General features: G+C 36.9%; 4 protein-coding genes and 1 long non-coding RNA gene across 20 annotated transcripts; 2 read left to right on the forward strand and 3 right to left on the reverse strand.

Moving 5' to 3' along the window:
• Positions 1-2,869: 2,869 nt before the first annotated feature.
• Positions 2,870-9,949, reverse strand: neurod6a (neuronal differentiation 6a). Of its 4 annotated transcripts, none has more exons than XM_079601422.1 (3): positions 9,763-9,866; positions 5,892-6,172; positions 2,870-5,596 (listed from the first exon to the last, which is right to left on the reverse strand). In XM_079601422.1, the coding sequence occupies exon 3, from the start codon at positions 5,584-5,586 to the stop codon at positions 4,603-4,605; it is 984 nt and encodes a 327-aa protein (XP_079457548.1). In that variant the 5' UTR covers positions 5,587-5,596; positions 5,892-6,172; positions 9,763-9,866; the 3' UTR covers positions 2,870-4,602. The 4 variants fall into 4 exon arrangements, with proteins under 4 accessions (XP_079457548.1, XP_079457546.1, XP_079457545.1 ...); XM_079601420.1 differs by having other exon boundaries at positions 9,604-9,820; XM_079601419.1 differs by having other exon boundaries at positions 3,184-5,596; positions 5,995-6,172; positions 9,604-9,949.
• Positions 9,731-29,436, forward strand: itprid1 (ITPR interacting domain containing 1). 4 transcript variants are annotated; one of them, XM_079601409.1, is made up of 19 exons: positions 14,767-14,859; positions 14,948-14,992; positions 15,080-15,163; positions 16,559-16,753; positions 17,013-17,061; positions 17,260-17,297; positions 18,024-18,080; positions 21,247-21,295; positions 22,213-22,287; positions 22,374-22,576; positions 23,489-23,955; positions 24,032-24,092; positions 24,550-24,674; positions 25,470-26,393; positions 28,036-28,163; positions 28,250-28,361; positions 28,581-28,862; positions 28,941-28,992; positions 29,174-29,436. In XM_079601409.1, exons 4-18 carry the CDS (start codon positions 16,636-16,638, stop codon positions 28,986-28,988), a joined length of 2,736 nt encoding a protein of 911 aa, XP_079457535.1. In that variant the 5' UTR covers positions 14,767-14,859; positions 14,948-14,992; positions 15,080-15,163; positions 16,559-16,635; the 3' UTR covers positions 28,989-28,992; positions 29,174-29,436. The 4 variants fall into 4 exon arrangements, with proteins under 4 accessions (XP_079457533.1, XP_079457535.1, XP_079457534.1 ...); XM_079601407.1 differs by lacking the exons at positions 14,767-14,859; positions 14,948-14,992; positions 15,080-15,163 and adding exons at positions 9,731-10,011; positions 12,358-12,578 and having other exon boundaries at positions 16,611-16,753; XM_079601408.1 differs by having other exon boundaries at positions 14,767-15,163.
• LOC306992482 lies at positions 22,586-29,576 on the reverse strand. Its single transcript, XR_013796298.1, has 3 exons — positions 29,443-29,576; positions 28,667-28,819; positions 22,586-23,587 (listed from the first exon to the last, which is right to left on the reverse strand). It is a non-coding gene; the product is annotated as an uncharacterized lncRNA (long non-coding RNA).
• A 1,122-nt stretch (positions 29,577-30,698) lies between these two features.
• On the forward strand, positions 30,699-32,456 carry ppp1r17 (protein phosphatase 1 regulatory subunit 17). The gene is made up of 4 exons (XM_079601423.1): positions 30,699-30,933; positions 31,815-31,899; positions 32,093-32,215; positions 32,323-32,456. Exons 2-4 carry the CDS (start codon positions 31,830-31,832, stop codon positions 32,391-32,393), a joined length of 264 nt encoding a protein of 87 aa, XP_079457549.1. The 5' UTR covers positions 30,699-30,933; positions 31,815-31,829; the 3' UTR covers positions 32,394-32,456.
• Positions 32,412-102,282, reverse strand: pde1ca (phosphodiesterase 1C, calmodulin-dependent a). 10 transcript variants are annotated; one of them, XR_013796293.1, is made up of 20 exons: positions 101,814-102,282; positions 100,791-101,095; positions 95,872-95,922; positions 93,769-93,934; positions 56,470-56,583; positions 55,100-55,282; positions 54,731-54,797; positions 50,930-51,046; positions 50,154-50,294; positions 49,092-49,192; positions 48,879-49,007; positions 47,743-47,844; positions 47,460-47,580; positions 45,188-45,269; positions 44,984-45,107; positions 43,642-43,814; positions 41,991-42,338; positions 38,967-39,023; positions 33,978-34,198; positions 32,412-32,509 (listed from the first exon to the last, which is right to left on the reverse strand). XR_013796293.1 is itself a non-coding variant. In XM_079601417.1 (20 exons), the coding sequence occupies exons 2-19, from the start codon at positions 100,873-100,875 to the stop codon at positions 37,599-37,601; spliced, it is 2,178 nt and encodes a 725-aa protein (XP_079457543.1). In that variant the 5' UTR covers positions 100,876-101,095; positions 101,814-102,282; the 3' UTR covers positions 34,310-37,463; positions 37,559-37,598. The 10 variants fall into 10 exon arrangements, 8 of the variants coding, with proteins under 8 accessions (XP_079457537.1, XP_079457539.1, XP_079457540.1 ...); XR_013796294.1 differs by having other exon boundaries at positions 32,487-32,523; XM_079601417.1 differs by lacking the exons at positions 32,412-32,509; positions 33,978-34,198 and adding exons at positions 34,310-37,463; positions 37,559-37,615.
• Positions 102,283-102,638: the final 356 nt, after the last annotated feature.

The raw sequence follows: 102,638 nt of genomic DNA on the forward strand, positions 1-102,638 counted from the left end.
GCTCTTTGTTAACTACTATAAGTCCAAAGCATGTTTTAATATCGCTACAATTAAGGGGCACTTGTCTTGTACAATAATTTATTGATATTATATTTGTATAATCAAATTATTTAGTCAGAATTAACAGGTGTTAAATGGCGGTCAAAAGAGGAAGATGCTCCTTGCAGCCAGATGGTGTGGTTAGAAAATTGACCACCAGGGGCTGAAGGGCCAAGTCCTGTGACATAGGCTGCATCAATATAGGCCTAAGTTACCGTATTTTCCTTCTAACGTTACACAGTAGGCGGAAACGTATGCCCGAATGTAAAACAGAGGCCAAAAAGTACTAATTCAAAGCATTTTTAAATAAGCTACTTGTTTATTGATATGTTATCAATTATCATGAAAACAATTTATTCGGGTTTCGAGTAAAGCTTAAGGCCTACATTTATTTATTTTTGTTCGAAAAATACCCGAAAGAAACCCCCCATTGTTTTCAATAAGTCAAAATAACAGCGGCATCTGCTTACCTGTTCGTCGTTACATATTTTCCGCATATCCAACTTTCTTTCATTATTGAAAGAATATTTCTGTCGCTAGTGACTTTCCAACGCTATCTCACGACCAATTCGAATGAGTAAAATGTGATTGATTCGTATGAATTCGTACGACCTCACTCGTTGCGCTGGATAGGGGAGCCGATGCACAACTCACGTAACTACAAAACAATGTTCCTCCGCGTAAGTAACTTCCGTAACTTGTAACGTTAGTTAGACTTCAAACAAAAAAAAAAAAAAAAAATGGCCAAACTTTTCGATTTGAAAAGTAGGCACAAATTTACAAAAGGAAACCATTTGTTGGTCCTTATAGCACTTACACGAAAAAAAAAAATCCATAAAAATATGTTAAAATATAAAATATATAGTACGTAGCCTATATAAAAATATAGTGCCTTAGTTCCCATGGCATATGGGATAGCAAAATGTCAAGAATTGCAGCATCAGGCCTATTGTTTGCCCACCATAAAACAGCATAACACGAATAGACATCAATTCATTTTGGATATATAGCCTGGCAGGACACGTGTTGGCCATTCAAACTACTGACCACATACAGCTTTACCAGTGTTTGGCCATCATATTTGGTATGATTCATCCTCCAATGATAGTATTTGGAACAGAAGTGTTGACATCAGAACACAGAATGAAGCATCACACGTGGACAAGGGCTATGATGACTGATGAGTGATCGTGAACATGGTAAAAATGTACCTCCAACCATCCACACACATACAAATACATGCCCACACACTCTTATACTCCAACCCACATACATCTGTACCATATATGCCACACAATCAACACAAGGAATTTATTTTAACTGTTTAAATGATAGTGTGTGTGTGTGTGTGTGTGTGTGTGTGTGTGTGTGTGTGTGTGTGTGTGTGTGTGTGTGTGTGTGTGTGTGTGTGTGTGTGTGTGTGTGTGTGTGTGTGTGTGTGTGTGTGGTTGCGAGAGCCCTTTGCACATATGGGTCTGAGCGAAGGTCAAGAGGTCAGGCGTCTTCCCAGTACTCAGGATCTCAGAAAGCGCCCAGATGTAGTTCTTGGCCAGCAGGGTTTATATATACAACATAGATAGATACATAGGCTACATGCGTCCTAATTCAAAGTCGTCTTACTATGACTTTGTTTTTCATTATCATATAATTGCATATTTTATAGGCAATTGGTTGGGAAAAGTTGTTGATAGTGCAAATTATTAAAACTTTTTTTAAAACTTTATATTGTTAAATACAGTATGCTATGCTGTTTCACAAACGGTTTTGTTTCATAATTTTGATTTTGAAATTCCACTTTTTTCCAAGTTTTTTTTTTTTACTTTAAATTGTAGGCTATTTTATATTTGAAACTTTATTCTTATGAAATCGGTTTCGCAGATGTCATTGTGAAAAATTACCCCATAGAGTGTATGTCCCACTATGTTAAATGGAGAAAGAAGTGTCAAAATAACTGAAAAAAAAATGTAAAGCAAAAGTTTTGATTAGGAATAAAACATTTATTTTATAATAAAAGGACTGTTGAAATAAGGCATACATGCGAGACTCCGTCAGTTATCACACATTACATTTTTGAACTAACAATAAATAAATAAAGCCTTGTGAGAACTTTCCACCGGCCTTATAGAAGCACATCGAGAAGTGTTGCTGCTCATTTTTCAGCTGTTCGATCCTGACAGCTTTGTCTCTGGGGCAGCATATGTTCATCCTCTGAAATATCGCCACTGTGGGGTTTATCTGACACCTCAACATCCCCACAGCAAATCAACAATCTCATCGCACACAATCGGTGAATGTGCAGGTTGCATTTTTGCACCTGTCAAAACCATTAATTGTTTTAAGTCAACGTGATGGCTAATTAAATATTAACACAGATTTCGGTCTATTTTTCGTTGAAAGCGTGAAAAGGAATCAATTAGCCTACTACATAGCCTAAGTCTTGTGAGATCTAGGCTATCTATTCTAGGCCTAGTCTAATAAAGCGAACTTAAATTGCATAGAAAGATTGATGACTGTTATGCATTTGGCTCGGCATTTTATCCGAAAGCGGTTCACATTGCATTATTATCACGCATTGTTGTCGGGAATCGGACTCACTACGCATTTGACAGTGGGGTGAAATTATGACAATGCACATTCGCGGGGGAATCGCTGATTTCGGGATCCTGATCCGCAGTCTGTCGTTGTTTGGCCCTCGTCCAGCTCTCTGCTGAGAGATCCAACCCAGACAACCTTTACTCTCCTGAATAACACCTCAAGAACATCTCATTTTACAATTAACATTGACTAAAGCGTCGCAAAGGCATAAACTAATGCACGAGAAGGATTGCGTGATTTTGGCAGGTAGGCTATAGGCCTAATCATAAATTAAATTCCTTTGTCCTCTGCTTTTCACAGACATTTTATGACCTCCTAGGCCTATATATTTTTGTACTTTAAATTTGTAGCTACTTAAATAACATAATAGTATCTTTGGAAATGTTTAAAGCGTTGTTTATTTTTGTTCATTATGGTTTATTGCTAAAACGAAATGCGACATAGATTGTAGCCTTTATTTTCTTGCGACACACCGAGGTTTAGATATCTATTCGATTTTTAAAAATGATAGGATATGCATTTATTTTTTTATTATTTGCATTTTATTTTAGCTAGCCACTGTGGTGGTCTATTCACTCAACAGTGTTTTCAACATAAAACTGTATTTAATTAAACTTTATTTTACTGTACAAAACAGCTTGACAGTGTACAAAGACCATGTTTCAGTTCATTCAGTCACTTTCACACAAAATAATAAAAATAAAAATCCCGTTTGGTGAGAAAAGTCCAAATGCACGAATCCACCACTGACGTCCATGACATTGCATGAATGACAAATATATTAAGGCAGGTTTTCCTGTGACATGAGTTCACTAGAAAGCACAGAGACATTTCAATTAGAGATTTTACATGCTTCAAATTTGCTTACAGTGATTGCTCCGAGATTGTAGGCTACGCAACATCACCAATTTATCGACGACTCTGCATTATAAATACAGAATTGCCCAAACAATCTGTTGCATAATTACATCATCGTGTATTGTTAGTTTCCTTTAACATCCTTCTGAAAATTATGCGTAGACAAATGCGATTTATTTGAAATATTTGGAAATTAAGATGCTCAAAATCAATTGTCCACATTTATAAAGTTAAATTACACAAATTGAAATCAATGAAACAAACAAATTAATAACATAGCATAATTATTTCATTTTTCAGAATTACATCCATATATATTTTTAAATAGCCTATATCATCATCTTCAATTGATTCAATAATTGCCCCTTACTGGTGATCTTAGCGTATAAAGAATAATAATAGGCAATGGTTTCAAATGATTAAATTTATTTACCGACATATAAACATGTGCCCTGTGTAAAACATCACGAAATTTTCGCAAGTAATAACGAAAGTTTTATTCAAAGGAAATAAATAAAATTTATGTGGTTTGTTTTTTATGTTACTTTCCATAAACGAATAAACACATTTATGTATTACAAAATGATGAGATATTTAGTCTATTAACACTATAATATTTTTAACTTTGTGTGAATAGACAAAAGTATGTGTATAAATAAAGGGCCAGATCGAGAATTATATATTGCATAGCACCCTTAGCAATTATTGCTCTCATATTTTACTGAATGTTCATCGCAAATATTTGAATGAACGTAGCCTATAATAAAAATTATGCCTTTCGGGGCAAGAGACCTTAGTGACAGATTTTTAGAGTAATACTCATACAGGCCATTCAATTAAAATGCACACAAACGTGAAACTTAAATATCATCAGCGTAAAACACATTATTGTTAGTGGATTGTTTTCCCATCAGACCACACATTTCGTCGAACAGTTAAAAAACAACAATTCATTTAGCAACACTGTAAGCACATCTTTCATTTAATTAAAAATGATAAATAATAAAACATCCGATTGTCCCAAATCAGAGATGGACTTTATAAATAATACATGTCCGATTGAAAGTCCTTCATTTTCGGTCTTTTTCACTTACATTTGACTTTCTGTCATTAATTATGAAAAGTGTTTAATTCGTCTTGCACGGGGTAAAACTGGCCACGGAGATGAACGTCATAGGGGAAATGAAGATCTGACGCGCCTCTCGCGCTCTGGCTGATGGAGGAGCGCGGCGGGACCGCGCAATAGCGCGTGCCGTAGTGGCAGCTCTTGCCATACTCGAACGGCTCTTCTTGCTTGAGGGAAAAGATCCCGTTAAAGTTAATAGGGGGGCTTACAGGACCGTCGAATTGAGGGCTTCCGCATTCCGGCGAGACGCTTTCGTAGAAAGTCTCATAGGAATTGCAGTAATTGAACGGCCTGAAGGGTTTGACGGGATCTACGGAGGGTCCAGAGGGTGCCACCACACCCGGACTGTGGTAGGTCCCGTACACAGACTCGTACTGTGACCTACCAGAGAAAGACGGCTCGCTGCTGATCTGATCCGGGATGAAGTTCCTGGCGTTCAGCTGCAGACATCCCGCCACTAAGTTGGTGGTGGGTTGCGAGAGCCCTTTACACAGGGTCTGAACGAAGGTCAAGAGGTCAGGCCTCTTCCCAGTGCTCAGGATCTCGGAAAGCGCCCAGATGTAGTTCTTGGCCAGCCGCAGGGTTTCGATTTTCGACAGTTTCTGGGTTTTGGAGTAGCAGGGCACCACCTTGCGGAGGCTGTCCAGGGCGTTGTTCAGGCCGTGCATTCGGTTCCTCTCCCTGGTGTTGGCCTCTGCGCGCCTCATCTTGACCCGGTCCACCCTAGCTTTGGTCATTTTCTTTTTCCGAGGCCCTCTCCTCCGAGGCAGACCGTTCACGTCCTGTCCGTCCTCCCTTTCGTCCTCGTCTTTCTCCGAATCCTCGTCCTCCATAGCGTGGGAGAGCGTCTCCTCCTTTTTAAACGGCTCTTGTTTATTGACCTTCATTTCACCCACGCAGTCCCGTGGGAAGTTTGCCCCGAATTGGGTGTCCATTATGACAGGATCCTCAAACGGAAGAGTCAGCATTGTGCTCTTACTGGGGATGATGAGAAGATAATAGATCTTCTGAATCAATCAGCAGCCATTAAAAAACAACAGCCTAAACATTACTCAATAAATACAATGGTGCACTAACCTAACAAATTATTATTATTATCACGTTTGACAGAATTCCATGAGTGATACATAAACACTGCAACAAACAATGCATTCATGTGTGATATTGCATGAGATGTCATATATTCGATATAAGCCGTTCAAATCTGGTTAAAATGGAAGACATAGTCGTACAGCACGGATGTCAATCCTTACCCTCGAACTGTCGTGCTTACCTGGAATATGATGGTGTTAGATGTCAGTTTTCATATTTCCTATTTTGAACTTTTTTTTCCGCGTGGTGTTTTAGCAGGTGAACAGCTCGTGCGTTTTTCTCACCTCCCCACTGCTCTCCTTGTCTCGCGCTAAGAGAAATGACACTGATGCCAACTGCCAGAGCTGGTACCCATGCCATCTGCCGCTGACGTCACGTGGCACGGGTTGGTCACGTGACCGGCTCCCGGGGGACCTGTATTCCTCCCCTGATCATCTGGCGTGTGCCTCGAGCTGCGTACCACTGCAAAACCACAAAGCAGCCTCAAACAAGGACCGACCACCAGCATCCACCATTACAATCTGATGCCATGCTGGGATACGGTCAGGGAATGGCATTTCTTAGTCTTTGCTGTTATAGATTTTCATGCAAACACGCCTATGACTGGTCTAAATCTAAATAGAGACAAAAATGGTTTGTGATTTATATCAGGTTTATTCTGTAAACATGGAAAAGGAATGGTGGTGAATGACAGCAAGAACTGGATGATTGATGGCTCTTGTTTGCTTGGTCAGTCTCTTCAAGGGCGTTTGCTAAATTACTGATCCCACTGTCTATCATCCTCGCACAGGCCATTTTCTGCACTGACGTTCACTTGAATAAAGTGAAAACATCATGCTTTGACCAAGTAAATCAAATTAAGCTGAGATCACTGTCTGACAGTGAATAAATATAGCCAGTCAACAGGGATTCTGAGATTTTAAACAGCTTTTTTCGTTCTTATTTCTTCTACATGTGAACGTAAATCTTGTTTTTTTTTTTGTTTACACTCTCTCTATCTCACACGCACACACACTCACACCATCCCTCCCCACCTCCCTCACACACAAACACAGACATCCACATTCACACCACTCAGCATGCGAATGAATCTAACGAAAACAGGTCCAGGTCACGTTTCACTCCATGAAGTTATACTGAGCATAAAGAAAATGTTGCTTATTTTAGGGAGCATTATTTTGACATTATTATTCGGATTGTGACATTGTGATGCTTCCCCCTCAAATTATGCAGTGTATCCGGATGTTTTTTTTTCTTTTTGGTCATTCTCATTATTGTAATATGGTTATTTATACCATAATTTGTATTGCAGTACATGTCATATTTTTATTTAAATTAGTATAAATTAAGTGCCATACAACAAATATTCATACATATGTTACATAATATATGTCTCTTATGCATTCAATGATCAAATACAGTGAAATATTATTACAATTTAAAATTTATATTTGAGATTTTTTATATATTTTAAAATGGCATTTATTCCTGTGACGCAAAGCTGTATTTTCAGCATCATTACTCCAGTCTTCAGTGTCACATGATCCTTCAGAAATCAGTATAATATGCTGATTTGAATGTTGAGAACAGTTGTACTGCTTAATATTTTTGTGGAAACGGCTAATTTTTTTCAGAATTCTTGGATGAATATAAAGTTCAAAAGAACAGCATTTATTTGAAATAATAAATTATAAAATTATAAATATATGTACACCATTCAGATAAATACACAGTTAAATAAATTAATATTATAATTTTCTATAGTTATTTTCGGTAATGAGAATGATTTTTTGCATTATATGATAACTGAAGGAAAAATATGCTTAATTGTTATGAAAATAATGTATAATAATTTCCATTTCCATAATAATGGATGAATAATAATTTACATCCTTTAAAATATAATTTCTTATTTTTATGTTTTGGTTCATCATGTGACCTAAACATGTTCTTGACGAGTTTATTGCCAGATTCAGCGATACACATTCACACACAGACTTTGGGCCTGGCCATCTCTGGCATCTGGCTGTTTCTTGTAGCATTTATTGTCCAGAGCGTTGGCTCCTCCCACATTAAGTCCTGACACTCATGCATTCCATTATCAGTGAAAGCTCCTGCTGCTATTGAACCCGTGCCTGGCCTACTCGCGCTCTCCCTCACTCATTCACATGCACACACACATTTATAATTCAAATCAGAAGCTCTTTAAAAAAAGCCCCCATGAGCATTTATCCCTCTCAGATGGACAACACAAAAAGCATAGCACCTCATAAATGACACACAACACATTTCTGCTCCTGTGTAAGATTAATTGGCTCTTTAAACACTTCAACCAGAATTTGACAGATTTCACTGGTCCTGTTAACAGCAAGCCACCTATCAGACACAACCCCAGAGTGTTAGTCATGAGGGATCTTAGTGAAATAGAGGCTGCTGTGTCTTTCGTTGGGATGGCCAGGTTGATCTGCACTTATCAGCACAACAAAAACATAATGAACACAGCATACAGATGCAGCTTGCTGACAGCGATGGCTCAGTCACGCATGATTGGCGGGTACCCTTGGATGTTGTTGTTTAGAAACGCGCGCACACACACTCACACGCACACACACACACACACACACACACACACACACACACACACACACACACACACACACACACACACACACACACACAGTCCCTTCTGTCCCCCTCCAAAAATGCCTCAGCTGTTTTCCAGCTTTCCAGTTCAACACACACACCAACATCTGATGAGTCAAACTTCCCCATTTCAGACTAATCACTTGACTGCACTAATTGCAAATGCAAATATGCAAATTCATATTAATTAATTACTCTGTTAATTAGTTCTCTGGTCTTTTTGGGCAATAAATCATTGTGCCGCAGAAAGAAAAGGGGACAGGCCCATCCCGCATAAAACATTTAGCATGCACACTCTGAGAAGGACTGGGGCGAAAGGACCTGTAACATTATAAAAGAGCAAAGACCAAACAACAACCACACAAAGGAATGGCTGGGCCAGACACACACTCCCCTGACAGACCTGCTTTATACCCTGCAGACTCACAGTCGAGGACTGGAACATTCGGCTGACAAGAGCTGTCTGCCAGTGATTTCATTAACACATTATCAGCTTTTAAGGACAGTGTGATGCCAGGAACAGGCAGCAAATGAAGGCATGGATGTTCACACGTCAAGTGGCATGCACACGAACACACACACACACACACACACACACACACACACACACACACACACACACACACACACACACACACACACACACACACACACACACACACACAGTATTAAGATCAGTAGCTCTGCTAAAGATGGTCTTTTGAGAGTTCTAAACGTCTGTTGATGGGCATACTCGAAGCTAATTTCGAGTACAAGGATTGGATATGGAAAGTATTTTAGATTCTAATCTAAAATAATCCCTCTGTTTATTTGATTTTTATTAGAAAGTAATTAAATATGTTAAAATATTTTAAAAATAATCAAACAGAGTTGACACACAAAGATTGACACAAAGATACCCGTGTGTAAGACGACAGCCAGTGTTAATGATTTGACAGTATGGCATATGCATAATTCATAATTCAGTTTTTAAAAATGAATAATAACATAAATTTTTCAGAGGAGAAGGACAGCTGCATGCAGAAGGAACTGTTGCTTAAAATTGCCTATTTTTGTGAATTATGCATAAATATTTCTATCAATTTCTATATAAAGAACTAGATAGGCTACATGTTATAAAACTGCCTACACTAAACAAATAGGGCATATCTTATAAACATATGATATATAGCCTATTTCAAATGTTTAATATATAAAATATAAAATAGGCAACATAAAACTCCATATTCCAAACCGTGTTTTTGGCTTACCTTGACTCACTATGGTAGGCTATTCATTATATTTTTAAACGGTCGGGACGGATTTTGCGGGAAGTGCATCGCCTGTGTGTTTCCGTCATGTCCGTAAATAAAGAAAAGGTTCCGGCCGGTGGAAGGTGTGCGGACATCGTATTTTGCAGGAGAAATCACCTGAAGCCACGTGTACACGCCTCAAACTGTGGCTGCATCTGAAATCACACACTTCCCTAGTAGGCGAAAAACAATGTGTGACAAAAGAAGTAACATAAGACCTATGTCCAAGTAGGCAAAAAGTACCCGGATATTTCTGAGGAGATTCTGAAGTGTGCAATGTGCATACGATGGACACTTTACTATCCCATGAGGCCACGGGAGAGGATTTATGAATGGCAGTGAAGCGACGTAGGCTAACTGAAGCTGGTAGGTCACATGATAATGACAGCTACACACATTCATGCATAGCCAACTTAGCTTACATTTTTTTCAAGCAGTCGTGAACTTATTCAAAATAAGTAGCCTACCTATGCGACTTCAGCCAGTCAGATTCATCAGCGCAGAACAGTGGAGCCAAAGCACTAACGTTATAACCCAAAACATATTCCTCCATAAGCAATTTGCAGTTTTATGTTTCGTTTGAAAATTACACTTAAAAAGATGTATATCTCTAACGTTAGACAGAATTTCTTTATCATCAAATAAATGGTTCAATAGCCATCCATTCTCCAAACCTCTGTAGATTCACAGGTCTAATCTAATAAAACATTGTTAATTTGTGTAATTTATATTTATTCGAATAAATGTATATCAAGATTCTTCACTGAAGAACTTCACTGGGGCATCAACAGTTCTAAAGTTCTCTTTTCTCATTAGAATTGCGGTTACATGCAACTGCATACAAGCCAAAACAAAATATGCCTTTGATGTAAAATATGAACTAGTGCCATGCTTGAAAACAAAGACTTGATTTCCCCCTGTGATCCGCATGAAGAAATGATCTGCTCAGTGCCGCTGATCCACACTGTTAAGTGATTTTAATTTCACTCTTGTACCTAGCCAATGCTATAGTCCAGGGACTAGTGGGAGGGAATGGGGGAAGTGTGTGTGTGTGTGTCAGTGGTGAGGATGCATCGTGCCAGAAATGTTGATGTGACTGTGATTTATGTCGGAATCGTGCCAAGTATGTCCATCAGGGTGAACCCTCTCCGAGCGTCACCCCGTCCACATCTCTGACTCAGTCTGAACACGATTGCTTAAATGGGATCTGGTGAGAAGGTAGATGTGGTATGAAGTGATTTGGCACGGGTGAAATCTTTGGCATGGGTTAAATGGGTCGTACCCTCTCTTTTGGCCCTGTGGAGGCACACATTGGACCGCCGTTGTCTTTTGCAGTCTCCTGCAGTCCCTTGCTGTTGTTGCCCAGTCCAGATTAGGTTCTCCTGGCACATCTCCTGGGCTTCTTCCTAAAACCGCCTGGCATCTTCTTGCGAAGCAACTCTGAATCTTGCGATGTTAGGGCCATATTTGGCTTCTCATGAGACCAGAATGTGTTTTTGTTCCACATTTAAAGGAAATAAAATATCTATTTTTGTGATCCGGTTGATGTAGAAAATAAAAATAGAATCTGGAAAGAGTATGTTTTTTTAAATGTCAATTTTTACTTAGAAATAAGCACCAAAATATTAGCTTGGTGATAAGTGTCTTTATACAAAAATGCTGGACACGTCCTAGATGTTTACTGGACTGTCTGCATTTTAGTTATTGTTACCTGAACGTTGCTGGAATGTTATGGAAATGTTATGCATTAGCATGGCCCCCAGCTGCTTTTTTGCATGTCATTTCATCATTTGCCATCAGTGTCCTCTTCAGGCTCGTCTGATCATCTGCCCTGATGCAACGAGAAGCACTATAACAAATGTGGTTTCGTCTTCACTCTTACCCAGAGAGAAAGCTTCCTAAATTCGTACATGCTTTCATGTACATTACTTTTTGAGTCTAATAAGACTCCAGCAGTGTATTAGAGATGTTAATGATCCGTGGCAGCAAGAGAAAGATGACAGAAACGGCTAAAAACGCTGTTTTCTTTTAGAACAGAGATTTTAAATGCTATTCTTTTTTTACTCCGCAAATCAGAAACAGACTGCGCGCTCATTAAAACGCGCGTTGGTATCTGCAAAAGACACACACACACTTAGAAGTGTGATTCCACTCAAGCACACACAATTTTATACTGATTTGTCCCATTTAGCGCAGCCCGTATATTGTTCCTCTAGTGCCAAACCCCATCTGGCTCTAGTCGTTTTTATTTTGATGTACCCAATTTAACCCCAGTTGGTACCAGTGCAAGAATCCTCATGCTGGAGCCGTTTTGGACCGCGTACTGGACGGTTCACCCTAAGGAACGGACCTAAACGTCCTTGGTTTCAGCAGGCAGCTGTCCCCACTTAGGCCCTAATTTAATCTCCACTCTCCGACCCTCTGAGGCTCCTGTGAATGTTCTGGAAAACCGAATCTGGCAACACGGACTCTCTCTCTCATTCAAACACACTCGCTCTCTGACGGGATCCAGTGCTGATGTTTATTATGAAGATATCTGGTATTTTTGATATCACACACACCCCTCTCTCTCTAATGTTATGATATGTATATCTTTCGTTTGCGTTTTTCATAAACGGTGATAAAACGACACGACCAATATTACAACGCTATTGTCATCGTTCTGCGTCTGTTGTTGCCTCCTCTGAAATGTTGTCCTGCTCTTGTTTTTAGGCAATCTGAAGGCCCCATCTGGTCAGCCTGGTGGGGTTTGGATTAGTCATGGTCTGGACCCTGTGACCAACCGACAGCCTCTCGAGGGTCTGCGTAACCCACCCACAGACCGCCTGTAACAAACTCCGTCCAAGACCAGCACAAGCACACACTGTCACATTCAGCCACCACCAATCTACAGAGATCAACACGTGACGGATGGAGTTCACACATAAAAAGCTGTAAGTTATTGTTAAGAATATGACATTTCCATCCAACAATATTCAATATTCCCTCTGAATGCATACTCTAGGTGCTTTTCAATTAAGTCAGAAAAATCCCTATCCGAAAGCTGCCTAGTGTACAAAGCCAAAGGCACAGTTTTACATGACATCCCATCTTTAGACACCTTTTTAAAATCAGTATAAATGTATCCTTCGCTGATTATGATATCCCACAATTAAAAACTATTGATTATTAATTTCTCAATTTCTTATCGACACATTCAGACACAATTTTATTAATTTAATTTATATTACATCTATTTAGATGGATTAATTTATTTATTTATCAAAACCATTTTCATTTTCAAATGCATTTAACATTGATATTAATTTAATTTGCATTAAGTTTATGACATTTACAAAGGATTGTTCATGTTATGACTGTTCTAGTGAGCAATAAGCACTAAATATGTGTTTGGTTATTTCTAAAGCTCACTTGAATTTGTTTTAAATCATTAGAAATTAGATTTGTTTTTTTTAAAGGATGTCTAAGACTTTCCTTAGGATTGCCTTCATGCTAAACATTGTCGTGGCATGTACAGTCTCTTTGAAATGTATACCGGTATATAAAATATTCTTTGTTCTAAAGCTTTCTTCTAACAATAACACTCCACATTCATTTCTTGATGTGGAAGCCACAGTAATTGTAACAGATGTTGAATGATTAAATTAGCAGTTGCAGGCTGCTCAAATATTCATGTTGCGTTGCGAACGTGTACCATTACGCAGAAAACCCATCGACTACTACTTGATTATTCTAGGCTTTTGTTTCCTTCACATAAGGCACAAATCTCTAGAAGATATATTCTAGGTGAACATGTCTTCTGTGTTCTGCGTCACTGCGTGGGCATTAAAGCGCCAATGCAGCCATTTTAAACATTTCCCAGCACTGAACCGCCGCATTTTATTCCGCTCTGAGATTCATGAAAGTTTAAGACACAGGCTCTAAGTGATGTCATGGGAAGCATCCCACTATGAAGGGAAAGAGGGGAACTGCTCTTGTGCCCTGGAGCGGGACACTTCACACCCGTCTGCTCCAGATGTGCTCAGCGCCTGCCCCTGTCAGGATGTGTCAAATCCCACTCAGAAAGTGCAACGTCTGCATGGAAAGTCACTCAAGGACTTGTGGAAACAAGATTGAAATTCTTAAACGTAAAGTAAGACAAATAAAAATAAGAGTATACGACTTTTATGAGAAATATTAAGAACTTGTTTAACAGATCAGATACAGTGAACCCAGAAACTATTTAGACACCTAAGGCACATGCTAAAACTAAGGAATGTAGCATCAGATATAAAATATAAATGTACACACACACACACACACACACTGAACTGAACTGAACACACACACACACACACTGAACTGAACTGAACACACACACACAAAGTCTTGTGACACTTTAACCAACGTTATTGGGACATGTTCATATTTAATATTTTTAACTAAATATGTTCTGGTAACATTAAATAGGTGAAACAGTAAACAATACTTGTTTATGTGAAACTTTCAGACGTTATCATTTATATTATAACGTCTAAAAGTGATTGGTTTCTTTGACAAAACATTCAAATAAACAGTGTTCTGTCACATTCATAATGCAGCCCAATCTGTGCCAGTCACCTACCTAGTTGTTTGTGAATAGTTTACTGGTCCATAGTGTGCACAGAATATTAATTCACACAGTGAAATGATCTAGTTTCCACCTTTTATCCTGGGGAAAAAACTGCCGCACATTTTTATAGCTTAATTATGAGCGGTGGCATTCATTATTGAGAATGGAGGGATCGTTTTCCTATTTCTGAACTTTAGTGACATCTAGTGATTCACAAACAGAACTGCAGTCAAGTCAAGTTGGTATAGCCAACATTTAATAAAATGGAAAGTCTGAAGGCCGGGCAACGCTCAATAATACACAACGCTAATAAAATACACATAAATACAAAATATAATAACAAGAATAATAAATATCATAGGCTATAGTGAAATTCGCGCATTTTAAGTATGACTATGTGTCTAAATGTTTACATGCACACAACATTGGCTAAAAAACAATAAACAGAACGTACAATTTAGAAATTTGCACTTTAAATTCTAGCCTAACCTTTAAAATATATATTTATAAATAATCACTCTTATAGCCTATATGGATTGTTTTGTATGCAAACTCCTCCTCACACATTTACAGGTGAGGTGTCAGCTACTGTGGAATTGCATAAACTTCCTTTAAACGAACAGGTTAGGCAACAAATATCATGTTTCTGCATGCCAAGCTCAATTCCTCTGTCAGTTTTACATGTGTGAATATTCATCTGGATTATTAAAGCAGAGCTCGACGACCCCGCGTTCACACATTGGCTTTGTGCTTCTGGTTGGTTTTCCTTGCACTTTATTTGCATACGCGTTCTGCTTTTTCCTCTTGGTGTGGACCAAATTAGAACCATGTTTCTGTTTTTAGCTCGGGTTGATATAGTGATAAGAAACATTAAAGCAGGCGAGCTGTTGCAGCTGCTCAGTTTGGATCTCCTCCGTTAAAGCGCAGGTGAGTGTGTGTGCGGTGTGTGTGTCATTCTGCGGTGGATCGCATCTTTATATTTTGCTAACTTAATAGTCTTTGCTGATCATATGATTGTTTAAAAATCGATAGTAGTTCCAACATATGAACTAATTTTCACTTTTCGTGGTTTCACGAAATCGTGTTTGTGTTTATTTATTAGAGTAGGATTACATTTTTGTTAAGAACAACATGGAGTGCGCTGTTTTCATTAGGCTATAGCATGCGTTATATAAAAAGCAAGGTTGTTATGTTTTGTGTGGGAAGAATTTATTCAACGTTTTGCTTGCGTAGCTTTCTGTTTGACTTTTGACAGCATATTTATGATTATAGCCTATTGGGTGCCCAGTCCTGTTCCTCGAGATCAACCTTCCATTAAATGTCATCTCCAACCATAATCAAACACCTGAACCAGCTAAATACGATCTTCAGGAACAGCATTGGGCATCGGGCTAGTATTTTATTTTGTATATAACATAAATTATTAATATTAATGTCTATATAATCTGTCTATCAAGCTTTTTTTTTTTTTTTTTTTAAACCATCTTTACACAAAGTTTGGGTTAAACAATTACGTTTTTATTATACATAATGTTACCATTTAGTAAATATTAAATAAGACTCTTGTATTATTTTGATTTTACCCCCGGTATCACAGACAAGGCTTAAGCCTAGACTAAAATGCATGTTTGAGCTGTTTTAACTGAAATAACTTACACTGACATATCTTAAAATATATCAGTGCCATTGTTTTGTCTCAAGAATCAAGATGCACACCAGTAATATTTATTATAATGCATGTTTATAAAAGCTACTTGTCCTAATTGAACTAAGGCCTAATCCTGGATTAATTTAAGCCCTGTCTGTGAAACCAAGCCTTAGTGTTTTAGTGCACATTTTGCAATGTTAGTTCCGGCACATTATAGGCCCAACAACAAGGGAGCTTCAAATGATAAATATCCTTTTGCTTAACAGATACTGAAAAAACTGATAATTTATTCACCTCAAACAAAACTGAATCATATAGTCACAAGTCTTCTGTCTTCAAATATATGTGATGGTTTCAGGGATTCTCATTAGCTATACGTAAACCTGCAACCTTGTTAGATCAAATTACAAGTTTGATATGTTTTGATTGCGCAATGGCCTCGTGGATTAGGAATGTTTTGCAGTGCACAGAAACGAACAGGTGTTTTTTGGAAAGTACTTTTTGTTTGTGTTGTGTTTAGCCTTTTAGACCAGTTGCACCATATATATATACTGTGTATATATAAGGTAATTTAAATAATGTAGCATGAATGAATAATATGAATATAGATATAAAACCAAACACCTTTTTTCCCTGACTCTCATCTTGGAGTTAAATGTATTTGTTTCTTTTAGTGTTTGCCCAGAGAAGATGAGCTCATAATGAGGTGTCTGCTCACTACCGTAGTTGTTTTTTGAATGGAGTGGACCTCATGACCACAGCGATGTCCACCAGTAAATCTGCAGCCAGAAGAGCTATTCTACAGACCTCACGGGTTAGATGGAGGAAGGATCAATGCGAGATTGTTCCGATTATCAGTTCTGACACAAGTACGTACCCGAGATGTTTGCTTGTTAGATGTTGTGCTACTAAATGGAGGTTCATGCAGTTAGCAGCAAATGGCAACTTGTTGTTGAAATCGCATTTCCATGGATCATTCAAGCATCTTCACAGAAAATGCAAAGCAGTGCAGTGAACGCCCATGTAACCCTGGAGCTCTGTAATTCAGTGGATCACCCAGAACTCAGAGATACTTTTTTTTCCTGTTTCTGGAGCAAGGTGAATGTTTCTCCTCTTTGTCTTGAACAGGGAAGTGTGATGAAGACAGCGTAGAGCGCTGGCTCACGACAATCTCAGAGTAAGAGCCCAATCTCACAAGTGTTTATTTCTCCTTCATTGTGGCTTTATTTTTGGGATAAATCCTCTCTCAAAGGGTTTCAGCTGTGCCATTGTGCTGTCTGTTATTGTCATTTTAATTTCTTCCCACATTATATATTTTTAAAGCGTTTCCTTCTAGTGATGTGGTTACTAATATAGCTCGACTTCCTTGTTTAAGGGACGGTACGAGACCAGAGGTTGTCCTGGAGACGGCAGGTAAGATTACATATTGTATATGATTGTATATTACATATTATACATATTGTATATTATATATACATATATATTAGGGCTGTTAAATGATAAATCGCGATTAATCGCATCCAAAATAAAAGTTTGTGTTTACATAATAAATGTGTGTGTACTGTGTATAATTATTTTATATATTTAAATACATACACATGCTTGTATATATTTAAGAAATATTTGCATGTATATATATATAGATTTATATATAATTTATATTATATATAAATTATACATATTTTATATATAAATAAAAAAAATTATTGAATATATACATGAACGTGTGTGTATTTATATATACAAAATAATTCTACACAGTACACACACATTTATTATCTAAACTCAAACTTTTATTTTGGATGCGATTAATCACGATTAATCATTAAACACACACACAGTATTTGATTTTCTGAGATTGCCATTGTGTTATGTAGTTATTTTACATTATTATATGAATATACTTATTATAATATATTTAAAAATAATAACAAGAGTATAATCTATAATACAATTATTATATTGTTTATTTATTTTTATTGCATTATTAATATTATTAAAAAAACAAGGAACTCCCGCACACTATCAATACTTGCAAATGAGTGTCAAAAAATGCCTGATGAAGGTCGTGAGGCCGAAACGTGTAATTAAAGTATTTCTGTAAATACTTTATCGTAAAACACATTGCTTTGCTTTCAGTGAAGGCTATAAGGAGAAATGAGAGCGGAGAAGACGATCTGGCACTGGGAGTGGAAGGTAAGCATTCCCTGTTTTGTATTGCTCGGATCAGTTAAACTAAATACTCGACTGACACGAGACATATGCGCGATATGAATGAGTGACACTGTTTGACATCAATGTTTGAGTTACTCTTTATAAAAATGTGGAGCACACAGTGCCATATAGGTTTGTGCGTCTGTGTCTTGGAATACATTGAACTATTCAGAAGGCCTGTGCTAACCCTGGATTTTAAACATGGCAAACCTTTCCATACTTTCAAACACAAACACTGGCAAAGAGTGAGACAATCCAGTGCCTGCTGTCTTCTGCTTCAGGAAACTTCACCTGCTACTGCATTGTTTCCAGTTACACAGAAAAGATAAGGAGATGAGAAAGACGTGATCTTTACTTTAACATGATTTACGGAAGTACGACATGTTCGTGGATCAACCTCCATATAGGTCTGGGAGACTGGGAATCAACGATCAACGAATCCCATCAGATTTTAGAGTTAGCTTTTAGGGGCCTAAAAAATATTCTTATCAAGTTCCCTTGATTTTCAAAGTTGGTTATGGTTATAGATACACTGCAAATAAGATTCTTAGATCAAGATAGTAATACAGGAAAGATAACCTGTCAACTTGCTATTCTGATACTATACTTTCACAAATTCAAGTAATTCATCTTAGTGCAGCTTTCCTATATTTTTTATTTTCAATAGACAATAAATACACCAGGTGAGTTAGATGTATCCAGTTTAAGTTTAAATAAGCCTATATGAAAACTGTATTTCGTAATTCAGTCCTAGTCTCTCTTTTCCCAGCATGCACTGGGGCATGAATAGTCAAGGTTGCATTGTTTGACTGTTTGCTATTTTCATTGATGCAGTTTGTTAATTTTGTTACATTTAGCAACATGATGTCATTTGACAATCAGGACTAATGTGTTTTTAATGTCTCATGAGTGTTCATGTGACGGGTATTTATATTCATATTAATATTAAACAATTTAAAAACAAATAAATGGATCAGTTTGCATAGAACTCCTTTTAAGTTGAAACAACTTAACTGTTAAGTAATCTACATATTAATTATTATAATTGTTTCATATTACATCACAGCAACTTGACATTAAGTTTAGTCAAGACATTTAGATTAAAGCTGCAGTCTGTAACTTTTTTGGGTTAAAGATTATCCCAAATAATTTTTTGAGCAAGTACATAACCAGCCAGTGTTCAAAACAATCTGCTTGCCTTGAATCTATTCTAAACAGTAAGCTTGTAATAATGTTTTTAATTCCAGTGGTACTGGTGGATTTCCTTGGGAAATTCGAGCATGTCTTTGCGTCATTACGTCACATCTGTACACATGAAGAAGAGTCTCGGCTAGTCGGCTATATTGCGTGTGAGGATGTTGGAGGTGGAGATTTATAGCCTTTTCTCACAGCACTTGATATTATTAAACTTATCAATTTGATGGCGGATCCAGAAAGGTTCAAACGACAATCACCAATGACAACTGGAGATTCACCCGATGTAAAATGCAAACGTCTTCCGACTTCGGAGTGGCTACAGAAAAAAAGAGACTGCAACGGCCCAAGCGAAAACAAGGATAAATATCGGAAGGGCATTAAATGTAGTCACGCAATGCTGATGTTGTTAACATTAACAATTTGAGAACAAAATGCTCATTTGCACGGTTTGACATGATATGATAAGCGATCGTTAGATTTAATCAGCGCGATTTACTGCAATGATTTTCCCCCTTAGTTGGTCAGAACAAAAGTGGATGTTACTTGTTCAAATGACATTTTCCGGTGAAAATTCTTATGTTGGTCATACTTACAAAAAGTAGAATCTGTGATTCCGAATGACAGTATCCACACCAGCGCGGTGACTGACAGCCGCACATTCTCCTCAAAACATTGGATTCATCCGCACTGTAAAGTTGATAATTCCACGAATAACTGCAATTGCAGATTTCGAACAGAGATGGCGACAAAGAGGAAAAACTACGGACTGCAGCTTTAAGTAGATGAATTCTACTTAAAAAAAAAGCCATGCATTAGTGCCTTTATTTTATAAGCGCTATACAAACATTGATGTTAATGCAAGTACATATCCTACTGTACGCTAAGCCTTCCCATGCATGTTCCTCGTGTCCTCTAGGCACACACAATGAGGTGTTAGCAAGAGGTTAACCTTGAGCTGACCTTTCACTTTAGACACCAGAGACTGTTACAGAAATCTCTTTGATGAAGTCTGAAGTTAAGCTCTGACATGTTCTGACATACTGTAAATCGCAGATAAGATTCTAGAGGTATTTTTCCCCAGTACTGAGAAATACTTTTCCACAGAGAAGTTTAGAATCTTTGTCCACTCACATGGAAATATATCTTTAGCCCAAATAGGACAAAATCTATTCAGACATTTACATTCTTGCTTGACTTTCTCATGCAGCAATTTAAGAATAAATGCAGAATCCTATAAATAGTCAAATACAGTAGGATACAGTGACTGAAAATATAAGACACATTAGCATGCAATAAACTGCAATCCCAAAAGCATTTGTTTGCTTGCCAGACATTCCTCATATCTGTTAACATTTCTGAATGTTCATATTCACGTCGACCACCTATAATTGTTTTCTTTCCGCTCGGTGTGCTGTCTCTCTTCAGTGTTCTGTCTTTCTTCTTAGAGTGATGTTTTCTGTCCTGGGTTCTGTCTTCCTTTTCAGGGAGTGTCTTGACTCTTGTCTGTTGTTGTTTGTCTCTCTTTTTTTTCTCTAGGAAAAGTTGGTTGCCTCTTACGAATTCTATGAATTATGTTCAGTCATTTGTGCTGTCAGACACTCCCCTTCTAGTGAATGAGGTGCTTTGGTTTCGTAACACAGTTTCAATGAAAGGTACAGGACGGAATGGACTGTTTCTCTTCGGAATCAGCAGAGAATAAACAAAGATGCTGGTTTAGGAAAATAAGTTGGGCAGTTTGGATCCGGGTCTTCTTTTAAGAAGACATCGGTGTGCCCTTGACAACATGCTGAAGTCTTCTGTCCAGTTGTTTATGAGAAGACAGGAACATCAAAACAACAATGAAGAATATTGACCTAATATAGTTACTGAACAGCAGTCTGATCGGGTTTAATTGAAAACGCAGATGTTTTCCTTCTTTAAATGAGCTCTTTTTCTCCTGTGTTTGATGCAGCATCTTTATATGGCAAACGCTCTCTCAGGAATGTACAAGATGTTTTGAGGTAAGAACACATTTAATATTCACTGTTTTATTGAGCACTTTCCATTTGTAACTTGAATAACTTTGACTTTTGACAACTTGGATCTAGCCGATATGATAAGCTTATAATTATTTTCATGTTATGGGCGAGGTAAAAATGGTACACTATTTTGTTTAAATAAATCAAAGCTAAATACAATTGTTTTCACACAATTTTACAGTATGAAAAATGGATATTCATTTTGGGATTTGCTAAAGATTACATTTAACAGTATTATTCAATTATTCATGTTTTATTCACTTTAAGTGAGTGTTAAATAACAGCAAAGGTAATAAATCTAAACATAAAAATAGAATAAATGCATAATTTTAAATATCCAATATGGTACTGATATAATGTGTATTCCTAGTTATTGATACGTTTTGTCTTATCAATTAAAATAAATAAATATTCAAATTAATAAAGAATTTAGAACTCTTCTTATTTTGTAACAGCACTGTCATCTATCCACTGTTCATTTGCTGTATATAGATATATACATCGGTGTTACACCAATGTGTGGGAAATTGCCTGAAGGGGTACATTTGTTTTATGAATTTGTACTATGTACATGTGTTTATATATTCTATATATCAAAGAAAGTACTTTTTTAAGTGTGTATATGTGCGTGATGTAGGCTTGTTCAGGCACCTGCCAGAAACCTTAGTCATATTTCCCATGCAAATGCTGATTTGTTGACATGCCACCACATGGGCTGCTGGGCTGGTTTGCATGAGGTGGAATGTCACTGATGGGGCAATGAGGCAGGAGAAGAACGATTCCAACCGGAAATGGGTGAGACTGAGGAAAGCATGAAGAAGGATTTGGATGTGTAGGAAGGGCTGGTCAGCAGTGTTTGGTTTCTTTACCTGATGTTTGCTGATGTCATCCACTCACAGGTCATCTCTAGATTCTCCTGGTCTGTCCAGGTGGAACAGTTTTGCATCGACTGTCTCGATACCATCTGATGTCAGGTCAGAACTCCTCAACCTTCCTCCCCACATCATTCACTTTAAGACGTTGGTTAATAATTTTCATACTAATGTTTTTTTTTTTGTAGTGTAATGGACGTGTTGAACGTACTAAAGGATGACCCTGAAGAATTGTTGCTAGATTTGGGGTTTGGCACTGAGGAGCCTGACATCACTGGGAGAATCCCGACCCGATTCCTCAATTACGAGTCCAGCGCTCGTGGCATTAGCTATCAACTCTTTCTGGAAGCTCAGCAGAACCGAATGGATGTTGAAAATGCGGATGTCAGCAGTAAGCAAGTTTCCTCAAGTTCACACAAAAATAGAATAATGAGTTATTTACTCAACCTCATATTGTTCCCAGCCCATATGACTTACTTTCTTCCATGGAATTTCTGAATAATATCCAGGCCATTTATTGTGTATAATGAAAGTAAATGAAGATTGAGCTCCATAAGAAAAAAAAAAAGAAGCATCACAAAAGTAGCTACAGTATATGACTTGTTTTCGCTATATATTCAAAGTCTTCTGACGTCATACATTAGTTTTGTTTGAGAAACAAACATTAAAAGACTTGGAATATAGTGCATATAAGCTGGACCACTTTTTAAATTATGCTTTTATGGTGCTTTTTCATACTTTTTGAAGATTGAAATCTCCAGTTCTAATTAATTGTAAAATTTAGCCAAATATTGGCAAAAATGTCAATTAAAATGTCTCTTTTTGTGTTCCATAGAAGAAATAAAGTCTTACATATATTTTGGGGCTTAATTAACCTTTTAAATATCTGTTCTTCATATCCACACTCCCAAAAATAAAGGTTGAAGAAGAACCTTTAACGTCCATGGAAACGTTTCAATGCACAAATTGTTCTTTTTTACTGTAAAAGGGTTTTTAGTATTAGGAAATGTTCTACAAAGAAAACAAATGGTTATTTTATGAACTGATCACTGAAAGGTTCTTTGGGAAACCAAAATGGTTCTTCTTTGGCCTAACTGCAAAACCCCCCTTTGAAACCTTTATTTTTAAAAGTTCATAGGTATTTAGGAGGTTGAAAGTGGTTTAAATATAATTTGTGAAACGGCAAAACTAAAAGTGACAGTCATTTCCTGTGTAGCTGCAATATGTTGAAAGTCTGATAAGCAGAGTTTTATGCAAGTCAAGAATCTTGAAGCTCTCCATCTCTCTTCCTCTCGGCGTTCAGATAGGTTCAGACAGCTCGAGGTTCTTCAACAGGTCACGACGACGTTCTCCTCTCTGGTTGGTGCTCAGGATACGGACACATCTACAGCTTCCCAGATGTCTGCAGAGGCCCGGGAGAGGAGAAAACGCATGGCCATGATTCTGCGTAGAGCCTCCAAAAAGAGCCTCAGCCAAGCCCAAACGTCACAGAACCAGGACACCATCCCTTCCGTGACCTCCTCAGCCCCATCCGGCCCAGAATCCACTGGCACACCAAAAGCAGATAAAAGGAACCCTTCAAAACGCACAAGGATGTCGGACAATAATCTCTTCCCTCTAAAAGAGGAGCAGAGTTTTAATTCGGAGGCAGCTGAGCCGGTTCTAAACAGCCCGACAGCAAGTGGAACATCAGATCTTCAGAAACTCAACTTTGTCCCTTCAACTGAGGGAATTCTAGAACGACCTATTGAATCTTTCGACCTGGAAGAGGTATGAAGTCTGCAGTGATATCCTCTGTATGTACTTCCACATTGTTCCTTTTCTAATGTTGATGACTGTTTTCCAGATCCAGAGTTTTGATGAAGGAAGCATTCCTGGGAGCTGCAATGGCCCAGTGGATCCTGGAGGTGAATGTTATTTTTATTTTATTTTTTTAAAGCCCTAAAACCGCATAGTAACATGCTCACAACCACTTAGAACACCTTAGCAACCACATAGCCACCACCCTGGAATTGTAGTGGTGAGTTTTGTACAGACTAACACCTGTACTACTTGCATACACAAACATAAACGTTCATTTGAGATGTTCCTTTTACTTCTTGAAAAGCGAAAGTTTTTATAGCCACTGTGGGTTCAAATAATTTACATGGAACTATTTCCATTTCTGATATTAGGCAAATGACTCATGAGATTGCTCAGTCATTTTCATGTGTGAAGTAGGCTATATGCTGTACAGTTGATGTAATGTTCACCTCAGTTCTGTGGAAAAATGGCCTTGTTTGTTTAGTCTGATCAAGAGGCTTTAGTGTCCGTCTGAACGCTTGTGATATGTGGCACATGCTAATGGCTCTTGGTTCCCTGTAGGTGAACGAATCGGGTCTTACGTGTTGAGAACAAACAGTTGTCAGTCTGACAGCAGTGGCTTCCTAGAGGAGCCCTTCATACCTGCGCTGTCCCAGCAGAACAACCCTGGACCAGAGCTCATGAAGGTGAGACATGTTTCAGCTCGCTCTTTCTTTACATACTGCTGAGGGTTCAAGCATCTGTATCAATGGTGGTGCCATCGAGTAGTTTTTATCTGCCATTATGTTGCCCTCCACCAAGGAAAGCAAGCCAATATGTTTATTTACTACTCTGTTCAAAGATTACATGAACATATGAACTTGTGAAATTACTGTAGTTACTGTATTTTTTTTTTTTTTTTTAAATCAGCCTTGGTAAGCGTATAAGAGACTTCTTTTAAAACTTTTAAATGGCAGTGTAATTAAATTTCGTATTGCTAGTGGTGAATACATTATTTGCAGCAGCTTTGCCCAGTAAAGGTAGATGTAACTAATGTGTGGAAGTAATTTTTATTGGTCACATTGATCTATAAATGCAATATATATATATATATATATATACTACTATTACTATTATATTCTTTGAGGTACCTTGGTAAATTCCCTGGTAAATTGAATATGATAATCACTCCTTGGTACTTTACTTTTTTTATAAGGGATGACATCCATATTTCAAAAAGGTCACAATTTACTGTATCATGAGCAGCCTACCAATATTGTCTGAAACCATGCTGAGTTTTAGACTATCTGACAACAGAGCGTTTATGAAACATGTTTGGAAACAATATCTGTAGCTGTTGTAGTCATTATTTTTGCTGTTACATTTGGTGTTGCTACTAAAGCAGGAATCACAAATTGGCCCTTTAAGGATTTTTTACCTCATGCTTGGGTGTGTTTATGAATATTTGTTTGATTTCCTGTGCTCTTTCTGCTTTTTTGCAGATGCTAAATGCAATATCACAAGATAGCACAGAAGGTCAACAGAAGAGATCGGAACAGCGAGAGGCGGAGGATCCCTCCACATATGAACAGAACTCTGAAATGCAGTCGAACCAAAAACACTCGCCTACGACACACTCTGGAAAAACTGCAGACTCTGGAAATATATTTGACTCCGAGTCGGGAGAATTAAAGAAAATTATGACTGAAAAACAATACTCTTTGTCATCAGATATTAGTAAAGTTAGCAATAATGATGTTTACACTCTAGCATACTTTGTTCAAATGGATCCTGTTGGTTATCAGCCTGAAATTCGTAGCATACTGCAAGGATCAGAAAGTCCAGGCCGACACGTTTATAGGGAAGGCATGTCCCTGTTTGAGGAACTGAAATCTGCTGAGACAAACTCCCGCTTGTGTCCTACTGATCTGAGGACAGATGTTATGGAAAATGAGGTGGACAGCTTTACAAATCCTCTCGAAGTAGGCGAGCGAGATCCGGATATCCTGATGCAGGAATATCCGGCCTCTACCCAGAGTAAAACTGTGACCTCTGATGATGCTTCTGGACACAATTCCCCCACTGCGCTTAAACTCAGGAGAGAATCTTTCTCCAGGAGGTCCCGGTCCGACGTGGTCACGGATAATGACTCGGGAACGGAGCAGACACCCACAACACACACGCCGTTCACATCTGTGGACACATCCACTCCTCACTTGTGGAACTCTGTGGAATATTCTGGCGATCTTGGAGGTTTGCGCACGCGGTCGATATCTCTGGACACGGGACTGTCGTATGAGGAGGAGGATCACAAATTGCAGGGAGCATTGTGGGCAGGGACACAGCGATGTTTCCATTGCGGGTCTCAAATCAACTATGACAACAGCTGGGCAAAACCTCAACCTGAGCTGTCCTCCAGTCTGCCTGTAAGTAGAAGTTGCTCTACAAATAATCATTATCCTACACTATGACTGACAGGTTCGAGGAAAATTCCCATTATGCTGTATATTAGGAATTCTCAATATATAGGTAACATATTGATTATTGGTTGATATATATATTTTTTAAATTATCGTATCAATATTGGTAAGTATTAAATATTGAATTGTTCAAGCTCATTTTCCCTATTTTTATCATTGAACACTGGCTTGAATTTATATTTAAAAACACTTATAATAACACTGCTAAGTGGAATCTTTAGCAACAAGAATATACAGTTTTCATACTGTACATTAAAAGGTGTGATGCCTAAATTAAATTGTAGCATTTATAACTGTTTAATTTATCTAGAGAAAATGTTATGAATAATATGCATTTTAATGATTATCCGCTATAACGTACTGTAAATCATTATTGTCTTTTCGTTATCGGCCAGAATCTTGTTCTTGGTGTGTCATTATGCATCAATGGCCTCACTCGTGAAAATCATTCTTTGTTCTTTAGAGATTGACTGAATTTTTTTAATAACCGATTTTATAATTCCAATTATGTGCATGTTTATGTGCCCGATAACCGATATGCAGAACCGATATTTCTTTACTGTTACACTTCTGTTTTTGACACAATGATTACAACACCACTGAACTGAGCAAATCGTTTTATTTTTAACAATTTTGTCAATATCACTCCCTCCTATTTAATAAATAAATAGAGCGATCTGAAAGAGTGCAAAAAAAATAATTCAAAAATAAAGTGCGCTGTTACTAAAGTGTCTTTTTCAAAATAAAAGCTTTGAGGTAAACGAACAGGTAAGCTAAATGAAGCACAAAAAGAATTCTAATCATTTCGTTCGCAATACATAGGCAGTTTACAAATATATTTCTGCAATATGTTGTCACACATAAATTTGTTGTGCTGTTTCATGAATGAGGCCCATTGTCTTTAAATGTGGTTCCACCAAGCTCATCCTGATTGATGTTGGAGGAGCTCCTCATGTGAAGTATAGAGTTCCATGGTTCTTTACCACTCTGAGTTTCCTCTGATTTTAAGAACAAATTAAGATTAAACATTTCTATTTTGGGAAAAAACTCTTCTACCCCTCAAACATCTGAGATTAAAAGCTTTGTGCTCTGCTTTTGTTTAATGAGGTTCATTTGAATTTGTATAGTTCATTTGCATGTGTAATGGAAAACAGTAGCGAACATTGACCACTTCAGAATCTTCACAGCATTTAAGTACACACACACGAAAACCCATTTTACGTACATCCTCGCTTACACTCATTTCATAAAATATATTTTCCTTTTTCATTTTAAGTTAAAGATTTTAAAGTTTTAGTAATTTTAGTAATTATTAATTTAATGAATTATTAATTAGCAATTATTTCTTGATTTTTTTCTTGATTTTAACTTTAATAACCCTGGTTGACCAGTTGGACTACCAGCTTATGGTACTAATGTCAACATGGTAGACCACCGTGATCACTTAACACTGGTTAAGATGTGCTGAACATGTTCTAACCCGCGTTCAGCAATAAACCAGCTGTTACGCTTCCTTTAAAGACCACATTTTTCCTGGTTATGGAATGCATCTCTTCCAGCAACAATATCCTTCTCTTTCACTTTCTAGTACTCTCTGGATGAGCTTGAAGACATGGTGAAATGTTTGAGGAAGTTCCGAACCGTTCTGACGGAAATTGAAACGAGGCTAGAAGAGGAACAAGCATCCGTGCTCGGATCTCTGTCAGACTCCCACAGGTGGACATTATGGATATCTCACTGATTTTATAGTGTTCCTCAATAGGATGTACTTTGCAGTGTTTAAAACTGATTTTGTGTTTTAGGGAGGAAGTGGAAGATGTTTTGAGGCTACGAGCAGCTGTCAAACAGGAAGCTGGGACGCTTGAAGAGCAGCTGTCCGATCTGGTGCATCACTATGATGGTAGCATCAAAATGGTATTTCATCTACTCATATACGCTAAATATATGGTTTATGGGAAATAAACTAGGACTTGGGGCAAAAATGCCACATAAATTGACAAAAATGTTCCAAATATTTCCATAGAGAGCAAAACTCTTTCACTTTGTTACCAACCAACATCCTTCAGCAGTGAAATGTATTGAATGGACAACGGAACAGCATTTGTTTTTATCCCTGTACTGTTATGCTTATAGAAGCTGAATCGGCTCATGGATGAACAGTCACAGCTGTGCACCCAACTGCGAATTACACCCTCTAATACACACCATTCAGAACCCACCTCGACCAGGAGTGTGGCTATTCAATGCTGCCTGCTGCCCGTGACGTCCAGTCCACAGAGATGTGTCCACCATCACTGCACCTGTCATGGGAATCAGGGAGCAGCATGTCGAGATCCACACCGGTTCCCTTGTCAAACCCAGTGGGAGGCCAACTGCAAACCAGACAGGCTGGATTTAGTTGCTTTTATTAAAAGTGTAAGAAATATCTCTTATACCCTTATCGGAAATAATTGGATCTTCTAGTGTTGTTAACTGTGCACTTTTATCTTTCAGCTGAAAAATTCATTACAACATTCAATCAACAATAACTCAATGGAATAAGAAGGTTTGCATTATTTTCAGTTCAGTTTCTGTTGACATTTTTCATGAGATATTGTTAATGTCTATATCTGATCAAATTTAACTAAAAGACAAAATATTTTATGGGATCTGAACCTAATTTGATTTTTTTTTTAATGTAGACAAAATATAAAATTGATAATTCTGGTCTTTCCTTTTTGTTGTAGTAATGCAGCCAATGCAGTGATGAAGACCTGAAGATCCTTATCAGTTTTTTGCAAGTCACTTTTAAAGTGAAGTGCTGACTCTTGAGTTCAGAACTAATAAAGAATCATGTATATAAATAATTATCGTGTGTCCAGATGAGTTTATATGTGCACACACATCTCTTATGTAGCACGAGCCTCCTCCCAGTAGCCCTACGCTCTCTTTCCATCTCCTTCCTTATCTCTTGACTGTAATAAACCACTTCACTTCATTGTGGTGCTGCACTGACCGTATAAGGAAACTGCTGCTGAAGAACCAGAGCTTCCTTTCTCCTCCAGTGGACGACACAATCCTGGTCTGACTGGACGATGATCTGATGGTTCCTGAGACGCTCTCCAAGAATTATGGACCAATCTCAGGAAACAGTGTAATTTGCTGCTGAAATTTTCAGTTGCCCTTTTAAAAAAATTTATCAATCAAGATAAAGTTTAAAAACGTTGGTGAACTCAAAATAAATCATATTTTCCCAATGGGGAATCATCATAGACATTGGCAGAGTCAGACCATATATTTAAAGTGCATTAATATTTATAATAGTGGTCTACAATATTCTACTTTCTCAGTATCCAGTTTAGTATTGGTAACAGTTACTTAAAGTTAAACTTATAAACTGGCAACTAACCAATACCATTTCAAGGCCGTTACAGTAGGTTTGGCATTCATAGAATTCACAATTGTCTAAATACTGTGGCCTAACAAATCACACATTAGTCATAACAGTCGTCTTATCAAAACATGTAAAAATAAAAAAAGTTTTTGCTTACAAACTTACTATTCACTGTTCTGCCCTACAACAGATCTAAATTAAACTGGCTTGAACAGTTAGCTACTATACGAAACTTAAGCCTACCTGTTTGTAACATTGTCAAAAACGCGTCGTTGTTAAGCTACTACTTCAAATATGTCAGAAATATAAAAAAAATCCTTCAAAATCGTTGTAGCCTACACCGTGGACTAGGTATTTTGTCAAATAAAATTTCAGAATTCAAACATTTCGTGAGAATGAGCCATAACGGCTCTTTCATCGCTTAGGGATCATGTGTAAAGTGCCACACGGTGTCCTTATTTAGTTAGACCAGGTTTTTACTTTTACATTCATGTTCTTGGCAGACGCTCCCTTGACTTACATTATGTGGCGTGAATGTCGTGTTTTTAAACTGGTGTATCCTGAGATAGAGAAGTGCATTAAAAATCAACAAAACCACTTCACACACTCTCCATACACACTCCACACGGGAGGAGGAAACACCATTCACATCAGAGGACAATAGAAAGACATCAAAGCCTGTCAGCAAACAATATGTCCACATTGTTTTCCATTATTATTCATTTTCTCTTGTTCACGCTCTCCATTGTGCTCGTAATGAGAGTGTGGATGCGTCGCAAATTGCAGAAATGGTTTATTGTTATCTTAAATATTATTATTTATGAAGTAGATTGATTTGATCAAAAGCAAATCGTTTAGTGGGAATCACTGTCTTAACACAATCCATCTTAACCAGCCTCACCTCCAACATGTTTAAATCACCACAGAAAGTGTTGAAGTAGTTTAGTTTTATTTACCTCGATGACGTGCGTTCGTGGAAGCCGGGATGACTGACACATGACAAGGGCCCCTGTCACCATGACAACAGGCTCTAATGAAGGCCCCTCCTCCTAAAGTACATAACCCCTGTCTCTGATCTGGCCTGCACTTGCTCCATCTCTCTGCTGCACCGAGGTAAGGCCCTCTCCCTTTCTTTTAATACACTTCTTTGGATTTTATTCTGAATCTACATACATTTCAAAATATTTTAGCAATACATTATATTATATTTAAATAAGTAAAATGTTTACAATGTTTATTCAGTGTGTTTAGACCATTCAAAGTGTATTTTACACTTACAGTATTGTATGTGTATATATATATGTGCAATACTTTTAAAATATACTTTATTATTTATATAATGTACAGCCCATACATATGTGTATACACATGCATTTTTTATGTGTTATGATTTAATTTTAGATGCACAAATCAAAATCAAATGAAGCAAATCCTACTTATTTTAATATACTTTAGATATTTTCATTATATGTTTTATATATATGAATGTGATGTTTTTTAATATTATTATTGAGTATACATTGCATTTGAATAAATGCAATATTAATATTTATCAGTGCTCAAAATGCCTTCAAATAAAAGTAGAAAATATATATTTTGTGTGTCCCAAAACCCGTTTTCCATTGCTGTCAATGCTATTTTTAATTGCTGATCGAGCCTCAAATGCAAATATTGCAGATTTATTTTGATCATCATGTATAGTTGGAGATCTGTTTCTTGTTCATTTAATGTGATGCATTGAAGTATCATGTTTTGAAATGACATTATTGCATTCATAACCCAAACACCAATAACATGATCATCATTTTGTGAAGCGAGAAGCTGCTTTTGTTGAATCAGTTTGCTAGCATTCTCAGGTCCAATAAATATGCCTTCCAGTAAATATGACAGAGCCTTTGTCATGTACATGAGTGTGTGTGTGTGTGTGTGTGTGTGTGTGTGTGTGTGTGTGTGTGTGTGTGTTGAACACGAGCTGTTATCTGATACCTGAACAGACTGCTGTGGGGAGCATGTCCACTGACTGTGTGAGGTCACTCTCAGACAAAGCCGAACACACACTCACCATGCACGAACATCTCTGTAAGTACCGCATTTGTGCATGTATATCTGCACGCACAATGTTTTTTTTAAGGAAAAGAAATACACAATGACATTGAAAGGGTTAAAATTGAGGTCAACAGAGTAACAAAGACGGTAACAGATGGCGACAGTCTGGCTGATACATACAAACCAGTGCTTGTTGTGAACCAGTTTGTGAAATGTTCTCCTGCAGATGGGAACGCTGACATGGACAATCAGAAGCACAGCTCCGAGGAACATCAGCAGGACAAGCTGGGACAGAAGAAACCCCGCAGGAAAGACACTCCCGTTCTCAACAGCCCTCCACTCATACCAGGCAAGACTTTGATTTCTCGCTGTCATCTTTTCACTGTCACCCTCACGCCCTCTCCATCCATCTCTCGCTGTCTCTTTGTCTCAGTTCCTCGCGTTTGTCTTTCGCAGGCGTGAGATTGATGAAGACAGAGGCTCGGATGATTCATCAGGAGGATGAGGAGAAGGAGATGAAGAAGTAGATTGAAGTTCTCACTGTTGTTCGTGTTGTTTTTGATCGTTGACTGAGCCTTCATTAAATGTAGGTTTTGCAGATATTTTTTGAGTTGTCATGTCGTCATTTCAGTGCTACTGTATGCTGTAGAAACACAACTTAGAGTGAAGGAAGCAACATCCATTTAATTACAACATTGCAGCATAAATATTGGAATAGTGTGAAATATTGGTCATCATTCATAGCAGAAACAATGTCCGTCTAAATTGACCAGCAGAACTAATACATTTATTCAGAAAGCGATGATCAATATATAGTATGTAACATGGTACATGTACAGGTGTGTTAGTATAAGATAATGTTTGTACAGCTGGTTACATTAACTAGGTAAATCTCAAGAAAGCTGTCAATAACGTGTTCAGGTCATATTTCACCTCGAAATCAAAAAGGAAAGTTGGGGGCTGGGAAAGAAATTATATTTAGCAATTAAGCAGCTTTTGCTCCCAAATTCTCATTATGGTAATACAAAGAAGGAAAAGTATTCATACATCATGTTAGTATTTGTTGTGCCTTTAATTAATGTTGATTTAAATAAATACAAAATATATAAAATAATTGTATCAATACTTTTTAATATATATATCTGTTTTTGCAGCTTTGACTTGCCATAAGTACTCCACCAGGGTTTAAAATAAATGATTGTATATATATATATATATATATATATATATATATATATATACACACACACACACACACACACACAAATATGTATATATATACATACATACACACACACACAGACATATACATAAATATATATATATACACACACAAAATAATTATTCACAGTACACACATATATTATGTAAACACTTTTATTTTGGATGTGATTAATCGTTGCCCAGCACCTGCTGTATAAATAAGTATATACACACACACACACACATTCATATACATAAATAAATAAATATATACAGTATATATATATATATATATATATATATAGGCTACTTATTTATACAGCAAGTGCTGGGCAACGATTAATCGCATCCAGAATAAAAGTTTGTTTACATCATATATGTGTACTGTGAATAATTATTTTGTATATATAAATACACACACATGCATGCATACATTTAAGAATTTTTTATTTATTTATATATAAAATATTTATAATTATATATCATATAAATGATGTATAAATATATATATACAGTATATACATGCAAATATTTCTTAAATATATACATGCATGTGTGTGTATTTATATATATACAAAATAATAATACACAGTTCACACAACACAAACTTTTTTGTAACATGTTGTGTAAACACAATTTTTTTTTTGGATGCGATTAATCGTTGCCCAGCGCTAAATATATTAAGTATAAATATATATTAAAAAGTGTTGATACAATTATTTAAAATATATATTTAAAGAACTTACAGTAAGAATCTTCGGGGAAACTGCTTAATTGTTTATAACAGTAATGTCACAATGCAAACAATCTTGTTGTATTGTCTTTATGCAAATTAGATTTTTTTTTGTTTTGATTTTGGGTTGAACTGAAATAACATCACTTAACTACAACATCACTGCAGAACAGACCTATTGCTGTGTGTAAAGCAGCCTGAAGTGTGTGCAGTGCTATCGGTGGGGTCAGGGTCACCTCCCCCGTCTCAGAGAGATGCTCTGGAGATGTCTGGCCTTGCTACGGGGGTCCGAGGGTTTGCTGTCCTCTTTCTGCGGGCGGGAGGGCAAGTAGGACTTGGCACAGTAACTGGGTTTTTTACTGTATCTGACCAGGTGGTATTTGCGGCGGGTCGTAGCTGCAAAAAACAGAGCAGAATCTTAACAAGGAGGCTGAGGTATTCGTTTCTGTACATTTAAAAACAAAGGTCCAATATACCAAAAAATAAAGACTCAAACTCATCATCTGAGCCCTTTGAGTAAAGATTTATTGTCACAAAAGTGCAATTAAGGAGCATTGAAACAAGCATGATCACATGACCACACCTGCCTAATGATATGATATTTTTCTTTTTGAAATAAAAAGTAATGAATGCATCAACAGACATTAGTGTAGAAAAAAAAATGAAGATAAAAAACAATCTCATGACAAATTATACTCTGGGAAGTAATAAAAAGGTAAACGAAACGTGTGTATATAAAAATGTCTAGGTGTATGTTTGACTGCAGTGATGCAGTGCACTAGATGGCCAACAGTGGCTGCACAGCACCATATGATTTATGTGCTGCTGATCAGAATATTATCTTATGAAAATGTTCTGTTTGAGTGACGGTGAAGTTACACTGCACGTGAGGATTTCAAACCAAAAAAAAATTAATAAAAAATAGCTTAGTTTTGACACAAACAGAGGTTTCCAGACAAACACATATGTACTCGACTAAGCTGAACACATGACAGTTAGGCTACTACAAAGCCGACGTAAACACTCATTAAGGCAGAATCTCATTGTGCCATATTTACTCATCAACTTCAATATTTTATAAATGTACAGCAGTTCACCTACATAATCTCACATTCTGAGCCTAAACAAGGTTAAAAAGGACTGATATGATATGTATCATAATCCATCTGTTACCGCCTTAGCATCATGATCACTACATGCTTGATTTCTGCATAAAGCAACATGTCACCAACTCTAAATAATAAAGGTTTCAAAAGAGGGGTTTACCATAGAACCATTTTTGGTTCCCCAAAGAACCTTTCAGTGAGCAGTTGGTAACACTTTATTTCGATAGTCCACTTTAGACATTGGATAAGTGACTTTGCAACTACATGTCAACTAGCAGTCATTATTAGTAGACTGTCTGCTTAATGTCAGCTAACACTTTATTTCGATGAACAGACATTCTACTGACTATAAGTAACTTTGCAAGTATATGTCAACTTATTCTATTAACCTGAACCCTAACCTAACAGTCTACTAATATTCTAATAAGAGTTAGTTAACATGTAGTTGCAAAGTTACTTCTAGTTAGTAGAAGTGTAACCAAACATTTTATTCTTAGAGTAAAGAAAATGTTCCATGGATGCCTCATGGAACCATCAATGACAATAAAGAACTGTTTTTATGAGTGTGGAAATTCAACAGAAGGGGAGGGGCATAAAAAAAAAGATATCATATATAATATTCATATTTTATAATGGCACAGTATCAACCAATCAAATGAGCTTTGCAAAGTTCAGCAGCACAGCTGTGAAGAGCAACACGCAGACTGAACTTGAGCTTTTCCAGTAAAACAAAATCTCTCAGATCTAAAGAAAACGTTGACACAGAAAAAAAGAAGGCCAAGATATGATTCATGACCCAGAACCAAGAACAACTAAACAGGAAGATGAACACGACACAAATGACAACAGAGAAAAACTCACAAGGATCAGGAATTAATAACAGATTTAAGGCAATAACGCTTCCTTCTTTCTAACCAATGACTCAATATAAGTATGCATTGAATGATGGCTTGCAGTGACCTCCAGTTAAATGACGAACAGACATTATAATCATCTTTGGTTGAGGCAACAGAGACATTTACACAGGATTTCGCTGCCTATTTATAACAGCCTATATTAAGAGGCCTTTACATTTTTTTTTTTTTTTTCGTTTTACATCATTTTTGTTTTCTACATTTGACCATTTATGTATGAAACTAATATACAGAAAGATTCACATGAACAGGTGTATTATACTGTGTGTGACACACTCTGAGAAGATGGCCGGCACAGACAGAGACGTAAATACCTCGCTAGGACAGTGAGCTAAAGACTAATATCAGCATGCAGCATCTAACACATCAAGATGCTCGTGCTCATACTTTATTCTATCTCTTCATTTACCAGATTTAAAAAAAAATCCCTTTTTATCTCTGTCGATTCTCAGATATTGGAGTAAGCATGAATAGTACACCCTTCAACAATTCATCTATATTGATCATACCAAATTTCCCTATAAACACTTCATAAATAATATAATATTTTATATACATCAAATACAAAAATAGAAGAGAATTCAAAACACAACCTAATGCCAAAATAAGTACATTTCGGAGACAAAAAAAAAAAAAAAATTGGCCCAATAGATTGGCTCAAATAAGAAAATCAGACAGAATTTATTTTTAAAAGGGCAGCTATTTTAATGCATATGGGGTTCAAAATTCTATAGAATTTGTTCAATTTAATGCAAAAAATATATATTTAAAAATGATAATGTACTAAGTATTAACAATTTGAATTTTTTTCCATGTAATTTCACAATATCCAGCTGATATAGATGTTGTGCAAATCACATACGACAACATCATTTGAATATTCTATCAAAATGACGCCGTATTGCGACAGAACTGATTATTTGTGTGAATAAGACGCAAAAATCTTCTATGATCAAAGTGACATTGGTAAATGATAATGGATCGTTAAACTAACGATCAAACCCCCACTCCTGAAGCATATGTACAGATGGAAACCGTACAGTATCAACGTCAAAACAGGACGACAGGAACATCAAATCCAACAGCTAACACAAACAATGATAAAAATAAGAGGTAAATGAACACTAGTTCTGCAGACATTCTTTGACCGCGACAGCTTTGGCCCGTTGAAGGTGACGTGAGCGACTGAAGTTCACTGTCTGTGCAGGTTTGCCAGATGTTGCGGCGTCCCCGGGGGAAGAACATCAGGATGGTTTCCACAGTCATCTTCATGTGTGACGAGTTTCTAAAACCCACCGCGCGTCTCTTTGTGTTAACAAAGTCTCAGTTCTCTGATGGCCTTGTGCATCTCTGAACCAAAAGCTGGCAAACATCCTTAAAGTCGGATGAGAACTTAAAAAAAAAAAAAAAAGAGTATGAAAAAACGAATACGAAGATTGTCCATCAGAGACAGAAAGATGTGATTTTAAGAAAGAAAAATTTCTCAAAAAGAAGAAAAAGAATAATAAAAAAGAACCACCAGGTGACAGCATAGCACAGGGTTGGGAGTCCTGCAGAAATGGAGCTGCTAGTTTGCATCAGGTGCAGATTCTGCCGGTGAAGACGAGGAGATCCCGCAGTTACTGTGCTCGTCTTCTGAGTCTGCAGAGGAGAGCAGATATTGGCCACATTTAGAGCTCTTGTTCCACAGCTCTCACTGATGTGTGACAGGGGAATGAGGTGATACGACAACTCACATGCCACGAGTTCAGATGGAGGGAATGAACTGGTTTCTCCTTATCTACCGTTTGCTGCTGGATTCATAAGGACTTTTAGGGATACTTCAATGAAAAATGTATTTTATCCAAACCCACATGATTTTCTTTCTTTAGTGGAACACAAAAGGAGTTATTTTGCCGAATGTCTTGGCTGTTCTTTCATACAATAAAAGTGGGACTAAAAGCACCAAAGAAAGCACGAAAAATAAATCTTGATTTGGTACAGTATGTTTGAAAGCACTCCAGAACAAGTATTTTTTGTCTTATTTTCCAGTTAAAAGTATATATAAAAGTCCTTGAATCAAAATACACCATCGTTCAAAATATTCTTTATAATAAATGTTTCTATTCAGCAAGGACGCATTAAACTGTTCAAAAGCGACAGTAAAGAAATGTATGTTACAAAAATGTCTATTTTTAAATAAACTGTATTTTGAACTTTCTATTCATCAGAGAATCCTGAAAAAATGGTATCATGTTTTCTACAAAAATATGAAGCAGCACAACTGTTTTCAACATTGATAATAATAATAATAAGTGTTTCTTGAGCATCAAATCATCATATCAGAATGATTTCTGAAGGATCATGTGACACAGAAGACTGGAGTAATGATGCTGAAAATTCAGCTTTGCATCACAGGAATAAATTACATTTTAAAACATATTCAAATAGAAAATACCTTTTTGGTCAACTAAATGCAGCGAAAGAAAGTCATAGAGGTTTGGAACAACACAAGCAGAGTAAATGGTTTCCCTTTTGAACGATTGCAAGAATGAGAAATGCAGAGGTGAAAGAAAATGTGTCAAACCAACATAATGTGGGGTTTTTTGATGAGAGGAAATGAACCTGAAGTGACTGTCCTGCAGATAGCGACTGAATCCCAATTGACATACTATCCGTTCTACCTCCGAAATCATAATCATGTTGAAAAAAGTATGCTAAAGGTGCCTGGATAGCAAACTACATTGGATTTTTAGAGGACTGAATTCCAGGATGTTTTTTGGACCAGTGTGACTCCCAGGATGATAGTTTCTCTGATGTGTTATGGGAGTGCAATTTTATGATGTTGTAGTCAGTGTAGTACACTGTGTCCTAACCAGTTGCAACACAATAAAAGCTCAATAAAAGCTCTTCCATAGTAATTTGAGTTTCTGTTCTAACCAAGAACAAGACGATCTGTGCGCCACTTAGTTTAGACTTCTGTCATAATGATCTGGATAGCTCCGCCCTCAGTGAAATCTCATTGGTCGAAACATCAGATATGTCCTCATTTGCTGTAATTTTGGTTTTCAGCGTGGACCTGGTTAGAACACAGTGTTCATTGTATAAATTAGGATTCAGCCACTATGTGATGCCAATAGCAGTTAAAGGAGATGATGGTGTTACCGTCTGATCTCTTGCTTTCACTGTCGTCACTGTCAGGTGAGTTCAGTTCCTCGTTTCCTGACATTCAGATAAGACACGAGTCACTAACCGAGTCCGCTTAGGGCATACAAACAGACAAACAAACAAACAAACAAAAGAAAAGACGAGCGCTTTTCTAACATAAGCACCCATTTTGCCAGCTACACTAACTATTTAACAGCATTATTTCTATTATTTTTGTTTGAATTTGTCAAGTGTGCCCTAAGTTGCCAAAAAAAACAGTTTTTTTATAGCTACAGTAAAAGATGAACATAAATGCATATACAGAATTCAGAATATTGTAGCACACAGTGCTTTCAAACCACAATACAAGCTACATTACAGAGTAACATACTAGTAAGTAGTATACACTAGTTAGTACACTAGTTTGAGGACATTAAAGGCCCCGATATACTTCAAGCGAAATCAAAGAATGAACTGGTGGAACATAATTCAGAATAAAATCAGGCCAAAACAAAGTTCATATCGGGAGTTTGTAAAAGCACACACTGGAGAGCTGCTTTATAGTAGAAAATAAAGTTGTAACTCTAATCAAAAGTAACACTGTCACTGTTTTTTATGTTTAATACGGTAAAGCTGCTGCTTTAAAGCAATCTATTGTGTAAAGTGCTATGTAAGTAACTGTGACTTGACTGGAGTGCTGAATTGCAGAGCTTGTGCAAACAGATTCACATCATGTGCAGTTTTTCCTCTAGGATTTTTTCCAGCTGTGGTGGCAGGCCCATTTCCCCAGGGGGAGGGGCGCCGCCCAGGAGTGATATTCCCATGGGCCACGCCCCCTTGCCCCAGGTGTTTAAACGTCCCCTAAGTATTATAATTAGGGATGGGTATCGATTCAGATGTTCCGATTCGATTTCAATTCGCAAGCCCTCAATTCGATTCAATTTCGATTCTCGATTCGGCTCAATGAATATTTTTGTGATTTAACACAAAACCTATATTTATAAAAAAGAACAGTGAACATAAGTTTACGAGTGGTTAATTAATAAAAAGAAATTAAGAGCCAGTATATTAAACTCTTATTATTTTAGGTACACTTGGGTACATTAAAACAGAACCCAACCATATATATCAAATGCATACAATGAATAGACAGGATTTTAATGCAAGATGAAAAATCGATTATTGAAAAAGTCAGAACAGTCTCATGCCTTGATCAAACAGGATCAGGTTATTTTATGTTTAAGAGAAAACAAACATAAAATCTCACTGCATTAGAGTAACATGAGGCTGCAAGCCTATGAAGTGTAGGAAAACTAATACTGGCTTTTGGGTGATATAAATAAATATGGCAAAAAAAAAAAATCGATTCATAGCCTTTGAGAATCAATATTGAGTTGACCACATTTTAAAAAACGATTAATCGAAAAATAGTTTTTCTAGTTATAATATGAAAGGTTCCAATTTACAGCGGCAAAGCGATTATGCGCATCCCGTGCGCCGAATGATGCACTTGAAGCAACTCGAAGTCACAGCGTGCAGCGCGTCGCATTGAAAAGTTAAAAACACAAAGCGAAAAGAGATATTTGATGCTTACTGTATTATATCTATGCAACAGTTTATTGAGCCTTTTCTTTTAACAGTTTTAAATTTCAGTTACAGACAGTGCGCATGAAGAACAATTCATAGTGCTCTCTACTCCAGTGCTGTAACGTTAATCTAACAGAACTAACGCAATAAACTCCAGTAAGATAAAGTCATTTTATGCAAACCATAGACCTTTATCTACAAATAAAGTATAATAATGTGAACATTGATCTTGGAGAGAGTCATCGTGGTGTTACTCGTAACCGAACGCGACGCGCTGTTTGAGTTCTGAATGGAGAATGACTGAGGAGAGATGAGTTTTCATTAACTTTAACTTAACGACTTAAATATTATTTTTTACCTCACATTATGCTCTCGAATGACTTTAGAAGTCTTGGAATATAGTGCACGAAAACTTTATGGAGCTTTACAATGTTTTTATGCCTTTAGTGGGGCTTAACAATAACACAATAGTATGCACAATATCGGACCTCACCTCACAGAGAAGCTGCAGCCGTGGCGGGAGGATTTTTGGTGTGGCGGCCCACCACGGCTGAATGAATGTAGCGGAAACACTGCATGTGCTTTCTTAACTGCTGTTTTCTCACTACTGTTTTCTTTTTTGTATGTGCTATTGAGATGAAAGCGTGCATACACCGCTGGTCACGTATTTTTAACTTCTTTTCACCTTTAAGCAAAGAATGAAAAAGAACTTTGCCTTGAGTATATCGGGCCCTAAACAGTAAACTACACATTACATGGCAGTCTATACACCATACTGCATATAAATTGTATTGTATACACTATAGAGCACACTACACAACATTGACCACTCTGTATAAAACACATTATGAGAATAAGAATTAGAGTGCGCTACAAGCATACTAGAAACTATTAAGAACACGTTATTTCCAACATGTAAAAGTTTGGATGGGACAGTGCTTGGTTACAACACAAACAATGACAATGGTAAGCTAGGAAAAAAGTGGTAAAGCAAGTACAGCTTATGATAGTGATAGACTGATATTTTGGCATTGAAATATTGTTTATCAGCATAGTACGATAACAGTTCTATTCCAAAATCTTTTTTTGCTTAAAACAATTTTGTAATTCATTTTGAGGATTTTTTTTTTATTAATTAAAATGTATTAGGAAATATACAATTAAATCATTAAAAAAAATAAATAAATGTACACATATAAATGTAAGAAAAAACCTAAATATTATATTGTATACTGTATATCTCTAGATATCGAAATTGGCTTTGGCCATTATCATAACCCATATCAGTCAACCACTAGTTTATATCATGTATAATGTAAATCTAAAATTATGTCACAGTACAGGTGTTTTGGTTAGGACACAAAAGGAACTTAATTTTGTTAAAAAAAATATGAACATATCATTGCAAATAACAGTATATAATTGTAAAGAATTGTCGTAAACTTTGACACTCACCGTTGAGCGCTCGCAGACTGTTGTCCGTGTCACTGCTGGTCTCGGGCTCTTTGGCATCAGACGCTGGTGTTTGAGCCCCATTCACCCCCCCTGGGTCTTTATTGCCCTCTTCCTCTCTGGGCTCCTTGTTATCAACTGTAGCTTTGCTTGAGTCTTCTCCATCTGTCTTTGCATCCTTCTCTTCTCTTGTGTCTTCCTTCAGTTTGTCTTGAGAATTCACACTCGAGTCCGTGTTGATTTTGTCTTCTGTTTTAGTATTAACATCTTTGCTGTCACTGCCGTGTGTTTCCGTGTCCGTTTTCTTTTCTTTCTCCTCGATCTCTTCCTGTTTAGCCTTCTCTTCTAGATCTAACACACACAAATGCAGTTCAGTATTACTGAATATGGGCAGCAGGATATGTCGTGGCTTCTGTTTTGAATACACTACTGTTCATGTTCAAATACTGACATATTCTTTTTCATGTCTTTATGTTTTATTTGATCAGAAATACAGACTGTACTATTGTGACATTATTATTAATTAAATGTCTATCTTAATATATTTTCAAATGTAATTCCTTTGATGGAATTTTCCAGTCTTCAGAGTCACATGACCCTTCAGAAATCATTCTAATATGCTGATTTGAACATTTCTTATTATTATCAATGTTGAAAACAGTTTTCCTGCTTCACATTTTTGTGGAAAACATGATAAAAAAAAATCTGGATTTTTTTTGATGAATAAAAACGTTAAAAGAACAGCATTTCTTTGAAATATATATCTATTTTTGTAACATTACAAATTTATTTACTGTAACTTTGATCAATTTAATGTGTCCATACAATAAAAAAAAAAAAAATGTACTGACCCCAAACTTTTGAATGGCAGCGTACATAAATTACAAAAAGGAAATAACAATACATTCAAAATGTTAAACTATATGATCCACTCCAGTGTATTCTTTGTATTGAGCCAAGAGTTCAGTCTGTGATGTATAGATCTTCTTTTGGTCAAATGCAATTCAAATGAACAGGTCAGAGTTTAACAATCTTTTCGAATCTCCTTGCATTTCTCCTTTCCTACATTTGAATAAGTATGACTAGAAATGAACGAAACAGGATGTATAATGTGACAGCAAGTTAATGCTAATGCCAGAAAACATTTTTTTTTACGATAAATTGTTCCTCTGAGATCTGTGGTCACGTCGTATGTCGCTCCACAGTCATAATTTAATATTACAACATATTTTATGTACGAAATATGTGCCAAATGGGGATCAAGAGTCATGCTAGGAAGATTTATGCTTGTTTTTTTGTTAAGCTTGAATCTTTTATTTATATTGAATTCATTTATATTTCTTAGACTAGATCATTACAAGATGAGTAGTGCTTGCCCTTGCATACTAAGGTATTGTGAATGATGAGTGGTTGCCCTTAGTCTCAATGATTTTCTGGTCTCTAGATATGGCTTGGATCCATCATCAAACTAGCTGCACAATTTGATGTATCATTTATGTATGTTAATATTTAGTGTTAGGGGTTTGTTTAAATCCCCAACCCTTAGTCTGAGCGCCAGTAGCAAGCAGCAATAATAATTTACATTGCAACATCTCGATTTATCTTGATGTGAAAGTGTTTTTCGGGGTGTGTGCGTACATGTGTGCGTTTCTACCTTTGGCGGCTTGTGATTTCCATTTTTCCCGGTTTTTATGCACTTCCTCGTTCCAGGTGACTTTGAAGGACTTAAATTCGACAGCGTTTATGGAGCAGTTATGGGAAGTGCCGCCCTCCGAACCAGTGCTTCTCACACTAGACCGCTTCCCATCCGACGGGATGTTATTCAGACTGCACAAACACACAGAGAAGTGGTTTATTTAGCTTATTTAGTAAATGTTTGTCTTTGGATTATATGAAAGTACATCACTTTTAAGTGTAATGTCATTGGTTGTTAAGCGGATGAAGGATACATTTTGACCAGTCGTTTTCATTTTTGATTTAGATCAGTTTGCTAATAACTCATTCAGATTGATTTGTGAACCTCTTTTAATCACTGACAAGAGCAGACTTAAAAGATTTTGTTTTCCCACAAAGTTTCAATTTACACAAGAGCAATATCTTGTTGATATAATGTTTTTGATCAGAGCAGATCTACAAAAATATAATTTCACTGTAGAAATTGACTTTGAAATTGGGAAACAGAGAAAACTAAATTATTTTCAGTCGACTTTTCTGACTTTTAAACTGAAGTACAGTAAGTAATTCCTGTGGTCCTCCACGTAAACAGTCCATTTCTGCTATCTTTGTTATGCGAAATTTCTGGCTTTACATGGTCATGAAAGTACTTTTGATATAATTTTGGATAGACAAAGCTAATATGTGACTATCAAACCAATCTCAATTCTTGTGTGTATTTTTTTTATTTTATCCCTGTGCAGTACCTCACCTTATAGACTTCTGTTAAGTTAATTACTGTACACATGACTTTTGCTTGTTTCTACAAACTGAAGGATGATTTTAAATAATTTTCATATATACACTAGTTTTCAAAAGTTTGGGGTTGGTAAGATTTTATAATGTTTTTGAAAGAAGTCTCATATGCTTAACCAAGCAATAATGAGAAATATTTTTACAATTTAAAATAACTGTTTTATTTTTGAATACATTTATCAAATATAATGTATTCCTGTGATGATAAAGCTGAATTTCAGCATCATTAGGAATAAGACCTTCAGAAATCATTGTGTCATGATGATTTGCTGCTTAATATTTCTGTGGAAACTAAGATACATTTTCCAAGATTATTTGATGACTAGAAAGCTCAAAATAACAATTTATTTGAAATTTGAAATGTTTTACATGTTAAAAATATAATGCTTCTTTGCAGAGGAAAAGTATTCCCTTGCTAAAAAAAAAAAAAAATACAGACCCCAAACTTTTGCATGTCAGTTTTTTAAATACGGAGCTTTAATAATTGAATAGTGCAGCGCTGTTGCGGCTCATCCGATTGTCCTCACCTGGAGCGCCTGAATCCAGCCAGGCCAGAAGAAGGTGAGGCCTCTTCGATCAGCGGAGTCACTATTTTATCAATCATGTCTGTCAGCACAGTGAAGGTGGGCTCCACAATGAAATCAATGAAACCTGTTAGAAAAGTGAAACACTGCATTATAATACAGGGCATACCATATCCTATTAATACACACACAAGCCTGATCCCTCACCGATCTGAGACTGGGCCACCATGGTAGATTTGCGGTCACATAAAGGAGAGAAAGAAAGTCCAAGCTCTGACTCCTTATCGCCCTGTAACACAAAATAGAAGAGCACAAGCACTAATTAGCATTTCTGATTATGAAAGCGGTTATTTAATAGATTTCTGGTAGCACTTTATTTGATTCCTGTTCCGCATGTACATACTATGTACTTACTATAGTTATTACAATAAGTGGGTAATAGAGTTCTGAAACTTACATATTGTTTACATAGTATATTGACATTTATTTAAAAAAAGATCAAGAAATTAGACTTCTCATGATATGACCCCTTTAGTACGTGACCAATCCAGACGAAATAAAGATTTTGGTTCATTGCAATTCAACTGGAATCCCTTGTGTTCAGCTCAGCTGCATTCTCATTATTCCTCTGAACCAGCCCATAACACTTCATTTGCAAATATCATAGATAATCCTGAGAAACGATAGCTGTAATTATCTTCGCTATGATTGTCTTTAGGCCAAATAATAAAGCTATGACCTCTACAGAAAATAGGCTCTTAACAAATTACGTTCCACAGGATGTTTTGCAAATCACACCTTTCACGGTCATCGCCAATTTCCTTGAGCAACGCTGAGCGATATTTCATCCTGACCCTGAAATTATAATAATAATTTCTGTGGGGGTGATTTACCTGCAATGAACTGATCAGTTATTAGCCTAAACGTCAATAAATCATAGATTCAATTTCACTCTTGTAGGAACACCAAGATGGGACCGGTGAGATATCAAATCAGACAATGGCAAGTTAATTGGTTTGGCACTATAGGAGAGATAATCACGTCTTAAAAAACACACTGTTAATATCAGAATTAGATCCGTTTTCATTTAGCAAGGAAACTGAACTCTACCGCATTATATATTCAATCAAACAAGAAAGAAAACGTACTTCTGAATGACTTTCTTCATCTTCATAGAGATGCAAAGAAAGCTGATGGAATGGAGTGAAGCGGCCGAGATTTAAATGTTGAGGTTAGAATGCGGGAAATGGATGTTTAGAGGAGATTAATGGGATTTTTACAGTGGCCGTTACAGGCTTGGAATGCTAAATAAGATTAAGACTCAATTTGAGATTAGATCAGAGTGCTGATGACCACAGAATGGGAATATGGACGATGAAATGACAGAGCGAGAGAGAGAGAGAGAGAGAGAGAGAGAGAGACTATAACTATAAAGATGTCTGCGGGACACTGCTCTCAGCTTCAGACAGCACGGCCACAGGCCATTCACGATGTATATTGCACACAAAAATAGCAAGAGCTTACTCAAAAGCTCAATCTCCAGTCTGATTGTGAACACAATTTCCGGGAGTCGGGGTGCACAGGGTTTTTATAGGCCCACTGGGAAACAAAGCTGTGTTTACAAGGTATTGGTCTGCTGCAATGATGAGCACTTTCTAGGAAGAACTAGGATGGATTTGCGGATTTGCGGCAAATGAAATTCAGATCAGAGACATTTAGAGTTTAGTTTGATGCACTTACTTTGTAGCTATAGTAAACAGGATATCCTTGAGGGTGACTGTAGATTTGAATATTTTGATTTGTTTACATACATTTACTGTAGTTTATGTATGAATTACTCAGCATTAATTCTTGTTAAATCAAAAAGAAAAGGAAGAAAACGTATTTTGCATTTGGATTTCTCCCCCACAGTAGTTGTAAGATAATTACGGGCATTTCGTCCTCAAATTCGAATTACGTTAATGCAATAAATAAATAAAATTCTCATCACACTGTTACAGTGATACAATTATCCTGTCTGGACACGTTTTTATTATTAAAATAAGCAAATAATACCATATGTATAAATACTTTACAGTTTAGTTAAATTAATTGTTAATATCTTAATTTTATATTTAATTGATTTAATATATTTTATCTATATATATGGTACCAACATTGGAGTGGAATAAATTATTATTAATTAATTAATTAATTAATGTACTTATTATTAATAATAATATTAATAAACTGTTAATAATTTACATTTAGGTTATTAAATTATTATTATTAATTAATATTATATCAGCATATTATATATATATATATATATATATATATATATATATATATAATTTTTTTTGTCAAAATATAATTTCTTTTTTCTTTGTTTTGATTTTGGGGTTCAATATGACCCAGAATAAGTTTGATAAGACGTATCTGCTTCTATAATTATAATATGAGACGTTACACTGAAATCCAAAGGTCTCGGGACACTGACCTGTCTGAAGAACTCCTCCAGCAGAGAGGTGGTCCAGCGGTGGTGCATGTTCCAGTTTTTGGCAGGGTGGCTGATGTCAGCGGTGTGCAGTAACAGGGATAAGGCCTTGGGTTTATCAATCCTGCAGAGGACAGAGATGTTCAGCCCCTCAGAGCTGTTATAAACACTCTGTCCAACCTCTCATTATGTGGATATGAATATCTGTAGATGCAGAAATGTTTTCGAATGAACAGTGTGTGATTATCGTCCTCCTCGTTACCCTGATGTGTGTGACCCAACTTACGCTTCTGGCTGCTGGAGGAAGTTCTTCATGGCTTTAATCTGCTGGAAGTGACAGGACATGTCGGTGGCCAGGACCATCTCGACCACCAGGGCCCTCAATTCTCTGAGTGAAAGAAAAGTTTTAAGTAATACTTTACAGCATGTTACATTCAGTAAAGAACTCTCGTCTTATCTAGAACCAGTTTTGCTGTACATGTTTTTTTAATTTGATGTACGGTAATCTTTTGATTATATATAAATAAATATATTTTGATTTGATATACATTGTACACTCAAAAATATTTGACATTAATCTGGCAGAGGACAGATCATATATTTAATTTCAGTCATAAAATAATTTTCATGTGCATTTACATTTACATTTTTTACATTTATTCATTGACGCTTTTATCCAAAGCGACTTACAATTGCTATATATCAGAGGTCGCACGCCTCTGGAGCAACTAGGGGTTAAGTGTCTTGCTCAGGGACACATTGGTGTCTCACAGTGGATTCGAACCCGGGTCTCTTACACCAAAGGCAAGTGTCTTATCCATTGCGCAATCACCACCCATTTACTGCATTTTATGTAATATAGGTTCTTCATGTAAGCATATTAGTTATTTATTAGCTATAGGTTCTATAACGCAGGGGTTTTCAAACTGGGGTCTCCCAGAGGGTCCCACGAAAAAGAGGAAAATAGTGTTAAAAATGTTTTCGTTCTGCTTTTACCACCCTGGTCAGAAATAATGAGATTAATCACTATTTTATTCTACTGACAGTCATAGTTTTATGCACTAAAAGTGCTCTACTAGTAAAAAAAATACATTGTCAACTTAATAAATACAAAAATATACATAAATACATATTTTATTATATTCATATATTAATGCACATTTAAAGTATATTTCAATATAAATATATTAAAATTTAAATATTTTATCATATTAATTGTACATATTTATCATGATATATTATTCATATGATACATTTTATATTTTATAAATGAAAATATATAGCAACCTTTATTGGATAAGGAATGGATCCATTGCAAGGGGATGATTTTATTTAGTGGTTTATTGCATCACAACGTTTGAAAACTCCTGCAATAAAAGCACCTGAACTCGAAAATAATTTGAGGTTTGCCACGTTTCTAACCTCCAGTCATCTTTCGACAAATTGTAGAGGATGTTCATTTCATCGTCTTCCTGCAGAAGGCGATATGCAGCGCTCACGTGGTGGTTTTCCTGTACGGCACGGTCATTGTATAGTATGGCTGTGTCGGATCTGTAAAATACAAGTTCTGGTCAAGGCCACTGATGTATTGGGTCTGCTGAACTGAATGATACTGGTGTTTACTTTCAATAATACCGGGTCTGTATGTGGAAGTTGTTGGTAGTGCCAGTGTGTTCGTAATCGTGCACAGCCGCGGCAAACAGCATAGCGAAGATCTCTAACTCAGTTAGCCAATTCTGGAGGAAGGGAAATAACAAGAAACAAGAAAATACCTTTACATTGTTGATTCACTAAAAAAGGACTGGCTCATTAGAGTAATTTGTTCATGAATGAAACTACACTGGCTGTGTTGTAAGAAATTGATTGGATTGTTGTTGTTTGCTATTGTACGATCTCATGTGAGTGACAGGTTGCCCCGCCGTCATTACAATTAAAATGTGTTGTAATGTTTGTTTTAAAGTGCAGACTTTGAGGATAACTCAATAGAAATACGTTTTTGTGCCTAGCGACCACCCTAACAACCACACACCAAAAACCACTCCAAAAACCTTTTGTGTTCAACTTTCTTCAGAAAATTAAAAAAACCCACGTTGTTATCAGACAGTTGAAAGCCTCATTCCGTATTCTTCAATAAATAATAATGTCATTCTGCTGAACTGAAGATAAGCATACCGGAAATTAAATTATATTAGTTCCTTATTCTTCTGCACATATATTCTTCTGTGCATAACATTATCTTATATTAGCACTAAATCACCAAAGAGCCAAAATAACAAAAAGAAATCATCAGTGGTGTAAATGCTAGGGGGCAAATAATTTGTCAGAACGCCAGTGTGATGTCCACACATCACGGAGAGGTTAATGAGCCCGCTGCGGGAGTGACAGGAGCGTGTTTTGAGGCGTCGAGGGAGATTAACTTCCTATCGATTGGTATATGAGCGGCATCATGAAGCGAGAACGGACCGTTCTGAGGGACCCAACCTCAATAAATACCTCAAGTGCAGTGTCAGGCTTAATAAAACATACTTCAACAGCTCAGTTCAGTAGAAATAATAATAATAAACAACCGAGGGGACTCGATGTACATGATTATTTTACCCAAGCACACATAAACATACACAAATCCCCGATGGCAGGACTGTTGATTAAATTCATACAGCATAGGAGATTTTTTTGGCGGTGCAATTCTGGACTTACAACCATGCCGGTCTTGAGCAGAAGGTAATGCACTGTCTGGGTGACGTCGGCGGCGTGGATTAGGTTATGGTATGGGTTTCTGTGTTTGCTGTAGCCCACCTCCAAGGCCTCCACAAAAGACACCAGAGCAGAAACAGGGATCTGAGGAGATGCAAAAAAAGGCCTTAAAATCGGCACGAAACAGAAGTTGCGATAGTCTATTCCTCTCTATTGTCCCGTATTTCTATGTGAAACTGCTTCTCAAACAAGAACAAATGTAGGGCGAGACTTGGTTTTGTCAATCAGGAATTGATTGGATTGTTGTGGTTTGCTATTGGTCGATCTCATGTGAGTGACAGGTTGCCCCGCCCTCGCGCTAGTCATCAGAGAAGAGAAGTGATGTCGTTGCAAGAGGAAGGGGAGGTATTGAGGGCACATGAATAAAAAAAATAATGATGTGCACGGATAAATCATTTATAATACTCCAAAAATTCATAACAAAATAAGAATTGTCAATTTTGATTTCATGGTGACTTTAAAATAACAATCCACAGTGTCAAATAGCCATTTGTAGATGATCATCTGGATTTTTGGTTCCTTTGCTATGAAATGTCATTATGACGGTTAAATTAAAATATGCTGTAAATGTGGTTTCAAATGTGATGGTAAATGATGGTAAATGTAAAAATTAACTCAGATCAACAATACAATTATATTACAAAGGAAACCACTCTGAGATAAAGCTTTTCTTGCACTTTTGGTCTTATAAAAGTTTTACAAAAGAGAGAGCATCTTACCTTAAAGCGATTGATCAAATCATATCTGGTCAGAAGTTCATAAAAAATAAATTTCAGTGAATGATCTGAACTGGCATCATTCAGTGTGAAGACGTCAAACGACCATGTGTCCACATGCTAGACCAACAACAAAACATACAGATCTGTCAGTGTATTAACATCCTTACCAAGTTACCATTATTATCATTTCAATACAAGCAACTTTCTGAGCATGAAATACACTATTGTTCAAAAACTCTTGAGGTCTGTAAGATTCAATCATGTTTTTAAAAAAAGTCTAGCTCAGAAGGCTGCATTTGGTTGATTAAAAAACAGTAATATTGTGAAATATTATTTCAATTTAAAATAACAATTTAAAATGTTTTTGAGTATATTTTAAAATGTAATTTATCCCTCTGTTGGCAAAGCTGAATTTGCAGCATCATTACTTCCTTCAGAAATCATTCTAATATGCCGATTTAGTGCTCAAGAAAAAGCATTTATTTGAAATAGAAATATTTGGTAACATTATTAAAGTCACGTTTGATCAATTTAATTACTAATTTCTGAATAAAAGTATCATGTTTCATTCAAGAAAAAAAAATCGTACTGACTCCAAACTTTTGAATGGTAGTGTATATAATCGTGGATAACTTTTAGTAACTTCCCATGAGGAAAGAAAAATCATAAATGAGATCTCTATGCATCTTCTGAGCTATGAAAAAGCAACTTCTAAGACTTCATTTTATGCTTCCTATAAACGTGATAAGATGTTCACAGTCCCGGAGTCTTACAAATTGCTGCTTTTGCATAATGTAGTAATACCAACCTCATTTCTTTTTTTTTATAACATATAAATTACTTTCACCTCCCTTATAAACAGGGTCTATGATGAATGATGCGTGATTCTATCATTCTATACTTCAATCCTGAGTCATGAAATGAACCAGTAATAATACAGGAGATTCGGTCCACATTATGGCCGCCTGTGGTTTATCCATTAAACTGCGTTCTCTCTCTCTCTCTCTCTCTCTCTCTCTCTCTCTCTCTCTCTCTCTCTCTCATATCCACTCTGAGTTTGACCCTCTGTTATTTCATCTCATCACTTTCAAAGAAAGTTCTATGTAGGTTTGATTAGTTGGTTGCAATGAACATTTGCAAAATGCTACATTAAATATTCACATCCTAAGATTGGAATATTTGTCCTGCACTCTGTCTCAGTCACGGCTCAGAGCTTTCCATAGCTTCGGGCTATGTGCGGCGATATATATGCAGATCTACTGACTGCTGTGAGATCAAGAGAGAGAGAGGCCAAAATCCTGCTGCGAAGCTACCAGGACATCCAGTACAAACCTGCAGCCTCATTTATAAAACACTCGTACAATCACATTTGATCTTAAAATCTATGTATTTGATTCTATTTTAAAAAGTGAGGCAAAACTGACACGAAAATGTTCTTATACAACCTTTTTCTGATGACTTAAAGTGATGTAAGTGAGTAATGCAAGATATTAAAAAAATATTATTTGTACAACATTCACTAGCATTCAAAAGTCTGCGGTCAGTGAGATTTTTATTTTTATTTTTTATAAAATATTTTGATCAAAAACAGACTTTTATAATATTACTAAATTTCAAAATTACTAAATATTTCTATTTCAAATCAATTATGTTAGCAATAAATTAGCATATCGATACCTACAATGATTCTACACATCTTTATAAATGAGGCCTGGACAAAGCAAGAGGTCTTGCAAGGATTAAAAACTCTATATAAAACGAAGCCTAATTAGTTTCAGCTTATTATCTCCATTTTCTATTAAGATTAGGTGGACGGAGCCAGCAAATTTCTGCTATTGTTTGACAAGAACATCTGTATTAGTATTCTGTTAATTAGTCACTTAGCAGACACTTTAAACATTTACAGTACTTGCAGATAAAGCAAATCCGACTTGCTTGAGGGCATAAGACTTATAGGGGACTGCAGGAGATCTCTATTCCATTTCTAAAGTTTGAACCTCTGCCCTTTGTGATACCAGCCTAGAGGCTTCCCCACTAGGACACCACATTATTCAGTTCATTTGGACTTTTATCTACACACCTCAGAAAAAGGTTCTGTGTCATGTTGCATGAGGAATTTCAATGGGTTCGTATGTTTACAAATGCTGGGTGTTCTAAAAATCTAGATGTTTATCCCTAGCTTTACATGCATCACAACAAACATTTTATTATTTCATTTAAGTGCCCCTATTATTTTCTTTTGAATGTTACACACATGTATGTATATCAAAGTGCATGACAAATAAAGTTATTGTATCCTAAAAGAAAGAATTGATTCTGAAATGCCAAACCGAGTCGTCAGCAAATCCACTCTCACTTCCATAACAAATCTACGTAGCTTTGCAACAAATTTGCATAATGCCTGCCTATGGATTTCATTGGCTGCCCGCGAACAACGTCTACTTAGTCCTTTGACCCGTCCTCAAACGCTGTCGTTTTAGCTGAGAAGCAGCATATCGTGTTGTCAACACGTCGAGAAGGCACTGTTTTGTGCCTATATTAAAAAATAATAATATAGGCACTTTATTTTTTTATTTCAAAAGTTTTTACCATGTGAGCATTTCATTGACAATGAAATTCTGCATACTGTACCGTTCACAGCATAGTGTAATACTACATACTGCAGGGGTATTTGCTATTCCGAATTTTAGAATCACAATAGGCAACAGAACAAAATAATATTTTTAAAATAGTGTAGACTTATTACTGAAACTGTTCTGCCACAAATTGTGATATATGTGAGAAGCTGATAGGAGAACAGATGCAGCTCTGAAATGGCATTCTTGATCGAATAACAGTAGTTTGCTGGATGTACTGTACATACTGGACTATAATTTCATGAGTATTTAATTTCAGTTTAAATACTTTTAAAAGTATTAAAGCGGAATAATTTGAATTTGCTCTTGCAATTTGCCTAATACACTAGCATTCAAAAGTTTGGGGTTGTAAGATGTTTTAAATGTTTTTGAAAGAAGTCACTCTTATGCTCACCAAGGCTAGATTTACTTGATCAAAAAGACAGTAATATTGTAAAACAACTGCTTTATAATTTATTCCTGTGATGCAAAGCTGAATTTTCAGCATCATTACTTCCTTCAGAAATCATTATAATATGAGGATTTGCTGCTCAAGAAACATTTCTTACTGTTATCGATGTTGAAAACACTTGTTACTTCGTGATGTTTTTGTGGAAACGGTCTTTTTTTAAAATCAAAATTCTTTGATGAAGCAGAAACCTTTTGTAACATTAAATAGTCTTTACTGTAACTTTCGATCAATTTAATGCGTCCTTGCTGAATAGAAGTTCTAATTTTTTTTTTTTTACGTACTGACTCCAATTTTTTGCTATCCACAATAAAATAAAATAAATTATTTTTCCACAGTAATTTAAATGTATCGTGTGTGATTTCGTGTGTCAAAAGGAAATGAAATCCGCGTTGTCCACATATACAGCATCCTATAAGACAACTATCTAACTATACCAAAAATTGTCCTGTCCTGTCCTGTCCAAACCGCATGTGTGTGTGCGCCAGGTAACCCAGCTGGCCGAGGGAAAGATCAATTGTTCACTTCGGTTGATTAAACAGGGCTGTTTGCCTGGAGACAAACCTTTGCCTTGTTGTTTCTCTCGTAAGCTATTGTGCATTCAAAACGTGTCGCATTCACACGTTTCGCATTCATGCTGTGACCAGGTTGTGCGTGTTTTTGTGCATATGTGCGTTTGAGGGCACAACCTCGAATCTGATTGGGCCGCTTCATTACCTTCAAGGCCGTGATCACGCTGGGCGGATAGCTCAGCCCCACCATGTTGGAGGTCCGTCGGTACATCCTGTCAGAAAGAGATAACACACTTCTGTCAATGTGTGAGAGCTTCTGGGAAGGGAAAAAAGGGGGAAAATCCCTTGTTTCACTCCAGATGCCCTTTAACATTCATATTTTAGGAGCATGCCGTGCTGAAAATATAACACAAGATAGGAAATGCACAGCAGGGTCACAGGTCAGTCCAGATCAAACGATCTAGCCAGTCAGTTCCTGTTTAAAATGTATCAGCTCTGGATCAGTTCTTTGAAGGTATATAGGGTTTAAATTGGTTTACTTTATACTGGTAGCCTTGGAAAACCTCATACAAACCTTTCTACAAATATCCCAGCTTGCACTGCGTGCACAATGCTGCGAAATCGCGGCTTCTCCTCCGACCGTCTTAACATCAGCCCCATCTGACGTGTGAAAGTTGATGCCAACCAATCACGCACTTCTGAGGGAACCGAGTCGGACTGGATGTCACTGAGCTCATCTTCTGTATCCACCAACCGCCTGCAGAAACACACACACACACACACACACACAAATATAAGACACGATTGCTGTCTGAAGACACTAAATTGTTAAGTCATGTCACTTCCGATCACGTCAGAACAGAAGAAATTTCAGCCAAAACGCCTGTGAGAAAAAGTGATGGATAAAAATATACAATTCCACTTCAAAGACAAAGAAATACAAACTAACATATGTGATCACCTAAACACAACTTACATATGGAAGCCCATTTCTGCCATGTTAAAAAAAAATCATGATTTGGTAAATGATAGCTATGATATAAAAAGTAACAATTATAAGATAAGATGCATAATATTACATTGACTCATAAGTATGACACAAAGCCAACATTATGAGATGAAGTCATAATTGTAATTTAGTTTTTGTCATAATTTCACTTTTTTTATCTCATAAATAGTATTTCATAATTTTGACCTCAATTATCAGGGTTATGTCATTTTTGATCTGTGTTTGAGTTTTACTATGATTTGGTTTTTGAGTCAGTGAGTTGATCATTAGAACCCAATAGTCAGATTCACGACTGAATCTTTTAAACTGGTTTTGTCAACAGAATCAATTTGTTCAATGAAAATAAAAAAAGAAAGAAAAAAGAAAAGATAAAAAAATTAGGGCATTGCCAATTCTCTCATAAAAATGCCAAGAAGACTTTCTGTTAATAATTCATAATTTTTTCCTCTCACAATGTTATATATGGGAAACACAATATAGCATAGAGATGAACTACAGTATGTACTACATTTATGATACTTTTATGGTGTTTTACATCCTTTTTGAAGTCTGAAAGCACCATTCATCAACAGAAATCAACAACAACAAAAACATGTACATTCTGCAAAATGTTTGGAAAAACATGAGGTTGAGTTAATAAATATAGAATTTTTGTCCTTCTCAGATGGTGGCCAAATTTTCCATTTCTGTCCAAACAACTGAAACAAAACACATTAAATACTGTAACACTCATTGCAGCGAGAAGACAGCATTACAGAACTGCAATCCTTCTTCTATCTTTATTTTAAATCAACATAGGGGTTTAAGAGCAGCTTTAGGGATTAAACTATCCAACTCTAGGAACGACATATACCTCTAACACCTGACTTCTGACCCCAAATGTGAGGATTTAACATGTGAGGATATTCACAATGTGTGTCAAGAGTTGTGCTTACCTCGTCTCTTCGATATAGACAGACTCCAAAACGGATGCAGCATATTCTAGGTTTTTCTTCAGGTCCACAACAGAAGCTTCACCTCTCTCCAACTGTTTCACCAAACATCTCAGCCTGAAATGGAAAAAAAGCAAATTTGATTAGGAAAAATGGATTTTATGGGCCTTTTGTCCTTACATAATGACATAAATAAAATAAAATAAAATGTGGATTCAAACCAAGTCTTGATGTAGATCACATTAAAATGTTCATGTGCTCAATGGGTTTAATGGTGTCATCAGCTTTTTGCAGTTTGAGGCAAGTTTAAGTTTTCAGTAAGAGGCTTTAAAAGTCAGTTTAAAAGCCCAAACTGTGAACATGTGGTTGGTTTGTGGCTACCGAATGCATTTGAGACAAAAAAGAACAGATTCATCCATCATCTTTATTGCTAAAGATGATAAAAGAGCTCTGTATTGCTGACAGTCTCCAGATTCTTTTCTGAAATAAACTGATGTAAATAAGCTGAACGTGTTCAGCTGTTATCTAAACCAACTGAAAGTGTATTATAATAAAGATATACTGTGAAACACCTGCTTTGTCTTAGTTTAAAGTCCCCTTGGTAAATGAAAGATGTTTAGGCAAACATATTTTATACTTTTTAAGCAGCATTTTTTTCTCTGGATTCCCACTGGTCAAAAAATGAGCAGCATGAAGTGTGCAAGCTACATGGCTGTAATTCAGTGAACAGTATGCGTCACTGTTTTGTTTATGAGCCACATAAAGCATCTCTGAAGTGATCTTCACTCATGTGGACAAAGAGCCACATCACAAGGCCAACAGTGATGTCCCAGGTGTGAGCAGCAGAGAGACATTTTTCTGTATGGGTCTGGGTGTTTGCATGAATGGAGAACACAGGAAACAATTTGACCCAATTCCCATCCCAAATGACTGGACCACGCGAGCCAGAGCAGCATGCAGTGATGAAGCAGGGTGAAATCATGCAGTTAATCCACTGCGCACTTAAATTCATAGTTCTGTTCAATCATGTGCTTTTCTAGTGCAGCAGCGGGATTCTGCAATCGGAATCTGCTGATTAACTTTTGACAGATATTTTTGGACATGGTACCATGAAAATTCCATTGTATTCCAAGTTCCATGTAAATAGTATGCAATGTCAATATGCTTTTTTCCCAGTACTATAGTATATATATATATATATATATATATATACCAAAGGTACTATGACAATATGATTGTATACGATAATACACTGAAATTCATATAGCCTACTATTGTATTTTCAAAATACATTAAAAATGCTATGGTTCTACAGTAAATCTCCCCTCTATACATGGTAATACCATAATACATGTCCAAAAACCATGTTAAAACAAACAAAAAAGTCAATATTGTATTACAATGGTAACATGGTAGTACCATGCAATATGTCAAAAAAAAAAAAAAAGGCAACATTGTAGTATAATGGCACTTTTTGTGAACACTAGATTTTAATACAACCACAAATACAAATAACATGAAAATATTGTTAGTAAATATAACAATACCCGTGTTTATTCCATACTGGAAATAATAAATACTGACTCAACCAGTTGATATTGCACTTAATTTGTTTCTTTAATTTTTATATTTTAATATTGACAATTACTTTGAAGTAGTGTTTATTTAATTGCGAGGTTTTGCTAACAAATTAGCATTGAAAAATGTGATAAAAAAAAAACAGTTCCGTGACTGTCCTGATACTGATAATAAAAATGGAATTATAAAAAATAAATATGAACAAATATTTACATTGGTCAGTTTGGGAGTAGCTGCACATTTAGTTAAGTTATGTCCATTTCTACCAAAAAATGGCAACTCGTGACTTTCCTCTCAATGGCCTCCTGTCTTCTCTCTTCAAGTGGTTGGCAGCTGTGTTATTTGAATGAAGTGCTCTCGCTCAACTGAAAAGCGTGACGTCGGAAACAGGGTCGAGGACACGCTGCTTGAACAATGTTATCAAAACAGACGAGGCAGAGCAGAAACACATTCCCCTGGTTCCCCAAGGAATCCCCTACTTCAGACAAACACGCAATCGATGCACCAATTCAATGCCATCCCATTAGAGGATTAGTACTTCCCAGAATCTGTCTGGAGCAGAAATGATAAGAGCAAAAATTCTTTAAGCGTGCACGTCCGCTCGGCCACGACTGCACAATGTATGACCTTTCTAATACAGAGAAAGAGCCAGATTAGATGCTTATGATTAAACCATTAGACCACGGGATCAGATTTAGTAAGCATGTTTCAAATGAAGGACTGCATCAGAATTATGGGCTAAAGGAATTGAGGAACGTAAATGTGTGAGCTCTGTAATGTCAGTGAACGGGATACGCTGAAACGCATCAACATGTTGCAATTTCCTTGAGCTGAATACTACAGGGAAATTGACTTTTAATGTCCATCTAACAGACAGGTGTCAACAGGGAACTGCTTTTATTGATTGTGTGTTTTTGTTCTTAAAACGGCATGTGTTGTTGATAAGGATGGATTATGATGTCAGCACGCCCACTAGCACAACGTTTTCTACAGCATAATTTGAGTTTACTATAATAGTACGGCGGCTAACATCACGCAAAATTGGCTAAACCTGCATGCAGCAGATTTTGATTGTATTATATTTAAATGTAAATGTGATAAATGCAAATGTCCGTACTTTAAACAGTTGTTTGTCTATACAAAGTATTTCCCTAAAAACTGAGAACAGGAAATCTCGTGAGATTTGAGGCCATTTCATTCAGATTCAAATTTTACAATCTATTTTGGAGTAATGAACATTGTGGGCCCAAAACTTTGCAAATATATATGAATAAAGATTTCTAGCAAGGCAAGCTTGAATGCATGGGTAGTTGTGTTCCAAAATGTAAAAAGTGACTGAACGTGGCATGGTTGTTGGTCTGAGTATTTCAAGAACTGCGGATCTACTGGGATTTTTACACACAACCATCTCAAACTGGTTTCTTGAACATGACAATAAGGCTACGTTCACACTGCAGGCTGAAACGACCCAATTCCGATTTTTTTGCCTCTATGCGACCTGTATCTGATCTTTTCATGACAGTCTGAACGACATCGATCCGATCTTTTCAAATGCGACCCAGGCCACTTGGGTATGTGGTCCAAATCCGATACGTATCCGATCTTTTGAAATGCAACTTCAGTCTGAACGGCCAGGTCACATGTATCCGACCCGCACGTCATTGATACACTGCAAACGTCATAATTCTGCGTTGAAGTAGGCGGGAATGAGAAGATAAACAACAACTATGGCGGACGATGCTGAGACCAGTCAATGGAAGGGAAACGAGGTTTCTGATTTAATTCATATTTGGGGGGACAGCTCTATTCAGGCCAAACTCGAGGGCTCTTATCGGAACCGGGCGGTTTATGAAAACATTTCCAGCGAAATGGCCGAGCGTGGTTACAGACGATCCTGGCTCCAATGCCAGCGAAAAATTAAAAGCCTCCGAGCCAAATACAAGGAGGTTAAAGACTGGAACAAACTGTTGACATCCATGTTTAGCTACTTCCGCAAACAACAAGTGACGTCGTTGACCGTGGAGTACTCTTCTGCACATGCGGGTCACTTCTGGGTCATTTCACGTTCACACAGGAGATCACAAACGGTCGCATTTAATTGGAAATGTGAACGGCCTTGCAAAAAAATCTAATTTTTTCAAAAAATCGGAATTGAGCATTAAGCCCTGCAGTGTGAACGCAGCCTTAGTTCACTATACTCAAATGGCCGCACAGTCACCAATGACAATGACAATGACAATTTATTTGTATAGCACTATTAAAAACAACAGCTGTTGACCAATGTGCTTTCCACATAGACTCACAAATCAATAAGGAACTTTATATTTAAAAAACATAAGCACATACAAAAAGACAGTCTTTAATCAAAAGCTTTTGAAAATAAAAATGTTTTAAGTTTGGATTTAAAAATAGTAAGAGATGGAGCCTGTCTTAAGCTAATTGGGAGAGTATTCCAAAGTCTTGGTGCAGCGATGCAGAACGCTCGATCTCCTCTGCGCTTTAGCCGCGATTTTGGGGTAGACAGTAAGGCCTGATTTGAAGAGCGTAGAGACCTTGCAGGCTTTTGTTCCATTAATAATTCTACTAGATACGTTGGTGCTAATCCATTTAAAGATTTATAAACTAAAAGTAATACTTTAAATTCTACTCTGTAACACACTGGTAACCAGTGCAATGATCTTAAAATCGGGGTGATATGCTCTCTCTTCTGTTTTTTTCGCACAGAAAACGGGCCGTAGCATTTTGGACAAATTGTAAATAAGATAGTGTTTGCTGACTAATTCCCAGATATAATGAGTTACAATAGTCCAATCTCGATGAAATAAAAACGTGAATTAATTTCTCAAGATCTTTAAATGAGAGAAACGGTTTTGCTTTAACGAGCAGATCACCAGATCTCAATTTAATAGAGCACTTTTGGGATGTGGTGGAAATGGAGATTTGCATCATGGATGTGCAATCGATAAACTATGTGATGCTATCATGTCAAGTCAAGTCACCTATATTTATATAGCGCGTTATACAATACAGATTGGGATAAACAGAAAAATAACGATGCAAACAAAATTGAATTCTGCAATAGAGCAGCTCTAAAAAGAAAAGAGTGTCACAGATCAGCTGAGGTCAGTTCGGTTTTCCTTCAGTTCAGTTCAATGACTGTGTAAAGTACATACTATGACATAAATTCAATCTCATCATGTAAATAATATGGACCGAAATCTCTGAGGAATGTTTCCAGCACCTTGTTGAATCTATGCCACAAAGAATTAAGGCAGTTCTGACAGCAAAAGTGGGTCCAACCCGGTACTAGCAAGGTGTACCTAATAAAGTGGCCGGTGAGTGTATATTAAGTACATTATGTACAACAGGATTGTGCGCATGCATTGCGTTGGCCAAGGATTCGTGACTGCATTTGCATATTTGCATTTGCACAGAGTATGTGTGTTTGGCCGAAGGCGAACTCTGTATGCAAATATCATTCTATTCAATGCTCATTCGCTGTCATATTTTGTCTGACAGACTTATAAATTCTGTTGTACGAACAGACCAGCAGTGATATCACACACTAGGCTTCCTGTTCATTAGCAGCTTCTAATGAGCATGTGTGCCGATGACTCATCATGAATGTTTGACTTCTGATAAACTCCAGCCTAAGGGGTTAAAAGACTGCAATCTCTTAAAGAAAGACTTCTATGCACAACTCTACAGCTCTACTACAAAAACTTATGAGCTTCCAATAGACAGCAATTTCCAGCACTCCAAAAATGTAGGCAACATTAATGATTTTGACTCCTAAGATAACTTTACTTTTAGCCAAATGTGTGTGTGTGTGTGTGTGTGTGTGTGTGTGTGTGTGTGTGTGTGTGTGTGTGTGTGTGTGTGTGTGTGTGTGTGTGTGTGTGTGTGCGTGCATGTGTGTCTGCGTGTGTGTCTGTGTGTAAATTACTAAATAATAAATAAATATACTTTTAAATATATATATATATATATATATATATATATATATATACAGGTGAAACTCATAAAAAGTTCATTTATTTCAGTAATTCAACTTAAAAGGTGAAACTAATATAATTATATAGACACATTACATGCAAAGTGAGATATTTCAAGCCTTATTTGTTATTTTGATGATTATGGCTATACAATATTCTAATTTTGAATTTGGGGTTTTCATAAGCTGTAAGCCATAATCATCAAATTTATAACAAATAAAGGCTTGAAATATCTCCCTTTGTATGTAATGAGTCTATATAATTTATCAGTTTCACCTTTTAAGTTGAATTACTGAAATAAATGAAAAAACTAAAATTTTCCTAATTTTCAATAGTTTCACCTGTATATATATATAAATTAAAAAGTATATTTATTTATATCAGTAAATAATATATATATATGTGTGTGTGTGTGTATAATAAATACATATTTTTATTTATTATTTACATACATATATATATATTCAAAAATACAATATAAATAATATATTAAAATATGATAAACACATATGTATAAAAATAGAAACTTTAGTGTATATTTGTTAAATAGTGAATTTAATTGTATCGTTTTTTTTCTTCTTGTATACAGACTTGGATGGGAATAACCTTGTCTTGTAAGTGCTGAAGTCTGTGCAGAGGCTCCAGATCTCAAGGGCGTCACAACCAGATTGTTCAATGGAGTATCTGATACAGCATGAACAGGGAAACGCTATTAAAATGCAGACCTCTGGAGTGACGTGACGATGTGTGGGCTTCCTGCCTTTTTTCACCTCTATGACACGGCAAGGTCACTTTTAATCCTTCCTTTAATCTTGTCTCCCACCTTTTCCTTTCTCTTTTAATGTATTACACACACACACACACACACACACACACACACACACACACACACACACACACACACACACACACACACACACACACACACACACACACACACACACACACACACACACACACACACACACACACACACACACACACACACACACACACACAAATGAATTAACTCACATTGCCAAAAACCAACACATTCCCTCATCCTTTCCACCCTCCCCCACGCTGAGATATCTCCATCTTTCTCTCTCCACAAAAGGTCAGTGGACGGTCTGTTTTAAGGTCAGTCATTGAAGATATGAGCCATTATCACACTTTACTGACTTCTAGAAAATACACAAGAGCTGCTGAATGTCTGAGGACACAAGATTTAGTCAAGACGTCCATGTCTGGCTTGAGTTTTATGCATCATTGTACTGGCAGACGTTTCCTTCTTGAAATAGACACTCATATCTATAGCAATTACAAATTCTACTTAGGAAGTAACTTTGATTCACAATTAATTCAAAAGGAGTTTGACGTTATCATGTTGCAAACAGCAATACTGAACAAAGTAAGCCTAATTTAACATTGAAAAATTATATTGGAGGAAAAATGTAAATAGAAAATATTTGATAAAATGAAGGATGAAATTTAAATAGATTAAAAAATATTTACTAGTATTTCATTATTTAACACACACACACACACACACACGCGCGCGCGCGCGCGCACACACACACAAATTGTTGTGCTTTGTTGTTATATGAAAGAAAAAAAAATCTAAAACACTGTGACTGTGTAAAGTTGTCTTGCACAGAACAGCATGGCTGCATGATGTTATGTTGTTGATGTACAGTAATGGGGTTACATGGTAATGCATGTTGATGTGAGTTTTTTCTCAAGGGGGACTGAATGAATGTGTTTGCGCTGAGTGGACTGTTTACTGTGACCTTGACGGAGCTGGTGAGCTCAAACTCTATGATGCTGAACATCACGTGACTCTCGAGTTCCGGCACCGCTGAGGTTGCTGTGGTGATTTGCGATGCGTCAGTCGACTGGCACATGTAGCATTGAAACATATGTGGCTTCCACAGGGGGGCCCAAATGCCTTCCTTCCGCATAGTGGGGGACTGGACCACAAGGATATGCTGGTAATCAGGTCATAAAAAATCAGTGCCTAAATCTAGAACCGGATGTGGTTTTAGAAAGGAAGACGGGTCAGCACCCCAATTTCCCATTAGGTCTTTAATTCCGACTCACAACTAGAGGCCCACAGGGACAAATACTCTACTGGGCCAAAGGCACCAGAATCCGCTTGGATTGAGAAGAATGACATAATATTCTCCAGTGACTCCACCTTAACCTCCAAAGATCAAACTGACAAAATAAACAACTCATAAGCCTTAAAATCTTTTAAACCTGTTTGGTCTCAAATTTCAACAGCTAACACAATGTATTTATTTCCGGCTACTTAGAGGGGAAGAAATGGGAATGGGATTAGGAAATGTTAAATGCCAGATTCAAATTTGTGCTTCTTGCATAATCTCAATGTGTATTAAAAAAATACAGTATATATATTCAAGTCATATTTTAACCAAAAATCTAAAGAAAAACCTACAAAGTGTTGAAATCATAGAGAAAAAATTATAGTAATTTTGGTTTAAAAAATTTTATGAGCTAAGCACCTCTCAAATTCACACTTCTGTAAAAAATTTTTTTTTAATTAGTGTAATTATTGAAAATAATCCTGTCCAAAGACAATGAATTAAAAGTATTGTTCAAATTAAAATAAGCAAATTCAATACAACCATGATAACACTTTAACTTATACTTACTTTACAACTGAAACAATATATGATAATTTTCTGTGGTTTAGTGACAAAATAATGGGGGTTTTTAGATAATTCTGTCATCATCTACCCTCAATTTGTTTCAAGCCTGTGAGTTTCTTTGTTCTATTAACCAAGAATCAAGATATTTTAAATAATGTTGGTAATCAAACAGTCAACGGTATAGCCATTGGCGTGGTAGGAAAAATAATACAATGGAAGTCAATGGCTGCTGTCAACTGTTTGGTTACCAACATTCTTTGAAATATCTTATTTTGTGTTTAATAGAACAAAGAAAATACAGGTTTGAAACAACTTGAGGATGAGTATACACAGTAAAAAACGGTGGGTTATTTTTTTAACCCAACCGCTGGGTTACACATATTGGGTCATTAAGTTGGGTTATTTTCAAAAAAATGTTGAGTGATTTTTCCAAATCGTTGGGTAATTTCCAGTAATAACCCAATGCGTTGGGTTAAAATAACCCACAGTTGGGAAGGTGCTATACCACCCCATAGTTGGGTTACTCGTTGGGTTATTTTTAACCCAACATTTTTAAGTGAGTAATGACAACATTTTCATTTTTGGGTGAACTATCCCTTTAATGGTCCCAAAAACACGCCCATGCACTTCTCTAATCTCAGTAGTGATAAATCTCTGCTCACCAGACCAGAGATGGATCTGAACCTGTCAGCAACAGGTTCAGTGTGTTAAGCCTTTCCAAAACCAAAGCATAGTGGCGGATGAAGCAAGAAAAACGATGTTTGGCTGATCTTCTCAAGCTCATCGGGTTTAAACCTGTCTGTGAAGAACAACACTGTAAAAGCTTTATAAACCCTCTAATCAGGTTGGGAGAGAGCAGGACTAAGTGTGCCATAATCCCCTTTAACGGTTCTCTAATTGGATTCTGGCAGAATTACTTATGTGCACATACAGGATTGAAACATGAAATGATGCAGTGGCTCCAATAGCTACCGCAAACTGAACTTTGACGGATGTGTAAACCAGTGACCAAAATACTGAATGGATGTAATCTTGCATGTCTATTTTAAAAGACGAAGAGTTTCCATCATTTAAAAAAAGTTGAAGTCACACAAATGAATGTGTGCAAACCAGGATATTTAATGAGGCATTTTTTTTTTTTACTCATTAGCCCTAATGTTTCCTAATGTGTACAGTCACAGTCACGGGACATCTGTTGCACTGTATTAACCAAAAGCAGGAGGGTTAGACCAACCTTCACATCACTAAAACACAGCCAGGGAGATAATAAACTAATTAATGGAGCCAGAAATGAGATTAGACAAAGAAGAACAGCAAAGAGAGAACAATGAAGTACTTCAGAGGAAAAGAAACAACAGAATCCTACAAGAAGTCTACAATTCAATCATTCCATTAATCCAAAATGTGATTTATTGTAAAATGTATTTTTTGCCTATTTCATCCAATTTAAATATGCTATTTTAAAAGTTCACGTCATCAAAATGATCACTTTATTTAGCGTTCATGTAAACACCACGTACGGATACATCAGTCGGAATGAATTGAAACAAAAGGTGTCCGTGTAAACGCAGATAATGTTTGAGGGCGATTCGAGCAAGAAGTAAGACTGGAATTGCTGATGACGACTCCTCGTTTCAGGTTCAGAATCGGTTCTATCTCTTGGAAAACAATTTGCAGACCTTCTACCTTCACAAACAGCTATATTACACACTACACTTTAAATAATTTGTGACTTCTCCCGTGTCCTTTTGATAATCTCTCATCGTCCTGTCTGTGCCATACAGAGCATGTACTGGGTGATTACTAAGCTCTGGACATGATGTCGTCACCTAAGGTTTAGTGTAGAACAGACCTGAAAATTACTGATACTAAAGAGCAACACACACATAAGCAAGATTTGCACTCTCACGCCCTGGAATATTAGTATGAGCGTGTGCTGGAGTGTATGATTGCTGCACTTTTGCATGGATTTTTCTTTTCTTCTCACCAGGCAAAAATCATAAATCTGAGATTAACTTAGAAAATGAAAGTAACCACTGATTTCAATCACGACTATAGAAATTTAAAGGGATAGTTCTTCCAAAAATGTAAATTCTGTCATAATTTACTCAACCTCATGTTTTTACAAAACTGTATGACTTTTTTGATTGCTTGCATTGTCGAATTTTTATTTTATCACCGAACTGCTATACATGCGAATACGGCGATATTAAGATACTATAAACATCAACATCATGATTTTGTGTTAAGCTGCTTTGAAACAATGTGTATTGTGACTTTCATCTTTGGAACAAAGATATTTTTTAAAAGTCTCAGTGTTTTTGTCCTTCCAATGAATGTCAATTTAATGTTGTTTGGATCCCATCATTCTTCACAATATCTAAAGTTGTGTTCAACAGAAGAAAAATGACAGTCAGGTTAGAAAATGATAACCGAATTTTAATTTTTGGGTTATCGATCCTTTTAATTCTTTGGTCCAGGGGTAAGTTTGAAATGCTAACCCAAAGTATGAGCATTGATAATAGTTATGCTTGCCTTAGCAAACACCACTGATTACTGTTAACATTATTAATGGTCCTTTTTGTGGTCAGGTCTGTAATGGATTGGTTTGTAACTCTAAAGTATATATGGACAACTAGCAGTCACAGTCAGGCACAAACCTCCCGAGATAAATGTCTGGCTTACGGTGCATTAACTCAAAGCGTGGCAATACAGCACATCACAGGGCTGCCCTAATCCTCTCCAGTCACACACACACACACACACACACACACACACACACACACACACACACACACACACACACACACACACACACACACACACACACACACACACAGACACACACACACACACACACTAATGTTTAGTGCAATAATTAAAGAATTCCGTTGGTCAGATTCACTCCATCTGTCAGAAATCATTTTCACACTGTTTTAATAACACTTAGTGCCCTGTGTCTATTCTTCTGAAGCACTAAAACAGATTCATGCGTTAAATAGGTAATATGAATGCATAAGGTGAGTAATAAAAAGACTTAAATGCTTTTAGTGTGCAAGCTGTTTATCAGTTTGGAAATGCAAGTGGGATGTCAGCTTTACACATTCAATATATATATATATAATTTAAATGAAAAAAAAAAAAACTGCAAATGTTTGCAAAGAATTATGGGTACACTCTTAAATATAAAGATTTCAAAAGGGGATTTTCACAGTGATGCCATAGAAGAACCATTTTTGGTTCCCCTAAGAACCTTTCAGTGAACAGTTCTTAAAAAAAATGTTTTTTTTTCAGAGTGAATAACATTTGTATTAATCTAAAGAAAACTATAAACCCAAACTTTATGCAGACCCATTCAGAGCTTTTAAATGGGAGTTTATAACGGAAGAGTTTATGATATTATAATATTTTTTTAACAACCCCGTTACAATTTTACACAAGAAATGCAATTTAAAGTTTAAACTTTTAGTTCAGTTGTGCCGACTTAACTCTGTAATAGCATATCATATTTTAAAATTGTTTTTATAATAATAGCATATTAATATTTTTTTTAATGTATCAAGTTAGAAGCGTTTCGAACCAAACTAATGATAATAATAATTTAATCAAATCAAATCATAATGAATCGAATTAAGGGTTTGTGATCAAATCTGGAGATGCACCCAAATTCATCAGAATCAAATTAATATAAAATCAAGTCAAGTCAAAATCAAAATCAGATAAAACACACATAAAAAAAAAAACCAAACCAAACCCTACTGAATCAAGGGCTTATGAATCAGAATCCAAATGAATCAAAATCAAACTATAGATGAGTACTTATTAGCATGTTTCATGAAGTATGAAAGCTGTACTTTAGAAATTATTTGACCTGGGCTTTACATTTTAAGCAAGTGGTGAAATCTGTGAACAGCTGTGATGAAAAACAGTGGGATGGAAAGAGATTTTTGAGCTGGCACTCACAAAAAAGGAGCGACTTGGGCTGATTTGAAGTGACCATCTGTGGCATAATGAAAATCATGTTTGCAACTTCGAGTCTCGTCACGAAACCGCATTTATCCACGCTGCCACGGGCGTACACAATGCGCTGGCAGCTTTGAAATAAAGTGCAGCTTGTTTACCGAGCGAATGCTAAGCACCAAACCGGGACACAATATCTCACAAATGTTACTGCGGTATGAAGGTCAGTCAAAGCTTCAGGTTACAGGTCATATGCTGAGTTTAATTGCCTTCCTAAACTAAACAGAGAGAGGGCAGATGGAAAAAAAGATAGATAGATGGGGAAAGGGAAAGAAATTCATTAAATATTCAACTCCTATTTTGTTCAGTAACACTTCAGTGGAGACGTTAGATTGATAATTGGTAAAGATTCAACCGACACTCAACTGTCACTCAACCCTAACAATCCCATTTATCCTGAACCCCCCCCCACACACACACACACATTTCACTCTGGTGATGAAATGAAGGTCACTGATACACAAAAGTACACAATCACTCACGTTTGCGGGCGCACGTACACACTTCGTCACACGTTCTCTGAATAATGCCGTATGGAAATTTGATACACAATAGTGCATAATGTGATAATTTAACTGATTTGATTGATTGCACATTCAACGTGCTATAACTATTCAGGTTCACTAAGACAGCTTTGAAATACGACCTGGGCTTGACTGTCCTGTGTGTTATATATAGCCGTGTGCTACGTGGTACAGGACAAATAGGGTTCCTTCCATATGACTATGGATCTATAACCTTGCTGTGTGACCTGGTCGCCCACACCCAATCCCCACAAACCAAGCCTTACTGATGGATATCACAGTGAATGATTCTGTTTACATACTAAACCAAGTATTCAATGCAATTCATTAAAATTCATCTTCTTTGCTTTCATTCGGGATTAATGACTGTAGGTAATCTGAGGTTGAAGATTTGCAGCACTAGGGGAGATAAAACACAGCTTTAATGATTTCTCCACATCTGAGAGTAAACCAGGGCATTAGATGATTACAGCACAGAAATCACAAGCAAATAATGTTTCTTTGCAGAAAATGAAAAAAAAAAAAAAACCCAGTTAAATCATTAGCATTGAAGTTTGGGCTAAGTCATTTTTTTTTAAACTAATTAATAATTTTATCGAGCATAAAATTGCATTTTATTTAATAAAAATGCATAAAATTGATAAAAGTGATAGTGAAGACATTTATAAATGACAAAAAAAATCTATTTCAAATAAATGCTGTTCTTTTAACCTATTCGAGAAAGAATCCTGCAACAAAATTTAACATGTTTCCACAAAAAATATAAAGAAGCAGACATTTTCAACATCACAATAATAAGAAATGTTTTTCGTGCAGCAAATCTAGAATAGTTTCTGAAGGATCATGTGACACTGAAGACTGGATTAATGATGCTGAAAAAATTCAGCCAATGATAACTTTAAGTCGATCTTTCCTCATTCACATAGATACGAGGACTTAGCTATTATCAAAATCGCTGCCAAGTGTGCTGACATGCCTTAAAGGGACTTTGGCTACATGTCTAGATTCAGACAGATCATGGGGCAGCTCAGAGTTCATGAAAAAGTCACTGGCACTGCGGTGAGCTATTGGCAGAAGTTTCCGAGAACCGGTCCAGTCTGGGAGGAAGAGCCCTGTTCCTCTGTAACTGTGGAGACAGATGCAGCGGTGGCTTATGGGTGGCGTAGCCAATGATGCTAACAGTGGGTGAAAAGTTTAATGGCCATAACAACACACCATTTACTGCCCGTCATCACTAATTAAGACCAGAGAGGCTGGTGTGGAATTGGCCAGGATGGGGAAACTCTAAATACAGCTGCTGTTGTCTGTTGAGCAGCTGGGCAGACAGAAACGGTTGACTCTGTTGTGTCTGTTCTGTCCAGGTCACTAATTGTCTCAGTGGCTGGTGCTCTGGTGCGATGGCAACCAGAGGTTGAGGGCAAAGTGCTGACACGGCGTTTGCCAGATCCATCTGGAGTCTTTCAGAATGGTCCAGACCTCCTGAACTGCTCTCTGGGGGACAGAAGCAATGCCCAGTCTGATCTGATTCATTCATATGACAGGAAACGACATAATTGAATTCCAGAAGTGCACAACTGAACCTTTGTTAAGCTCCGCCCCATTTGGTTAATGTACTCAGACAAGCTTTAGATGTGGTCAGTAACATTTTAAGGAGGGACTTAGCGAAGGTTAAAATAACATTTGTGTGTCCCAAAAGTTTGTACAATGCTTGCAACAATTAAACACATAGTACTTTCATATACGTACATTATAAAAAAAGACTAAAATCTTGTCTGATAATATGACGGATGGCAAAAGTTGCTATGGTAGGATTAGTAAGAGTAACATTTTAAGCTGGACCTTAGCGAAGGATAAAATAACATTAGTGTAAAGGTTCCTTAAGTTTTTACAATGTTTGAAAACAATTGACCGTTCGCAAAACCCCGCCCTCGAACGGTTCTCGTCCAATCCTAGCTCAGCAACTGTAACTAGGAGAAGGACCTCCGTCAAACATTCCGATTTCAGCAAGATAGTGAAACGATGCGCCTATGGCAGTGGGGTCTGCACGGGCTTAAAACTTGCTGTATTTTATGATTGCTTGCAACTATTATTAAAAAATAGGCTACATGTACAAACACCGTTTCACTACGGCACTGCGGCCCCCTCATCAGTCAGCAAACAAGAGAAAAAAAAGAGAAAGAGCACGGACTTACTAATTACGAAACTTTGATGTGGTTGAACAGGTACACAGTCACAAATTCCTCTGGAACTCAAACATTAAACTTCAAAACAAAGTTTGCGCAGTTGCACAACTATTCACACAAATATGTCCTTCTCAGTCGGCTACGAGTTATGAATGAAGAGAACAGCACAGAGAGTTGATGTTTCAGCGCGTCCTCTGATTGCAGTGTTGTGACTGAAATAGCGCGCGCGGGAGCACATGCGCAAAACAGTTTTGTAAAATGATATATGATCAAATAAAAATGATTGATATATAATTTTACAAAACTGTTTTGTGCATGTGCTCCCGTGCGCTATTATGTCTATACTTTCTGTCGTGCCCTGGAGGATATGTCTGCTGCATTACTCCAAAACCAATCACTTAATGTATGGAGCTCAACCCAGCCATGGCTATGGTTCTCAATTGTTTGACGGGCGTAGTAACAATAACTAAGGGGCGTGGATTTTGCGAACGGTCAATTAAACACATGATTTCAAGACTTGCATTAGAAAAAGAGTAAAAGTATTGTCTGATAAATAATGGATGACAACAGTTGCTACGATAGGATTGGTCAGTAACATATTAAGGCGGGCTTAGCGAAGGCTCAATTAGAGGCAGCATATAGATCCTCACTTAACTCCTCCCTTGCTATAGAAACTGATAAATGTCTAAGTTTAAGGTCAAGAGCTTTGTATTGCTGCAATTATGATTTTGATAGGTCATTATGCCACAGATTGGAAATTGTCCACGCTGTAAACTCAGTTTCACAGTATGTCACTTTGCCAGCCATTCCCATGTAGCCAGACATCTTACTTTATTTCACACTGAGGCCATCAGGGCTCCCGTAGTAGAACTATGCAAATTAAAATGATTCTCAGCACTGAACGCAGATTCACTGATAGCACCTTAATAACAGAATAGATGGCTGTCTATTTCTCCGTCACCTCATTTCTCGCATCAGCCCGATGGCAGTACTCAGATTTGATTCAAAACAGTCAAATTGTCTGATTTCCAGGAGCCAAAGCAAAGTCAAACCTGGCACTGATCATCTGAAACATTTCCAAGGCTGGCAGAACACACCGAATGGTTTAAATTATGCTGAAATGAGTTTCGGTAAAACCATAAACCCTTCCATCCCTTCTGTTTCTAAAGACAAAGTGGCAGCCATGAACGAGTTCATCCTAACAGACTTAGCCAATATAACATATAGAAGGTTCCCGATGCAAAGCGGAGAGCCTGGTAAAGTGACGATAAACTAGAAACACAGGTACAGAAGCATTCTGATAAACCTTCACTAGCTACTACAGACTATTTAGTCGGCAAGATGATATTTCACTTTGCAGATTAAGTGGCACGGAAAACACAAAAACATGGGATAAAAATTGTCGGCTGACGGAAGGAGGAGATTTATTCACTAATACCACACATGACATTTCACCTGCATTCTGGATAAACATCCCTCTGTATCGCCTGATTATTGACATCACATTCCTCACGCCGGGGAATGAATGACAGGAATGATGGATAATTATTTTAATTAGATTTTTACTCTTTTTGTACAAAATGTGCCTGGTGCCACACTGCAAAAAAATCCTAATCTGAAAATATTTTAATCTATTTTCGGTTAAAATTGGAAAAAAATAAAAAAATCTTGAGGCAACACTGAAGATTATTATTTTTTTAAATCCATTGCAGTAAAACTAAATGCATTGATCTACATTTAAATAGTTAGATTAAAGAGTAAATCCTTCAATGCGAGTCTATGGGATTTTTCCACCATTTTTTTGTCTGCCTAACAAAAAGTCTAATAACTTGAATATTACACCAATTCTCAATGAGCCACATTATTTGAGATAACTTCAGGTATAATGTTTATGGTTTTATATCCCTACATATTGACACTTTCCTTCAGGAAGCACCAATAATTACAATGTAAGCTCTTCTAAGGCACATGAAGGATTACATATAAGATAGAAAAGAATATACTTCATACCTGCATGTGTATTCATAGCCGACAGCGGCAAAGCCTAACAAATCCAGTGTTTTGTGTCTCATCAACCCGCAGAGAATATCAGCTTTAAAGCAAATCTCTCCCAACATCAGAGTTAAACACCTCAGATCTCCTCATAGCTGAGTGACATTTCCAACTAAAGGTCTCTGCCAAAGACAAATAATAAAGATGCCGTTTTCCTCTGTGACAGATAGACAGATATAATACTCTCGAGCCTTGCAAAAGCATTTGTAAAATGGTTCTAAACTAGCTCAATTCTGAACAGAGTTTGAGGAATCCCTGACCTCTTAATTCCTCAAGAGGAAACATTGCATTATTTCTTCATTCTGTTTAGTGACACAAAAAATGACCCACTTCACTTTTAAATGAACTAAATATGAAATAGGTGTAATTCTGGAAAGATTCTAGATTAAAGCTGATCGTAAATAACCGTTTCGAACATCAGCCTCATTCTGCTCCCACGACCCAGGCTCTCGTGGATCCCTGTTGTGCACGACAGGTCATCTGTGGCCAAAGTCATCACAGCTGTGCTGATTTTATGCAGCTGAAGAGCTGTGCGAGTTTGGACAAAAGCCAGATCGGTCTGGTCCAGGAGAAAAGAGTGTTTATCCCCTTGCAGTTGGAGTTGCAGTCGTTTAATCAGTATGCCCTACAGATATCTGCATGGGAATGTAGAGCGAGGTCAGAGGTCACTGTACATCCCTCATGCAAAAAACAACGACCAGGAGCAAGTGTACTAAAGAGCGTGCAAATGTTGCAGGGAGGCTTCTGGGTTTTAGCTTGCCTGAGGTGCTGATTTTCTTTGTGCCATTACTTCGAACACATCTATAAATCTTTTTGATAAACACAGCTCGAGTCCCAAGGTCACGACTTCCTTTCACAGTTCTACGGCCTCCATCCAGGCAAGCTATTTTTCTGCAATTCATACAAACCAGCCGAAGCAGAAACTTAAACTCAAGGGAATAAAGAAGACCGGCATAACTAAATTATGATAGGTTCTGTGTAGCACTTTACCTATTGAACTTTACAATACAAAAAACATTTTCTTAAAGACCCACTGAAGTGCCTTGAAATGCACAGCATTAGTCAATGTTGACGTATTTTCCACTGAAACAGGAAGACAGGACGGGGCATATCAAAAAGCCCCTCCCCTTTTTTAAAACAGCCAATAGCGTTTAGTTTATCACAGCTCAGCCAGAGCCGCTGAGCTTGATAAAGCCATAGTTTCCTCCTAATCTCCTCCATATCACTTTTAAATATAGCATTCTGTGCAGAATTCAAATGAGTCCGGTAGATATTGAGGTCTGCGCCGACTCGCACATTCGATCCGCTCTGTGCTGTCGTGTCTCTGGACCGGAGCAGACTGTGAGCGCTGCGGCGGTTCACGTGACACTAATGTGAAACCACTTAATTCACCCCAATGGTAAGCATATTTACACTGTCTGAATCTTTCCCTCTCCCCTATATAGTGTACTATGTGCCACTCACAATGTAGAAAATAGTAAATGTGAACAAGTTGACTGATTTTAGCTGCAGCTTTAGCGTCTATTTGGGAGCGGGACGGTTTAGATTCTAGAGAGCATTTGATTGGACAGGAAATCTGATGAAAAGCTTAAGTGCAGAGTGATATCATCAAAATCATTGATCTATTTCGGTGGAAGTGAGAGACTGTATGTTTTGAATGCTTTTTGATAACAGTAATGCTGACATAAAAAAACTTCAATTTTTATTTCATGGGGACTTTAACAGAGTGTCTTTTTACACTGGGTGCAATTAGCTCATCTTGTTGGCAAATAATATTTTAACTAACTACTCCGCCCACTGTCTAGTTGAGCCAGACAAAATTACAAAAGAAACCAAGTTGGGAGCTGGAAGAGTGTCTTGGAGAGTAAGGACAGTGGATTTCATGGAAAGGTTTTTATTTTAAATCAAGACACCACAGGTGAACAGGGTAAAAACTAATATATCACCATACTTAACCAGTTGATTAATCACAGTATACATTTAAAAAACTGTTTTGTATTACAAATTTTCTGGAATGTCATGTGCAAATGAGGCATTATCGAATAAAATCTGCACTAATTAGCATACATTTCCAGAACAGAAATCTGAACATTGGATAAAGCCAGTTTCAACATTTTTATTAGGGTTGGAGGTTTTTACAGAATGTATTTTTGTCAACAGACCACAATATAAAAATAAAATTTTCAATATTATAAATCAGTGGTAAAGATATATATAAAGACTTCCCATTGTGGTGTGCATGGAAATCAACACAGATGAATGTTAGTCAGCAACTGTATCCCATTTTTTTGTGTGGGAATGAGGGGTCGTCGTTGGTCCGGAAGGGATTGCTCCCTGCTCTGGGAGATAAACCCAGACTCATTTCTGCTCTCCATCTCACTGCCGGAAAATTGAAGGACAGATCAGAGCAAAGCGTACCCACAATCAGCACTTCACTCTTCAACAGAACGGCACATTTAATCCCCGCAAACCCCTTTGGGCACGGGACTCTTCAGGAGTCTGGAATTATATACTCAGGAAAGCCCACTCATGGCCTATGCGGGAAGCACGTAAAGAAAGATGGCAAATGACAAAAGCATCCATTTTGTCTCCCTGTTTTGTATTCAATTGAGAAAACACACCAGTGACGGCGGCTCCCGTGGGAGGGCTTTGGTGTTGTAAGGTGAAATCGCTTGTTAAATATGTCAGTTTTTGACTGGAGTAATTATCTTGTTAATTATCAGGTGTGGGGGCTGCGATTCAATGACTGTGAAGCGATCAATTAACAAGCTGAAATCAGTCAGTGGAGGCATGACGAGACAAGACCTCAGGAGCCGAATGCATTTAGCTAGTGCAAGAAACTCGCAACTGCCAAAACACAGCACTGGATCGCTGACTGACTTAATGTTATTGTGTAAAAAAAGTCTAAACGCTCCAATGCGAAAGAGAATTTTCGTCTGTCGGTTGTTTCTAAATATTTATCTCCGGTTCATTCCAACTTGGCATTGTCGGTCGGCTTCACATGTAGTCTATCAGAACGACACGACAAAAGAGCTGAATGCGGACAGACTGTTGGGTTCAAATCACATCAAAGCTAGTTTCCATGCCACACACACACAAAAAAAAAAAAAAAAAAAAAAAGAACGTCATGATAACGTGTAAACAAACCCCATCTGCACAATGCTCGGGTGGGTTTGAATGCCCTAGTGTTTATTACGCCATGTGTGAGAAACAGATTGAAGTGCCGTCGGGCTGCAGGAGTCTGTAATGGCTGTGCTGTCTCTGACTGGGAAGCCAGTCCTAATTAGATCATCAGAAAAGGCCACACTGATGACCGTTATACAGTCCCTGGACTCAGTGGCTCTCATATCAGTTTGGGTCAAGATGCAAACAGTGGACAAAACGCTGGGGGCGGTACAAACCAGCTAACAGAAACTTTTAGTCAAATACTCACTGTATTGCAGACTTTGGCCATATAAAAAACTCTATGAAATCAAATGATCTCTACGAAGATTAAAAATCTCTTTTACAAGAGTGTCCTGGCCAGGACAGGCAGCTAATTAAGGAACACAAAATAAAGTTAACAAGAGAAAACATAAAAATCACAATTCACATAAAATACAAAAAACAGTGCCAGGTAAATAAATAAATAAACAATTAAATATATACATTTGCATATTTATGTATGTATGTATGTGTGTGTGTGAGAGTGTGTGTGTGTGTTCAGCATCATTACTTCAGTCTTCAGTGTCCCACGATCCTTCAGAAATCATTCTAATATGAGGATTTGGTGCCCGATAAAAACATTTCTGAATTCTGATTCTAATCCAAGTTGAAAACAGTTGAAGATTGTATCTTCAAAAACCTACAGGCCCCATCAAAAACACTGCGCACTGACCAAACACTTAACATCTCTTCAACTACATCTGAGAAGTTCAACACAGCAATGGTCAGCTAAACCTCACCGGCCACCTTTAAAATCCTCCTACTTGCACTTAAGATGCTGCATGTTCACTTCAGACAGAATCTTTTCGAGAGAAATGACTAATGCTAAGAGGTTTATAAGGGAATGACCAGCCGAGTGTCTTTTTCAGGCATATAATACATTAAAAATGTTGTTTACTATAACTAATAATAGCCAAGTGAATGAGTAATCAGATTGTCTTTTTATAAGAATATCTTTAGTTGTTTATTTTAGAAATGTTGAAGTGGCTCATATTTGCATGCCGAACTAGCTCACAGTCCTTTAGTCACGAAGCCTGACTCATTCAGTTCTGAGCCTAAACCACAATGTTAGTGTGTTACAGACCGGCCAACACGACAAAAAACACAAACCCTGTGCAGTGTGACCCAATTGAATTTGACCTAGAATTTAGTTTCTCTTGAAGCTATAAAATACGTTACACATACTTGCATATGGCAACACACTTCAGTCAGATCTTCTACCATCCAAACAATTTCCAACTGGCATTCAATGTCAATAATGTTGCCTGAACCCTGTACTAGGGGTTGGTTTGACGTATTGTCAATTAACATACTTCTCATAAAAATGTCAACTTTAGTATAATTTATCCTATCTACGTCAATATGCATGAGTCGTGTCAACTACTTTTATTGTGCTTTTAGGTCCCTTTTGGAGCATCCATTTGTGTTATATGAAAAAGCGTAGCTTAGACTTCCACATTTTCTGTTCTCCAGAAAATAAATGTAAAAACAGATGAGGATGAATAAATTATGGTGAAAATATACATTTATGGGAAATCTATTCCATTGTGGGAGAGAGATGCATTTGAACATGCAAGAATCCCTAGTGACTTAACAGAGATCATCAGGAGACATAAATCCTGTGAAGGAATGGAGTGATGGTGATAATTACATCAAATTAAACAGCTGCCAAGAACAGTCCCACCAGTGCCGTATTTCGCCTGAGAAAACGTCACTCTTCCCATGCCTGCATGTGTATATATATACACACACACGAGAAAATAATTAGGACAATGCTGATAAAAAGCTGATTCTTATCAAATATTCTCACTCAATCTTATGGGAACATAACAGTTTTCCATAGCCAATATAATGTCTAGTCCACGCTGGAGCTTATGGTGGCCAACAGTTGCCAATTAATAGGAAAAGATTGTTCGAAGGACATATAAAGCAATCAAACTGTTTATTTTAATAATAATTAAAGAAATAAAAAAACTGTTTAAAGAAATAATATTACTTACATAATTTAAGCAAATATATTTCAATAATAATGTAATGTATTAAAAATGATAAATAATAGCATGTCAGTTTCTACCAACATTTGTATTAAAAAGTCAGAAAAACATCAGAAAATGTAACATTGTCTTTGAACTGAATTTTTGTCCAACTAAAAAAGTAAGTACTGATTATTTTACAGACATGACCAGAAATACAATTATGTTCATGATCATCTAGTTGCTAGTAAGTGTCTGTGGTTGTGCTGCTTTAAGTCTGAAACTGCGAACAAAATAAGTTCATAAACTGGGTTTGGTGAAACAAAAATAATTATCCAGAGAGATAAAAATGTGATCTGATGTCTGAACGGCTTGTGACCTTTCACCTTTAAGGACTCATAAAAGCATATATCCCTCAAGCCCTATTCAAACACACACACACACAAATTATTGACATCTCCATCACTGCCTTTCCAAACCATCAAAGCCTAACAAACACAGACATTCTCATACACACACACAGCAGCAGATGCCTGTCCTGCCCTTCTCTGTCTGTGTGTCTCTCTCTGTGTGTGTGTGCGTGTGTGTGTGTGTGTGTGTGTGTGTGTGTGAGTGAGTGAGTGAGTGAGTGAGTGAGTGAGTGAGTGAGTGAGTGAGTGAGTGAGTGAGTGAGTGAGAGAGCGAGAGAGAGAGAGAGAGAGAGAGAGAGAGAGAGAGAGAGAGAGAGAGAGAGAGAGAGAGAGAGAGAGAGAGAGAGAGAGAGAGAGAGAGAGAGAGAGAGAGAGAGAGAGAGAGAGAGAGAGAGAGAGAGAGAGAGAGAGAGAGAGAGACTGTCTAGATCAAAGTCATTACTGACCGGTTAGAGCTCATTTTGTTTAGTCTCTGGTTGATGTCAAAGGACTTGTGTAGCTTTTTTGCATTGTGTTTGAGTGTTTTCCTCACATACACATTGAAATATAAACACACCTACACTGATATACGAGAGTTATATCCGTACACAGTACACACACATAGTACTATGGTAGTACACTCAGAAAGTACTATGGTATAATAAAGGTATCAAATGGTAATGTCATGGTACTCTGATGAGTACTATGAAACTCTATGAAAATGCTTTGGTATGGTACCAAAGTACCACAGTATTATTATCTAATACCTTCACTGTACCATCATGGTTCTGCCACAGTAATTTTTTGTTCTCATATGCTAATGCACAACTGCACTCCATTCACTTGTGGTAATGAAAGAAAACTGCTGTTTATTTCTTACTGACAACCAGTAATTAAACACAATGCCAACCCCCTTTTCTGCTGTTGGTCTCTGTTTTTAGCACAAAACATCAGAAAACTGTGACCATACTTGCGTACAACAGATGTGGATCTGCTGACCTGAAACAGAATCATACACACCTGGTTTCTGATTACAAGCCAATTTCAAGCAGAAAAAACCCCATCAGTTTATACAAATAGTTTGCAAACACCTTTATTCAATTTTCCCAGCTCATGATTCACGTTGGGATGATGAGATCTGTCGTATTCACACCAGTCAGAGTGAATATCTTACCTCTGTGACGTCTTCTTATATTTTCGCCTGAAACACAAAAAAATTGGACATTTCAGTTCGGGTAAACGCAAATTCAATTCAGTATATAAAGCCTTTGGGCTAGTTGTCACACATTAATATTTCTCAGCAACTATAAGGTGTTGGGTCAAGAGTCCAAATACACATGTATTTTATCTTAAAACAGGATTTTTTTTTGTGAATTTAATCTTTCAAACTAAAATGACAGTACTTGTTCAAAATATAATAAACACAATAAAAGACTTCATAACTTCGTCAGTTCAAGTTGTAATTTTTTTTAAATTGATTAATTCCAATATTTTTGGCCAAAACAACAGTTTAATATTTTTGTGTTACTTTGTTGTTATTTTATTCATTTTGTTTAGGATTTCATAATTGTTTCACTGTCAAATTTTGGGCTGAAGATCCATTAAATAACATTTTAAAAAGGTTGTAGATGGCTTTTTTACATTGCACACCATTTCACATTTCAAATACATCTTCTCAATCCAGTGTCAATAAACAGATGGTTCCCATGTCTAACTTCATGAAAAACAATCCGTAAACTAACTCTTTACAGGGTAATAATGTGTGAAAAGTTCAATAGCTTATTTTAATGAATGTGTCTATATTAAAATGTGTAATTTTGAAAATAATCCCACCCTGACATATTCACTGCAGTGATAAGTGTGACCACTAGTCACAGCTTCCAATGTTTAATTTCACAATCAGAGTTAACAATCTATTAAAAAAAATTATATGTCTATAAATTCTACAAAGGTTTCAGATTTAAAAAAATATTCTACGTTAACATCAATGCATTCAAATGCTTGTTTCATTAAGGCATCCATGACGTTTCTGTAAAAAAGGAAAACAATGACCCTTTTATGACGGACATCTGAACATTTGGTCATCTAAATCCAGTTACTTCATGAATGCTCGCTCTGTCTTGCACGTAGAGAGGAAATGCCACTTCTTTTAAAGCAGCTTTTGGTAAAATATCTGAACTGCAGCTGCTCTCAAGTCAGATGAAGACAGACGCTCTGATTGGTCAACCTAGAGACTGATGACATCACCTTCAGTTTCATTGCTGCCATTCATGTGATCGGTGAAGAGATGAGTGCTCTGAATGGATATGAATATGCAGCGACCTTTAACCTTTACCCTCAGCTTCCTGTCTTTCATCTTACATTCTTCATTCATCATTCATCATCATCATCATCATCAAAAACCTCTCTCTTTGCTCTTTCCGCGAAGAGCGCCTGCCTTTATTACAGCCTTAAACTTTTATAGGTGTGTGTGTGTCCAATGGTGTCGACATGGGTCTCATTTCCCTTGGAGCCGCCAAGGGCACAATTAAATTCTTAATACGCTCAATAAAACGGGGTTAAAAGGGAAATAAAGCTGGAAACAGAACGACTTTGCTTTCCTTCGGTTCAATCCCGCCCCGAACAACGCCCAGATCTTGACCAGTGTCGTTATTATTACGATGTTGATGGCCTTTGTTTCAGGACAAATAACAGCTGTCTGGCTTTCCCATCTGGGTTCAGAGACCCCGGGCTGACAGCAACTCCCCCATCACGGTGAACGCAGTTGTCATAAATCTAAAACGAATCCTGGAAGATATTTTGCTGTTTATAACCGGGATTAGCATTCAGCGGCTTAATGTGGAATGACACAGTGAGGGATTAGATCAATCCCTTCAACGGCAAACAATAAAATCCCCCCGTGATAACATACACGGTCATTACGGTCCAAATAAATTCAGAATAAGCTATTTTTTTACGCGCAAAAAATGAGACAGCGATAGGAAATAAGTTGCACATGCAAATATTTCATATGGCACGCAGTCATCTTTTAATGCAACGTTAGCACCTGAACTTCACCTCCGGATCACATGACATCAATGAAATAAAACATGCAAAACCAAAAATGCAACTTTGAGATGTTTCTAGTCTATTTCGGTGCATTTATTTACATGATCTAGATTCAGTGGGGAATTCAAACATTACATTTCCCTTCTGTAATTCCTCCACAAATATGTGAGCTTTGCAAATATTTAGTTTTAATATGCTAGATCCATTTGAAGTCTAGTTTTCAAACAAATGCATTTGAAATGTTGATCAACTTGAAACACTTTTAATGGCTGGTTTTGTGTCTGGGAACCGAGCCACACATGAAGAGGATGTTTGTGTTGAAAGTGACCCGTTAACCCTGACCTTTTCACAAATATGCCGCCATGCACATTAGAACGCCATCTACTGTAAATCACACGTTGATAACATGAAAAGTACCATAAAAAGTTAATAAAATAAGTTTAACTCACAATACTTTAAAATAATTAATAATTGTATTATTCATAATAATTTGTTCTGTATAATTAATTTACTTAATGCACAAAATATTATTTTTTATTGCTTATCTTAGTTTTGATTAATTAATTTATTAGCATCTTTTATTAATTAAAATGATAATATTTAATATTCAAATTATATTTTTTTTACTCTTTGTAATGTATCATTCTTATTTATTATGACGGTTAACCTCACATTGAACATTTATAGTAAAATGTAAATGATTTTAATTAATGTACTTGCATACTTCATATTACTATAAAATATTACCATTATTATTGTGTCATTTTTAAATAATAAATCATTTTATTCTTTTACTCTTTGCAATGCATTACATTCTTATTTTATTTCATTAATGTCCTCACAATGACCTCACAATAAACACATTTTATTATTACAATATTATTTATGCACTTTTATATTTCATATTCCTATATAATATTCCTATTATTATTGTGCTCTTATTTTAATGTGTTTTAGTCAAATTCAGATTCATAAACATGTTGCTCACTCACGCAGAGAAATAAAGTATGAAACTCTACTCACAGTCCTCGCAGTCTGAGCCAGATCTTCTCAATCTGATCTGCCTGTAGGTACTTCAGAGAGTTGTTCTCGAAATCCTCAATCTCTTTGGTGGGGGACTCCATGTCAAAAAAGTCGACCAGGCAAAACGACATGAACGAGTTTGTATCTGGACAGCACGGACGCAGAGGCAGTTTGTAGAGGCAGCAGCAGCAGACGCCGAGTGTGTCACTGAGACAGCTGTAGCACGTCCTCATCCTCTCTCTCTCTCTCTGTGTGTGTGTGTGTGGTTGTGGGCTTGTGTCACCAGTTCTGGTCAGGTGTACAGAGAGGAGCGCGTATGGCAGCACTGCAGGGGGCCGCTCTCTCCCCCTCATGAATATAAGGCAGTGGAGAGGAGGAGGAGGAGGAGGAGGAGGAGGAGGAGGAGGAGGAGGAGGAGGAGGGGATTAAACAACTGCTGTTGATCTCTGTATCAGAGTCTCAGCTCTATACAGCCACACACACAAATGGAGAATAAAACCAATGCAATGGACTGCTGCACAGTCTGGGATGAGTGGAGAGACATAAAGGACAGGAGGGAGAGAGAAAAAAAAGAGAAAAAAGAGATAAGAAGTTGAAAGATGCGGGCTTGGAGGAGAGGATGTCTCTAGCGTATAGATGATGTGTTTGAGAGAGAGAGAGGCTCAGACTTACATAGACATAGTATGTAAAAAGGAGGGAAAAGGTAGAATTAATAATGCCTTAATTAAAATATTTTATTCTGAATAAACGATACTTAAATCATTTTATACCATGGTCTGTCTGAATACTCGAATCTGATTGTCTGGAAGGTGTGCAGTAAAACCGTGCAATAAACTCACAGCTTTATTGTTAAAGTGCCCCATTATGCTTTTTTTTTGTATGTGAACGGCGAAGTTGTAAAATAGAAAGTCCACAATAAATAAAGTTATTGACTTAAAGAATCGGCTCAGAACCACCTAAACGAGTCGTCAGGAATTCCAGTCTCACTTCAGTGATCCTGCATACATAAATCGGTGACATATTTGCATAATCCCCGCCTATGGTCACAACGTCTACTTTGACCCGCCTTTTAAAACACTTTAGCTGGTTCGTGTTGTGTACATGTCGAGAAGACGCTGTTTTCTGCTCATTAATGCAGATTGTCTGTTGTTCTTACTACTTTGAGTAATGATGAATGATTGAGCAAGATTTTGTTTTACAAACTTCAATGTTACATCAGTCATGCTGAGAAACCTCCTTCTCAAGTCGTCCATGCGATGGAGGTTCGGGTTGAATAACTAGTTCATTAATGTTTCATCGTCGGATTCGCGCTCTGATTTATATGGTAAAATCGACGCAATCGTTACTGTGCAATCGCTGAGCTTTAGGAAGCCTCCGGAGCTGAAATTCAGTTATGGTAATGAGGAGTTTCGTTTCCGACACGCACTGTAAACGTTAGACTAATCACAACAGACTCTGGCCAATTAGAGCAGAGTAGGCTCTCGGAAAAGGTGGGGTTTAGAGAGAATGAATGAATGAATGAATCCTCGGACGAGTCGTTTGAGAATCACTGAAAAAATGTGGTGATGTGCAATGTAAATTATGAAAAAATGTAGGTGTTTTTTGAACTGATGCATGTAAACCTGGTGTAGGAGACCTCCAAAACAAATTTAGGAACCTATAAAATAGCATTATAGGGGCACAAGAGAGACGCTGAACAGTCGCAGGTAATTCACACGTCTCTCTCTCTCTCTCTCTAGATAATAAAGACCACTTTTTATCATCCAATCCGTTTCCAATGGATAAAATCAAGTCTTGCCCTATGTTTTCATGTCGATTATCCTGCTTCACTTCACAATGTTTCACATTAGTGAAATAAAATAGGCTGCAAAATGCAATTTCATGCTGACTTTAATGGTACAACCAAGAATACAAGAAAACAATAAAAGTATTTATTGGGTCAATTATAATGTGTATTAATGGCAATGTAAAATTGCAAGCCATTTCATTTCAATAATGTATTTTGGAGTAGACTCAGCCCTTCAGACGATTTTATGAATGAAAAAACTCAAATACAGTGAAACTATAGAACATTCTGTATAAAAATATCTGTCAACCATAAGGTAACAATGAGAAATATAAAAACCCAGCTGTATTAAACAAAGAGAGGCAGTGCTGGCTCATAAATGTCACTGTGCGTAAAACAGCAGATGGTTAGCATAGAGATTGTATCTCTGACTAAATACCAGCTACGGCTTGACGTGAAAATACAAATGATATCATCATAACAACAACTGAAAACACAATGAACTGGCACAGCAGAGGGAGGACGCCACAACCCACTCAGTTAAATCAAGACAGCATTAATATCCGACTGAGCTTTAGACTAAAGCACCATTAGATCGAATCGTTTTGATGGTGGTTAACCACACTCCATTAGCATCTGACACTCAACACCACATCTGCTCTGTTTGGATTCTTTGATGCATATGTGGATAATTAATTATTATGGCGATTGAAAAAAAAAGTCTAGAAGGAAATGATTCTTTGTCGTTTGAGCTGTGGGCAGTTTGAAGTGCGCTTTATTGACCAGAATGACTCGAATCAATGAGGATAAGACTGAACAAGACTTGAAAGTCTGAAGTGAAGGACGTCAGGTGAGAAATAGTAGGTGTTGAGAGATATGTGAGAGGGGAAAGGTGTTGAGAAGTGTGACCGAGACGATGACCACTGAATTCAGCATGGGATTCTGTGGTAATGCTGGTTTTGGTGATCACAGGGAATCAGCTGAAATAAGACCAGTCCAGAGCAGTGAATAATTACATGAACGCATTGAGTCTTGAGCCAAATACTCCTATACGACACATTACACTAGAACAATATTTGTATGTTTTGGCAATATAGTAAAGCTTTACTGTCATGCAGATTAACATATGATTTTTTTGTAATGAGAAATGGTGTTTACACCCGTAAATGTGTTTAGAGGTGGTACAAATTATGATATTTTGATGTCACAAAAAGCCCACAGATGATTACCACTAAAAATAATTATGACTCATCCTTCAAAATATAAATTACTGCACTTACAATGGAAACTATCACTCTAAAAAATGCTGGGTTGTTTCAACACAAGTTTGGGTCAAATATGGACAAACCCAAACGTTGGGTTAAAAATGTAATTAAAAAATGTAACCCAACGGCTGGGTTTGTCCATATTTGACCCAAAATTGGGTTGAAACAAACAATTGTGTTGAGTGATGCAGGTAAGCATGCATTTTAACCTGAGGGTTTGAAATCATAAGACTGCACAAAAATAAATAAAGTCATCCAAATCGTTGCCTTCTACTTTTCTAAGTGGATGAATGTCTGGTTATGGGTTATCAACATAACTGTAAAAGCTCAGTACAGTAAAAAGTAAACTGTGTATGGAGAGTTATAGCATCCCTTCTATGACATCAATCTTAACATGTTACATTGCATCTTATAGATATATTTTCAAAACAGTGAGTATAAAAAATATTTAATATGTATACTATACACACTATTCTCAGCCACTTCCATTTAAGTGCATTACTGCGTTTCATTTTTCTTACTATTTTGTAGTCGACTGAGTGCCCAAATTTAACCTAGAATATTAAGAAACACTTTTTGTCTATGTGCACATTAATTAAATACAATTAAATACAAGTGTGCCATATTTAATCTCTGATAGAAGCACAACTGGTTTACATTTAAAGAAACTAATTTTCCTACAACTCATAATTATAGTAATTATCTAAACAGATGCTGTGTGTTAAGACTTGACTTGCTATTTGTAAAGCATGTCAGGAGGGGACTTACTGTAAGTACAGGTTAAATGCGACACGTCTTTACGATCCTCTTATTCTTTAGTTTGTATTCATGATGATGCTGACAAAGGAGATTCAACACAGTAATAATAACAGGTGAGTCTAGATAGATAGATAGATAGATAGATAGATAGATAGATAGATAGATAGATAGATAGATAGATAGATAGATAGATAGATAGATAGATAGATAGATAGATAGATAGATAGTAGATAGATAGATAGATAGATAGTGCAAACATCAGTGCACATTCATTAAAAATACTCTGCTCAAGTCAAAATAATTTGAAAAGCCCATGAAAATGAGGACAAGAACCAGTTAATGGCAGATGTAAGCATTAAAAATGAAATCACACTGTGAAACTTGTGCTCAATGTTCTAGACGGAGCAATGAACCAAGCTGTAATGCTGAATTATATTAAAACTGTTCATCATAAAAGCTTAAACTCGCCATGTTCTTTCCTGTGTGGATATCTGGCTCAGCAAAAACTCTCTCAGCACTTTTTATGAGAACGTTTAACTCAAAAATGAATGTTCTGCCATTAATAAAACATATATTGTCCATCCAAAATGATCAGATAATAATGACTTAAATGTTTAGCTGTTCCTCAAAAAAATCCGGTATAACTTTGGAAACAACTAAGTGCAAGTCACATGCGCTACTTTCAAGGTTTTTGATGTTTGACAGCTCCTCGTCACTATGAACTGAAGTTGAGCTTCAAAAATTCACAAATAATGGCATACAGTTTTAGAACAACATGAAGGTGAGTACACTTCGAGTGAACTATCCCTTTAAGGTTTAGGTGAGAAACTACACTTCCCTAAAGTATGTGCAGTTAAGGGTGTTTTAACAGTTGGATGTTGTGAGATGGAGTTTGCGCTTTTTTAAATCAGTGTTGGGCAAAACACGCACAAAGCATGACTGCACAGAATGATTCAAATCTGACCTTCCCAAAACAAATATGCAGGTAGAAAGCAAACAGCAACAGAACCAGACATGAATATTTAACAGACAACGAAAATGAAAACCTCTGAGGGGAGATAAACAGAATGCAGTGTGTTCTTCAACAAGCTGGAGTGGGCGAACTACAGGAAAGAAATCATCGGAGAGATAAGTCTGACCTGTAACCAAACAATCAATGACATTTATTGCTCGACATGTAAAGAATTCTGTAATTGAAACTTTATCGGTTTCATCGTTCCATTCACTCAGTTAATTTAGCAAGAACATAATGGTATAAATAAGAATGAAGGGAGAGGGAGGAGAGAGAGAGAGAGAGAAAGAAATGAATATATCTGCATTATTAATTAACATTGCTGGCATATCTAATCATCAAGTCATTGGTCTGCCCGTGTAGATTGATGACCTACCGGAATATTCCTAGTTCATTAAAAAATAATTGAAATGGTTCTGTGACTAAAACTAAGTAGCAAATTGTTGTACTGTATACACCTTGGAATATCCATGACATATATTGCATATTAATTGCAAAAATAAACATGAATAAATATAAAAATATACACTTTATAATATATATATATATATATATATATATATATATATATATATATATATATATATAATTAGAAACATTAAAATAATGTATACATTATAAAGACATTAAAGTGTACATTTTTATGCAATTAATAGCAAATATGCATCATTTATTTTTAAAAGAAATGTTCTTGTACAAATTATATACATCCATATTGCACACGCACGCGCACGTCCTGTCAATTGATAAAAAAATAAACAATAATTGATTGCACAGTCTATTAAATAGATATTTTCCCTTAATCTTAGCCATTAATAATAGCCCATTGAACATTACAGTATTGAAAGCCATTATTTTTAAATTGTATTTGGCTTTGAAAAATTTAAGTAAACTTTTAATTTAAGTACACTTAAAACAATCATAAATTGTAAACACATTAACTACAAATTGTACATGCATAAACTATAAATTAAATATAGATGAACTCTTATTTTATCCTACAAAAGTGAATCAGTGAAGAGCAGTGAGTGATTTCTTTGTCTTTTGTTCTTTGATTTACATCAATGAGACTGTATCAGGTTTATTAGGCTGCTGTCACTTTAAAACCTGAGAAGCGGCTTTCACATACCAGTACTGAATTGAGTTCTCTTTTATGTCTTATGGCACTTGATATAGTGTGTTCATATTGCCTACTGTAATGCTAGCCAAAAGATGACAGAAAAAAACGGATGCTGCGGTAATTTTGACAGCCCTAGAGTTGACAGAAAATGACCCCCCCCCCCCCCCCCCCCCCCCAAAAAAAATCAGGCAATGAGAACCTGCAGTCATTACGTTCTTGAACTTCTGTGTCATTACATATACACCAATAACAACTTGACTAGAGATATCCACTACCTTAAATTCAAGGGCACCACAAATACAAAGCTCGACCGGACAAGCTAATTAACATCCAGCCAGTGCATGAATTATTGAGTTTTTAATCCCGTCAGCTCACAGTAGGGTCTGCACCGGGCAGGTCAGGTGACTTATTGTGGGGGGTTGCGGGGGAGACACTCATATTGAGTAACAAGCCCCCTAAACATGACAGCCTCTGCTCTTTGAGATTTGTAGGTCAGAGAAAACAAATACTCTCCAGGGCCTCCTTTGTGGAAGAATGACAGGATAAACAAAGCTTTGAAAAGAAAGGTTGGAGATATCTTTTTCAGGTGATTAATAACCCTACATGCACTGCCCACCAATACGCTGAATTTTAATTGATAAGCAATCTACAAATATCTGCATTTGAATAGATACAAATATTTACACTATTTTAATGTGTAAACCTGAAATATGATTTTTTTTTTTTTTTTTTTTACAAAATATTTAAAAAGTTAGCAAAACTTTGCATATGTGTTTTTTGTTGAGTATCATATTTGATACATCAGGCTTTTATGTTTCACTTAGTATGAGGTAAAAAAAAGTCCTCAATTTTATTCAGATTCATATGCCGGAAGCTAGATATTTTAGTCGATAAAGTGTTAAAAATTATATTTTTATTACACAAACACATCGCAGAGCTGTAACCCCTGCAGAGCTGTGTGGAGCACTTTTAAGATGGATGGATGCTTTTTTATGGACTTCTAAACATAAACGGCCATTCACTGCCATTATAAAGCTTGGAAGAGCCAGGACATTTTTTAATAGAACTACGATTGTGCTCGTCTGAAAGATGAATGTCATATACACCTAGCATGACTTGAGGGTGAGTAAATCATCGGGGAAATTAAATTTTTGGGTGAACTATCCCTTTAATGCATATGTATCAGTTGTCATTTATTGCCCAATAATATGTCTTAGTAAGATGATATATAAATGCTTAGTTTTATGATCAAAGCCCTGTAGATTTTATTGGGGAAAACATACAATGTCATGCAATATAATGATGACTCAAAGATGCACAAATAAGCATTCCTCAAAAGCCTGAAGTATCATATTTGATACTCACATTTATACATGATTTTTTTTTTTTTAAATGGATAATTAAGGAAACCTAGGCTGCTTCAGTCCATTAAGTGTTCATCTTGAAATATTACTAACAATATAAAAGTTATTCTAACATTTACTTTATGAAAATCTGTAAAGATTTCACAGCAAAAAGACATGTCATTTTACAATTCTACTAAAAGGACTTTTACTTTCTAAAAAGTTGTGTACAACAGGTTTTTCAGCAAAGCTGATAATTTAGAGGCCTTACAAATCTGTGTATCAAAAATTATAGGCTTTACAGGGTTAAAAGGATAATTTGACCAAAAATTTAAAATGAAATGTGGAATGACATGAGGGTGAATAAATTATGATGACAGAATGTTGATTTTTGCAATAACTTTACCTTTAATGCTACATTTAAATGATTTATATTTGAGCTTTAACTCCAACCACAGCTGGACTAAAGTGTTGCCCGACTGGCACCTGTCCAGCTCGAGTCTGAATGCTGTTCGCCAGCAGTCCTGTTTCCCTGCATTCCTGTAAGATCTCCCTCAATCTCGCTTTCATTCACTCAGTTCATTCTACTCAACGGAGCTGCACTCAACTGGAAAATTAGGTTTCTCCACTAAAATGAGCTCTGCCTGCTACAGACCTATCAGAGAGACGGCTGAAAGCTTGGCTAAAAGAGCAACGATAATCGAAAGAAAACTCGAGGCGCGCAGGCCGTTTGAACCAGATGAGAATGGGACGTCCACCTATGTACGCTCCCCCGAGCCCCGGCTAAAGATCGGAGGCGTGCAGAGGTCAAATCATCCATAAGTCAAGAGAACCATCGGGGGCAGCTGATGTAAGGAGAGACAGACACTCTCCTGAAAAAAATCCTGCTGTGTCTCGCACCTCAGACGTAATGAGTTCATTCAGAGGAGATGAACCTCAGCCTGCTGTGTTACACATGAATTTGCTCCAGAGGAAAGAGGGAGAAAGAGAAAGAGAGAGAGGGGAAAAAATGGAGCGAGAAATGAATCCTCTCCTAACAACATCATTAGAAAGGAAAAATGCATAGGTGCATGACTGCAGTCTGTTTTCCATGCAGGAGAAAATAGACAGATTGTTGCAATAAACCATTATTTTGATAAGCAATTAATCTGTCAATCAGACTTGCATTGAAGGAAAAACCTGTGCTCTTTTGACTTTAGCCAACTACTGAGACCGTCCTAGTAACCTGCTAAAAACTCAGCACACCTGAGCAACCACACAGCACCCATTCACAAAATCCTGGGAATGAATTTCACAAGGATTTTCTACGGAATTGTCAAAAACAAGCAGAATAAAAATAAAATAAAAATCAGAGCTCGAGATCTGAGCTTTCATATGACATATAAATGTCATAGCTCCAAAAATAACTAGAATCAAGAACCAATTTATAGCCATGGAGAAATGTCCAGGGTGTTCAACATTTCTCGACAGGTCGTGTAAAGGTGAATGTGTCTGTCATAGAGTAAAAGTCACCTCTTAGTAAATTAGAATAATAACGGCTGACACTCCAATCTGTGAGGGTCACGCTGAATCAGTTCAACTCTTTAGTCATGCAATTTTCAGATAAGACTAATGAAAGAACAGCCCTGCCAATCTTAATGTCTTATCCTGGGGGGGCACAGTTTGATATAAGATCAGAATGGTCTTGTCCAATCACTCACTCAAAAGGTGCTTCATAGGTGCACATGCTCTCCTTGCCCTTTTAATTAAGTTCACACACTTCCTCAACACATACACCCAAAAACAGCACCATTTCCCCCTGTGGTGAAAACCAAGCTTTTAATGTTGTTTATATGTCTATGTGGTGTTTTTAATATGCTTTAAGACAAACCGTGTGCAAATTCATAAGTCATCAACACCATTGCTGAGTATTTTCTCCTTAAAACGGCAGTGAACCAAAGAGTCTCAAAAACACGGTTTGAAATCGCTGGCGTTTCTCACGTCACAAACTACCTTGTAACCAATCAGGTCAACGTGTGATCGTCAACGAGTGGATCTCTGAGCTGGAATGAGTGAGTAGGGGTGGGGCTCATTTGCATATTCATAAAACCACGTATACTAAATCAGACAAGGGTGTAGAGTTATATTCAAGCTATTTTAAGGCACGAAGAATATATTTTTCAAGGGAAAAATTTTAAACGTCATTTTGGTGAGCAAAGATGAGTTTTATGGGGGGGGGGAGAGAGACAAGGGGACTTTAAGACTACTTATATCTTTGTACCAGTTCTTTAAAAACTTTAAATATGTGTGCTTGAATCAGGCTGATATGATTCTCGAAAAGACAAGATTATCAGAGATTTAGTTTTTGTGACAATTGTGGCCACTATGAACAGATCATGTTTGGGTGAGCTACTTTTTAATTATTAATTTTGGTCATTCTATGTGTTCATCCTCCATTGTATGCATCTCTCTAGTTAAGGGTTAAATTCTCTCTATGGGACATCTGATGACAAGGAGGTGGGCTTTGGCTTGGCACATTGTGCTATCCCATCATGCCATGTTCAGACTGGTTATTTCTCAGCTGGAAGGGGAGACTCCCTCACCTGCAACCCATCACCCTACAGTACCTGCCAAATGTGCCTTCCCAAGCACCCCAAGTGCACAATAACACACTAATAGAACATTAAGGATTCACTGGAGCACAGTTTTACAGTGGATATTTATAGCAGCCGATGCCTGGTGCTGACGTCAGGACTAATGCCATACGGTTCTCCCCTGCCTTCCTCTCACAGGGTGATTAATGAGAAGCTGCTCGCTACAGAACATCACAGTCCACTGGAGACTCCCTGTTTAACACAGCCGGTCGCACCAGCAGACAGCTGAGTCCACATATCACTCGGTTTCATCATTTATTTTCCTGTCATTCACTTTCAGAAGGCCACAATGACAGGATTTATGCGCCTGACGTCCATGTGAAATCCGTTCGGGATACACTAGGATTGGAATGGATTAGGATGGTTTACTGAATTGCTGTGAAACTGGGGTTTACGGCATTGAAAAGGATAAAATTGTACATCATCCTTACGAACAAATGTAAAAAAATCTATATATGTGATTCAGATATTTTAAATAAAATAAGTATGGTCAAGAAGTACTTTTTCAAAAGTTTGGACACACCTACTCAATCATAATGTTTCAAGCTGGGTCTGCCAGCTGTGCTTATAAGCCGAAAACACGCACAAAGCAATTTATGCGACATAATCACTGCATAATTCCTGCGATACGAGCATGTCCATTCACCAGTTTGACTCTACAGTGCTTTTAAAGCTGGTCAAGGAGCAGATATCAGCCCATATTGATTGATCGATTGTTAGTGAGGTGTGTGATTCCCTCCAAACCTTATGGCGGTCTTCTCCATGGCATCGGGACTGTCGACAGAGGGCAGGTCATCAGCTAGAATCTCCTCTGGACTCCGCGGGTCAATCAGGATACCCCGCTTGTCCTTGTCCTTGATCCCGATGCCTGCTGTGATGGCGTTCCACAAAGCATTCTGTGACTTGGAACCTAATGCAACAATCAGAAATCAAAAGCTCAGAGGGGTGTGTGGACGACAGAATGCAAGACCGGGGCAGAGTGAAAAGTAGACATAGAGATAGAAAGATAAAGGAAGAAAAACTATTTTGTGTCATTTTTCTGCTCTGCCAACATGTACAGTAGTCGAGAGGTAAAGGTTTGGAAGGTTACTTTGGGTAGACAGTCCCTGCTGGTAGATGCTGTAACTGCACCATTAAGAGGGCAAAACATATATATTCATTGACTGCAGGATTGTGCACCAGAATTTAATTGAGAATTAAATCAAAATGTAAATTTGTTTTACTTAACTTCTGCATTTTTGGCAGTGAGGAAGTGAACAGGAGGCAGAACTGAAATTCGATTTTGAATGTAATAAATTCCAAGTAAAAAAATTCAAAGAAGTTCATATTACTGTCATTTTTAACAAGAAAGGTAAAGTTTGTCAAGACAGATGGACGGATATATGGACAGACGGATGGATGGGTTTGTAAATTAATGGATGGATGGGTTTGTAAATGGATGGATGGGTTTATAAGTGTATGGATGGATGGTGTATGGATGGATGGATCTGGGTTTGTAGATGGATGGATGGATGGATGGATGGATGGGTTTATGGATGGATGGATGGATGGGTTTATGGGTGGATGGATAGACACTCAAAGCAACACCAAGTAGTTTTTCAACCTTCATAATATATTTCCAAGAATCTTGTGATGGTACATCGACTTACAATAGGTTGAATGACACGTCTGCCATAGCCTGACGGGGTCTGTATTGCTTTTACTGGCACTACGGAACTTCGGGGTTCGGGTAGTAACCCGAGCACAAAAAGAACTACAATATTCGACTGCTTTACGGTATACCTCATTTCCCCCACCACCCCCCACTTCCTCAAATTCGGACGTGAAAGCCCAAATAGCTAAGGAGGAGGAGGGACCGACTTGGCCGTCATGCTGTCGGACTAATAATAGCTACATGATTAGACGAACAAAATCATCTTTTAGGATCCTAATGACTGCAGGCTGATAGACATGTTTGTTTATTTATTTATTTTTCTGGTGAAAGTGTCTTGCCTCAGGCTATAATGCAAATCGATTTTTCAAATTTGCAGCTTCATCTATGGTTGCTTGATATTATAATATTGACGATATATTCTATTACCTACAACACAAACATTGAATTGAATTATCCATTATGTAAAACAGTAGCCAATAGGCTAATGACGCTGGCTTGTAAACGTGAGCTACACGATCTTTTGGCGTTTGAAAAAAAGTAAAACCCATGAAATTATATTCATATGATGGCATGCTGACATATATGCCACTGTGTACCTGGGATTTCACACACAACGCAGGCAGTCTGAACCCAAGACGTGAGAACTCCTTCTGCAGAGTTCGGGGGTATCGACTGGTCAACAAATGCACGTATATCCCCCGGTGTAACCATGACAGATTTTGCGACAGTAGTAGAAGACAATACTGTTTCCTAACTGTAGGGGGACCCCGAGAGCAAAAGCTACTTGGTGTTGCTTTAATATTATTATATATTATAATATTATTATAAGACACAAACAGATAGTTAAACAGACAGACAGGTAGGCTAGACAATATAAATATATGAAATAGATATACAGACAGACACAGATAATATGCTCAGGTGATTAGGTCAAATAAATATTTCCGAAACTGAGTGTCCATGAACAAACATGGCATACTTTCAGTGCCTAGCCTAGCCTTCAGATGGCACACAGACAACATGAATGATTTCTAACACCTCTCATTGCTGTTATGATCATAGACCTGTGGGATTGTGAAGACTGTGAACTTTACTGTCACACTCATACCCGTTTCCTCGCTGTGCAGGAAACAATTCTAAAGTAAAAGTGAAGCCAACAGCTTTCAATCACGTGTCTGATTGCACATACTCACGTGCGAAGCGTGCCAGAGGTCTTGAGCTGCTCTCTCCCGCTTCATTCGCCACTGTGGAGAGAAAGAACAAAACACAGACAGATGAGTGATGTAGACCTTTCTTCAACAATCATGATGACTCATCAGAAATCGCTTTTCCTCGCCACAAATTTCAAGTTTGCCACAACCACACTCACAGAGTTTCCGGAAACAATCGTAAAGTACAGAAATTGATTTTCAGATGAAACAGAAAGGTAATGTTGTTGTTGGTTTATGTTGTTTACCTGATGCACATTTCAGCATGCCTATAAAGAAAGCATAAATCATTTCACTCACAGTGTCATTTGCTTATCATTCATGAATATGCAAGATGTGGTAATTTGATAATGATTAGATGTTTTTTAATGTACTCAATACAAAAGTGTTATATTTTAGGAATTTGGCATTTGTCCCATAGTGAGAGAGGCAGATGAGAATGAGTCATCTGAATAATCATAAATTAGATTTCTCCTTAACATAGCTAACTTTGTAGTCTGCTGCTTCTCAACAGTTTCTCCTGAGATATAATGCAGTAAAATATAGACACAACATTTCTCATTAATGCCCAAATTAGCTAGCTATGCCACCCACATTCGATGTTTACCTGTCACTTCACCTTATTTTAGAATAAACATCTGAAAACAGTTCTACTTACATGAAACATGACTGTCCTCAAGAGAGAAAAAAGTTTTATGCTGTTTTTAGGCATGAAATGGTGATTTATAGTCAAGAAGAATTCAAGGTCACAGATAAATGTGTGTGACATTGAAAATACCACAGTCCTCTCACATTTTCAATAAATGCAGACATAAATCCTGCTCTGGTTTAAACGCTATCTGCTGAGGGGACATTAGACATGTGGTTTTTATGTGTTTACTTTAAGAATTTCTGCTGGGAAAAAGTTCCCTGTTAAAATCTGTCGAGGCTTCCATGATTCTGAGCAATAAAACTGCCTCAGGATGGATGAGTAAAAGAAACCACATGAGGTCAAAGACAACACGCAGCAGTGTTGTTTACACAGAGGAAGTGCTGCTGTAAAAACCGAACGGAGAGCTCCTCCCGCAGGCCACATAACCACACTGCACTGAACTAATTACATTATTAACAGTTGACCGCTGGAAGCACCGTTTACTGAATCCACAAGAGGTTTTGAAAAACTAATAACTCATCAAAAGGTTACAGGCATCCAGAAACATTTAAAATTAGCATCTACGACACTGAACCAGCGGAATGGCGTCTAATTCATAACGTTAGCGAATCGTTGTTTATTCATTGAACCGATTCGCGAAGCTTTTGTGAATAGATTCAGAACAACCGCAAGATTAAAAAACAAGGCGTTAAATACACATTAAAAATACATACATTACAATATATACACCTTACATTTCAAAGTAATTTAAACTTAAATCACATTAAACTGACTTTAAAAAGGAGTTGAATCTTGTAGGCCTACACTATGCCGCCTGGATGAAAATTGCTTTACTTATTTTGATTAGTTAAAACAATCTAAAACATTATGTTGTCATAACTTATTGATCATATAATGTTTTACAGTGTATAACATGCATAAAAAAGGAACTTAGTTTCAACTTTTCTGTTGGTAGGCCTACCATAAGAAATATAGCCTAGGCTAGTTCAACCCCTTTACAAATGTATTTGAAATACATGATATGTAAGATTACTTATATATACTTAACTCCCAATAAAATTAGGCTATATAAAATAAATAAATGTTATTTGAAATAGAATCCATTCCAATGAACAGCCTACCCTATCATAAGTGTGAAATAATTGCTTCTTAAACTAGTTAGGCTATTTAAATTAGTTGCCAATGCAATATTTCTCATTTTCATTCAGTTTACATTTTTCAATTGATATTGATAATTCATTTTATTTCAGATAAAAATATAGCCTACTGAATATACAAAAATGTTTAAACATGTTAACGATAACAGCCTTGGTTCTATGGGGGATTTCTAAAAGGTAAAAAAAAAAAAAATAGCAATTTAAGGAAATGAAAGAAAGAAAAATCATGAAACACTGAGAATCACACAGGTGAATAAGGGCTGAAAGAATGAGAAAGACAGAGGGAGGGAGTCGTGAGGTTGTTAAGTGGGGACTGCCGGTCCGCAGGGGGCACAGAGGTAATGAGAGGGAAATCAGAGAGAAGCCTTTAGCACAGTGAGTTTGTCAGGCTGCTGAGTGTCCTACGAGTCAGTACTCAGGAGAAGAGGAAGGACTCTTCATTAGAGATAATGACTCCCCCTGGGCAGCTCACACGACTCCTCTAATGTGCTGACGACAGAAAGGCCTCCAGCAAGGGGCGCACGCATCACCCACACCTCCCCTGACAGGTAACCAGCAAAGACCCCTTTTTCCATGTAATGCCTTGGATATCTAAAGTCTTCATGTATGCGTGTATTAATATAGAAAATTATATATATAGTTTTTATTATTGTTATATTATTGTGATATATATTATTTTTCTATATTTTCTTTATTTTATCATTGTAAACATATTGCTTTCATTTTTATTGTTAATATAAATTAAAAATTGTTTTTATTATTTCTATATTATATGTAATTGTAAATAATTATTATTCTATTATTACTTGTATCATTTATATATATTATTGTTATATTATTGTGATATATATTATTTTTCTATATTTTCTTTATTTTATTATTGTAAACATATTGCTTTCATTTTTATTGTTAATATAAATAAAAATTTGTATTTATTATTTCTATATTATATGTAATTGTAAATAATAATGATTCTATTATTACTTGTATCATTTATATATATATATATATATATATATATATATATATATATATATAGAGAGAGAGAGAGAGAGAGAGAGAGGCTATATATAATGATACATTTAACTAAGTCATATATAATAATAATTATAAAATAAATAATAATATATATATATATTGTATAATAAAAAATATTATTAACATCATTAACACAGATTTGGGGTCTCCTTAAGGGCTCCACACCTGACCCTGGAGCCTTATTGACTCCTCCACAGGTGGTTTAATTAGGCCCCATTGGCCATCCAAACACACACACACACACACACACACACACACACACACACACACACACACACACACACACACACACACACACACACACACACACACACACACACACACACACACACACACACACACACACACACACACAGCTCTATGGGGACGGAAAGGGTTGGGGTTGTTTGTCAGGCAGAGGCAAGAATCACTAGGTCGTGACATCACATCCTGCCTCCGCCGGTGACCATGGAGACGGTAATCGCAAAGGCAGCATGGGCGATCCACTGGAGAAAACTCTTATCATTGGCCCAGTGCGTTTTAAAAGCGTGACTGTTTGTGTGGGCTTTGCTTTAATGATAAACACAGGTTCCCGTGAGAATTCATCCAATCAAACAGAAGTCACAAAAGGTCTCCAAATGATCACTTTTTTCTTTTTTTAACCTGATGCCTTCGATTTGTGCACCGCTGTGGTTTCTCCATATCTTCATCTCCTGAATGTGGTCTGTTACATAAGCCCATGACCTTTTAGGAGAATAATTACCACCATGCAATGTTCTGCCACCACAACTGTCATGTCACATTGCTGTTCAAGCTCTCTTTGTTCTGAGCCTAAATCCGCTAACCCTGTCAGAAAAATCAATGTCCTGATATCGTAACCATCACCATCTGACAGGCCACTAAACCAATTCAGGATTTTTGAACAACACAGGGCATTGTGAATCATTTTGTGCCCAAAAAAAGTTGTTTCTTATGTAATCTAATTGTACTCAGGCGACTCAGAAACACCCAGAGACTGAGAGACACAATCACTTTGTTGCTTTCTTGTTACTATGACAGAACAGAAGACAGAGAATTTGCATGCGAACTCAAACTGTCTTCAACCAATTTACCAAACCTTTGTGCATGTGTTAAAATGGCGTTTAGACATCTCTGAAGCCTTTTCTGAAACCTTCACATATAAAAAACACCATGACCCCTTTCAATAGCTCAAAACATAAACCGACATATCGGGTTGATACCTAATGTAACTTAAACTTGTTAAAACGCTTCAAATGTTCTTCATTGAAAAATAAACATTATTAAATGCCATGGATTTCACATGCTAAGGTTTTGATATGATTTTTTTTTATTGCATTTTCTAAAATTTTTGTTTTTGCTCAAACTGACCCAAAACAGACACAACATTACTCTACTGGAGCAGTCATTGTTCTGAAAAGGCGTAACTTTTTGGTTAAAAAAAGCATCAATATTATATTTCTCCATGGATTTGATATTCAATGAATTTAAAATAACAACAATATTAATAATAAATGTAAAAAGATGATGATTCTTGTTTATAATTAATGATTGTTATTGGTAAGAATTTCATATTTGTACTATTATAAATTATTTTTAAGAAAGAATTTATAACAATAATAAGGATAATTACTGTTATTATGAATTCATAATAATAATCATTTCTATTCTTAATTTTATATTTCTGTTTATTATTATTATTATTATTAAGAAAGAAATTATTACTCATAATAATAATAATATAACAACTATAACAATTAGTATTTTATTGATTGATTGATTGATTGATTTTTATTATTCATATACAGCATTGAGATCTCTGGGACCATTAAACATAAAAAATGTAAAGTTAACCCTCATGTTCTGTTGAGATTGACATTTGTTTGATATGGACCTAAAAAATGAGTTCTCTCAAACTAAACTTGATAATTTACGGTTGTAAAATCCCAAAGGCACTTGTAGCAGCTCCATGCTCGCTCACACAGAAAAGAATCAGTGCTGGCCATCGAAACACACACACACATCCACCCACACACGCATACCTGATCAACTGTTCTTACCAATAGTGAAGCTGTAGCCATCAATGCTGAAAGTGGCACTCCGGCATTTTTTAAATCCTTGTTTTTTGGAGCTCAGCTCTGACATCTTCTCCCGTTTGCTCTGTCCGTCTACGAGAGGAGAGAAACTCTTGAAACAGACTCCTCAGGTGGGAACGCGTACTCTGAGCAGGGAACGTCAAAGATCAGAGAGGATCATTAAGGAAGTCACAGGGTTGGCATCTCCTGCAGGGACCGCATCCCATCTGTAAAAATCCCTCTTGAGCTCATCATTCAGGCCTGTTTCTCTGTTGCCTGCCTTTCTTTCACTGTAAAGAGAATAAACACACAGATGGGAGATGTTTCTCTCTCTCTCTCTCTCTCTCTCCCCTGCCGCTCACACTGTGACCCTTCCCACTGCTAAACTGTGCTTGATTATAGGCTCTCTCTCTCTCATTCACTGTTAAACTCACTCGCCCATTTACTTGAGCGCTAAGCATATATGCATTCACTGACCTGAGTCAGTGATACGTGCTGATGTTTATTCGTGTGCCTTCTTCAAACCTGTGTGGTTACTGTACGTGTGGGTGGGGGCGTGTGTGTGTACAGGTGAATGTGTGTCATGTGCTATTGCAAAAGGGCAACCTTTTTATGATGTTCAAACAACACACTTTGTCAGAATTGCTGGCTGGATGAGATTAAAAGAAGGTTATAGAAGGCAGTGGTGTCGAAAACAAAACAAGTCTCAGAATCCATACAGGACCAGCTGAATTACTGAATTTTCTTTTGTTTTGATCAAAACAAAAATGTGTCAATTTATTCCAAACCTGTATGACTTTTTTCTGCTGTGGAACACAGATGAAAATATTATGAAAAATGTCTGTATAACACTGTTTTCCAGATGTAAACATCTAAGACAAATGGAACACAAAGCCAAAGGATTGTGGGATATCAAAGGAAGCAAAGGATAAATCTATGCAGCCTTCAAAAATCGATCAGGTGAAGGTCACTTAAACTAGATTGGGACGTGCCTTGATGCCTTCCTACCTTGGAATGTGTCCTTCGAAGGCAGCATTTTAAAGTTTTCGGATGCAGCCAATATGAGATGGGAGGCAAAATATTAGGTTGAGGCTTTTGCGTTCTTTCGCAAATGTTTTGCGTTTCCCCAAGAAACTTCCTGTTCGCTCGACGCACGCAAAACCTTTTGAACTCGGCGAAACGCAAACGTTTTTGCAAGTGAACGCAAAGGTCCTCGGGGAACGCAAAACATTTGTGAGAAAACGAAAAATCATCGGCAAATAATTTTTCCACCATCTCATCTTTTTTTCCTTCACCATGTCCCTTTAGATCCTCCGTAGTTTTCTCTTTCTGGCCATCTTCTATCTTAGCGGAGCAACAGTTTGTAAAACTGTCAACATATTTATAGCTACCTGAATCATAACACGTTTGGTTTAATGATACAGAGATTTAATTGTGACTATCGCCCCCTAGAGTCTGTTTCCTCCACAGTCCCAGTAACAGGAAGTATTCAACAGGACGGTGCATTTAGTATGTGAAAACCAAAAATTAGTGTTGTGTACTTGATATGTTTCTGTTCCACTTACTGCTGAAATAACACTAGATAGCATTGTACGAAAAGCACACATTTCTTACTATATCTTTCCAAACATCTCTTTTAAACAGGACTTTGATCTCATTTGAGTGATGCAACCATTCACTGGTGTTATGTTACAACCCTGTGGCACTTCAATTCACTCACTGATTAGACTTATCTAAAAAAAAACGCAAGTCTTGAATTACACCTTCAAGGCACATTTGCTTTCATAAATGCATCTAATATCTGGAGATCTAGTATTTGCCCTGTAGCTTTTG

Source organism: Phoxinus phoxinus (assembly GCF_949152265.1).
Source record: "Phoxinus phoxinus genome assembly, chromosome: 24".
Classification (NCBI taxonomy): domain Eukaryota; kingdom Metazoa; phylum Chordata; class Actinopteri; order Cypriniformes; family Leuciscidae; genus Phoxinus; species Phoxinus phoxinus.

Excerpts from the sequence above, each read along its gene's own strand:
- neurod6a (XM_079601422.1), bottom strand. The coding sequence starts at position 5,586 with ATGCTGACTCTTCCGTTTGAGGATCCTGTCATAATGGACACCCAATTC.
- itprid1 (XM_079601407.1), top strand. The coding sequence starts at position 12,556 with ATGGAGTTCACACATAAAAAGCT. Across the intron at positions 12,579-16,610 it reads GAGTTCACACATAAAAAGCT|TTGTTTTTTGAATGGAGTGG; the intron begins GTAAGTTATTGT and ends TCACTACCGTAG. Across the intron at positions 17,062-17,259 it reads TGGCTCACGACAATCTCAGA|GGACGGTACGAGACCAGAGG; the intron begins GTAAGAGCCCAA and ends TCCTTGTTTAAG.
- ppp1r17 (XM_079601423.1), top strand. The coding sequence starts at position 31,830 with ATGTCCACTGACTGTGTGAGGTCACTCTCAGACAAAGCCGAACACACA. Across the intron at positions 31,900-32,092 it reads CACCATGCACGAACATCTCT|ATGGGAACGCTGACATGGAC; the intron begins GTAAGTACCGCA and ends GTTCTCCTGCAG. Across the intron at positions 32,216-32,322 it reads CAGCCCTCCACTCATACCAG|GCGTGAGATTGATGAAGACA; the intron begins GCAAGACTTTGA and ends TGTCTTTCGCAG.
- pde1ca (XM_079601411.1), bottom strand. The coding sequence starts at position 100,875 with ATGTCAGAGCTGAGCTCCAAAAAACAAGGATTTAAAAAATGCCGGAGT. Across the intron at positions 51,047-54,730 it reads GCGTGATCACGGCCTTGAAG|CATGTGGACACATGGTCGTT; the intron begins GTAATGAAGCGG and ends TTGTTGGTCTAG. Across the intron at positions 50,295-50,929 it reads ATTTGATCAATCGCTTTAAG|ATCCCTGTTTCTGCTCTGGT; the intron begins GTAAGATGCTCT and ends GCATCTCCTCAG.